Genomic DNA, 144,179 nt, shown 5'->3' with positions numbered 1-144,179 from the left:
CTGGATACTCGGATACCCTCTCCTTTCAAAAGCGCCTACTTTTAAGGCACCAACTGAAGTTCAGTTGGGGCAGTGAGGCACTAAAGTAAATCCTTCCCTCCTCGGCTTCCTCCAATCTAAAATTGAATTGCGCCATTCCAAACAAATCGTAAGCCATTCATGGTAATTTTGGGTTTTTTACTCCTTTTAACTCTAAAATTGTATTAGAGAGTGTAAGGAAAAAATGGATATGAAAATTCAACCCTTTATCTGAAAAGATAGATTTGCAGAGCATGACAAAGAGTTGCGACAACCTAAGGTACCTTCACCATTTTCTTCTTGGTTGCGCATTTATATTGCTCCTGAAAGTCGATGAAATGGTCCATCCCGTTTTTCATGCGCAGAGGAAAGCGTGAGTAAAACCAAACACTTTGTCATGCAAAATGAAATATAGTTTTAATCCGACTGCCATCTCGGCATGCTTATTATTAGGGTGGGAGGTTTATTTCTTCGGTTTCCAGCACACTGAAAGTGTGCATCCTCTTTCGGTGGTTTTCAACTCACGTAGCCACGAATAAAAATTAGTTTCTACCATTTGTTGATAGTTGATGATGATAGATTACGATCGTGGTAGCATGATAAGCTTACATTCCGGATCTGAGTAATTATGATTTTAAAAAAATGGCCGCGCAATCCCGAGTCCCACAGTTAACCGAGAAAGATGGGTAACAAAAATTCTTTGCAGCTTAAAAAATGATATAAGAACGACCGCGTTTAGCAGAAAGGAACTAAACCAAACAGCTAATGCCAAATTTAATTTTTTACATGGAAACGGTTGTGCGGATTTTCGAAAAAATTTCACTGAATTTTCTCCATAATTCCAAGCAAATTCCTTAAAATTTTCAAAAAATCCCCAAAACCGTTCGTAAAAAATAAAATTGTTCAGTTAAATTTAGCAACAGCTGATGTGACTTGGTTCCTCTCTGTCAAACGCGGTCCAAATATAATTACGAAAAAGAATGATGTATCGTGTTACCACGGAAGCTAAACAATGCGAGGAGACGGGTTGAAAAATTTAACAAATTTAAACATAGGTAGAACAAACATCAACAAACACTCTCCGCTACCTCTTTTTACAATCTGTTGTCGTCAGAGGAAGCCAACATTTTGTCATGCGTGCACGCAGGGGCCTTTTTCCCGTTCATCGATGACGTCGCGTTTCCACGACTGACGCAGCCGAAAGGTCGGAAACCGCCCGTGAACGGTAGCTCCACAGCAAGTACGCTGGCTCGGAATTCCGGAATATGTCAAAAGCCTCCGTCGAGACGATAAAAATTTCTCTGTCAATTGGAGCCGTTTATCGGTCGTGACGTCATCGCGTGCCATCGCCATTTTTTTTCTCGCCTCCACCTGCGTTATGCCCCCCGGCGCGACTTCCGAAAATTCTTGAGTAACCGACGATTGTATGGATGTGCCGTCACTGTGACATAACCCGCGCATGTCATGTCCCATTCCCGACAGGGAAAATATCCTTCCTCACGTTCACGAGCGGAAAATGAGGAGTTTGGTTGTGTAACGTGTAACGGGTAACGGATCGGTTACGTCTGCCGAGCTATCATCTTCGGCGACTTCCCTTTTTGCCTCAAACTTGAGTAGAAACAATTGTTCGTTGACGCGGGTCTAGGTTCGCGAGCTCGACCTTGAGGATCCGCGACGGAGAAAAACAATTGCCAATAATAATCGGAGTTGAGGCTGTAATTGACAACTAATTACTGCAGCTGCGACGAACTTAAATTGAGGATATATTGATTCAGTATGTTTCGATTTGGGATTCGAATGATTGGTTAATTCTAGCTGCAGTTTCTGCTCTCTTAATTCTGATGCGGCTGTGAGCTGCGCTTTAGGAGGGGTGTTGTTGATACGCTGCACTGCGCCAGCGCCGCGCAGTCTGCCCGTCTCAAGGTTTTTAAACCGATTTTTCGGTTGATTAAGTCGAGATTGTCAAGCTCTTAATCAATATCGTGCACTAATTTATTGTTGCGAATCGACCACTTCAGGAATTGATATAATATAGGTCGCAAGAAAAGGAAGAGGGAAGAAATATAGAAAAGTAATTAATTTTAGAGCTCATCGAAGAAGTTGGATTCCTAAGTCAATAATTCGCGCATTGCTGATTTTACATTGATAAACCAACAGCGGACAAAGTTTGCAAAGAGAGATTGCTCTGTAGGCAATTATTTTTTGTTCCTAATTTTGCAAAACGGTTTTTTAGCACTGGTATATTTGCTAGATCTTTTAGTAGAGTCAAACAATTTGCTATTTTATTAAATACGTGAAACAGGTAGTGTGCTTTGCTGAAATCGAGGTGTTGGGTACAGAAGGGGCTTCCTTGGTTGCGGTGTCTCAAAAACTTCACTGCTAATTTATATTTAAGAGTGGAAACTATCCCGTGAATTTTCTGAAATTTTTCGTTTTAAGCATTGCAAAATCACAAAGAAAATTTATTAAAAGTTTCAACGAATCCAATCCATTTGCTTTCATGATAATATGAATAAGACTTTAGCGGAGATTCTGAGACACTGCAACCAAGAAATGCCCTTTCTGCACCCAGTGCTTCAATTTTCACAGAATATCCTCACGTAAGAAAAAATTCAGGAGGTTTTCAAGAAATACGTTTATCATCCAACTTGCAAAATAAATCATGAAAGGAAGTCTGCAGCGTCGCAAAGCAAGTTACGCGTTTCTGCAGTTTCGCCGTGAATGTGGGTCTCCTTTACGCGAGAAGGACTTTTCACGCCACGACTTAAATACGATTGAAATAGCTTCCAATGCGAAGTTACCAAACGGGCCATCGAAAAGCGATCAATAACTGAAAGCCGAAGTGCTCGCCTGCGACTTGAAAAAAGCTTAGGGAAGGAGTAACTTGGAAGCCGGTTCCGATGTCCAGACCGGCGATATTATTGGAGCAACCAATCATCGAGTCGGAGGCTCCCACAGAGAGACCAACCGCTGCGTAAATGGCTGGCGCGGGAGATGTAAGTCACCCGTTTCAATTGATCCTCCGTAATAAACGGCGCAATTCCTTTTTAAAACGAGTCCTTCCGTCCGTACAATTTAATGCTTTCCAAAGTTCACGCGAAAGCGGAGATACGCTTACACGCGACGACTTGGAGGCTGTCGTTTAACGATGAATGAACGTGCTGTGGGGATGACTGTCACGTGAAAGGGAGACTGAAAGTTTCGCCTTCATTCATCTTGGAATTTATGGGTGTCTGGGTCGTTTTTCTGGATGACTATGCTGCCGCGCTAAGGAAAAACGCCGTATGAACTTTTAGGCGTTGCCAAATTTCCATTTATAAAACACGAATTTCCTGGTGAACTAATGAATATTTTTCTTCCAATTTTTCAGATAATGTTGTTTGCAATTTCACCAAAAGTTCCTGAAAATTTCAAGGAAAATATTCATAACTTTTCTCAAAAATGAACATTTTATTGAGGAGATTTGGCAACTCTCAAATGTTCAAATGGTGTTCTTCCCTAGCATGGCAGTATGCAGCGTAAAAACGATGTGCGTTCTTGTCATTGCGTTTGCATTTATTTGATGGAAAGTTGGTTTTCTTTCAAGGAGTTTCGGAGAACCAATGTATGAAAAAATCAATCGCATGTATGAATGATGTCATTTTTTGTTTTGTGCAATGGACAATTTCTTCGTTAGTAATAAATATACAAACTTGATGGCTTTTGAACAGCTGTTATTGTTGTTAATATTCTAAAAAGCAACCACCAGAACACACATAACAACGATTATGCCATGCGTCACGGTTGGAAAGATGCAAATTTGAGATGGTTGATATGTCACACAATTTACAAGTTCACAAATCGGAGAGCAAACAGAAAACACTACGAATGTGACCCAAACTGTAGATTACAGGTTAAAAAAAGGGCTGGGTCCACAATTTTCTGCGGGGAAATCATCACCAAAAATTTTCATAAGAGTAAAAAAATTGAACCCTAATGAGTATCAGTTTACACGACTGAGGGAGGGATGTTAGTATGCCAATGCAGCTCTCTGAGCAGAACTTCCTCCTCCCTCAGTCTCGCACTGATACTTATTAGAGTTCAATTCTTTGACTCTTATGAACATTTTTGGAGTTTTTTTGGCCTTGGTTCCCCCCCAGAATAGTTTGAATGCAGTATGCTACCAACCTCGAATTTGAGAGTTCAACCAATATCACCCTGACTGCAGATGACATCTCCTACCGCAAGATGCGTACAAATCAAAGGGAAAATATAATAATCACAATTTGACCGTCGAGAGGATTTTTATTGATTTCTTGGTGGAATAATTTGATGAAACTGTGCTCCAAAATTGGTATTTTTGAAAGAAAAAGTGCACTGAACAATGGAACAATTTTTCGGAAAATAACCTGACCTTCAAATGAATTCATTCATATGGTAGCGGAGGTGAATATTGTAACTTGTGGCCATAATACCCAAGAATACATTTCTTTCAAAAAATAATAGACAGCAGAATTTCACCTTTTACTATAAGTATCATAAAATAAATCATAAAAAGTATCTTAAATTCAAGGCAAATACGGAAATCGTGATCTCAAAAATTGATAGCTTCGAATTTGATATTTGAAGTGCAATAAGGCAACGATCGTCTTAAGCATTATTACTTTTGAAATGGTAGTATATCAGTTCACTTACTCTAACGACAATCTATGTGTCGCAGGCACTTAGCAATCGCCAAACGGCAATTTGCCAACGGCTCACATGTTTTATCGATAAATCGCAATAGTGCGAATCGGCACAATGAAGATCTGAAGGGTTAAGGCCTTCAAAAGCATGATCTCGTCTTGGAGCACCTTCATTTGTTGTGATACTCTACGCATTGTCACGGAGTTAGTTTAGTTGCCTGTCCGATCTAAACCCAAGCATGGTCACGGATTTCACGACACGCTCTCATACGTTTACCTGTTACCCTGTTTTTACGGAGGAAAAATGTCTCTTCACATCAAAGGCAAAATAATCAGTACTTTAATCTTGTTCCTTCATTTCTGAAATCGATTCTTTCTTTTTATTCACTTATGGCTCGCAAATCGCCGGCGATTACTGCTTGCCTGCGACATATCGACGGTGTAAGTCGGCAATCACATAACTCGGTTTGCGACGTCGCAGACCTCTTGTCATACTTTATTTTTTAAAAGGAAAACTACTCAACGGCAATTCTTTAAAACTGCCGCGACTTTTCTTCTCTATGCGAGGAACACTCTGTAAAAGCTTCAAGGAATTATGTCAATTTGTTCTCCTTTAAAAAAATAACATAGAGGCGGAGATTTTCAGACACCGCAAACGAGATATCGACGGTGTAAGTCGGCAATCACATATCTCGTTTGCGGTGTCTGAAAATTCCGCCTCTATGTTATTTTTTTAAAGAACAAATTGACATCATTCCTTGAAGTTTTTGCAGAATTTTCTTCACACAGAGAAGGAAAACCACGGCAGTTTTAAAGAATTGCCGTTGAATAGTTACCCGTTTAAAAAATGAAGGAGGTATGACAGGAAGTCTGCGACGTCGCAAACCGAGTTATGTGATTTCCGACTTACACCGTCGATATGTGATTGCGGACTTACGCCGTCGATACGTATTTGTATTTAATGTCCACCCTATTAAACCCCCTCTTTGATTTAATATTCTTGCCGATATTTTTTTCACTTGACTGCCAAGACTCACAATCAGTCGATTCAACTAATACAGCGGAACTAATTAAGAATCGAAATCCGCGTGAACGGATAAATTATTCATCCAAAAAGAGTGGCCAGCCGATCATACCACGGACCGTTCCTAGTAAGTAACCCTGAGCCAATCTCTAATATGCTCATACGCGAAAACGCTCATAGCATCCATCCCGACCACAGACCGGTGAAGCGTTCAAGTTGCAGACGTATTACGGAGATCATTGCAGGAGTCATTGCCATGCCACATGCCGGATGAACCGCGGCGTATTTGGAGATGATGCGAGGAGCTAGTTTCAGGGGTACCGGAACTTCTTCACACTTAATTGCCACCTTGTAGCTGCGTAGAATAAGTAGCGACGCGGATTAATAAGCTCCAATGCTATCGTGATAAAGGAAAAACGCCGTTCAATCACCCAGACGTTGCTAAATTTCCATTGGTAAAACCTGAATTTTTTGGAAAATTCAGGTTCCTTTTCTTTTAATTTTTTTTGCAAAATTTTGTTCCCAATTCAATCTACTGTGTCTATAAATTTCAAGGGAAAATATTCACAATTTACTTCGAAAATAAGCAATAAGTAAGAAGAGATTTGGCAACTTCTAAAAGTTTATACGGCGTTTTTTTCTAAGCGGGGTAGAATTCTTCGTGACAGTCCGACAACTTTTTAAGCGAAACCTTCCAACAACCCAACCTCACGTTGCTGGTCTGACGAGTGGCAGATTAACTTGCAACAGTTGACAGCCAATAGGAATCACAATTTGCCGCGTTAAGGAAGAAACGCCGTAAGAACGGCTGAACGTTGCCAAATTTCTTTCAATACATACCAATTTGCGAGGAAAGTTGTAGATTTTCGGTCTTTGGCTTTTCGGAAAATTTTATTTGCACGTTATTGTAGGGTATCTGAAAATGTCAAGGAATATTATTGCGTGATACATTGGAATGCAAATTTTGGCTGGCTAAGTTATCAAAATAAGTAAAATCGACACATAGAGCTACAAGTTGCTTGTTGGTATGCTTGTTGATGTAGCATCGTGTAATGAAACATATCGTCGCCTTCCGGCCAAAGTATGACAAGCGCCATGCGACGTTTACAACATTTCCGCAGCCATTGTATTTTTTTACAGAGAATTTTTTTGTTGAATCTGTTTGAAAATTTCATTGAATTTTACCGGCAGCACAAAGAAAATTCAGTAAAATTTTCGGACAGCTTCGTTCGACAATTTCTCTGTAAAAAAATCAAATGGCGGCAGAAATTTTGCGCTTGCGCTTGTGATATTTTGGCCGAAAGGTGACGATATTGCATTTTTTGTTTTTTTGGCTTGTAACTGAATGTATCATCGTTTTTTTCTCATTATTAAAAGATAAAGATTTTCCGGAATTTGGCAATGTTGTAATGATCATACGACGTTCTTAGTTTTTTTGGCTTGTAACTCATCGTTCCATCGTCTTTTTTTTCTCATCATTCCTTATTTTTTTAAAATAAAGATTTTCCGAAATTTGGCAACGTTGTAATGATCCTACGACGCTCTTAGTTTTTTTGGCTTGTAACTCATTGTATCATCGTTTTTTCTTATTATCCCTAATTTTCTTTTGAAATAAAGAGTCTGCAAAATTTGGCAACGTTGTAATGATCATACGACGTTCTTCAGATGTATGTACAGAGAAGCAAGCGCTGGGGTCGCCGGCACCTGAGTAAACAATGCCTCGATATTAATCTTAGACGTCCGCAGTTTTGCGCATGCAAATTGATTCTAAATTTACCGGGGTCGCGTATTTTGGGCACAGTTTTTCGCGGTCGAATTTGAAAGGCTAATGCGGCTGCGTAACCCCGCACGACGTCTCTTTACCTGCCTTTGGCTGAGGCTGTACCTCGGTTAAATTCTACCGGAAAAATGGTCCAGGACGTTCATGACTAATCGAGACAATGGAGCCCATCGCCTAAAATAAAAGAGGAGATTTATTCATCTTGCATTCGGGGAAAGTCCGGGAGCATTCATTATCTTCATTGAACACGGGCGGGCGTCTCTCGCTAAGGAGACACCTCCGTCGCCGAGAAAGGCTATGGGTTAAGTAACGCCACACGCCTTTTTCAACACTTCAGTTCCGTAAGCCATATCCAGAGAGGGGGAAGAGGACGGGGAGGGGAGGGTTTCAGAGGTGGGGGAAGATTAAGCCAAAATTTAGGTTCTTTGATTTGGTTAGCTTTCTAGGAAATTAACTTAAGTTACAGGGACCCCCTCTCCCCTCAGTCTTGTACTGGCATTGGCGGATCCAGCAATTTGGCAACACCGGATTCCCTCCATTTGAACCTATGAAAATGTATCGATTTTTGGAGAGGCTGGGTGCTCCGACAAGAATCGATTATTTAGCATAGGTTTAAATGGAGGAATTCGGTGTTGCCAAATTGCTGGATCCGCCTCTGTGTACTGGTACTCATTGGAGCGAAACATTTTTCACTCTGATGGAATTTTTGAACTTTTTGGCCTTGTTTTTTCCGTAATGTGAAGGACCCAGCACTATTTTATTATCTTGTACATACACTTCGGGACACGTTTCTTGGTGATTTTGTTCGTCTCGGTTACAGGGAACTTCGGTTCATGTTGCACACCCAAGTTTTTAGTCCGGACCAAAGAGAGACAATTTTTCAAAATTTGGATTTAAAAATTTGAAAATGAATTTAAATCTGATGGAAATTAAAAATGTATCAATTATTGCAGATGCGACAAATTACTATCAAAGAATAATTTAAATCATAATTCAAATTATTTTTAATTATGAAGGTAAACATGGACTGACTTAAACACATGGAATCAAGACACATTTCGGAACGAAGGACCTAGGTGTAGTTTTGAGTCTAGCCGCAAATATTCTCTTATCAAAATATCAAAGTTGAGAAGAAATATTTTGAGCATGAATAAGCGCTGAAATTTGTGTTTAACGTATTATCTTAGGGGGATCCAACTTCTCTTTTTCTCCGTTAGATTCGAGATTACTTGGTTCCTATGTGTTAAACTTGGTCAACATTTTTACCTAAAGAAATTAGGTATGTTGGTCTGCTTATGACATTTTAACAAGCCGCAAGGAAGATAACTTTTATGTGTTTGATTTTCAAACAATAATTGCGTTTTCGCAAACATTTTGCGTTTCATCAAACGGCAACCGACTGTTGGAGCGGCGAGGTTGCCGCTTTACTTGAACTCAAAATGCTTAAATTTTTATCAGTCCTTCAGAACATTTGACTTAAGGTATTTGCACATTATTATTAGCGCGCGAGATAGCATGCGGTTTTTTTTTCAAAGTGGCTATCTATTTGTTGTTCTTGAAACTACTACAGAGCGAAAAATGACCATTTCATTTACCACGAGGCTAATTACTCGCTAGCGATTTCAGCGCCACACGGATCTGGAAATAATTAAACTGAATGATTACGTTAATTTCAAGTTAAATTAGGATTCTAAAATTTGGCAACACTGGTCCTTGTCTTTTTGAAGATTCGCCATCATCAAGGTTCAAAGAATCGTCGATGCGGCCGGCGCGTGTCGAGGAACATCCGTAATTGATAGGTACAGGTGATTTATCGATACTTCATAATTGAATATAGATAATCAAGGGAGTCGTAATGAAATAGCCACACTGCCCTTAAATTGCGCAGAAATTTTCATCCCTATAACTACACGACCTAGAGAAGCCGGATTTGTTCACAAATACATCGGATTAAAACTTGAGGTAAAGAAGTTGATCAAAAAGGAATTTAAGTGCGTTACTCTTTTGTTACTTTGTGTGCACTAATTAATTGACTTTGTCTTCAGAGAAAGACAGGGTAAGTGCATGTTTTATCTAAAAAGTCGTTGTGGACGTTGAGGTAAATGTAATACCTTGATAGATTAATTAAATTTTAGCTCCTATTCCATTCCATATATTGATTTCAGATACTCAGAATCGGATCGGCAGGCTGTTGGAATTTGGCTTCTCTCTGAAAAATTAAATTGGACCAACGGAGGATGCTAAATTTTGGGTTAAAGGCCCATGATATTCCTTAAACGTTGCGGCTATATAGCTCAACCCATAATAATTACATTCGTTACAAAGACCGCAACGTCTAAGTAACGACTATGAATAACCCAACGACTAGTTTTTTGTTCTTTTTTATGTAACCATCAAACTTGTCATAATGACATGTCAGTTATTTCGATATCATTATGCTATAAATATTTGACGTTCGAATATTAGTTCGAGTATTAACATTCTTTCTTAATCCACTGTTGCACGCGCAGCTGAACCATTTTAAGTCGGAAGTGAGAAATAAGAAGTTGCAAATCAATGCCATTCCGAAGATACTGCATCCTTGTAGACGGCTTTTATTATAATGTGATATTGGCGGTCCAGGAAAATTACACCAAAAGTATGGCTTCACCAAAATAAAGGTTCGCCTTGTCTGAATGGTGTAGCTTGATGGAATGCAGAGATGACAGCCTTTTCATGTGTATGATAAAAGTATAGGTGGACGGTGTAAGTTCGCAACCACGTTTCTCGACTTGCGACGTTGCAGACTTCCTGTCATACATTGATTTATACTTGGATGGAATACTACTCAACAGGGCCGGATTTAGGGGGTGGCCACATGGGCCGCGGCCCATGGCGGCAAATTTAGAGGGCGGCAAATTTTGCAATTTCTTTAAATGTAGGTATAAAAAAAAATAGGATTAAAAAAAAAAAAAAAAAAAAAAAAAAAAAAATAGAAACGAGAGAAGGCGACAAAATCTCTCATTTCCTGAGAGTATAGTAATTTCTAATTTTGTCGTCTATCGATGATACAAGAGACAACACTTGTACCTTTAGTTAGTCGAGTTAAGAGAGAGAGACTAAACTCGCAATTTGGCCTGGAGCGGCACGGCACAGAAGGCAATGATGACGAGGACTTGAGATGAAAAGGAGAAGCCCTCGGCGCGGCGCCGGCGGTCGGCATGTTAGCGCCTACAAGACTGCATGAATACTTCACGCATTGCCAAACACGGTGAGATCAGCAGCGGTCTGCGTGAAACGCGCAGCGCCTACAAGACTGCATGAATACTTCACGCATTGCGTCAGACACGGCGCGGCGGCGGAAGTTAAAATTATTAAACCAAAGACATGTTTGTTTTTTCACAATTTTTTCGTCATTTCTTATGAATGGAAGGCCTTGACCACACAGAGATAGGTTTACGAAACTTAACTTTCGCGCAAGTTTCGTGAACTTTTGCTAATAGCATTGACAGGGCTTTTGCAAAAAATGTGCTCAACACGAGTAAACGCGTCTTATGCACCCCTCCCCCTCCGGCCCGTTTACTTGATGGTTTTTATTGAAGTTTCAGAACGAATGAGAAGGGGGCGGCAAAATACAGGCGGCCCATGGGCGGCAAGGACGTAAATCCGGCCCTGCTACTCAATGAAGTACTCTTAAGACTTCCCATAATTTTCCCTCTCTGTGCTAAGAAAATTCCGTGGGAACTTCAAGAAATATCGTCAATTTGTTCTCCTTCAAAGAAATAAGATAGGAGCGGATATTTTCAAACACCGCAAGGGAGATACGAGGTTTTAGACTTTCTCAGTCGAGTTGCGCTTTCTAACTGAACATTTTTGATGAACAAGAATCGACACGAGAAGTCGAGGAGAGTTTGCAGGTTGTGCACGTTGAAATTTTGCCTTCAATTTTTGTGGTAGACCGAAAAGTATCTTTCGTGCTTCAATAGTTATTGTGCTCAAAGAATCGTGTCTTTTCGTCTCAGTTCAATGTGTTGTATTGTGATTTAGATACGCACAATACTGCCGGTGCTAAGGAAGAACGCCGTATGAACCTTCAGACGTTGCCACATTTCCTTCAATAAAGACCTATAATTTACTGGGAATATGTGAATGTTTTTCTTCAACTTTTTCAAAAAAAATTTCTCGCAATTTGGTTTAAAATGGCTGAAAATGTCAAGGAAAAATCAGCATAATCTTTCTCGAAGACACATATTTTATCCAGGGCGAGTTGACAACTCCCGAATATTCATGCGACGTTCTTTCCTAGTGAGGCAGAATACATATGCTCCCGTCAATGTATTTATCATATTAAAAAATAAATTATGCAAGAAAAAATAATTCATTCACGGATTCCTCATCTGGAAACAGTGTCTCCCCGTCGTGTTATTTACAGCAAGTGCCACTGGACGAAAGAATCCAATGCAAAGTTTCTTAACCCGTAGCTCTCTTTTTGTACAATTGCAAAACCCTGGAATTTGCCAACAAGCCCGCAACAATATTACTTTTATGCCTCTGAGCAGTAGCTCCACAATAAAAAGGGTAAAGGGTGTGGTGCTCAAAAATCTGATCATTAGACAGACTAATAATGCATCTGGAGCAAAGATGACCGGCAAATTAATGCTCTATTGTCCACTCCCGCCCTCTAAGTATCCGAAGCTTAGAGACGCAATAAGAGCGGTAATTCAATTTGAACATCAGTTGCCAGCGGCAAACAGAAATTACTCACCGCGAGAGAGGTAACTTTAATTTGGAAAGATTTGCACAAATTATCGTGAGGATACGGCATCGTTGCTCAAGAACGTTCGTTTCCAACTCGTCAAAGTTTCATTTGGAAGTATTATGCTAAAAGGAACTATGTCAAATGCAACCCTATGCTCATAGTTCCTTTTAGCATAAATACGTCCGTTTGTAACTTGATGGGCTGAATTAGCTGGATACGCTAATGAGCCCTGAATTATTGATGCGCTGGAACTCAACCCGCCGAGCGGTCAGTATTGGTGACCCCTCGATATTTTCCAAAAAACGCTTTTTGTATCGACCCTTCAAGTGAGACGAGAAGGAAAATAAGTCAAGTCGTGATCATCCGCGCGGCTTGCAAAAGACGGGGATGGCCTTCGGATGGTCGTTCATTCCTTTGCCTTATTTCCGGGTTTTTTGTTCTTGACTCGTTATTCCGGACGAGTTCAAAAGGTAATGATTTTTGGTTACCAGAGGTGGATCTATGGTTTGTCGAACTCATTCCAGGCTTACCATGTCGGTTTAAATGAGATGAAGTTAGGCAAAATCTCTCTCTTGTATGTTGAAAAACATTATTACGCATTTTTCATGAATATTGTGGCATTCATGATTTGAGACAAGCTAAAAGCTACATACAATTTTCCTTTATTTGCGCGTGACACCACACTACCTACTCCGGATTTTGCAGCGCTTGATTTCTGCATTTAACTTTTAATAATATACTTACATTTATAAATGCCAGTAATTTTAGCTAGGTAGGCGAAAAGCTAATATTTTCCTTCTTTTTAGCGTGAAGCCATAAGCCTACTCCGGAGCTCGAATAGCTGCCGCTTGATTCCTACATTTGACTATCGAGCATAATACCTACAACTTATATTCATAAACGTCGCACAGTGGATCGAGTCAACAGGAGATATTGGACAAAATTTGGAAACTTCAAACGCGTATAACTCCGTTTTTACGAAACTTTGACGTTCTAAAAGTGGTTTCACTGGTTTCCTCATACAATTTTCATCCAAAAACACCCCTTGAAATTTAAAATGTGAAGAAATAAAAGTCAAAATTTGCAGTTTTAGTCAAAAATTTCATGTCCGACTCCCTAATTGACTCAATCCACTGTGCGTCGGTAATTTGAGACAGGCGGAAAGCTAAGATTTTCCTCCATTTTCGCGTGATAACACCTACCTACTCTGGAATTCGAGTAGTTGCGCGCATAATTTCCACAATTGACGATGCGAGCATAGTATTCATAAACGTCAGTAATTCGTGACAGGCGAAAAGCCAAGATTTTCCTTCATTTTCAAGTGATACCACATGCCTACTCCTGAGTTCGAATAGTTGCGCGTTTGATTTCCTCATTTAAGTACGCGAGCATAATACTTAAATTCATCATTCGTGAAACGGTTATTTGAGAAAAGAGATAATATCGCAAGAAATACGCGATTTTTTCATCTCAGTATCGCAGATGAAACGCGTTCCATGGGTTTTTTTTAAAGTGCATACTCGCACCTTATTATTGAGTCGCAAACTGTGTGTGAACTTTGATGCTTCAAAATCATCAGAGTGTCAGCGGAGGACAAATATCTGGCATTTTTCATCCTCCATGTTGTGTTCTTGTGCATCTTACAATGGTCGGTGTCCATAGATCTTTCAAAACCTATTGCACTTTGCCCTTTTGTAACCTTGATCCCTATTTGCAATCCAGCATTATTTTGAAATTGAAGCGATGACGCTTCCAACACTTTCGGATCATCGAGATATATAAAATAAAAAAATGGTTAGAGAAGAAAGAAAATGTGAGAATGTAATCAGTTATAAATTTGCACCTAAAATGATTTTCATATAACATGTGCTAATGTCGGAATGAATCATGATAATGTCACGATCGAGACTTAGGACCTTCCTGGAATAAGTGTAAAATCCGGATAATTTATGCAAACCAACGCTCAAATTAATGATACAATATCAAGGAATGAAGCACATTCCTTGCTGGATTTCAAATGAGCCTGTAATACGTAAAAGCATAGGTTTAAAGTATGTAAGCGCCTCCTCCGTTTCACCACTTGACCTTTGGCACTTAAAGAATTTGACTAAATATACGCTTATATGGTCACGAAATCGATTTCAATCATCGATTCGGGCAGTAAGAGGTGCGAATAATCGATTTTTGGATAGTTGACAATTTATTATAACTGTATTCCAGGTACTTATTCTTCTTCAGTCCAGTCGTTATTTGCTTATTTAAGCGGATTTATCAGATGCCCTCATATTTTGTTTCACTGTCCGTCAATGAAAGTAAAACAAAATGAGGGACTAGAAGAACATTTTAAGATAGATGAATAGATGCATTGATCTTAAAGGAATCCAAGATTTTTTAGATAAGAAGAGGAGGGTTAGAAAAAGGGGGGAGGGGGAAAGAGGAAGAATGAAAAGAGTGTGAAGATTTTATTTGGGCATTTTGTTGTTGAAAAACCGAATAATGAAAAAAATACGAATACAATCCAGTTATGCTCACATCCTCTTCACAATAATCTGAAATTGTCTCTTGTCAAACCATAACTTGCACAATGCTTTTAGAGCTACCTTTAGCTATTGCTAAACAACTCAATTTCCCATGTTCCTCGATAGTTAGCTATTTTTCTACACTTTTTATCGTGTAGTTTGATCTTATTTGCATAGTTTCTCCTGGTAATTAGTCATTACAATTTCTCTCTAAGAGTGTTCAAACTATTCTAAAAGCTAAAATAGCTTTATTATATCAATTTTAGAGGCTTCTTACACTAAATCAAATAAACATGGCCTCTCATTGATCCATTATGAGTGATTCAAATTATACGAAACTAAACATCATCAGGAATACGAGAGATTTGTTTCGATTTGATACAATGTTTCCTACTTTATATATACGTGAAATGCTGTTTAGAAGTCTGACCAAGATCGGAGCATTTTAAAATTAAATCCAAAGCCTCTAATTTGGTATCCCAGATGAAATGAGGTGGCGGATTTGGGAAAGAAGAATTTTAGTTGAGTTGCACCAAGACCATGAAGTAAGTCACCACTGCTCCAAGAACCTGAAAATCGTATGAGATTACATTATTTACATGTGTATATGAGTTTGGTTTGATTATTTCCCGTCATGTTCAATTCCTCACGGCGTTCAGAGAGGATCTAGTTTATGTAATACACCAATTGTCTAATAAAAAAAAAAAAATAATAATAATAATAAATACAAATAAAATCTATCCCCAGTCAAAGTTTCTCCGTTCAAAATTAACAAAGTTATTTCCCTTGCAATATAAAAAAAAGAAATATGCGGACGACGTCATCATTTGATTCGGCTATCGACAACATCTCCTTTATGTACTTTATATAAAATCCTAGCAATTAGATTAACGGCTATATTGTTTTACCAAGATTCATTGATCAAAATCCAAGAAAACTTACGAAAATGCAAGTCTGACGAAGTAAAAGAATTGTTAATCTTTCAAGTGGTTTTTTATCCTAACTCCGCTATTTTTTGTACTGCCATTGTGATTCATATGAAATTAATTACTGATGGACTGTCAAAACGATAAAATTTGCAACCATTCGAATCCATAGCGGAATTTACTTTGCATCCTTCATAATCTAATAAGATTATTATTTTAATCATAACGGTGAAAATAAATCAAATGCCTTGAAAAAGACATTGCGGCAGTATTTATTTATTTTTTTTTTAAACCAAGAAGCCAATCCGCATCTGAATCGCTTTTCTTTGAATCGTCGGATAGAATTTAAAAATGAGATTATTCATAATTCTATATGATCGTATTTTTAAATGAGTTTCAATTTTCTTCAAATTACTCCAAAAACGTGCATGATTCATTGCAAAACCTTGAAAACATATCAAAATGAATTTCTCTGAAACGATCGGTATTTTCATCTGTGCTTATCACCCACAGAAATGAGGGCGTCCGTCTTAGGAGAAGCAAAATCTCGATGAAAACGCATGGGATAAGGTTCTGCGGGCGGAGTCGATTTACATGAGAACACTTTATCAACATGTTTAACTTGAGATCTTTTTCCTACTTTCCCGCAGGAAGATTAGCAACCGATGATACATCTGTTTTTCAAAGAAACATGTTTAATTCAAAGAATTGTAACTAAAATAATGTTCTCAAAGTCACAAGTTTACAATGATACATGTATGAAGGAAGATAACCTGACACTTTCAGCGATAAGGAATTGACTCGCTAAAAGATATATAGCCTTTTTTTTTTTTTTTTTTTTTTTGTGGAGTATAAGAAAACCGATTATCGACGGAAAGTTGCGAACAGTGTTGCCAACAAAAGTACCTACGCAAAATTTGTGTTTAGGTATTTGGAGCTGGTTACATTAAATTTGTGGATACTTCCTAGAATGATTGTGCCTCTGACAATCAGTAGATTTCTTTGATTTTACTTTTTTTTGTTTCATATTAAGCAGCCTATCAAATGATCCATACCTCGTTTGCACCAGAAGTAACATGAAGATGTATTTGAACTCTGGGATTTTTTTTTTTTTTTTTTTTTTTTGGAAGCGTTTTGCGAAAAGGTAATTTGAGAAACTTGTTTCAAATGTTTTTGGGTCATTAAAAATAATTGCATTAAAATAGAGGGGGAGGAGTAGGTTAAATATGAATAAAGAGCGTTTTTCTTGCCTTTGTTCTATCAGTATTAACGATCGAGTAAAGAAAAGTAGGTGTTCCTTGCACATTAACGAGCAAACTGAAAATCTACGGTGGAACTATACCAGACCACGTTTGCGGTGTTTGAAAACCTCCACTCCCATTTTATTCTGTTTAGGGAGATCAAATCAATATCATTCCTGGAAGTTTTCACAGAGATTTCTTCACATAGAGAGGAAAAATCAAGGAAGATTTCAAGAATTGATGTTGAGTGGTTCTCCACTTTGAAAAACGGTATGCCAGGGAGTTCGTAACGTCACAAACCGAAATACGTGGTCTAGTAGTTTCACCGTCGAAATGCAACAATTTGTTCTTTAACGTCAAGCTTTATACCCTTTTAGATGATGAGTAAGTTAAACGTGAGCTAAGCTCAACGTTCAACTCGGGCATCGGAAGCGTGGGTGTAAAACGTGCTTCTTATCGAACAATAAGATTTTTTCACGAGTATTTCGTCGGGAGAGCGCATCGTACACAGACTTTTCGATAAGCTTTGAGACATTCAAACTGCACAAAAAATATAGCTAATCACAATATTTCCCTCTCACGCGGTCTACTGATGGTAGATTTGAAACGTTGCTTTATTCTCTCATTCAATTCCTAGAATCAAAATATTGACCGTGCAAGGATTTTGCACTGGCAAACCCATGTATTATGTTCCTTGAAGTCAATATCCCGGAGATCACTTGGGTTTTTTTCTGTAGTTTTTTCATCGGCGAAATAAGTATAATAATTCACTGGGATATTTATGAATATTTATATGCTTGTTTGGCACCCCTGCAATTAACTGAGCCCAAGATAAATGACCGGCCAGACAGCGCGGGCTTTGATTTTCGTCAGCTCAACCTTGATCTGCCGACCATAAGTGAGTCATTGCTTGCGGCTATTTCAGTTCGCTTTTGAGCTTCGCAACGGTGGAGTGGTGATTTTGAAAATAATTATCTTCAAATTCTATGATTTATAAAATAGAAAATGCCTCCCCCTCCCCCCATAAACGGTAAAATAATAAAATTCACCTAGGTAACAGTACGCGAATTCGTTAAAAAAAATTCGTCATTTAAATTTTTTTTAAATTTAAAATAATTTTGATTTTGCTCCAAGCGAAAATTATAAGATAAAATTTATTGAGGACAGCTTACTGAAGCGAAGAGATCCAACGAAACCGTGAAAAACTTGGCGCCTGATATAGAGAGGGATTTCTGACACTGTTGACAAACTATTTGAACAAATGTCTTGGCCTCCTCTGAACCATCATACCATCGACAGTCGTAAGCAGCTTCCATCACAGACGAGCTCTACAAATAATAAAAGAGAAAAAAAGACATATCACTTTGTTTAAAAATTATGCTTATCTATTCTGTAAATTAAGTCATGGCATACCTACATGTATCGGTAAATAAATAAAGGAAATAACAAGAATTGACGGATCTCAAACTTGACTCAATTAGTTTGGCATATTGGCTTTTGCTCAATATACCGCTAAAAAATCATAACACGGTCTCTGACGCATATAAGTAAATCAATTCACCCTTGTAAAAATTGGCGATAAGAGCTGCATTTCAAAATACCATAGGAATTCTTATAGCCGGCTGAAGAAGGCTACAGAAAATCATATAGCTGGCTGTAGAATGCGGAGAAAATCATACGGCCGGGCTATACGAAGCGATAAACAATTATGCAGCCGGGCTACAGTTCCTATCGCCGGGCTTTACACTTTATCGCCTAGCTGTTGCTTTTTCGCCATCGGCTATGAAAGGCTATAAGAAATTGTGTAGAAATTCGTGTGCTTTGTAAATCCTTAAGTTTGTACGGAATTACCTTAATATTTACAAAACGCACATTATATTTTCCTTTACTTCATATTTTTTTTCATCAATTAAAATGAGAATAATCCATACAGAGTGTGCAAACATTTCAAAGTCATGAGTCGAATAACGCTGACTCCGCCAGATTAAATATTAGAGCCTAACACAAAGCGGAGCGGTGACGCACTGGCGCCTACAAACCTAACAGGGATACTTCAAGCATTGCGCAACGCGTGAAGTATCCCTGTTAGGTTTGTAGGCGCGTCCTCGCGCTGGCTGCCCGTCTGCCGCGCCGCAGTGTGCCACGGCGCTTGAAGCAACTATTTCACACCAGAGGTATTGCACAGTATTATACGAAACTGAAGGCGCTCTAATAGAATAGGAATGGCAGGCATCCATCAAAAGTACGGAGCTTTCCTCGCAAAATAAATCAAGATACTACGGCCCAAAAAGAGAGCAATGGTCCAAAAACTCACTAAGTCCTAGCATCCGTAATTAGTGACGTTTAGCATACACTTTATCGCCTGGCTGTTGCTTAATCGCCATCGGCTATAAAAGGCTATAAGAAATTGTGCAGCCGGCCGTAGGTCTATATGGTATTTTGGAACACAGATTCTACTGCCAATTTTTACCAGGGCACTGAGAACTGAGAACAAGACTATGTTCGAAATTGATGAATTAGTATTATGAACCGGAATCTCATTAAAAGCTACACTCCTTCATCTACATTCTGCCTTTGCTCCAACCTAGAGAGTAAAAGAAGAACATGCCATATTAAACCATGGTGAAAAATGATACAAATTATGATGAACTTAAACTAGTAGTAGATGATATTCTCTCCAGATTAACTTTTATCGTGAAAATCTATTCGGCATGTATAGTTTACAACTCTGTTTTTACGTATACTCACCTCTTCTATCAGCTCATTTCCGTAGATACAAAAAGCATACACTTGTATAAACGAGTATCCTAGATATCCAATCACAGACATACCAAAAACATTGATTCCAGTTATCTGGGAAAACAGGAGATGCAGTTAAGAATCCAGTAAATAAGGCATTTCATACACAGCAAAGGAACCGAGTGAATCAGAGAGAATAAAGCATGAAAAACACAGGACAATCTTTGTTGTTCAGTTACGGTAGTATTATGATGTGAGTGGTTTTGATATTCATGAATTCATACCACAATTAATTACTGCATGTCAAATATAATTACAAGCGTCTAAATCACAGACTTCAATCAGAATCACAGAATCAAATGTCCACAGAGAAAGTCTAGAATTTGAAGCACTAATAAAACCAGCTGGTCTTCATTATTACGATGGTCAATGCAATATTTCCTCACTCGTGTTTTTTTTTTTTTTTTTTTTTTTTTTTTTATGATGTTACTAAGTCATTTCTTCTTGCGGGAAAATTTTGGTAGAAAGTCAGCTCAAAGAAATTTTCTCAATTTAGACGAATGGTTGGCGAACTGGCGAAGAATCAATATTATAATTAAGACTGGATTAGAATCACCTTTGAGCAAAAAGTAAGAGTGGAAAAATATAATTTGAGGCGGATAAACAGTTCGTGCATTATTACTTGTAGATTTCAAAAGTTGACTCTGAGTACCTGAGTTGCCTGATAAGCAAGGAGAGTGAGTGTGACAGTGCTGATCAGCATGTGAAGCAAAAGAGCAATACCGTACATTGAACCAATGTCATTCACAAATCTGAAATAGTTGCAACATTTAAATTATTCAACATAACTACTCAGAGAAAGTTCAGTTTTGCAATCAGAGATATTTCATTAAGAGTTTATAGTGACGATGAACCTTGAAGTTGTCCGTTTTCATGGTTTTTTCTCCTTTTCACTTCACTTAATTTCAACTTTGCTCAGTATAAAATACAATCCTTCAACAGTTGAAATTCGCCTGGCGAGTTAAAAAAAATGATATCTCACATTACTTTGAGTTGCCAACAGGGGAATGTCACAGTTCACAGGAGCATTCAGCAATCAGCTCCCGATATTCAGATATAACTGTACGAACCGCAAATTCGCCTTCATTAAATTATGTAGGCAAAACGAGCTCATTGGTGCTTGAATAGTGGTATGCACCTTTCTTTGCATGTCCGCATTATTTGAGAAGCACCGAGGAGCAGAGGAGGGGGTAGGAACGGCAAGTATTGTCCATACTATGAAAATTTTAAATTTTCTAGAGGGAAAGAGGATGGATTAAAATAAAAATGCCTTTAATAGTGCTGACCTTTATGCTGCTGTTCTATAAAGTCTTAGTGTATGAACTATTTCCCGAAATATTCAAGATCTATTTAGACTCAGTTTCTTCGTCGTTCCAATAAAATTAAGAAATTCAATTGCGGCAGTGTTATCGTATTACATATTTTCAAACAAATACCTTAACGTACCAACCAAACTCTCTGGGTCAATTTAATAGATTTAACTTATTTAATAGTTAGGAAATAGTTTTGCAAGAAAGTAGCTCCTAGCATGCAGTCATAAAATTTACCTGACGACGTGTTTATGCCTTTCCACCCAATACTTGATAGCGTTTGCCACGAAATTACCATCTTTATCATTTAGCGCGTCAAAACTATTCTGCATGTTGTGAATATTTTTTCGCTGATAAACGGGGCCAAATTCTCGAATGAGGTTATAAACTGGCTGGTAATTTTCCTCTGGCACTGGAATACAAATGAATATTAGTAGAATGTTACTGTATTGGTACCGTTTTTAAAACGAAAAAGATAGACTTTTAAAGCTTAAGAAAATGATTATTAATATGGTTAAAACAGTGGCGTGGACAGAGTCCGGAGACAGTAGTCCAGAGGGTCTGGACCCTCCTCCCCCTCCCTTAGTCTCATTAATTGCACCCTTTTTTTTACTTTTGGAGGGCAAAAAATAAAATATTATCAGGGGCGTACATAAAATAATGTAAATTTACCGTCATGTTTTTTAATGGACCCCCCCCCCCCTCCCCCCTTATAAAATTCCTAGCTACGCCACTGAGTTAAAACATAATCACATGGAAAAAAAGGACATAGAAGAGTGGATAAAGAGAAACCTGCAGAGATATCTTTGCATATTAACTTTGTTTATTGAAAACTTTCAGCGATAGAAATTGACTAATTTTTTTAATCGCATTTTAAGGTAACAGAAGATGACGATTTACACTTGGACTGCATTTTGCAATTTGGAACAATAAAATCCGGCCCGGTTTAAAAACAACGTATGTGCCATTAGTTTCCCAATGCACATAAGTGTTTTTTCAGATGAGCTAGAATTTAAAGTTTCGAATTGCAAAATGCAGTCCATTTCGATGACTATGAAGTGGAAAAAATGCATTATTTTTTGTAACGTCTAAACATCTGTATCTATGTTTTATTTCATTCAGAGAAAATTAACAAAACTTATGGAATTGTAATACATAATTGCAAACGCATACCTTTCTCATCGTCAATGAGTGGCATATCCGAGTCTCCTGAACGCATTCTGAGTATATTCGGTTTCGGCGGAACTCCGTTGTCGTAGTTGGAACTCATCTCGATCAAGGGCTTAAGGATTTTCTTTCAAGTGTTTGAGTTGCTCACACGCATAAATTACAGTGCTGCAGAAGAGGGTGTCCGGCAAATTCTCATGGGCTATCATCATGAAGAGCCAGTATAACTACGCAAAATAACCTTAATTAAGAAACGCAAATACCTTGTCGTTGGTCTTTGAGAACACTGTGAGGCAATCCTTATGTCAAAGAAGTTAGGAACATATATTCCAGGCTTGAATGAGCTTGTATGACTTCGGTTTTCAAGGGGACGACTTTAGGTCATGAAGTTCACTATCATTGATGGTACTCTATTTAGTTTGAGAATGCATATTTTAAAATGTTGACAGTAACTTAATTTAAACTTAACTTAACTTAAGTCAACTAAATGTAAAGAGAGGCTGCAAAAAACAAAAGAGATCAGAAAATATAGAAGAAACTCGGGAAGTTTCAAATTATAAAAGTCTCATTTTCAACCGGAAACAAAAAAGCGCAAAATGAGTCGTAGATTCGCTGTTACTGCGAGAACGCAGGACGATTTTTTTATCTTTTGCGGTTTTTGCATCCCATCTTCATATTATGTCATAATTTTTTTAGGTGCATAGCTTCACTGAAAAAAAAACTCCGGCCGTGGGAGCCGCAATAATTACGGGCTATATAAACATACCGTCCGTTCCAGGCTCAAAGGCCGAGAATTCCGGCTGCTGGAGGCGTAGCTTCGATTGCTCCGGTTCAGAGACCGAAGCTACGGCTCCAGCAGCCGGAATTTCTCGGCCTTTTAGCCCGGAGCGGACGGTATGTCTATAGCCCGTAATTGCGGCTCCCACGGCCGGAGTTTTTTTTTCAGTGTTGTAATACTTTTGATTTTATGCTATTTAACTGCCAAAGAAGCTCAATTTCATGAATTAATACTAATGTACAAAGATACAGTTTACCTGATAGCCAAGGGCAACGTAGTATCCAACGCCACTCTCGTAATTCCACGGGAACCAGGTCTGAATCAAAAGCTTGGGCACTCGCGTCAAAACCGTGTTATTGCGGTTCTCGGGATCTGGCATCATTCTGTAGGGCTCCTCAGCGATCGTTAACAATATCCAAGCGAAATATGTGAAGAAAGATCCACCGATTATCATGTACAACAGCTTCCGCATTCGGTATAACGCTCTTACTTTATGCCGTTTGTTTGACTCCACGAATAACGGGTGAGAATTTTCCTGTCACATTGTAAAAACAGCAGAGACAATTAGAAAAAGAGGCAATTTATGTTTTCCGATGAAAAAGTTTCTTCATGAAAGTGCAGGTATTTACAGTAGAGAGGCCGTGAATGATAGATAATAAATATAGCTCCATTGGAAGCTGTAGTAAAGAAATGATTATTAAGAAGTTCGTTGCGAACACCCTTGTTATCGATCCTTTTCCATGGGTTAAAATGGCAGATCAATCGATACATCGCAAAGTACACCACGCAACTGATATTTTGGTGAACTAAAACAATCAATTCTCACCCAAAAAAAATCTGACCCTTTTACAGCGAAGAAAGCTGTTTCCTCTATGACTTTGTAGTTCGCCTGGAAAAATACATGTCATGTTGAGGAAGCAACTTATGCAATGCAACATTTTGCTCGTGTCAACGGAAGTTTGATAGCGATTAACGCAAAATATTAAGCCAAGATGCCTTTGAATACTTTATATTACGTACAATTATTAATATCATGTATTAAAACACGTTCCCACCGGTGTACATTCCGAAAATTAAATATCCACAATGAAACGTGTTTAAGACGTGGCAACTGAAGACATTTCATTACGACGTGAAATGTGTCGTTGTGACAAGAATTGAAGGGCTTGGAGACAAGCCGCGTTGAGTGCAGGTTTTGCTATTTCAAGAAATACGTGTTTGTACTTTTGGAATTACGCGGGTCTTATTTGCGGATAGAAAGTTCAAACTGACCTTTTGATGCGTAAACATTGGAATTTGGGAGCAAATTTTTTCTCAGAATATGCATTCAAGACTAATTTTACTTGAAATCATTACGATTTCAATTCTTTAAAAACTGCACTTATGCGCCTTGTCCTCCTAGCCCCTCAATTATGTATTAGATGAGTCACTTGGGTTAGTAATTGGTTTCTTAACGCATTGAATAAACTTTTCCCCTTCAACGCAATAAAAACTACGAAGTAAACGGTTTCCTTTATTTTAATTAGATTTGTCTCGGTTTAATCTTTAGATACGTGTGCTTAAAGAATTTTCCTTTTCCGAAACCCAGAGAATTCAAAATTCAGGTTAGGATGCACCTGAAATAGTCCCGGGGCAATTTACTGTAAAAAAAACGACTTATTTAAATCTTGCCCATGCACAAGTGAGATAGGATCCATTTTCGTGCAGTTCGGATAAAGGCTAATGGCTAATTAATTCAAGCGTTCATTTTAAGATCTGATAACGTTTTTTGCATTTCGTTCTACCATTATTCATGAACATTTTTCATATTTGATGTCTCTATCAGGTATCTAATCTCGTTTCCTGTCATTAAAAGGAATTTTCAAATTAGATAATCATCATCTTACGTCAGACTGTAAAATGTCCATTATGATGCGATAAAGTTAAAACCACTGTCGTGATTTGTTATTTTCCGAAGATTGAAAAGGTTTAAACCGAATTATATGCAACTTATCTCTCACCCAAAAGCTGAAAAATCTCAAGACTGGTGCAAAGTATAACTTCCGGGAGGGACGAAAAAGAGATGATGGAAAAATGAATGTAGGCGAAGAGGGCTCCACTCCCTTATTGAGAGCATTGTTTGTTTTCATTTTCACACAATCAAAAAAGCATCAAACCTCACAGGAGCAAGGGTTTTTTGAGATCAGAATTTATGTATACCTATTCATCCGAACCCACACAGCGATTATATTTGCCAAACAGGCGTACGTAAAACGTTATCACTGTACAGGAATCATAAAGGAGCCGTAAAGTATCACTCTTGTCAAATAAATTTTCTTGCTTGTATTGAGGCACATTTATTTTACTATCCGCATCGTTCAAGCGACCCCCCTCTTTCTGACGTTTCTTTATGCCTGTGAATGAATATTCAAAGAAGAAAACCAGGAAGGAATTGAGGAAAAAATTGAAAGCTTCATTGACTTCCAGCCCGATAAAACCAACTCAAATGATCATTTTGAAAAAAAAAATGAGAAAATTGTAAGTAATGCTTAATCAAGGAATTCACTCATGCTTATTTTTTTAATTTTGTCTCTTCTTGCTTTCTTTTCCATTTCCGCAGTTGATCATTTCATGTGGATCATTCGAGAATACACTCCGACGCAACTGCACAAAACCCCTTCAGATATCGAGGCTATAGGCATTGATACGAAATTTAACCTTCACAGTGAAAGATTCAAGGCCATTTGAAACACTTACCATAAGCTTTGGAAACTTTACATGGGTGCATCGACAAATTAATTGATAACTTTGCTCCTAAACAAAGCGTCAGCATAATGCAGAATCAAAGTCAATGACCAACGAGTCATGTAATGCTGAAGCAACAATTACTCATCGATTGCTGAGAAATCATAAGAATGCCCAGTTCCCACGACTATGCTCGTTAAAATTATCCTGTTACTATAGGGGTTATAGTTGTTTTTTCTGTATACTACCTTTCATTTCACGGCGTTTTAAGGAGCCAATCGGTTTTTTGCGATTTTTTACGTTTAAAAATTCTTGACAAAAACCGTTCGGTAAAACTCATGCTCCCTTCATTGTTCTCATTAAACGTCAAGTTGCATAATGTTTCGTGCCCACGTATGATAATTGTTGAATTATTGAAAAGTTCAAAAACAGTCACGAATTAATACAATTGAAACAAGTTTTTTGAATATTGAGCCAATTAAAGCAGGATAAATGTCACATTAAAAGAAACATCCAAAAATTTCGACACCGGAATCGTATGAGAATAGTGCTCTTAGGCCGGGTTGCACTTAGCGAAGTGAGAAGTGTTACAAGCGTTACGTTTGTAAAAAATATTACGTGTATGATGGTACGTCTGACAACTCCTTACTCTTAATCTCTCGCACAGTGAAAATCATTCGAGACTTCCATGAGTAGAGAAGCAGTTTAGCAATAACAAAATAACTAGGGCCGTTCCAATGCACCCCCTATAACCGCTTCGCAACTTGGGCGTTAAGCGTTCCGCGTTACTCTTAACATTTTATATTAAGGAAACGTTCCCAACTTACTTAACGAACTTTTTCGGAATTTTGACCCCAAATCCCCCTCTTGTAACGCTTTTGCATGGTGCTCCCTATCTTTTAACACGTAAAACACGGAAAAAACTAGACTAGTGTTGAGCACTACTGGCCGTTTAGTGGGGAGTAGTTGAGGGCTGGCGTCTAAGCGCTGTACAGCTCAACACCGGAAGGCAGTACAGGTGGGCACTGAACATGAGTAGTGCTAATCAGATGCCGCGAGACGTAGTTGCGCTTAACAGGTGTAAATTCACCCATGGAACGTCGGAGTCACCATAGCCTGGTGGTAACGCGCTGGTCTTCCACCGGCGCAATCCGAGTTCGATCCCAGGCGGAGGCGTTTCATATTTTACGCTCGCTCCAAAGTCACTTTAGGGCTTGACACTACTTCTTCCTTAGTGACCCAGCCTCGAGCTGTTTAGTGCCCAGCACTCCTCTGACTTGGTGGCTCCATTTGACCTAACCCTCGTTAGTGTCCAGCACTAACATGTAGGTCCCAACCCTAAGCTCGTTTTTTCCGTGAAACAAAATTCCGTAACGCTCTCCTCGCCCCCTTCCCTATAGCGTCACGTAATTTTTGAACGATCCCCCAAAAGCAGGATATTCTGCCGTGCTGAGGAAGAACGCCGTAGGAACATTCAAGAGTCGCCAAATTTATTTCGGTGAAATGATTATTTTCGAGGAAAACTATAAATATTTTTCCCTTAAATTTTCAGAATTTTTAGGTAAAATTGCGAACTAAATTATCAGAAAAATTGGGAGGAAAATATTCATATATTCACTAGGAAATTCGCGTTTTATCAAAGGAAATTTGGCAACGCTTAAAGGTTCATACGGCGTTTTTCCTTAGCACGGCAGTATTGTGATTCGTTACCTGATTCCATGAGTCCAAAACGCGGCAAACGGATTTCCCTTTGACGCTGAAATAGATGAACTTGACGATGGAGTGAGCGAAAAACAGGCATGTGATGGAGCTGGCGGTGAGCTGCTCTGTGGTGTTACGACATGGTTGCAGTATGAAACACCAGGAGAAGATATTGGAACAACATGAGCGTGAAGGTGCCCCAACTGTAGATTCCACGGAGGGTGTCCAACGCCGAAGATGATTCGTCATAGTAGCCGGATAGGTATATCCCCGAAGCGTGGATGAGACGAATGTTAGGCAAAAGGTCTTGCACCAGACCGCGTCTGCACTTCTCCAGCATTTTGATCGATTAATTTTACGTACACTACACGGAAAAAACGAGCTTAGGGTTGGTACCTACATGTTAGTGCTGGGCACTAACGAGGGTTAGATCAAATGGAGCCAGCAAGTCAGAGGAGTGCTGGGCACTAAACAGCTCGAGGCTGGGTCACTAAGGAAGAAGTAGTGTCAAGCCCTAAAGTGACTTTGGAGCGAGCGTAAAATATGAAACGCCTCCGCCTGGGATCGAACTCGGGTTGCGCCGGTGGAAGACCAGCGCGTTACCACCAGGCTATCGTGACTCCGACGTCTCATGGGTGAATTTACACCTGTTAAGCGCAACTACGTCTCGCGGCATCTGATTAGCACTACTCATGTTCAGTGCCCACCTGTACTGCCTTCCGGTGTTGAGCTGTACAGCGCTTAGACGCCAGCCCTCAACTACTCCCCACTAAACGGCCAGTAGTGCTCAACACTAGTCTTGTTTTTTCCGTGTACAGCCCTTAAAATACTTTTAAGTGGGCAACATTTCTTTTAGCCTAAGCAGTGTGATAGAATACAAAACGAGAAAAATACAATTGGACTCTCGGGTTTGAACGTCGAATGTGCAGATTCAGTAAACGTTGCAGTTAGAAAACAACCGTAAACGACACTACATTTTACTTTTGAAAGATTTTAATTTTGAATTAGGAATTGAATTGAAAGGGCAACATAGTCCTGAAACAAAAACAGAGGAACTGAAGAAGAAGTAAAAGAGGCCGCTGTCGACAGAGGGTCACAAAAGCACTTCCAGAGAAATACCCACGGGAAAAGCCGCAGTTATTTTCATTAAACAGCTCGATGCAGTTTTAATTGAGATTATTCTCAAAATTATAAATTTCCCGTCGTAACAATGGTCACTCCAAAGAGAACGATCCGAACACTGGGACAAGATGGTCGGGATGGTCCGCAGGGAGTCGCGTCATCAATTATTTAAACTTCCGTGTTTCGAAGGTGGTCATCAGTTTTCCACGGCCGTAAAGTTGTAATGTGAGAACCATATAATTTTTGCTCCAACCCTCATGAATACACAAGTACACAACCACCCCGGCAATTACCTCCCGGTGACTGTGTCCCGAAACGCAGCTCCACGAGAGGCAAGGTAGGGGTCAAACGTCCAATGACGTTTCACCGATCAATGTGATCGATCATGAATTTCACTTACAAAACTCTGTGGGCCTCTTTATCTCACGATGGTTCTGTCGTAAACTTTTCCATCATATACCCATTGTAACCTACATTTAAGATTTACATCATTCAAAATTCACTTTGAAATGTTCCTCAGATAAAAAAAAAAATTCAGGTTCTATACGGAATAATTTAGTGGATAAGCATCATCCTTCTACTTCCACTGTAGAATAGTCCTGAATACAATACATTTTCATGAGCGCCTTCAATCCCGTATGATACTTCATAAGTCACTCAGACTTAAAGATCTATGACAAGCGATTGATTTGGGTTTAATGTGGCACAGCGTGCGCCTTCAATTAGCAATGATACAGCAAGCTTGCCTGTAGCTGAGATATTGTATCTCAACCGGCACTAGACAGGCACACAGACCTCGACTTGCACGTCTCCTTCAGAAAGGAGTGATTAAGTGGCTCTTAAATATTATTTGTCTTAATTATCAATGTTGAATTTATATACTTTGTCAAGTTATGAACTAATCTTTGAAATGCACATCAAACACTTCGGAATCTTCTTCAGAGCTCTAAGGAGGGACAATCTGTCAGCTAGAAACTTTCCCTTACATTCGTACTCTACTCTCAAGGGAAAATATTGAAAAATCATTGAACGAACATCTTCGAACCAGCACAATGTAACTGGTAATTTCGTCTTGAATCCTGTTCTCCAAAGAGCGATATCTTCGATAATGTTGGCAGGCAAAATCTTTTGATGTGAAATGAACTTATTTTTGCTTTTGCTAAATATTAATTTAGATCCAGCCATTTAAAAATTTTAAACGGTTTGAGTCGTGTTACGCGTCGAACTTGGAGGTAACTGCAGCTTTATGATTGGTCCTGATTATTTCTATTCTATTTTTTCTTATGATTAAGAGTTCCAAAATTATGATCATGGTCAGCTGAACCCTAAAAGAGATAATCGGGACCAAACACAATGCGAGTCCCAGGTTTGACTTTCAAAAACAATTGTTTGACGTACACAGCTAACTAAAGCAAGCATCTTAGTTTTTGAACTGTCGTAGTTTATTTTCTGATGGATGACCAGCCACTGACAGATTCAGCCATAATTTCACATTTGTACTGCCGTGCTAAGGGAAGAACGCCGTATGAGCCTTAAAACGCCGCCAAATTTCCATTGATAAAAAACAAATTTTTCGGGCAAATCTATGAATATTTTTCCTCCAATTTTTTGGTGAATTTTATTCGCAATCAGATCTAAATTATCTGAAAATTTCAAGTGACAATATTTATAATTCTCCCCAAAAATAAACAATTTATTGGAAGGAGCCTGGCAACTTTTGAATGTTCATACGGTGTTTTTCCCTAGCACGGCAGTATATGTAGCCGGCCATGGGGAAAAGGAACTTATAGTCTTCAAAAGTTCAAAATTGAATTCTTGATATTCTTATAAAATATGACGCTCGAAAATTTTTGATCAAACTGGAGTTGGAGTGGTTTGAAGTTTGTAGTCATAAGATCAAAGTCTGAGGCCTAGTAAGTTATTCCATACATGACAGTAGAGTGTTCGCCGCTGAGGTAGACAAATCCGGGTCTCGACCTGAAAGCGTTGAAAATTGGACGTATTCATGCTGAAAGGAAATATATTTCACGTAATCCCTATGCGCATAGTTCCTTTGAGCATATAAATAATCCAATTGATCTACTGAAAACTTGAATCCGTGGACCGAGGTCCTATTTCCCGCGAAAGTGCACCCATCCGACTTTTGTTAATCGTCATATATTCGTGCAGTGCTTCGATTCATCTTTGCATATTGACCCCCCCCCCCTGTCTTCCTAAAAAAACAACAAAAATTGTAAACGTAAATCCTCCATAGGGGGGTCTTCAGAATTTCATTATCCATTTTCCGGTTCGGGGTGTAAATAATAGACAAGAGAGCTAATTTTTCTTGGGTTCAGATTTAAAATCGTAATTCCTAATGGGCTTTAGAAACTGCTAAAAACCAAATCTTTGGAACTTATGCGTTGCAACCTCCGAATTCTGCTACAAAGTAGTGCGAAGGCGAAACTTTGCGTACTTCTAGTCTAGACCTTAAAAACACGCAAAGCGTAATTACCGCTAGCGTGACTTAGACCAAGAATGCGAACGGCATCACGCACAGACCAAAAAAATAGGGCACGGGATGTATTTTCAATGATCTCGAACAACGTCCGGAGCGTGATCCGCGAGCAAACTTATTTACAAAAATGCGAGGGAGGGATGGCTTGAAAAACAAGGGGGGATCGAAAGTGATAACACGCGAAGTTTCAGCAGATGTCTCGACGAAACCGCCGTACCCTTCGAAGTTTAAACTAAAAAAACTATAAAAAGAAATGGTTAGTTGCTGGCTTCGCAGAAAACGCCGTATTTTCCAGTGCGAACCAAGTGTGAGCTCAAACATGGATCGCCGCTGTCTGATTTTGATTTCGACTCTATTCGTCCAGGTACGGCCTTACCCGTTATTTTTACGATGATTTCAGCGATCTGTTCAAAGGCCGAATATTTGAAATGTAAATCGACGTTTAATTCAGTGAACTTAGCATTGTTGCAACATCTGTGTGACTTTACCTCATAACGATAAAAAGACCAAACAAACGAAAAACAAAAATAAGAAATAAAAAATAAACAACAATATAAAAGCGGACAAAATAAAATTATTTTGAAAACTTTCACACAACACTATCGCAAATGAGGAACTACTATTTCTGATTCATTTCAGGAACAACGTTTGTGTCTTAAGTTTCCCTGCGTAGATAGGTGCTCTTATGGATGAGCTAGAAATATCAGTTCCTAATTTCAAAATGAATTTTTTATCATATAAGTATTATTCATCCGAGAAACATCAAATCTAACGATTTTACATTTTTAGTTTGTAGTTTAATAACTCTAAGTAGGGAAACATGTTTTGGAATAAAATATTTTTTTAACTTGTTGTTTGAAATATGATTTCAAATGTTTACTTTGCAAACCAAATGACTAATTCACTATAATTCTGTACCGAAAATTGAGAGGATAAATTGTTTTATTAGTGAAATTTTATCGACGATTTCAATGAACGATAAAACTAATGTGGTAAACCAGCCACATTCCACACACGTATTAAAGTAAGGCAAAAAGTCATACGATTTTTTTGGAGAACCGTAAAGGGATAATGTTATATATAATTGCGATTAAAAAGTTGTAGGTCACGGTTGGAAAAGCTTCTAAAATGAGAAATGAAGAATATATCTTTCCCAGCTACTGCAACTGTGCAGAGAGAGAGGGGAGGGGGGTATGTAGATCGAAATATCTGTTATTATGAGTCACTGATCAATAATGAAAGCATATTTGTTCTCTGAGAAAAGGTGAAGTGCCTTCAATTCACGATGACGCATCATATGATACACGGAGTAACAGAACGTTTGTTCTGTTGCGGTCCAAGTTGCTAAGGAAAAGAAGAATTTATTCATTATGTATTATGCACGTATATCCAAGTCCATGTGATAGCTTTGTAAAAAGATGAATAACCCCACATTTGAAGTTTCGTGAATATTAGTTTTCCTCCAGCCTTTCTCATGGGAACTTCGAGAAAAATTGGAAGACATTTCAAATTAAAAATTTCTTTGTAGTGTTTTTATTTCTCTGACCAGATAAATGAAATTACATTCAATCCTAACTGAGGATCGATGGGACTGATCAAATTGTGACTTTCGACTTGATTAATCTATTTTCTGCGTACTTTTTTATGTCTATAATGTGTAAACCTCTCACGCAGTATAATCAAAGTGCACGTTAAAATATATGGCTAAAAGTTTTCCAGATTTTTTTCATGAGACACTCCGGTCATGATGTATTTTGCACTTCCTACTCAAATTCTTCAGATATAAATCATTAAAAGAGCTACTAAATTAGAAGAAATATAGAAGTTGATTTACAAGTTTAAAGCATTACTCCGTCTAATCTCACGGTGATAACGAGTAAATTAATGACAGAAAAACCCATTTTGGCGTTCTTAGGACTGCTTGTTTTCACTAGACATTAGACTCATCCGGTAACGTCATACGCTCTAAAACCATATAGATTTCAACGCAACAGAGAGTTGATTTCCAGGATTCACCTAACCTTCTTGTGGCTTGACATTACTAAATAACTTCAAGTTCCTTCAAATTGAAATGATGCAAAAATCTAAACTGACGAGTTCTCTGGAGCACTTGGAAATTGAAGGCAGCTCTAATCGTGCAAATCTTTGCACTCAACACTGTCCTCTGCAGAAAAATAGATGCAGTCAACATTCCTATAAAAGTCAGCGAGTTCATTGCAGTCAACATTCCATCTCCTATAAAATTCTCATTATTTAAAAGATTTGTTAATTAATGAGTTCATAAATCAGCACACTTATTTATACTTCACAAACACAATTCTGTACACACAATTACGTTATACAGTGGCGTAACGGGCGCCCCCGCAGACCCTGCTATGCAGGGGGGCCCAAGCGCCTAGGGGGCCCTCCAGGCCCTCGGCCGCCGAAATTTCGTTTTTCTCTGTCTCTTTGACGCTTAGCTTTGGTTTCAAACTTTGGGCCTTTACTTACCGAGATGGGGCTTCTTCCGCTGATTTTTATTGTTAGCTCAGGGTTTTACATACTTCTTTTGGACTGTTCCTAACTTTTTTTTTGCTGAAGGGCCCCTGCCTTCCAATGTCCACTCATTGATTACTAAAATTTTTCTCTATTTTGTCACTTTTCGTAGGTATTTCGGGCTTTGGGTGACCCATGAATCTAAAGGGCCCACTGGGCCCTTCGATTCTTGCGCCTGCATGGGCCCTTTTGTAGATCCTTGGGCCTGGGTTGGGCCCCCGCCACCCTTTAGATCCTTGATCCTTTAGGGGCCCCATTTAATCGGGTACGGGATCCGGGACAGTGAGGGGAGAGGCATTCCAAGTCCAAGTCCGTGATTTGAAATTTCTCGGGCCAAAAAACGGGAAGGGGTGAGGGAAGTAGAGGGGCGGGAGGGGGGATGATTTTGGAATTTTATCGACATGGGGGGGGGGGGGGCTAGAAAAAATTTTGCAGGGGGGCCCAGCGGAAGTCCGTTACGCCACTGACGTTATACTTTGTCTGGAAAACAATGAGATGTGCTTCGTTCGCATATCTTCCCCAGTTGGACCTTGTTCAGCAGAAAGGGGCAATTTAAGACACCTTTAAATTCTCCATTCTCTGTTAGAAACATCCCTTGAAATTGAATTTGTGACAGTATAAACATCAAAATTTCAAATTTTAGCCAAAAATTTCATGTTCGACCCCTACTAATTGGACGTTTTTCTGTAAAACGGAACTAAGCGCCAATTTGAGTTCCTTTTGAGGATTTTAGAATCCCAAATAGCACGTTCTGTCAAACAGAACTAAGCGCCATGGAAAAGCATTGCGAGTATATAGGACGGGACGAGCATCGCGTTCCGCAACACCCGCCAATCCAACCACCCCTCTCCCTGCCACCCCTACGGCGCTCAGTTCCGTTTGACAGAAATACGTCCACTTGGACTGAGTTAAGCAGAAAGGAACCAACCCACATTTTGGAAAAAATTGAGTTATGAGTGGTTTTGCACTGAAAAAACAGTAGCTTGGATCAAGCATGATGATTCTTGAATTTGCCGCCAATAATTTTTTTTTTTCTCGCTTTAAGCTGACTTTTTCTGGATACAAGAAAAATAATGCTTGGGTCAAGCAAAAAAGTAGCGTGTATTGACCAGAGAAATTCTTGATTTAAGAAGAAATACTTCTTGGCGGCAAATTTAAGATTCTTTTTTTTCCCAGTGTGAACTCAACCACTGCTCTACTATCCATCGCTAAAAATTCAAAGTTTTTGTCGGAGCAAATTTCGCAGAAATTGAACTTGAAGTTTATCTTTTACATTGAGTCTTATGCAGGAGCTAAACTTTAAACCTCTTTTCCTCGGTTCGATCCCGATGTGGCTTGGTTCCTTTCTGTTTAACTCCGTCCAATTATTCGTTGCACTGTGCGACTTAACGATAAGAACCCTGATTTGCAGAGTTTGTACGGAGCCTCGATCGAGGTGCCGTCGACGACGATCAACGGGGATGCGACTTCGGCGAATACTTTCAACGGAACCCCCCTGGAGAACTTTTCGAACTTGACCCCGGGGGATGCCCAAGTCCTGGCCGATCTCCAGCGGATCCGTCTGAGCGGCGAGCGGTTCCGCGGCGAGGCCATGCAGTTCATCCAGTCCCTCCCCAACCGCCTCTCGGAGGGATTCGCCCAGAGCCACCAGCTCTTCCAGCTCCTCGCCCAGATGTTCTCGTCTGCGGTCAACGATCGGATCCAGACCATCCAGGCCGGTGGAAGGTAAACGCTACTCAATTTACAAACTGATTGCGGTAGACGCACTCAACGTCAGAATGTTGGAGTTTTTTTTTCCAACGTGCGTTAAAAAATTCAGCATAAAGCTGAAAACCTCAATACAGAGGGAAAAGCTCATTCGAGCACAAATTTCCCTCTGAGAGATATGCTGTTTGGAGCAACACTAGTTACGTCCATTCAGGAAGGCAACCACAGGCTGCGCTGCACTGAGGATGGCCCAACAAGGCCGAAACGCGTCTGCAGTTGCCTTCCTGAATGGACGTAACTAGTGTTGCTCCAAACAGCATATCTCTCAGAGGGAAATTTGTGCTCGAATGAGCTTTTCCCTCTGTATTGAGATTTTCAGCTTTATGCTGAATTTTTTAACGCACGTTGGCAAAAAAACTCCAACATGCTACTCAATTTCATGACGTCTCCACGGATTTTACCGCGATCGGCCTGACTGCTTTTCACGGTGCCTAATGGAGATGTTGCATGTGTGAGAAATTTGCGATTTGACTGTTGATTCCTGTGTAAAAGTTCGCGAGATTCATGATGGTGCCACTGGTTTTCTCTGATATCAACTCCCACGCTCAAAAAAAGCTCTCAAATTGAGGTCAAAATGGAGGGGATATCCCACGCTATCCTGAGAGTCCAACTCTACATAAAGACAAACTCTCTATGCAAAGATAGGGAGCAAATACATTAGCAAGGTTGCCGTGTTTTCAGTTTTGGAGCCCCAAATAAGGTGACAGTCCTGTCAATGTATTTGCTCCCTATCTTTGCATGGAGAGTTTGTCTTGATGGAGAGGTGGACCCTCAGGATAGCGTGGGATATCCCCTCCATTTTGGTCTCAACTTGAGAGTTTTTTTTGAGCTTGGGAGTTTATTTCAGGGAAAACCAGTGGCACTATCATGTTCCTCGCGAACTTTTACACAGGGATTAACAGTCAAATCGTAAATTCCTCACACATGCAACATCTCCATTCGACCGCGTTAAACAGAAAGGAACCAAGCCACATCAGCTATTGCCTTTAACTGGGTAATTTCATTTTTTACGAGAGAACGTCGCTGTGCAGATTCCTTTGAAACTTTTAAGGAATTTGCTTTGTATTATGGAGGTAATTCACTGAAATTTGCACAAAAATCCTTACAACCGTTTTCCTGTAAAACATTAAATTGCCCGATTAAATTTGGCAGTAACTGATATGGCTTGGTTCCTTTCCGTTTAATGCGGTCCAATTGAACTACATTTTGCAATTAGGAGTTACAATTTTTGGCTCATCCGTAAAAACTTGCCTGTGCCTAGCAAAACAAATGGCACATACGTTGTTTTTAAGCATGAGAGTAAATTGGACTACGTTTTGCAATTAGGAGCTACAACTAGACACTTATGTGCCTGGCGAAACCGATTGTACATCCATTGTTTTTAAGCTGAGCCAGATTTTTTAGTTCCTGATGGCAAAATGTAGTTCAATTTACTCTCATGCTGTATAATTTCCAACTTAGAGGAAACTACTTAACGCTTAGGCGGATCCAAATATTACGAACGGGGGAAGGGGGCGGAAGACGGGTCTATGGGTTTCCGGCACACAATTTTCGAGATTTTAAAGAATCTAATATATTTGAGTTAATTGTGTCATGAATAATGATCGAATATAAGCGTCTCTCCTTTTTTGTTCCATTTCTTCCTCCTTCTTTTGGGCCGATGAGGTCCGATTTCCAGATCTTTTCTGGCATCCAACGGCATCAGAGCTAATTTTACACGAGTTGATGTTACATAATATATTCATGTATGTGACAAGACATAGTACAATAGTGCTGAATCTGGGAAGAAAAGAAAGCTTGAAAACCAAAAAAATTAGAATTAGAGATCTAAAAAATAACTGTATAACGTTTCATTACAAATTTTAGGGAGGGAGTGTGAGGGAGAGAGTGTGTTTAGTAAAGTGCGAAAGCTTAATGTATCAAAAAATTTAGACAAGCAAAACTGCCCCTTGTAAAAGTGAATTAGCCTGACGTCAGGCTATGTTTCATGAACTTCCCTGAGTCTGATCAATTCAGGCTGACATCGCTCTGACATCAGCCTGATCAGTCTGACTCAGGGTAGTTCATTAAACGTAGCCTGACGTTAGGCTGATCCACTTTTACCAGGGGCTTCATTAAAAATTACTGAATAAACCAACTGAGACGAAAACAGTGGGACGAAATTCCAATTTTTGTGAAAATCTTTAGCACTCTTGAAATTCCTTTTCCAAATCTGAATAGGTACCTGGGCGAGAACGCCAAAAATCTTGCTCTGGAGGGCCTGAAACGCGGACAGAACGGGATCAGCGCTGGCGTAGAAATGGGTGAGAAGGTGCTCGAGAGGGTTCGAAGCAACGGTCAAGCACTCCTGCAGAACGGCATGAGCTACCTCCAGTCCGGGGGATCTGGGTCCGCCAGCATCACGACCAGGGATTTGAGCGACCAGATTACCGCCCCGTTCGATAATCAGTACACACAGCAATTCACTTCGAGCTTGAAGAATGCCGCCAATACTGTAACGTCGCAGCTTCCCAACCCCAACCAACAACTCGAGGACGAAGACGATGCTCTATATAGGGTGAGTGGAACCAAGGGCTGAAGCTGAAAAAAATTAAAGCATGTGGGGTCAAAGGGGCGCAAAATCGCTTTTTCTAACCACCAGAGAACTTAAAAAAACTGGCAATTTGTTTTGGCATGGTGAATTTATCCGAGCTAACGTATAAATTACAGGTCAGAGTAAGTGTGTTTGAATCTAAAAAATTCAAAGGTCTAAACAGATGTAGATTTCATGTAAGAAAAAATGTAACTGTGCCATTTTGATCTCACCTGATGAACAACCCAATGTGCATCTCATTTGGATTATACTCTTTTGATCCTAATACTGAAATGGAATTTTTTTAGAATTTTTTAGGCTGTAGCAATTGACGCAAATAAACTTCCAAATGATGCAGTATACTAATGTGTGTAGCATACCATTTAATGTGTCAGAACTACGGTGGGTTTCATCAAAATAAAGAGGAAATACTTCCATGCGTCAAGTTGGAAAAATCCCCCTAAAAAAATGTGATAATCCTGAAAATTTGTAGAAACATTATTTAGCAAATGAGCTCGCAGTCAACTTCGACTGTCCACGAAAAAAGAGGATCCTCTGGAGGGAAAACGTGACTTAAACATCCCAACAACATGGACGTATTTTTACTCAAAGGAGCCAGAGACAGGTGGAAAAGGAGGAGTGTGCTCGTTAGTCCACGTCCGTAAGAATGAGTAGGAATTATAAAGCACTAGTGACGTTAGGTGCGACGAAGTCACCGCCGCGGATCCGCATGGGAGTCATTAACTCATGGGCCCTATCCACAATGCTCTTATGTCATGCCCACGGCTCATGAGTTATCATATTTTGGTGCTTAGTTCCTTTGGCTATAGTGCCAAATACCACTGACCAATTTTCCCGAAAGGAATCGCGCCCGCGTTTACATTGTCTATGCAGCTCAAACGAGCATACCCCATCTTTCCCATCCGTCTCCAGTTCCTTTCAGCATACGTCCAAATCTTCCATAGAGTACATAGAGTCGTAATGTAAATAGGAGACCCAGCGCCATTTTTGCTCGACGAGTTCCGAGCCTGGTGTGCGGGTCACTTTTCCGATACATATTCCATCCAAAATGGCGTCGTAGAAAAGTAATGCCATGGCCGGGTCCCCGTGTATCGCAAACAATCGATTACGCATCGATAAAAGTGACCTGGCGCCACACAGCAGTCTCGGATTTCGGAACCTGGAAATCGCTTAAAAGTGGCGCCAGCTCTCCCACTTACATTACGACTCCATGGGCCGATTGTAAGACCTGCCGGTCCGGTGGCGGTGCGCTTGTAAAACTGGTGGTTTGAGGAGACCAGAGGTGACCAGTTATGCATGACTCCCGGTTTTCTTCAAGTCAAGTCCCGATCAGCCTTTGTTCTCTCTCGCAAACCAGCAGTTCGGCGAATTTGCAGATTGACTGCTGGTCAGAGTCTGACCACTGGTTTGGTGACTAGAGGTTGACGAGAGATTTTACAAACGGCCCTATGTACTCTATGAAATTTTCTAGAGATGTCTCGATCTCGATGATGTGTTTGATGCCCTGCAGGCCCAGACCCAGGACGACCCAGAGGACGACCTGGACTTCGACGACGGCCTGGAATCCCAGAAACTAGCCCGCCGGGACGACAAGCCTGTGACCGGGGTGCTCTCGGACGAGATCAGCGGTGTCGGAGCGGCCGGGGCGGACATGTTCAAGAACGTGGCTAGATTCACATCGGGCGGGATCCGAGGGCTCCTGGACGCCCTGTCCACCGTCCTGGTGACCACGGGCGAGGTCGGAGGTCACGCCAGGAGCGCCTTCAGCAGCATCAACAAGTCCGGGGCCGGCGCCATCAGCGCTGTCATCGACACCGGTGGCAACATCGTCTCTGGGGGTTTGGACAAGGCTGGCTCCGTCGTTGGGTCCTTGAAAGTTGGGGGTGGTGGAGCTACTCCTCCCAAGGCTTAATTGGGAGTCTTTGGTTGGTTTGTTTTACTTATAATGACAGGAACAATGTCAATAGAATTAAACTTATACTCAGAGGTAAATTCGTTTTTTCTTTTTTTCACCTTGAGCCTCACAAGTCGGCCAGGTTGGGTCACACTGAAAAAAAAGTCGGTCATATGAACCACACGTTTGGTGTCCCATACTACCGTGCCGAGGAAGAACGCCGTAACAACATTCGAGAGTTGCCAGATTTCTATCGATAAAATGGTCATTTTTCAGGAAAATTAAGAATATTTCCCCTTTAAATTTGTAGGACTTTTCGGTTAAATTGCGAGCAAATTTATCTAAAAAATTGGAAGAAAAATATTCACGAATTTACGAGGAAATTCGTGTTTTATCAAGGGAAATTTGGCAACGCCTGAAGGTTCATACGGCGTTCTTCCTTAGCACGGTAGCATACCATCCTAAATATTCGGTTTGTCAAACTGAACTGTCGATTCGTGAGCGTAAATAAATATGCATCTAATGGAGAATTTGCAAGGGTCTGAAATTTGATGAATTTCCTGTTTAAGTGGAATCCTCTGAGTGAACTGAACACGAAGATACCCTTGATTCATAAATTGAGCAATTATTAGAGGAGATATGACAAAATAACCGATTCCGCTAAAATACATGTGTTTAAATGGGAAATGCCGCCAGATGACGTCACAAGGCGGCACATTTTCTCACTTTTAAATCAATTTTTCTCCAATTTCCCATGTCAGAAAAAATTATGAAAAATATTGCGAACTCAGCTCATTAGGCACTTTCAGATGAAGCAATAAAAAAATTGCGTGCAAATTCTCCATTGTCAGAGAGAGTTTGATCGATTTCCAAATTGAAAAGAGAGTGAGTCCTGAACTTGAGATTTATTTAAATTTAAGGTGTGGACACTTGGACAGTAGGGCGCAGAGTCTTGAGTCTGCTCAACCAGTGCAAGACCCACCACTTAAGATTTTTGACCCTGAGATATCTATTCTATCATGCTTGGCAAAAAAGGCATATTTGCACAAGGTTTCGATTGCAGTTAGATTCTTTTTTCTTAAAAGAGCAGTGTTCAACGCACCTCTACCTACGCTATTTTATTGCTTGAAATAGTCGGTGAAGTATAGCGACAGACACACAGACAATAATAGATTAAAAATTCAGAAGTGGGTGGCCAATTGTTTTCGTGCATTGTGCATTGTGTGGTTCAATCTGCACCTGTGAGGCGAATTTCCTGAAAAGAGGGACATACTTACGGTTTTAAAATCGTCAAATCTCCTCATGGGATTTATCCGTTTCCACTCCATACCTACTAGAGTGATTAAAAACTGAGAGTCATCAAGTACTCTCTGTTAAAAGGCTAATTTCTTTTTTCAAACGGTAGTTATACTCGTCTTTTTCAAGCAGGTGATATCACTTGTTTGCTCGGTCAATGGGCACGGCCATAAAAGTGATTGCTCACTCTTCTCAAGCGCTACTCGTCAACAGCTTATAAATATGCACATTATCAGAGTTAGACAGTGTATCTATATGTAGGAATATGACTCAAGTCAAACGTATCTCATCGTGCCCAACTCGGATGAAAGTGTGTTAGTGTGAATAATTTTCAAATTGCAAGTGTATTACTCAGGCTTACCCTTTAAGTTCTCTTAACACTTAGAAGGGCAATTTTTTATAGATTTTATATAGACGAAATATCCCAGGTCGGATCAAACAGACCCTTAATTAAATACTTTCATTTTGATAGTTTTTTAAAGTGCAATCTATAATATTTCTATGTTTCTGAGGGTAATTTTCCCCCAAAATTATCACCTATTTGGTAAAAGTGGTGTTTCCTCATCCTTTCTCCTCATCGCCCACGCATAACTCCTCCAGCAGAGATAGTTGGGTCAATTTGACCAGGATTAGGAGTTCTAGGGGTAGTCGTAAAAAAAAAATTCCCGAGCACGGCATAACTCTCTCCAAAATACTAATTTTTAGACGTATGCTTTAATGAGCGCTTAAAAAACTCTTGTGATGATTTTCTTTCATTAAAATTATTATTGCTTCGGACTTATTATACCATATTTTCAGCAAACTTAGCCCTAAATTTTCTCAGATAACAAAATATGAGACACCTCAAGGAGCGTTGCGATGACGGCGAAGAGATACAAATATTCGCACTGGATGGATGTCCGTCTAACGTAACACGTCATCTTTCTCACGAAACTCTTGAATCATAACTACAAATTAAACCAACGGAAACCAACAAAATATGAAAATAGAGTAAATGAAAGGAAGCGCGTTAATGACGGCGCAGAGATACAACTATTCGTACTCGATGGATGTCCGTGTTGCGTCTCCAAAATTGAAGGCGCGATGACGCGAGGCGTGAACTCGCAATGCTCCGCTCTATCCTGCTAATGAGGTGTCACTTAGATTCGAGAGAAAAGTTAAATAAGGAAGCCCGATTATGTGTCTCCATTCTTCGGTCGTCTTTTGAACGTAACTCTTGGAACATCACTTCAAATTAAACAATCAGAAACTAGCACATTATGGAGATAGAGCAAACGAAAGGACACGCGTGAATAACGGCGCAGAGATACAACTATTCGTACTCGATGGATGTCCGTGTTGCGTCTGCTAAATTGAAGGCGCGATGGCATGAGGCGGGAACTCGCAATGCTCCACTCTATGCTGCAAATGAGGTGTTGTTTAGATTCGGGAGAAAAGTTAAAAATGAGGCCCGATTATACGTCTCTCCTATCTTCGGCTTTTTTTACACTATTTTTTTTTTTCTTTCTTCAATTTGACGTCTTTATTTAAAATAAATTTTCGGCTGGATCTAAAGTTCGTATGTGCCGGCCCCATACACCCATACTACACGTGTTTTTAGCAAGCCTCTGGTCAATATTACACAACTTGGGTATGTAAGGGTTATATTACATCTGAAAAACGTTTATTTCAACTTTGCAAGGCAATTTATTGGTTAAATCATCGGTAAGTATCCTATGAGGTCACTGATAACGCTCAACTAGTTTTTAGCGAAGTCATGCTCGAGTTGTTGACGACTCCGTCGAAATCATTTGAAAAAGCGACTTTTAAGACATTGAAGAAATCATTTAAGAGATCAAAGTGAACTTTTTGAAGGCAAATTTAGTCCTATATTCAAGTAAATCTGCTCTACAGTAGTTATAGACCATAAACTCTTTTTCTTTTTCCTCTCCTCTTTTCACTCTCCTTCGCCTTCTATTTCTTTTCCTTCCTCTTCTTTCATCTTCTTCTTTCCTTCATCATTTCAGTCAGGCATCTGAATATTATCTAAAATCCTGTAATTTTCTATTAGCTTTCAAACTTTAGTCTGACTGAAAAAAACTTCTTGCGATCATTTTACTCTGAAGTGTTGCGGGATCCGATTATAGTAAAATTATTTAAAACTTTCGACCAATCCTCGAGAAAAGCTACTAATCTGATTTTTTTGTGCTTTATAAATAGGATATTGAATATTAAGAGAAAATACATCCTAAGTTTCAGTGCTTTAAAATTTGGGTCAGCCGAAAAAGAAGAAGGAAGCAATTTAAACACTAATTCAAGCATTCGATAAGAGGATAGGACCTTCGTGGAGGTTAGCGATGGGCAATAAACCATCCCACACCTTTTTTTCAACTTCCTGGCTCCTCCAGACGCGATAGAAACTAATCCAAAACGAGCACAAAGATGGAGGGAAAAAAGCGAGCCAAGGAGACCCAAAAAAAGTACCCACCACAAAACATCCATGAGCTTTAAGACCGAGAACCTCGAAGACCAAGCCCCCCTCCTCCGAAACTGATGCCCATTCATGAAAATGACATCATTTCCGGTGTTATCAAACTGAGCTTTTGGCGCGAAAGATAGCGAGCATGCGCGGCCGAGCATGAGAGCCGCGCGGCAACGTATGGAATCCTCCAATGGTGGGAGGCAGCGACGGAACCAGCAAAACAGACCGCGAGTTGCGACTCAGTCTGTTTGTTACTCTTCCTTGTGCAATTAACGCATTGTAAACGCGCTTGTGTCTCTGACTAATTTTCTTCATCTTACGGAAAAAGTGAGTACCTATGAGCTTGTCATAAATAACTCTTTTACGCTGTGCAATGTTTTTAAAAATTACCCTGCTGTGCTGTCAACGGTTGTCAAAATATCACCAGATGTCTTCTGTTGACGTTTCATGTTTACCTCAACGATACGCCCGAGAAACGAGGGGTTGTCCGTTGGTATCAGGATAAGATAACCCGGACCGATTAGTTTAGCAGAAAGGAATCGAATGTATTACAATGCACCTAAAACTGTGAATTTTCTTCTACAAATACTTAGCACGATATTTTGGCGAATGACTAATTTGTCGTAAAAAACTAAAATAATTAACAAATTAAATAAAAGTGAATGCGTACTCTTAGGTTTCTTTCTGTCCTTTATCATCTTCATTTTTTTTTGAAAAGGAGGAAATTATGAAGCTTATCCTAGGAAAAGTGCATTATTGATGGCCAAAAATGCGCGTAAAAAAAATTACCGACAAATTTATCTTTTTTTAATTTTCCGTGATTTTTTCCGCTCATTCAAAAACATTTTCAGAAAATTGCTAAGAGTCATTTTGACCTTTTTTTCTTCTTCTTTTTTGTAAATAAAACAATACACTCAGAAATGTTTGAACGTTGCAGTTGAAGTAAGCATTCTTTGCACCATTACTTTGCATCATCAGCACTTTGGCCATCAATACTCTTGGGTCTTTTCTGCTTAACTTAACCAAATCACACTAAAAAGAAACTCGCGCTCAAAGCCGAGCAGTATCAATATAGGGAGATAAGTGGAAGAAAAGCACGATCGTAGCTAAGTTGTTTTTCCGGAGAACCATACTTTTCGAGTTGAGTCCCCCTAAATTTTACCACACATAATTGAATGTGGGCTCTTCAATTTTTTCGCTAAATTCAGCGTTCATTACCTGCAGTAAGGTAGTCTACTTGCGAGTAGCAATAGTTGAAAGCTTTAACCGTATAGCTTTGCAGAATGACCAGTGGCTGTTCTTGAAAGTTGACATTATTGTTTTTCTTCCATTTAGATGTAAGTAATACAATCGACTTTTTGGTGGGCAGCTTGCCTCACTTAAAATCGAAATTTTTAGCCGATTTAAATGGAGGGAAAACGGTGTTGCCAACTTTCAAGAATCGACACTGGTAATGAACATTTTGCCACTGACGCAGTTTTTCCACTTAAATCAATAGATGGGGCACAAAAATCCTTAGATCAATAAAAACCACCATTTCATTTTGGTAACTACAACAAATGAGTATGCCTCTCGCGTAATAAGTGATACAATTACGCCAGAAAATGTCTTGTTGATGAGCATCTACTCTGAATACTAATAATGTGCACTCTGTGCGTGAAGTGGCGCTGGTCATGAATCATCATAAGATTTGCTGTATGAACATTTATGTTCCCCTCTTCTGTCTCCTTTAGGTTTCCGAATTTTTATTAAATCAGTTGAAAACCGTTTAACATGAAAATTCAAGTGTTATCACGTAAACGAGTTAACGTTATTTCCTCCTCCTTGCTTTTCTATAGTATTCACTCCATAAAAAAGTTTCGAAAACATGATGCAAAGCGCACAAAAATACTTTATTTGAAACACAGCAAATTTTTCTGAACCATCTTATATCCATCTCGGGAAATTAAAAATTTCGTGCATCTTCATGCCTTGACTCCGCCCTAATATTAGTTGCATGTTTGACCTAAATAAGCTCTGGAATATATACTTCACAGAATTTTTATCTCTGTCCTATCCCAAGTGTTTATCAAAGCCTATTTGAGGATTTGGACATAAGATTTTTCCAAATGTGGAATTTAATGCCCTCACGTCGTCTTGAGCTTTTTTCATGTTGTTAGGCAAGCTTCGCAGAATCGCGGTAGCCCCTGGTGATTCTTGGAAGTTGGCAACACTGTTCTACCTCCATTTAAATGTGTGTAAAACGATCGATTCTTGGAGAGGCACTTCCTTCACCTTAAATCGATATTTTTAATAGATTTAAATGAAGTAAAAACAGTGCTGCCAACTTGTAAAATTGCCACTGGTGGTAGCTCAATGTTGGTGAAGTATTTTTTAAATGCTACAAACATTTTAGAATTGACATCGAATGAATCATACAAAAAAATGTCGTGCTGAGGGTACCCAAATGACAGAGAGGGCAAGATCAGGAAAATAGCTGGTTTCTAAAAAAGAGCAAAATGAACTAGAAATTTTCTTCATTCCTTGATTGTTTTCCAAAACGATGATGGGTGCTGAAAGTATATATTTTTGTTTGTGTGAGAATTGTGATTATCTATTTATAGGAGACCTACCTCAGTTAAAAATACTCATATTTACGTTGAATGATGAAAGAGAAAGTCTGCGGTGTCTACCTCAGTTGAAATAGGTGCCTTAATTTGATGTTTAATTTTCTTCTTTTCACTTAAAATTACGAGACAATTTGATAAGCCGAGGGCTTTATGCCTCGGATTTGACGTGCTTCTTTCAAGCGAATTTTGTCAGGTCTAGTCTCTCAAACAACAATAAGGAAAGTAAAACAAAATGTTAAAGTGCCATCAACCTCATAGACCCACATAATTATTTTCGCGCCTTCTTTCGCCGCAGGCTATCACCTCAATTATTATTTTTATTTTTTTTAAGTGATGAAGTAATGGATTAAAGAGAAAGTCAAGAATCTATGAGTCTCTTGTATAAAAGATGAAAAAGCTGAAGACGAAAGGCACTCAAAATCTTCCAATAAATACATCTTAGAGACGTGACAGATTGCATTGCGCCAAGTTTTGGCCTTGGTATCCTCATAAAATACATGATGTGTTATACTGCCAGAGGTCCAACAATTTTGCTAAATGGTCACCTTCCTTTTTACCCACGCGTTTCGTGATAACCCTCATAAATATGCAAAATGTGATATTAATTCATGGGAGCTATATCCTTGATTTTACTACAGTTCCGTTCGATGGTGCATATTTTAACTGTTAATTCAGCCCCGAGGTGTTTCACTCAAAATACTCACAAATGTTTTCTCTTGTCTTCTCTGTGTATTATTGATATCTTTGAAAGAGCCTCAAATGAAATTCACTCAGTGCCTAATTCTGTTTTAGAGCCGCAACTGCCACATTTTATTAAAAAAATATTTTAAAAATAAATAAATTTATTTAATTTAATTATCAATGGATCAGTGAAGGCAAAGGTAGTACATCCATACGAGAGAACTAACTGAAATGAGGAGTTTTTTCATGGGAGGAAAAAAAAAACGTTGGCAGGTCATATTATGAAGGCAACTTAAACATATTGATATGTAAAATTAAATTATGTGAACTTACTTATTAATTGCCTAAGCTGGAGCGTCCTTAAAATTATACTGTATTGGCGAATGAAAGTCTAAACAAACAAAAGAAAAACCACCATCATAAACGGGGTTAGGTTTATTCTGTGTTTAATAATGAATAATGAAAAATGAATTATTTCCTTCGTCGGTTTTCTTTTCTCATCTTCGTAACCTGTGACAGCAAAGTTAGGATGCAATCCTTCCAAACCAATAACCAATAGATTAGCCGTGGTTTTGTAAATTCATAAAATGATGCAGCAACAGTGAAAATTAGATCTAAGCATAATATGAGCTCACACGCTTAGTCATGTGAATGACCCTTATCTCGCAAATGCCCAACACTCTCAGTTTTCAATCCAAGCATATCTGTTATCGCCAGAGAAAGGAGGGGGGACCAGGAAGCAAACAGTAAATGAAATCATGGTATGAATTTAGCTGAATTTATAAATTACTGAACTCCTTCCGTGTTTTAGAAGCTTTCTAGGGAGGAAATCACTCTTGTCCAATTTCCATATCTCCCAAAAAGAGGGTGGTCAAACGTCAATACGTCATTCATAAATGAGGCTTGGGCTTACATTACGGGTACGTCGCAAAGGAAAGGGGGTGAAACTAGAGGCGTGGCGTGCTTTGCGATATATCGATTGATATGCCATTTAAACTTGTGGAAAAAGATCGATGAACAGGGTGTTCGCAGCGAACCCCTTAATATAGGTTTAAGTGCCATAACAATCGATACATCGCAACTCACGCCACGCCACTGGGTGGGACGGTGGTGAGATACGCTAATACTGTGTTCTGGAATGCTTGAGGATTCCCTCACAGAGGTAGGATTTAGAAAACTTGGAAATCGTGTTTTTTTATAGGTTTAAGGTATAGTGAGTTTACTGTGGGCCAGTCAGATGCTAACCTTGGTTGGATGGGTTCATCGAGAGAAATATAGTGCAGTCCGACAACCGTGTAGATATCTGATGAAAGAAGCGCTATCATAAGCGATGAATGATTTGAGTGTGAAAAGAAAGTGTGGATGGAGAGGACACTCAACACCAGCACATACGATGTAAAGTGAGAAAGTTGAAAAGTAACCATTGCACCCTTCCAACAAAGTCCATCAATAAAGGCATGCATTGAGCTTTGGCCTGGGAAAAACATCACATGCTCCAGTTTTAAAGAATGAAGTGAATCCACACTTTATTTAGACTAGCGTCGATCGAAATTGGATCGATTTATGACAATATCGTTGTTTTCGGACTTTAATGATAACATTCAATCTGCAAGGAGCAGTTAATTTATTTCAAGAGATTTCAATAATGAAAGATAAGAAGAAACAATAATTGTATTAAGTTACATGAGGTCAGAACTCGATTGCTCGTATTGATAGAAAAATATGATGTGTTGCCATATTGTGTCTTTATTTTCTAGTCTAAACAAATTCGTTTCTATTCTAAACTGACATTTTACTGAGGCAAAAAAATTTTACACTTTAACATTGTATGTATTGGTAGTAGCTCGGTAAAATTGGAGCAATTTAATGTTCCATCATACTTGAAAAAGTTGGTGCGACGTTGCCTATTCGATTAACTTTAGTGTATTTCTGCGACACATTAAATGCGTAGACACACTGGAAAAGAAACACATTGGATCTAGAGTCCAGACTTTTGAAAACATTGACAAGAAAATATACTCTTGATTCAATCAGATTTAAGCTTAAATCAAAAGGAAATCCGCTCAAATTAAGAGGCTGGGTTCTTGATTTAAGCTTAAATCTGATTGAATCAAGAGTATTTCTTCTTGTCGATGTTTTTAAGAGTCTGGACTCTAGATCCAATGTGTTTTTTTTCCAGTGAAAAAGAAGAATATAGAAATCAAACCTCACGAATTATCTTGCATACGGCTTTCGTAATACAATCAAGACTGTTTCAGTCATTTTCGGGGACTTTTAACTTGATATTTCAATATACTGCAATGTATGTAAATTATTCGTATTTAAAGTATTTTTTTAAAAATCCATATTTTTGGCGATCAGAGCCTGGATCGACCACTTTAAACTTATGACCATAAAGGATTTCATTCCGGTTCACTCAATTTGGTCCGTCAGTCTAGCTTGCATCATTTGTCATATTGATGATGTCCTTGTTCATCGAATGTGCTTCTATAATGGTCACGTTCTCCATGACTTTATTAATTAGAACTGTTTCTCACCAATTTGTATCATTCCGGTATTTCATCCCAAAAAGCATTCTCTCTTCATTAGTATTCCAGATTACCGCCCACACTTCATTTCTCCTCAAACCGCGATATTTTCATCAATGTAGTTTTGAGTTTTCGAGAACATACATGAAATATATAATCTCACATTAAAAGCTATTTCATCACAAAAATCCTCTCGATTCTGATCATTCAAAAATTTAGTCCATTTTAAACTAAAAAACAAGAAAACGGGTAGCCAAGGATTAAAAAACAACAAGACACAAAACCTGGGACGTTTCGGGGTAGTTTCACCCCCCTCCTCGATTAGGAAACAAAAAAACATAAAAAATTATAAAAATTAATTTTAAATAGGGATGGTTTATTTCTCCTTCATTATTTTGGCTTGTAGTACTACCTACTCAAGGATTCAAATGGTTTTATTACACACTGTTAACCAAACTGAGCCTGCAGTGGTCAATGTCACAGATTTTTCAACACCGAAGAGACTCATCTTTTCATTTACGAAATAAAGCAGTTTTATCGTCCTTTATCATTCCCCTCGCCTCCCCCCCCCCCCCAACAAAAAATGTGATTCTGCACTTATTTCTTTACAATATTGACCAATATGCGTGTTACTACAATGGTTCTTTACATTAAACCTCTCAACAACGAGGAGTTGAAGAAAGCGGGAAGGAGATATGTGCGGTGGGGAGGGGTGAGGGGGCCATGAAATATTTAAAATGTCAAGATTCTACGCAACGTCGTTTTTTACAGCTTACTGTTAATAGAATAATGTGTGTCAACTCGTAACCTTGTAAGCTAAAAGAAGCTTACGTCCAGCCGCCAATTGCGCGCTTCCAAACATTCTCGATGTAAGCCGACCAGTGTTTTATCTTCGTTTTTTATCCATGATTGATGATGGCATTCAATGCGAGTCAGACATTACTTTCCTCCCTTTCGACTTTTGGCAATTCCAAAAACGGAATCTATTGTGCCATGCGTTCCGATTTCTTTCCGACTTGACCTTGTAGTTCAGGCTTATCTGATTGTGAAACAAGATAGAATGCTCCTAGGGTTGAATTATCCCCATTATGCATACACTGGTTCAAATCGTGTATATGGCGCAAAGTTTTTTTGTTTTTTTGTTTGTTATGATTACCTGTAGAGTTCTAGTCTTGATCAGTTCACCATGTGCTGCACCATTTAAAGCAAGCATGCTTGTTAACAATCAGTTAGAATTTACCCAGGCCGAAAATGATATTAACCATAACTTGTGTTTTTTATGACTTCAAGGAAAACAAAAAAATTGTGAGAAAATACCGTGCGATTAGAAATTAGAGATTGGAGGGATCCAACATTTCACTGGTAAAAAAAACCTCTTTGTTCAAGAGTGCAGTTTCTTGTCGCCGGATTTAAGAGTCTGGACTCTTGTTTCAATGCAAAATCCGCTTGAATCAATGCAAAATCCGCTTGAATCAATGCAAAATCCGCTTGAAAAAAGAGTTGAAGACTCTTAAGTCCGGCGACAAGAAACTGCCTTCTTAAGTCAGAGGTTTTTTTTACCAGTGTTGTCTAATGGATAGATGCACTTATTTTTACCCCATGATGGCTGATAAATGTTGCGTTGAAACTATGCGGACGTAATTAACATGATGCTTACATGATGCGTGGTTCAGGTGCTTTCTGTTCAAGAGACGGACAGGAAGTGTAACTATGTTCAAGACAATCTCAAGAGCCCTTGCAAAAATGACAGCGAGAATAGGTGAAGAGAATAGACAGGGAGGAGCTCACCAGACACGGCCTAGACGGTAATCAAGTAGAGCATCGAGTATCATTCACGTAGGTAACGCACCCTTTTGCACCGTGTGAAAGTAATTCATCTCGTTGATTGATCTGTAAAAACCGCACGTGACCCGATTGCAGTGTTCCAACATTTTTGCGCAAACTGAGTTTTCTTTAGAGTGAAAATAATTTTTTTCTTGCGCTTTTTTCTATTTTTACTCGAATTTATACCCATGCATGGTCATCTAGTGGAGGTGTCAGAAGCGACGCCCCCCCCCCCCCTCCCCCCTACAAGGGATGGCTCCTCTCAAATGACTCAAGTGACATCACTCAAATTAGTACAGCACTCTGCACTTGAAAAGAAATCAAACCTAGCGCAAATATTAGTTTTTCACTGTAGGCTAAAGTTTGCGAAGATTAGTGCAATAATTCACGTTTTCTAGATTTTTAATTCGTCTACAATAATTCCAAGAATTACTTGTGTAATTAGGACTACATTTTCTAAACAGCACACAATTTTCATCATCCGCATTTCGAATAATAGAGTTCATTTTTTTCGTTCACAAGAATGAAAAACATTTTTGCCAAATGACAAAAAGTCCTTGTACTTTCCAGCACTTCCAGCAGGCAATATTTTCTCTCAGCGTTTGTAAAACGCATCAGATTTTTCCGGGTCCGTTAGGTGTTAGTGTATTTTGACAGTAGACGAAAACTTTAATCCTCAACTTTCTCAAATTAGCACGAGTTTTCACATTAAAAAATGAGCAATCCCATAAAAGGAATCCTTTTAAAATTAAGTGGGACGGAATCCGTTCCTAACGGAAGAATAGCTCGTAACGCTTCGCCGTATGCGATTTACTAAAGTTTCCGAAAAGGAAGGACCTAATTGACCGCGGAATTTTTCCCCAAATTATGGCATGATGAGTCAGAAATAGAGTTGAGATGTTCTCCAGGCTCGAGTATTTGTATGTTTAACCGTGCCTCCTTAAAGAATGTTTGAGAGCGCGTGCTATGCTTTGGCACACATCTTGGGCAGGTGGATTTCATGGCGCGCACGAAGATATAGGCCCATCGGCTGACTCAGAATCCGAATGGTGTGAAATTGTAAACTAGAGAGCAGTTTGCAGGCCGAGAAAAGTATCCAACTTTTTCTGTTCGAGTAGACGTAAAGTACTTTGTTATGTTTTCACAGTTTATGACGTCAATAAAATCGAAACTGAGGCGTGGTGTGGCCGAATAATTGTTGAATTGCTCATATACACTGAAGTTTTTCGAGCCTGCAATGCTCTTTAGTAGGGTAAATTTACACGCAAACAAACGATCGGGCTGCTGGATGCAAAAACGTTGTGGCTATCTTGCACCGTTTACAGACTCTCCTGGAATGTGCAATTTAAATAATTATCTTCATGCTATGTCTAATCAGATAGCTGGAGAATTGAGGTTGACGCCAAGAGAAATATTTTTCTCGAGACATCATGCAGCTAAGAAAAACTTTATATATTCACAATTCTATTGAGTTAAAAGAAGATCCATGAAATACGCAAATGATATTATTTTTCAAAAGCACTGCATTATACTTTACCAGATGTGGTGTGTGCAAAGGTCAAAGACAAGCATCGACATTCCATTTTCACAATCATGAGGGAAATCGCTCTTCTCCCCATGTATTTTAAAATTGAATTTTTGCAGGGAATATTGGTCAAAACTGTTGTTTAATTTCATGTAGTAATAGTTTTCTTAAAGTTTTTCGTGCCCTCCTCCTTATAAACAAGTGCCTTCTCCGAACAAATTTTGATTTTCCGAGACTTTAGCTGAAGTAACGCCCACTCTCCAAAAGCCCTTTTCTTAAAAAAAAAAAGGGAGTTAAGTCCGTAAAAACTGGAAAAAAGAAGTTTCAATTTTTTAGTTTTGTTTCGGTTTAATTTTAGGGCATTTTAATAGTTTTCTTAAAGTTTTTCCCTCCCTCTTCCCTCTAAATAAATGCCTCCTCCGAACAAATGCTGACTTTCCAGGACTTTATCTGAAACAACGCCCTCTCTCCAGGAGCCCATTGGTTAAAAAAAAAAAAAATAAATAAAGGGAATTAAACTCCGTAAACACTGGAAAAGGAAGCTTTTGCAGTGGGACTCATCTGAAAGCTTATTATAATCCATGACCCGCGACCCTTCATACTCCAAGTGTCGAGCTCTCATTAGCTGTGACATCGCTGGATCGGCGGTCAGTGGCAACATTGCAAATTGCTAGGTCATGATTTCGTAATCAGGTTGATATGCTGGTAGATATAGGTTAAAGGCTAAGTGAGGTGGGATGTGGGGTGATGTCACTATATTCTGACTCAATTCCTATCTTGGCCGACTGATCTTGACGGGGCCTTGTAACGTTGCAATTCACGGTCCAGCGTTCCTTCTTCAGAATTCCGCTCCGTTTGCCTTGGTCCTCGTCTATCACTTTACACGATCATAGCCACAACTGACTTTGATGCCTGCAGAAACACAGCAGGACTTTTTTTTTCAATAAATGTCTGATACTACTTCAAATGAGACGGGAAGAATTTAAATATGACTGCAGAAATGCTTGACAAATTCCTCACCGTAAACGGAGGTCTGCGTCAGTCTGAGAAACAACTCATTAATTTAGATTGTCACGATGTTTTAACACATGTTAACACTTGTAAAAGGACTAATTGGACTGTTTATGATTTGTTTGGATTGCAGCAAAAAAAGAATCAAGATGCCGATCACAAGAATAACTGGTGTGAAATTCATCGAATTGGTAAGTTGCTCCATTTGTTTGCTCAATGTTTATTGGGTACTAAAAACTAAGGTCACGTCATCTGTTGCTATATGTCACTGTTATACCTCATTTACTCAAATCTCACGACCAGAAAATCTTAGAATATGCATATTCATTAAAGATGAAGACGTTTTGTAATTCCTGTCTAAATTCATTATTCTTAGAAAAATAATCAAATGGACAAATTATTTTAAAAGAAATGCATTCAGGTTAAACCTAAATTTGTAGTCTAAGTTGTAATACGAATGTCACTTTGCGGAATACCGATAATTTCGACCTCTGTAACTATGCAGTAATGTAGTTACCGCGACTGGTGTAATTGTTATCACTAATATATCATCGTAACTTGGACCGGCATTTTAAGTTTAATCTAAAATCATACCCATAATAGCTGTAACGTATTTGTGTTCTACAGTTTGTTTTTCTCTGTCCCGACCTAAATGACACGCCCTCGCTTATACATTGATCGCATTTTTTACCTTCGAACAATGCAAGTAAGGAAAATGTCGAGTTTTCGAGGTATTATGACTCCAGTCATCCGGTGGCTGCTTCATTCCCTTTTGTCTTGTTATCAACCCTCATACGGCTTGCAGCTCCCTCTCTCAGGGATAGAGTAGATAACTATTCGCGCTTCGCGGTACCACGTTTTGCCTACGCTCGTATTTGAAGGGTTTTATCTCGACCGTATACGATCCTAAAAACTTTTAAAATAAGGTGTCGTTGGTACATCCTTTAAGTGCGTGGCGTCTTGCCTCTCGTGTGGGCAATTTGGAAGCATTGCTTTTCATGTCGCCTCGCCACTTTTTCAGCAGTCGCACATTATGCAGCGAAAAAACCTACCGCGTTGACAAATCAACATTGGTTTCAAACATGAGCCATTTGTCTTGCAAGGTTAGTTTATTTCAAATGAGTGGAATTCTTGGCGCTCATAATACAACGATGACTAAAATGCGAGACCGAGTATCTCCATTTGCGACGTTGTAGACTCCCAGTCATTCTCTATTTTTTCCTCGGAAAAGTAGTCAAAGTAATTTTTCAAAAACTTTCTTGATTTTTCTTCTCTCCAAGTAAAACATTCTATATGAACAAGCTATAAAGTTGACTTATTCCTGTTCGAAAAAATAAATTAGGAGCGGGTATTTTGAAACACTGTAATGCTGGCGTGCCAAGGAAGAACGCCGTAAGAGCCTTCAGGCGCTTCCAAATTTTCGTCAGTATACACGAATTTTCGGGAAAATTCGTGAATATTTTTCTTCTAATTTTTCAGGTAATTGTGTTCCCAATTTTATCTAAAGTTCTTGAAAATAATTCGGAAAAATATAGCTTTTCTCGAAATTAAACAATTTATTGGGGGAAGTCGGGCAACTCTCGAATTTTTATACGGCGTTCCTCCTTAGCACGTCGGAATGGCGGTAACACTTTAATCATCGATAAGGCACCTCAAGCCCTGCACATCTCGCACTAATATTTTTGGACGCAAGAATGAAGTTGACCTAGCACCCTGCCGCGATGAGTGCCTCCAGGCCCCTGGGATCAATGGGCCCCATCCGGAAAATTCCAACGCGGGCCCCTCATTCAATGCGTTTACAAAGTCCTTGTTTCATGCGTGAACACCTGTTGGCGGGCCCCTCGCATGTCACCTCATCCGTGGAACCAGAGGATCCTCTGCATATTAGAGCACCTTCGCCTATGGTGGCTCTGCTCTGCCGGCCGGCGCGCGCCTCGCTGAGCGGGCGCTGAACTGGCTTATTACGCCACTGTCGCAACGCAACTCTTTCCTATTGTGTTTGATAATAGAGCCACGAGTCGTTGCCAAATGTAATTAAATAGAGAAGAAAGTTTTGCCGTCGTGTCAATATTTCACTGGAATTGAGCTGTATCTTCAATCGTCATAGTGCTTAGGCAAGTCCAGAAACTTCGAGCAGGGGGGATGGCCCGGAGACTCCCCCAGAAATTCGTGCTTGCCTCAGTCAAAGTTTTCAAAATAATGCATTCAGTAACAGTGGCGTGGCGTGATTTGCAATGTATCGATTGATCTGCGATTTAAATATATGAAAAGGATCGATTCGAGGATCGAGGGGTACTCGCGACGGACATCTTAATAATCGATTCTTTACCATAAATTAAAATGGGAAAATATCGATAATTATGATCATTCACGCCTTGCTCCTGTCTAATTTTCAAGTGTTAGAAGTAAGGCCACTCGGCAGGAAAGTAAAGCTGTGGAAATGCATGGCCGATTAAAACGGGAAAATTTCAGAAAATTCGGCCAGAAGGAAAAACAAAACCTCAAGGAAAAGGGGAATTTATAGAACAATAGTTCTCAATAACAGCTAAATTGGATGCATGCACACCTATGTTCAAGTGCTCGTGGATTTGAGGATAGTAAGGAAAAACAGGCATAATTAAGAAAATTCGGCCATGAGGAAAAAAAAAACTTTAAGGAAAAAGGGAACCTATAGAACCGTAGTTTTCAATGACAGCCTTATATTCCTGCACACATATGTTCAAAGTGCTTGTTATGTGCTAGTTTTAAGATGGGAAGGAGTAACCGAAATAATCTAGGAGTCTCATGCTTCTATATTCTGAGCTGTTAATGTTGAATACTTTATTTTCTGAAGCGATGGATCGTTATTGTTCCAAATTGAATAGGATAAAGAAGGACATTGATCGTACCTGCTCATTTTTTTTTTGGGCTAACGGCTTAAGTAAAGGAGGTAATGGTAAACGGCTTACTCGGAACGCTTGAATAAAGTAGGGTAAAACTTTGAGAGGACTTGGACAATGTGCAAAATGAATATGTGTGCCGCATTTCTTCCAACCAAGGTCTTTGACACTCATATTCAGAATGAGATGCAAATCTGTCGAAAGAAAAGTTGCACTCTCTCGTTTTTAACAGTCTCCTTGAGATTGTATAGTGGGAAAAAAGCAGATCTTAATCTTCCTCCGACTCAATGAATACCTCCAAAATCCGGGGGTCGGGATGGGTCTGTTTACATCGTTGTAAGTTGTATTTCCAAAAGGAACATCACATTGAAAAAAAACCTCAACGACACATCATATAATTTTCTAAAAGAAAACTTTGGTGCATTTTAGATGAATCGTCAATATCTTCAAGGAATATGAATAATTTATTGTGCTCTTCAAAATAAAACGAAGGAAATAAGAAAACGAAAAATTAGATATTCTGAGACCTTACTGCGACCGGTTTTTTCCTTTCCCTCTCTCTTTCAGGCGGTACCACAAAATTTGTTCATGGAGGAATTTTCGTCTGAAAATACTAATTTCTATATTTTTCACTCTGGGTAAAACTTTTTTGGCCTGTTTTGCCTATACTTTTCATCTTAGATCAACCTAAAAAAGTTTAAGAAGAACGGAGAAGAACCAAGTCACAAATTGAAAGGGTATAAAAATGGGTCTGCACTAGTTCTGCGTTTAACTAGCTGCACATTCCTCCGTCAACAATTTTAATTCAAGAACATGTTTTTGAAATTTGAGAATAGGCGTTGATTTAATTATCCAACGTTGAGTTTCATAGATGAATAAAACTTGAAACCTCTTTTTCTCAGTTCAATCTTGGTGTCCTAGATCCTTCCCGTCACACTCCATCCATTAAAGATACCTTTCATTCAATCATTGAATAATTTCGTTTTTCGTATCGACTTGGCATCGGCGGCGCCGCGGCGCACACCGCAGAGGCGCGGTCGAGGGTCGTCGCTTCGATGGTGCCCGCGTTCCGACGCCATTCGCCGTCGCCGGAGGTGACCCTCGCGAGTTGGTGACACTGTTTTCCTCCATTTAAATCCATAGAAAATAATCGATTCTAGTCGTAAATAATCGATTCCAGACGCCGCAACCTACCTCGCAAACTATCGATTGTTTTACATACATCCAATTCAAAACCCAGTATTACCAACTTAACCCCACGGAAAAAGCCCCGTAACGAGTCCGTACAAAGTTGCCAAATCTACCCCGAAATCCCCGATTTCCGACGACTTTGAAACGCGCCGCACGTTCGAAAGGAAACAACGTCGACGCGACGGTCGTTGCAACGCGCCTCCTTGACGCCCAATATGGGAATCGTGTAGGCTGCGCCCGCTGATGATGCGATTCGCACGGGCGCGAGCGAAAGAAACACGTATGCGTTTTGAAATGCGTCTTCGATAGCATGACTTTATACCGGAACCGAGGCTCATACCGAAGTGATGATGGGTTGTTTCTGCCTTACGAAATCCTATTAGCCAACTTAACGCGGCGAGCCGAAAAGAGAGGCTGACAAACATGGGTCGCTTCGCTTTTGGAGCCTCGAGCGTGGCCATCACCGAATTCACTGGAATTTAAATAGCTGGTCTATAAATTTAAAGCACAAAGAAGACTATAAATAAGAAGAGGGAGAAAGAGGAGGAGAAGGCTGGTATTATACTCGTACTATCACTCTATATCAGATACTTCGGTTTGTTGTTTTGACCATGCAGTTTGCTTTAAGGTAAGTTGAGTTCGGCCAAAATTCGCTTCAGCATAATGAATAAGCCGATAGGTACATATATGCGCCACAAACCTGTGCATATCGTGTTTGTAAGTTAACCGAGGATGATATCTAAGATTCCAGCAAGACGATGGCCGTTCTTTCTGAGTGTTAGGAATTTTGCTAGTTAAAAAGTGTCGGAACCCGATAAGATAACTCGACTGCTCATTCAAGAAGAAGTTTTTGGCTTAAATGATTGTGAATTATTTGAAACTTTGCTCAAAAGGAGAAGTAGTGGTAGCTGAGATTTCGTAATATGTATTTTTTTTACATATTCCTTTTTTCTCTTTGAAATGCTTTTTAGATTCAAAGCTCGCAATATTTGAGCTTTTTAGGACCTTTATTGGCCCTCAAGAGGATAATCCGATTTTTTACACTTCTAAATTCAGAAAACACTGGAAAATTGCAGGGTGAAATTTGCACACAAAAAACTTGATTTCTTCTCTGGATTATCGAAGTTGTTTGAAATCGGACGAACAACCGGGGAATCTTATAGGAATTTCAAGAAGTGAAATTGTTAATTACTCGATTTTTCATTTTCCATTGTTTTTTGACCGATGTCAACCCGAGATTTTTGTTTTGTGAACTCCGTTTCTTTTCGTCTCATCGGCGGTTCTCTGTGCGAAAAGCGTTTTGTCACGGCGTGATCGCGCAAAACGACGTTTCGTCCCTGCAAATTTAATCTCCAGAATTGCTCGCACTTAAAAAACGTATTAAGTTTTAATTAAAAATTTGCCATACCACTCCCACTCGTCAATATATTCAATTAAGTCACGAAAAGAGGCGAGAAAAAAGTGAGCGATGAGTTGCAAGATGGTCGTTTAAAGGTCATCGTGTTGCCAGGTGCATACGGAATCTGGACTTGTACACTGGAAAAAAAAACACATTGGATCGAGAGTCCAGACTCTTGAAAACACTGACAAGAATAATGACTCTTGATCCAATCAGATTTAAGCTTAAATCAAAAAGAAATCCGCTCAAATTAAGAGGCTTGGTTCTTGATTTAAGCTTAAATCTGATTGAATCAAGAGTATTTTTTCTTGTCGATGTTTTTAAGAGTCTGGACTCCAGATCCAATGTGTTTTTTTTTTTTCCTGTGTAGGCGCACACTATCGATTCCACGAAATTACCCACCGTAAACATTATCATCGGTGTAGTGATCTTACAAACGGATTAGGATCGTTCACATTCATTAACGCATGGTTCAAATGTTTTAATTAAGTTGTCTCGCGTTGTACTGCATGTTCATACCACATTGGATGAAATCTCGTCCTCGTCACTAGATTTTCTACCTCTTAGGGTTCATAAATTTGTCAGATCTGAAATCTAGTTACCATCAACATTCTTTTTCATCCGCGTGGTTCAGATTTTTCGCAAAAGACAATGCAAGTGAACCCTAATCAATGATCATTCATAGAAACGATCCCAATCATTGTATCGAAAGTCACGAAGAGAAATCGAAAAGAAGTTTTAGTCAAGCCCCGAGGCCAAATTCAAACAACGACGCTAAGTTAAGGACCGACGCGAGCGTTATTACCGACGTTACTTGCAACGTAGAAATCGGTCTCGCGAAATTGGTCGTGCCATTTCTCCCCGAGGGCCGAAATCCACTCTATACCCGCAACATCCCGACGAAAATGAGCACCTGGACGCAGAATCCCCGGCGAGAAACGTGAAAGATCAGCGCAAAATGCGCAGGTGAGGAGATTAAAATTTAATCAATAATTGGCGGTTGCCTTTATAGTTATTATGTGAGGAACGTACACGAAGAAGTGAGGCAAGGTCGGAATCAACGGCGCCGGCTGATCACTCATGACTGCTTTTGGGTTTGCTGACATTGCACTGCGCCTTCTAGTGACCTTTGCGCTGTTGCCAAGTTGCTGTCATCTATGTGCATTTCCTATCCTTGTACGGAAAACCACACGTATCCGTATTCCATTACCATCGGAGTTGAGCTGTTTTTATCTGGCAGGGTGGATTTGGCTTTACTCTTAGGTTATTTTTGTGCCAATCGTGGCGTCTATGATCCTCGACCCTTTTATCTAAAACAAGCCGCCTATTGTGTTAGCAGCCATCGTCGCGGCTTCCTCGGAATCGCGTGTTGAAGAACAACGTGTTCATTTAATTCTTCATGGACTGTTAACCGGATGAACGCAACTTGAACGGTGGACTGAGTGCGGAATTCCGAGAGGAAATAGAAGTACGTGACTATAATTTGCAAATACGCATGGGACCTGATTTTACGCCCGCAGAGATTATAAACTAAGACATACATTAACGCAGCACATCAATTCTTAAATAGGTGACTATTGCTGCACGGAGGATGTACTTTTGGCCTACCAAGAAAACTGAAGGCGAAAAAGCGTTGCACAAAGCCTCCGCACTCCCCGCGTATCAATTCTGTTTCCTCTTTTTCAATCATTGTGTATCGTCATTGGCGGATCCGGTTTCAGGACATTTTGTCAACGATTTTTTGTCCGCGCACCTTTTTTGCCCAGTAGTTTACGCCCACACGTAAAATAAGCAACGGTGACTTGGTTCAAGCGTTATATTTTAGTCGGTATGTAAAATTATATTGACAATATGGAAATGAGAAATTGAGAGGGAAGGATGCGTTGTTATGGTTGCTCATTTTCTAAATGAAATTTCATTACTTTCTCCTTTTTGAATAATCTTTTTAAATTGTCATTGGTAAATATTTGGTTTTCTTTCTATCCTTAAAATATTGAATGTACGATATACCCTATATGTGTGTAGGTACTTTTTTTTCTTTTTTTAATTTTTTCTTTACGAAATTATTACTTCATTTTGAAAACATTTATATTTTTTAAACGTGACAAATATTTGTAAAACCTTTTCCAAGCGACATTAATCTCAATGAGCCGCAGTTGTGCCGACAGAAACTGCAAAAACGAATAAAAGAGGGAAAAAAAAAGAAGCACGCAATCTTCAGTTTTAACCCATTTGTACATCGATCTTCTAGAGTCAAATACGTCAAATTTTGAGCGTTTAGTTGCGCGTACACCTCGCTGCAGCACAATGAAAGCACAAAATGTAAAAGAAAAAATTAAAGTTCTATGGAAATCATTAAATTTGACACGGAACCACCAATATTTAAAAAAAAACACACATTATATTATTATTCTCCTTTGATAAATTGATACATATTTTTTCCCCATCAATTTAAATGAGAATATTCAATGGAGAGTGTGCAAACATTTCAAAATCCTGAGTTAAAAAACGTTGACTATGCGAGTATAAATATTAAAGTCTAACAGAGTGGAGCGGCGTGCTGCCGGCGCGAGAGGCTCCCTGGCGCCTACAAACCTAAGTGGATACTTCACGCATGGCACAATGCTTGAAGTATCTACTTAGGTTTGTAGGCGCTAATGCGCGGTTCGCGCTGGCGCTCCGTCCGCCGTGCGGCGGCGCCTGAAGCAACTATTTCACAACAGAGGTGTTGCACAGTATTATACGAAATTGAACGTATTAAGAATGACAGGCATCCTTTAAAAGTACAGATCTTTCCTCGCAAAATAAATCAAGATACTTATCGTACACAGGGAAAATCTAAGAGCCTTCAGCTGAGGCAAATATAGAGGTTTATCCGGTTCAGGTATAACAAGGTGGGAATTTCTTGAAAGATAATCAAGTACACCAAAGAGGTGTAGAGAGTTTCAGTGAATTTTGTCTCATGGATTTGACGCTCCCCCATTTTTACCAAAACTCTCAACTATATATTAATCTCCGTTGGGCCAAACAGACAAAACAAAAAGCAAGCAAACCCTCATTCTTCCAAGACATTTTACATTTTCATCCAAAAACGTCGTGAGCAATTGTCGTTTGTATTTACATTTGGGCCAATTAACTTTGGGTCTCAACTGGCACGTGGACCAAAACTCCCGTGCCGAAAAAACGCGTGGACGTAAATTACTGGAAAAAACAGGTGCGCGGACAAAAAATCGTTGACAAAATGTCCTATAACCCTGGATCCAGCAAATTGGGCACATTGTTTTTTCTCAATTTAAACCTATGGAAATGTATCGATTCTTGGAGGCGCAGGTTTTCCGACAAAAATCGATTATTTAACATGGGTTTATTTAGAAATCCGGTGTCGCCAACTCGCTGGATCCGCCCGTGTGCATCGCGAATGAGAGGCAAGAGAAGGAAAGGTGTGGTGCGGATTTTTTCGCGTTTATTTGCGCGTTTTGTTGATTTAGGAAGGCGTCTGTCTCTAATCCCTATCCAAAGTTCATTTTTTTAACCTAAAAAGATTGCAGCAACTAAGGCTCGGTATTTTGTATGATGGTTCTTCCCTCGTTGAGGCACCTTCACTCGTCTGGAAGATCGGTGCATGGAGGCTCAGTCGCCGAGTCCTTGTTTACATACTCTCGTGCCAACGCGGATGGAGGAGATTAATGAGTTTTTCAGTTCCAGCCAAAACTAAAATCAGCTTAACCATGTAAGACGATTTCCATGGTCTATTGGAGTAAAAAATTGAATCAAACAACGCCTCCTTGGTATGAATGTAGTTGTAACGCATTACTGCTGTTAACATAATGCCTCCTCTGACTGATGGAAAGCATCCAACACTGGAAAAAAAATACACATTGCGAATCTAGAATCCAGACTCTTGAAAAACTATCGACAAGAAAAAATACTCTTGATTCAAATCAGATTATAAAAGCTTAAATCAAGAACACCAGCCTCTTAATTTGAGCGGATTTCCTTTTGATTTAAGCTTAAATCTGATTGAATCAAGAGTCCTTTTTCTTGTCAATGTTTTCAAGAGTCTGGACTCTAGATCCAATGTATTTTTTTCCAGTGAATGGCATTGATTATTCAACAATAAACATTGCGCGTGGTGAAATAAACAGGGTGTTTAACAACGAACATCTCAATAAATGATTCTTTACCATAGCTTCAAAAATCGATAATCGATCATTCACACTTCGCCATTGTCAAAAGGAGAACTTGAATCAACTCATTGAACCACCGCACGCAACAAGACGAGTGGATTTGGATGCGTGAGTACAGCGAGTGGGATAAATCATGGTTTTTGAAAACCGGTAACATCTGTAGGGCCTTTAGTCGAAAAACACTAGGTACTGAAAGTATTTTCAAAAATTGAATCTGTTGGAAAGCACTCATTCTAGATAAATTACGTGTCATTTGCCTAATGGTGATGAGTCTCTAAAATAGCACAAAGCATTCATCTCTTGCTTTCGGATTGAATTAATCGCTCAAGATGATCTCGCATTTTGAGAGGGGAGTGGCTGTTATTCAGATCGTTAAAAAAATTAGGTTAATTTTAAAACGACACAGCATACAGAACCCCTTTCCAACAACTAATAAAAGAAAGTGCGTTATGAATTTTCATTTTGGTCATTTCGTGATTTGACGTAAAATAAACAAGCAGTTCCAACGCCAAAGCGTTGGAGGGCGCTTCTTTAACACTGCGCATGCGAGGAACGTTTTCATACGGCCAAGCGAGAGTATTGCGGACGGACGATGTATAACAAATTGCCTACGTGAAGGTGGTCCGGCAGCAACATACCCGCCGCTAGTCTCTGGAAAACAATAGAAAATAGTAGTTGCGTACATTGTCAGCGAGCGCGCTGCGAGCGCATCTGTTTCAATTACCTAGCATCGAGTCGGGCCCAAAGACATAAAGACGGAGTGCTCGTATCTAAAAGCACGGGGAAAAAGTGAAGCTAGGTTCGGCGCTGCGCGCTTGTGTGAGTGTGTAAATGAGCGCGGGAATCCATGGCGGCAAACGGAAATTTGATTTGAACTTGTCCTCTTGATTTTTCCTTATTTCTTCTTCGAAACGTGTTTTAAATGCTTAAAACGATTATATTAAGAAAGTTCGGTCTGCGTCCTAATATATTACACCTACTTTTGCTCGGTAACAGGCAGTAATCTCAGATAAAGTTAGTTTTTCTTCTGCTTATGGTGGTTCTGCAGGTTCAAACAGGCCGTTACAGTTCTAGATCTACGTTACTCCCAAATGAAATCAGTCGGTCGACGACGGACCGAAACTAACCTAAAGTTAATAAAATATGAGTGTGTACCTGAATTTGGGCAAAAATCAACCTAAAATACTTTGTTTCCGCAATTTTATTTATTAGTTCCCGCCCTACATTTGAATTCAAACTTGTCCCGATTTCGCCGCCAATCCTCTAGCCAATAGTAGAGGTGATTGAAAAGAAGCTCTAGAAGCTTCATTTTTTGCTTTTAGTGCTCCGTCTTTATGTCTTTGCAAACAGCTGACGCTTGACGATGCTGCGCCGAGAAAATGAACCAATCACAAAATAGCACAGTAATACGTCACTAAAATGAAGAGATCACGTGACTGTTCGTGATTTTTTCGAATCAATCTGAAACTACAACCTCGAATATGAGGCATTTAAGCATAACGAAGCCCCAAAATAGTTTAACCAGGTAATACGTCCGTGCGAGATTGTTATGCTTAAAAGCAAAACATTTCACGAAAACTTTTACGAATACCAGATGCAGAAAAAAATCAAATTTTCCCGGGTGTACCAGAATGGCGTCATTACCCATAAGGCAAAACGGTATGTAGTATAGTACATGTAACATCGGGGGAGTCGAACGGCTGGAAAGGGCGCATCTGGTACCCAGAAGCGCCCAAAATGAAACGATGTGAAAATTTATATTATTTCAAATATTTGCAACTGAGCTTAATAAAAATTATGGCTTATAGCTGGCTTATAGCTTAATAAAAATTATAAAAATTATTAAATAAAATCTTCGTTGAGCGTTTGATACCGATTTGAACAATACTCACAGATTACAAGGTATAACCATGGTCTTTCAAAGACGATAGACGTATGAATGAGATTTATTTTGCAATTCTCATTCATCTATGTAGTAAAAACACCATTCAGCATTTGTGAATGAATTTTGATAAGTCAACTCATCCAGTCACTCATTCATCCATTTATGCATGTATTCACTTCAGTTGGCCATTCACAGATCAGTCCCCTGATTCACTTAATATGCACGCCCATAGGCAGCATCCATTCATATAATTTCAACTTCATTGAATATACAAATTCTCAATATCGATGATCATACCTTAGCCCCCCCCCAACCCCCATCATTTTCTCATTGTATGGATTTATGTGGACTTCAGCCAATTATTCAACAAAAATACTTTCATCTTTTATAAAAATTTCCATTTTACTAGGCTCTATACCTAAATGTCTTTAGATGTTTACAAATTTCATCAACTTTCTGAACATTAACTTTTTGGAGGTTTTTTTTTTGGCCAACGTGCGTTAAAAATTCAGTATAAAGCTGAAAATCTCAATACATAAACTTTCCCTAGCCGGTTTTCTTCAACTAGATCTTAAAGCTACGCAGCTGGAAAATCCACGCACTTTTAACGTCTCCCATCAGGCATCAGTGCGATACTTTCAAGTTCTTCAAAATTAAAATATAACAAGTCGCCACATCCTGGCAACAACGATGTTAAACTCCAACGCGAAAAAAATCATTCAACGTAGTGACCCAGAGTTTGAAACAAAACATCGAGTATAATTAAATGGTTTCCCTCGCACGATTGACCTATGGGGCTACTTAATTAACAATTTCGCATCTTCAAAGAGCTCAAAACGAGCTAATTTTCGCGTGCTGAATGACGTGTACAGGTACCCACAGCCTTCGAGATCACCATTGAGGAGTCGGCAAGGTAACAGCTCGTAGGTGGGTAAATTTCGCACGCCCCCCCCCCCCCCCCGGCTTCTTTCAATTGTGCTTTTTTCACGGACTCACGACGGAGCTTTAACACGCGCCGCACCGGAAACTTTCCTCCCGCCGCCCTAGTTTTCGGCCGACCCGACCGCAGACGCTATGATTTCGCGCGAAAGTCAGGCGAAATTATGTCATAATCTATGGCTCTTCTAGCGCCGCAAGGTCGCCATGACGCCGTGACAAATCCAGATGGCTTGGTATGCCGCCCGTTGCCAAACTGCGCGGCGTATTTCACATTTTTCTCCAAGGGACAGTTGCCACGGTGAGCGTAGTTGTATGAAGATGCCCCCCCCCCCCCCCCTCCGGATGTAAAAGGACATCGATATATCGAACAAATTGTGCTAAATTACGAAGTTTGCTTTTCGATTTTGTAAAAAAAAAAAAAAAAAAAAAAAAAAGAGCTGAAATAGTGCAAACATACTATTAGCGTCTTCGGTGAAAAATCTCTCCCGAAAACCCTAAATTAAAGCCAAATGATACTTAACGCGAAAATTTCAGTTCGATTTGACTAATCAAGTGAAATATTTTGCGTTTAGCCTCATTTGGCATTAATTTAGGGTTTTTGGAAGAATTTTGTTACCAATAGACTGCTATAGGTATGCTTCTACACTATGTCAGCCCTTTTTTTGCAAATAGTGAAAATTTAAACTCTTGTTTTAGCAAAATTTGTTCGATATATTGATGTTTGATTACTTCCTGGGAGGAATCGCCTTCATTATTATACTTTGAGAATGCTCATCAGCTTGTTGATATTATTCAGTCTCTTTACAGAAAGGGAGGAGAGAGAGAGGAGAGAAAGATAAATTACATAAAATCCAGCAGCCATTCCGATATTAATTTATCTATCAACTGGGAAAATAAGATAAAATTAGTTTCATTAGCCGGTACCCGGGAGGAAGAATATATAAGCATATTATTTTTCTCTAAAAGCTTTTTGATTGTCTTTTAGAATCATTATAATAAAACCAAAAAGGACACTTCATTGCAATATGATATAAATCGTTCAGTGCAAATAAGAAAATTTCAATTCCAAGTCACCGAGTATGCTTTTAAAGCCAATCATTGAAATGGTGAAATAATAGTCTCGTTTTCCGCATTCTCAACAAGTGCTCTTGCGAAAACATACAAGCTCATCACCAACTTTCGTTTTTCAAACATCGTCTAATGCTCAACCAGTGTGGCTCAGGATGTAAATCCTATCAAATGAAAGAATGGAATGATGACACTAATTGAAAGTATGCATTAGCTGAAATGTTTTCCTTACCCAACTATGGAGTTGGCGAGTACCATAAAAAGGATTCCAAGGTAGACTTACATACTTAAAATAAAAAACGAAGCTGACAGGGTATCTTGTGACTGCTTCTGTTACGCACAAGTAAACCACGACAATAAAACAAATAGAAATATGCGCCCATTAAACTGAGCGAGGTTACTTTTATCAAGCTCAATACTTATCTCTTCAGTGCAAATCAAGATTCTTGTAGCTCTTAATTTGAGTTGTATATTATATGGCTTTATTGTTGCGATTCTGCACGCAAACATAAGTGCAAAAATTAATACAATTCAAGGCTGCTTGCGTTGGTTCTCTTTCAGCGTGAACATCAAGTGAAATAAAATATTCAGGAAAATTTAATCGGTTAGTTCTGTAAATTGAATAATGCCTTTTTCAAGATGAAAATACGATTTTGGATAATGGATGACCCTTCAATGATTAGTTTTTGCAATAAATGGGAGAAGAGGGAGAAAAAGAAATCATTTGTCCACTTATTACCAGAGGGCTGCAGGGGAGATTCCATTTGCTTCTAGGCGTACTGGAAAAAGAACACATTGGATCCAGAGTCCAGACTCTTAAAAACATCGACAAGAAAAAATACTCTTGATTTAATCGGATTTTTACTTAAATCAAGAACCAAGCCTTTTAATTTGAGCGGATTTCCTCTTGATTTAAACAAAAATCTGATTGAATCAAGAGTATTTTTTCTTGTCAGCGTTTTCAAGAGTCTGGACTCTAGATCCGATGTGTTTTTTTTCCAGTGCGTACTTCTCATTATTCGTGGGGTTTCTGGTCAGACGCCAGGCCAGGTCTATTTCCCACGAGGAAGCACATTTCCTACTCCTACGTACAAAAGCTACTGTCAAATCGCCTTGAGGCCATGAAAATATTGATCGCACGTGAATCCCTTCTGCTATCAACACGTGTGTTGGCATCATCGTCTCTGGGTGTCCAACTGTAATTCATCAACGATGACGTAATTATGAGAGACCTCTTGGTGAGGGAGTGGAATGGCAAAATTGAAAGAGCTCAAGGCTCTAAGGTAGGCTGCCATTAATACGGGAGCCACACCTTATGCGCCTGACTGTGAATCACAAATAGACAACGGAATCATCGCTAATATAGGTGCACTCTTACAGTAGCTCGCTGGCTTCTTGGGAAACCACTATGTCTCAATGCTCAATCATAGTCTCCATTGAATTTAAATGCGTCGGGCTCAAATTTTGTGTCACAGGTTCGCCGCAACGGATTTTGGCCAGAATTATGCAAGCAATCGTATATTTAGCGCAATAATTCGTTAGAGTTGATGAGAAATTTTTACCGGAGAAAAAGTTAGGGAGGCCCTTTGATTGAGGCTTCGAAGTAATTCCTAAGGCAGCCATTCATTGGGTTCTTCCATAATCAATTCCAAATTATATCTCGTCGTGCGCAGTTTAATTATAATCGGAGAAAACGTCATGTATGGTCGGAATGTTTCCAAAAAAGTTTGAAACCATTTCCTGAGACAAAAAAATAAAAAATAAAAAATAAAAAAATAAAAATCCGCGTGGCGGCAAAAGGGGGCGACAAATGTTTTAATTTTTTCAAATGTAGGTATCAAGAAAAAAAATTTGATTCAGAAAAAAAACCACAAATGAGGAAAGGCGAAAAAATATCTCATATCCTGAGAGTTAAAGTATAGTAATTTCTAATTTGTCCGTCTTTCGGTGATACAAGAGACAGCGCCTTTCATTTGTCTAGTTGAGAGAGAAACCAAACACGCAATGTGGCCTGGAGCGGCACGGCGCAGAGAGCAATAATGGCGAGAACTTTAGATGGAAAGAAGAAGCCCTATTGGCGCACCGGTCAGCATAAAACACATATTACCGCCTAGAAGACTCCATGAATACTTCACGCATTGCGTCAAAAAACAGTGCGGTCACTTGGTCAGCAGCGGTCAGCGTGAAACCCATAGCGCCTACAAGACTGTAGGGATACTTCAAGCATTGCGCCAAACACAGTGCGGTTGGCGCGGTGGCGGAAATTAAGATCATTAGACCACATTCATGTTTATTCTTATTCATAATTTTTTCGTTCTTTTCTTATAAATGAAAGGCATCGTCCACACAGAGATAGGTCTTCGGAACTTAATTTTTGAACAAAGTTCCGTGAAATTTTGCTAGTGTTGACAGGGCTTTTACAAAAAATGTGCCAAACGCGAGTAAACACGTCTTATGTACCCCTCCTCCTCCGGTACGTTCACCTGATGGTTTCTATGGATGTTTCAAAACGAATGAGATGGGGCGGCAAAATACAGGCGGCCCATGGGCGGCAAGAAGATAAATCCGGCCCTGTTTAAAGTACAATAATATTGAAATAAAGATATGTAAAATTTTGAGTAGAATAGAATAGAACATAAAATTGAAGAGTTTTTTTTTTGGGGGGGGGGGGGAGAATTTGAATGAAACCATAAAAGATACACATTATACTGCTTAAAAATTGTTCTCTGTGCGTCGAAACAGAGAACAATGATGTTTCAAAAATTTCATAAATAAAAGAAAGGCTATAAAATTGTTCGTTGTTACAAGTTATAGTAACTCTATCTCCTCTATACGATGCGTTTTCATTCAAATTTTAAATATCCAACGTACAGCTAGCTCCTCTCAATAATATTACATTCTCAACAAAAGTGGTTTGTGGGATCGATTTTGTTCACATATACTTTTATTTTACTTTTGTGCTGAGCGCACCTAGATCGAGGGTAACTTCGTCCAAGCCACTTCCGGCTGCAACTAGCAAGCTGACGTGCTTTCAACTATTGTGAATGCCTGTAAAAAATTATCTGACTTACACACCGCTTCCGCACCCCAAACTCACAATAAACCAGGTCAATTGAAAGCTCGAGGGTGTTCATTTCACTGTTAGAGATTCACTCGTATCATCGAAGCCGCTCATTTCCATTCATGAAAAATCGATACAACCCAAGGACTCGCTACGTGCAGACAGCGGCGTGGCGTGAACAATCGATTATCGATATTTCCCCATTTGAAGCTGTGGTAAAGAATCTATCAATAAAGTGTTCGTTACGAACACTCTGTTTATCGATTCTTTTCCATAGGTTTTAATGGCAGATCAATCGATACATCGAAAAACACGCCACGCCACTGGCAGGATACTTACAATTAGTCGCTATCCTATTTTTGAGGATTAGGTGTTATTTTTTTTACTTTCCAAGTATTCGTAATTTTGGCAACCCGGTAGAGATGAATAATGAGGGATAATTACGTTCGAACATAATAGGGCAAAAATTGTTTTTGACAGCGCTTAATTTTGAAATTAGACCACTGAAGCAAATTGATGCAGAATTTGTGACTGAAAGATTGATTAGTTAATCTCTTTTGCTCATCTTTTGGTCATGGCTCATAATTTACAGCCGTCAGCTCTATCGGTCATTGATCACCCGAACGCTGCCGTGCTATTTGTTGTTAACTATATTAGACATTTTTCGGAATATTCTGCAGAATTCGGCAATAAATCCATTAAACTTTATGATTTTGAGGTTTTACTTCTCCAATGTGGGATTTCAAATAGTTTGAAAGAATTTTGAACATACAAACGTCGATTAAAACATATCGACGGTGAAAGTCGGCAATCACATAACTCGTTTGCGGTGTCTGAAAATCTCCGCCTCCGCGTCATTTTTTTAAAGGAGAACAAATTGATATTATTTCTTGAAGTTTTTGCAGAATTTTCTTCGCATCGAGAAGAAAAATCATGACAGTTTTAGAGAATTGCCGTTGAGTAGTTTTCCATTTCAAAAATAAAGTATGACAGGAAGACTGCGACGTCGCAAACCGAGTTATGTGATTGCCGACTTTCACCGTCGATATACAATTTTTCATTAAGACACTCGTAGAAAGTATGAAGAAGAGTGCGTAACTGGTCAATAACTTTACTCTAGTCAGGAAAATTAGCCCCCTTCTAACCTCAGCTACACTGATCCGAAATCCTTGATCAACGGCTGTCACCGATGTACTATCTAGTCAATTTTTGTTTAGTTTTTAATCATTTATTTTTTATTATTTTTTTTCAGACACAAGTCGAATTTTGCAATTTCAGGTTTCATTTTGACGTTTCTATAAACAGTGTCAAATACGCATACCAAAATCAGACTTCGTCGAAGCGTCACTAAAAAATCTGACTAAATTTTCTATACTCCTTGTCATGAGTTGATCTCTATGTTTTCCTGAAGGATACCCGTAAAAATAAGTAATGCACGCCTTTTTTCTGATAGAGCAGTGATTATTCTTGTGATAATTTCGGGTGAACAACCGTGATTACTGCCGCGAGGATTTCGCAGCGTAATTAATTCCAAGACCCGTATTTCCATCTTGTCGCCTGAGTGGTCTTCAAGAAACGTAGGATGGGAGCGAAAAGCGAATAATTGTCCAGTAACGCTCGGAAGAATGTCCACCCATCATTGCATCGCCTTGTTGCCAATTTTAAGCCGTAAAATGCACAAATATTTTCATCCGCTCAGAGCACGGATTAAGAATTAAAGACCAATATATTTCACCATACCTGAACATTTAAATAAAGCTGTTCCAAATGCATTCCAGACAGGATTTGCCATGCTTGTTGCGATACGTACTATGCCAGACTTGCGGTTTACTTTGCAACTTTATAGTTTTACCACCCGACCTAAAATTAGGTGTCCTGGATCTGTGAAATTGATGGATAGCTTTTAGTGTGATTTTTAATTGAAAGTAGACTGGAGATGCAGCAACGCTATTTCACATCTTTTTCGAAAGTTCAACGCATGAACGTTTGAAAATGCTGAATGCATGACATGCTCGTGACCACGAGACAAACTTTTTTATGAAAACTTAGATATGTGGGTTGCATAAAAAAGGAGCCCTGTCACTTTGACACTACTTTGAATGAAATATCCACAAATGCTTAAATTCCCCGCAAACTTATTCATAGAATGTTGATGCACTGAAACTCTCAATAAACCATTAGACTGGTTATGAATTTAAGTACCTCAGTGCATGATTTCTCATAAAATGTTCACAAGAAACACGCTGATGGTGCTGCGAATGTTCAGAATTAATTTAAAAGTGAAAAACAAAGATTATTGATGGTTCTTCGATAATCAGAAATGGCGCTTTTGGAAAACACGAGTCCCATGTTTGCCATCCAGTTGGCAGCTGTGTAACGAGATCATAGTTTCACTCAGCTTCTTATTTAATATTCTCTGTTTAACAGAAAGGTGTTGAGGATTGCTTTCAATGGGTCCATTGAATCTGGCAATGATGACCAGACTGTTCTTAAGACGGACTGACAGCCTGATTGCGTCACGATTATTCACTTGTCAGCCCCTCCTAACCCCTTTCTCAGTTGTTTTCCCTTTCGTGTTTGCTCTGCTTTGAATGGAGTTACTGAGGAAATCTTCGGATGATTCTTGCAATCGAGATACAAGCATTGTCTTTAAGAAGAGAAAATAATTATCCAAACTTAATGTAATCACTATAGTGCTGTACTGCCGTGCTAATGAAAAACGCCGTATGAGCCTTCAGGCGTTGTCAAATTTCCTTTGATAAAACACGAATTTCCCAGTAAACTTATGAATATTTTCCTTCCAATTTTTTAGACAATTTTATTTTCAATTTAAACTAAAATACCTGAAAATTTCAAGGGAAAATATGCATTAATTTCGTCAAAAATACATGTTTTACCCAGGGAAATTTGGCAACTCTCGAATGTTCATACGGCGTTTTTCCTTAGCACGGTAGTATACAACATGGTTTCTTCCACCTTTGTATTTATCGAGGAGGGACATGGAGGAGTCGCTTCAATGCCGTAGAGGAAACTATCAGAATGCTCTACGATTGCATATCGATGGCCAAAGTGCGAAACCACGTATCTCCTTTTGCAACGTTACAAAATTCCTGGCATACTTTGTTTTTTCATCAGTATAGGGAACTTTTGAACGTACTTCTTGAAAACTTCCCTGGTTTTTTCTCTCAGTCAGCAGAATATTCTGAAGTCAAGCTACAAGATTGACTGCCTTCTCCTTGAAAAATAAAATAAGAGCGAAAACTTTAAAACATTACAATGGAGATACGTGTTTTTTTTTTAGTTTAGCCATCGATATATTTATACTATCTGTGGTGATGTTGCTGATCGCCCTGTTTTACGAAGGACGTTAGTATCGTTATTGGATGTGATTAACTTAGCGTTGAGAGGGATCTTATTATTTTTTGCTGATCCATAAGAGGATTCAACCATCAAATCAAGATTGTGTGCTTAACGCAACTGACCCATTGCCCTTTAAAACAAAGATGGATGATGGCGTCCACTCAATTACAACATACCATGCTTCTTTTCACCCACACAGTGGTAATTTGATTTATCACTCTTTGGTGGAACAAAGGTGTAGAAAAGAGCAGGTGTAATTTTTCTACTTCCTTCCAATCTTCTTCTTTTGTACAATTTGACTAAATGTTGTCCTCATATCTACTGCGAAGAGATATGTTACACTTAATTGCAGACGTTAAGGAAATACACATATGAATAATGGAAGTCACCAAATATTCACCTCAATTAACAACGTTGCAGTTTTTCCCTCACTTCTTTTTTCCGAAGAAAAATCAACCGTCTCTTCGAAATTCTCCTGATTTATTCTATGCATTCCTTCCAAATATTCTGTGGAAATCTCGAACAAGCCAAATTAAATACATATGTTATTGGACTTTTACCACTCGGAAAAAAAGTGTTAGGGGTTATCCCCTAAAATTGTGGTACTACCACAATTTGTTGGATGATACGGACATTTTTCTAATTAATTGTGGTAGAACCGCAACTAAAGTTAGGGTAGTACCGCAACATTTGGGCTAGTAACCTAATTTATTGGGGTACGACCACGATTAATTCGTGTACTACCACAATAAATTTGTGTACAACCACAAATTGGAAATGTCTATATCACACAACAAACTCGTGCTTTTCTCCATCCGCGCATCAACCCGGGGCATCATAAGAGCAAGATGACGAGATAAAATACTTAACATTCTAGGGAGACGGGGTTAGAGGAGAGCTTTAAACAATTATGCTTTTAAGTATTAAATCATAGGGACCTGCCTTACAAAAACATTAAGAGGGGGGGGGGGGAGGGAAAGGGTCCAAAAATCCGAAATTTAGCGTTCCGAATTTTATGAGGAGCCTCAAATGAAATGAGGTTCAATAAATTACTTTCACAGCATCAAAACCCATCGCGCGGTGAATAATAGCAAGGAATCCGCAGTGCAACCGATCAGCGAGCTATCAGAAAAAATTCAGAATGGAAACAAACAATATGACTAAAATAGAAATGCTCTGTGCGAATGCCTCTGGCGCCTCCGCTTCGCCCAGTGACCGACAAACGGTTGGATAAATTATTTATTTATTCTGGAGCTATTTCAGACGCCGCCAGGTCGAATATAGTATAAAGCCTCTATTCAAAAAACGGCCAAAAAAAGCTTCTCAGTCGTGGTGGCTTGGAGGGGGAAAAAATATTTCCTAGTGTGTTTTTTTTTTTTTTTTTTTTTTTTTTTTTGCTGGCGCGCGGCCTCCGAGCACACCGCACATGTCAACATGAGTGTAGAACATCAAAGTTTATTTCAATTCACAGGTGGACTGAGGTTAAGCGCGCGACAAGAACATGATTGACTTAACTAGCCGCGCACGACGAAATTAGCGGCCACATAGTTGCCAGATTTTGATGATAAGTAAGCAATTGTCTAGTATAATTCAACGCAAAAAATATATACTACACAAAAGAGCCCGAATAATTCAACTAAAAACACAAGATTACGGGTAAAACCAAGGCTAAAAAACAACAAAAACAAAACCTGAGATGTTTCAGGGTGGTTTCAACCATTTCATCAACCAGGAAACAAAAATATATAGAAAATTATAGAAATCAAAATCTTCAACCCCCATTCGTGGTAAAAAAAGTGAGGTTATCACTTTGTAGAAGAGGGGGTGGAAACCATCCTGAAAGGTCCCAGACGTGTTTGTTGTTTTCTAGCCTTGGTTACCCGTTTCCTTGTGTTTTTTTAGTTTAACGTAAAATATACAAAATATATCGTTCAATCTGGCAACAATGAGTAACCACCATGGCTGCAGCGCCGCCGGCGGGCACCCGAAACGAGCTTTTTATTAATTGGTACATTTTTCAAGATGACGTAGCTATAGCGCGGGGCCGAGTTAAGAATTTTCGGTAAAAACCGCCGACTTGCGTAAGGTTTTAGTTGGAGTTGGGTGGTTTTTGTTCGGGAAAACCGTGCCGTGCGGGCGTAAACTATGAGCCCGGCGGGAAAAAAGAAAATGAAAGGAGCGAATATCAACAGTCTCGCTCCGCTCTGATGTTTGGAAACGGTCCAGATCGTCATCGCGAGAAACTCAAACTGATGGACCTAATTTTAACTCCACCACTTTCATATTCCGGAGCAAGTTCAAGTACCCAGCGCCGAGAAATTTGGAACGGGGGAAACGAGGATGAATGACTTATTTTTATGACTGAAATACTTTCGCGCGCCGCGACGGGTCAATAGGGGCTCACTCAATGAAAACAGCTTTTGATTCGTGGTGCCTGTGTATTTGTCCTCTTTACTCAAGGAATTTAAGACCGGGGTAATAGAAAAATCGCAATTTAGAACTTGGAGAACGCCTGTTTCTATGAGTTTATAGGTCCTCACGCATTTTAAAGCGTCTGTATTCGTTTTTCATTAAAATTTGCTCATTAGCGGACCGGAAAAACTGATCATTGGCTTACCACTGGAAAAAAAAAAAACACATTGGATCGAGAGTCCAGACTCCCGAAAACATCGCCAAAAAAAAGACTCTTAATTCAATCAGATTAAAGCTTAAATCAAAAGAAAATCCGCTCAAATTAAGAGGCATGGTTCTTGATTTAAGGTTAAATCTGATTGAATCAAGAGTATTCTTTCTTGTCGATGTTTTTAAGAGTCTGGACACTAGATCCAATGTGGTTTTTTTTTTTTTTTTTCCAGTGTAAGGTGAATTTATAACAAAGTCAGCTAACATTGAGATGTCGAACAAATTTTGCAGTAAACATAGTTTTCATCGATGGTAAAAAAATGGATTTACTTCGCCTGAAAGTACCAGTCTTTTACCAAAAAATATCTTTTATTGACCCTAATAAACATTATAAACTTATGAACATTATTATCCTGTGCGCTCTTGTGCGCATTTTCTTACATCGAATTTAGAGAATTTTCTTTTCTTAACCAATCCCAGTACTTTTTTCTATATTGGGGCTCCTATGTGATTAGCCGTTCTCTCCATAAAAATCTCTCATATCCATAGAGCTCCAACAGAGTGGGTGTTATTTAGGAAATAAACAGTGGAACGATTATTTTTTTCAACAACGTAAATATGAGAGGAAAACAGCGAAAAATACCTATAATATTTTCGCGCGTGACTAGGCTCATTCGCATTAATCATTTTTGTTGCCAAAATATCTCACCTGGAAAGGCGGCGATAGATTCTCCTAGCCGTGAAAACTTTAACCGACTTTAAAAAAAAAAAAAAAAAAAAAAAAAAAAAATTACGAAGCTGGTGACTACCTTTAATTCATAGAAACTCAGCACGTTTTTGGCACGAGTAAGGTAGAGTTTATTACACCAGGGGCCATCAAAATTCATTCATGATCTGAGGCAGCCTCGTGACATGAATTTTGGGGCGACGACGGTGTGGGTGCAGGCGAAACTTTACGGTGATTGAACAGCAAAAGAGGGACCTCCCGTCATTCGTGGGTCATTTCATGTGGATCATTTAGCTCAAGGCCAGAAAAGTGATTCATCTCTACTTGTTTCATTATATACATACTGTAGGAGTATAGGGTGGCCGGAAAGTCCACTGCAGCCATATTGAACGGTCATTTTGACTGATTTTTGTTTTTGAAAATTTATTTAAAAGGAGAGTATGCCTGATGAATTTTTGTCGTTAGGGAGACTCCACCTATCTGGTGCCTCATCTGTGAGCTTTTTTCTCCTTTTTAATATCTAAATATTCATGGTCGAGCTTGGTTTGATATTAATTAATCCTCACTCAGAAGAAAAATCCAAATCTGATTTGAACTGTATCTTGCGATAAGGAACTAATTGAATCAATTATTTACAAGGGAAACCTTATGACATCATCCACCTCGTTGGTAAGTGCAATAAGCGTGCATTCTCCATTACATGCTGCAAGTTTGCTGGAGGTCAACCAAAAGTGGGGGTCATCCTTTATCGATGATCGACCCAATTTTCACGATCATCGGTGAATGATGACTACTTGAAAGATGACTTTCAACTCAGATGCAGCTAGACTTCAAGTGTGTGAATCTAGCTATATTTAGTAGCCGTGTTAATCGATGAAGTTCGCTGTAATGTAAACAAACATAACGTCACCATATATTAAAGCCAGGGTGGTGAAATGTGGTTGAGTGCTCTTGAAATCAAAATTGCCCTTGCTCGATGAGTTATTAATTGATCTATGCCTCGACTCTTATGACAAACTCTCCATGCGAAGATAGGGAGCAAATACATTGACAGGGCTGCCACTTTAGTTGAGGACTCTAAAACTGAAAACACGGCAACCCTGCAAATGCATTTGCTCCCTATCTTTGCATGGGGAGTTTGTAGAGGTGGACTCTCAGGATAGCGTGGGATATCCCCTCCATTTTGACCTCACTTTGAGAGCTTTTTTTGAGCTTGGGAGTTGGTTTCAGAGAAAACCAGTGGCACCATCGTGTCTCTCGCAATTTTTCACATAAGAATCAATAGTCAAATCGCAAATTCCTCACACATGCAACATCTCCATTGGCGCAACTGACCATCACATCCTGGCATGCGTTCGCAGATTTCCCACGACGATTCGCGGGCGGTTCCTCTTTTCGCGAAGTAGACCTTCCTGCCCGCCGCTCATCCGAGTCACATCCGTGGGCAAGGTGAGCGAGGTGGTCGCAAGTCGCGAATGATTCACTTTTGTTTTTATTACTCATTCCACTTCTCCCGCGCAAAATACCCCGCACGCCCCCCCCCCCCCTCGACGTGATGCCGTGACGCGGACGTCCAACGCCCACGGCGGCATTCGCCACGCCGCGCCGCGCCGTAACGCAGCGGCATCCGTAGCCGCCGCACAGTGGATCGAGTCAATGGAAGAAGTCGGACATAGAATTTTTGACAAAAATTGTGAAATTTTACGTTTATCTCATCACAATTTTAATTTTAAGGGGTGCTCTTTACAGAAAATGGTGACGAGAAAACCAATGAAATTACTTTTAAAACATCAAAATTCCGTATCAATGAAGATATATGCTTTGCAAGTTTTTAAATCATGTCTGACCTCTACCATTGACTCGATCCACCGTGCGCCGCTGGAAGTCGTAGTAAATGCCACTCCTTAGTGCCGCAACCTCGGAAACGAGTTGCCGGATTTCGTCGGAAATTGAATTCGAAATTGCCGCCCAAACACTGAACAGAGCTGAAAATTTCATTATATTCCGTGAAATTTTTTGAAATATAAGAAAACAGTCAAGAGATCATGAAATACTTAGAAATGTGAATAACTTGATTTAGGATTTTTGAAAGGAGATTATCATGAGTCAAATTTTCAATTCCTCGTCAAATTTTCGGGTTCCTGTTGCGCAATGTATAGGGCATTCCCGGCGTGTGAAAATTCAATGAATTAAGGTAAAACAAATTAAGCCGAAAAGAAATTTCATTTTTTCATGTCCGTGTTTCAATCTTTTGAGAATGTTGGAGCCTAATCATGGTGAATATTTGTTGAATGAAAGTGCAAACCCTTTTTTTTTTTTTTTTTTTTCTTTAAAAAAGGATGAGAGGAGGGGGCGACATAGGCAGAAGCTGAGATAATAATTTGGATAAAAATTTGGGTAAAATTCTGTAAATCTTGGAGATAGCCTTGTGTGCTACGTCTTGAAAAGAATACTTAAATAAACAGTAGGGGGACGCAGAAAAGGGGCAAGTGTTACCTGAACTCCAATTTTGGACCTTTCTTGTGAACAACTTATGAGACAAGGAATGCCGCTGATTTTTTACCATCGATTCATAATCAAAACATTTAGTCTCTATACTTTGCCGTACTTTAAATTCCATTCATCAGCGTTTGAACCCTCACTGAACTGATCAATAAATGGCCTCTGACCACTGTCTTAGAGATCAACCTTGATCAATAAGTAACTTCACAAGTAACGCATCTATCGAACAAGGTTATTAAATAAAGGAGGGGTAAAGTTGTCACACAAACAATAGATCATTATTCTTCTCTCCAACGTATTTACCCTTTTTTCGTGTCAAAATGTATTCCATTATGCGTCTAATATTCGACCTTCTCTTTGCAGATCCTGACCATCATCATCTTCTTCCTCCACTACAAAAGCTTCGAAAGCAATGACACCCACTCCCTGTTCCTCAGTACGGCGACCTTTGCCGGGTACTTCATCATTATGCTGGGGTCGTTTGTGGGATACTTGACTGGAAACCCAATCAACAAGAAAATCGTGAGTACCTCTAATACTTGATCATGGGTTACCGTTACTACGAATTTATCTCTTAGTTTTGCACTGTTTACACGCGAAGGAGGAAAAATTAAAGGTTGAAACATGAAGCTCACCAAATGCATCCTCGCGGTTTTCGGGCAAAGCGAGCCTTGATGAGCTTTTTTTAGAGCTTTTAGAAAATAAAATTGAAACCATAAGTAAACTCATTGTTGACATTAATGGGACAGCATTTTGCAATTAGGAACTATCAATTCTGGCTCACCTGAAAAAACACTTATGTGCACAGGGAAACTAATGGCACATACGTTGTTTTTTAAACCGGGCCAGAATTTATAGTTCCAAATTGCAAAATGCAGTCCAATGGATAAGTGTTTTTTGGCCGTTAGTCCGAGTGGCACTAACTAAAAATTAGCATCACTGGACAAAAATGTTTAGTTGGTTGAGTTTCGCTCCCAAGTTCATGGAAAAATCATCATCAAAAGGAAAATTTAAAGCTGTCGCAACATCTTGATGAATTTAATCAAAAAATCTCTTCTGATAGGTGGATTTTTCTCTTACTTAAAAATTAAGAACTTGCTCAATGTCAAATTCACGTGTGTAGACAGTGCTTCAAAACGAAAGAGTTGGATAAGGCGCTGAAGAAATTGGTGGAGGAGGTATCTTAAAACAAGATCAAATGAGGACATAGGAGCATGTTGTGATTTTGGAATATGTTTTCACTCAAAAAGAAAAAAATAAATAAATAAAAAGTAAATATTTTCGCATGCATGCATCACAACTCATAAAAGTTAGTAATAAGTTATTCCAGACTATGGCTCTTATTCGGAAAACATTACTTGTTTTGAAAAGTGGCAAATTGTTCAAGACTTAGAAACATGAACTCAGCGATGAATTGTTAGTACCAAATAATTACAACACACAATTTTGACACTTATTTCAAGCCTATGTCTATGCAAATTCAAATGATATTCATCGTGGTTTTATAGTAAAAAATATCCATTATGATTTTATTCTTTTCATATGAAGAAAATCCATATTTTGAATTTTACAATCCGTGTACATATAGAACTTTCTATTTAATTATTAGCGTTAAATTTTCAAACATTTAGCGTATAAATTTCCTGCCGTTATGTATAACTATTTTTCAGCTACCTAAATATCCGCACTAACACTTGCAGCATTTAGTGTGCATACAGCTTCTTGGCATCGTCCCTTGAAAATGCACGCTTGTTTGGTTTAAGATCTGAAGTTTGCATTGCATCTTTTTCACTTATCACTAACACATCTCTCCCCAATGAATTCAATTTTTTCCGAAATGCTTCCCGTAAAATATTTTCGGGTAAATCTGCATAAACTTACTCATTTTATTGCTTTGAGGAATTGGTGAGCATTTAGGTACTTTAGGTTGATTCAACATGAAATATTGAATTACTACACAGTTAAAGTTTGATTTCATCGCAACGCAAATCGCATATTCATACATTTTATGCATGTAAAGGGCAACGTTTTATACCACTTCATTTTTCGGAACATTTAGCCTGAAGAACATTGACTTTTATAAATACTCGTGTGACAAATAAATATATTTTGCTTGGAATTAAAACGCCAACGTAATGACTGAGGCAGAAGTTTCGTCGTCGACTCGCTGAGGTTGAAACTCCATTACTTCTGGGCTTGAGTAAGGGCTGCATACTCTAGCCCCTAAAAAATATGAAATATTTCACTGAAATTTCCGATCTTTCATTTCTTTCTTACGCTTCATGCCACCCTGAGAGAGAGAGTATTCGCGCCCTTGCTCCCTCATTTTATTGACCGGGGTGGAGAAGGCGTGTTGTGGTCCGCTTGAATGTCAACTTCTTGCACGTTGGTCTGAAATTGGTTCGAATCACGAAAAAATAAGATTAGTGATTTGCAGGGTGCTACTTTTACGTTTGGTTCTAGGTCAAACTCACAAATTCGTAATGCGCAGGAATCGTAAATCGCGCCTACGGAAAAAGTTGTCTGCGGAGTTGAGTTAAAATGTAAACAACTCACTCGTCGTGTTGCCGGCTTTCGACAAACAAATTTTATTTTTCGGTTCTCTTCAAATAGAAACAAGGAAGTCACATGGCTCAATTTATCGTATTTCTATTCATAATATCAATAAGAAGAAAAACTGTGGCGTTTAGTTTTTGAACATCGTTTAAAACGTCCTTCGATAGTTTTAGTTTGCATCCAAGGACAGCGAACGTGGATAACATTTTTTTTTTTTGGATCAGTAAGAATTGCAATTTAAAACGTCTGAACAAGAATTGCAGTAAAAAACATTAAATCGGGTAAAAATAACAGTAAAGAACGGGTTGTGGGAGAATCAAGTTTTGTGGTGGCTGAGCCTCGCAGAGCGCCAGAGAGCGCTATAAAAGCGACTATAATGTATGTATGTAACAGGAAATCCTATTTTTTCATACGATATTTGGACCGCGTTAAAAGAAAGGAACCAAGCCACATCAGCTATTACCAAATTTAATCGAGCAATTAAATTTTACCTGAAAACGGTTGTGCGGATTTTTGTGCAAATTTCAGTGAATTTTCTCCATAATTCAAAGCAAATTCCTTACAATTTTCAAAGGAATCTGCACAGACGTTCTCTCGTAAAAAATGTAATTTCCCTGTTAAATTTGGCAATAGCTGATGTGGCTTGGTTCGTTTCTGTTTAACGCGGTCCATTTCTGTCATTCAAAGAGACTTCCATGTCTTCTTGAGGAAATTTTCAGTTTTTGACAACGAAAAATTTCGTCGGGGAACCATTAACTGGAAAATGTCTCTCGGGATAATGGGGCGCACAACAATTAATATACTCATAAGATCCAATTTTTAAGTGCGTTCTAAACGGTTGAATTTTCGAAAGTGAGGCGCGTGTATCATCGAAATATTTGTCTCATTTTCTCCCGTCTCCCTCATCTAAACTTGCTTTTAAGTTATATTTTTGAGCTACATTTTGTTTTTGAGGAAAATGCAACCCGGGGTTTTTAATCGATCTCGACGTCCTGTCTAAAATATTTAAATTATCTGCATTGAAAAGTTTGTTTCATAATTACATCTCATAGATTGTATTTGAAGATTCACATCGGTTTGCTCAAAGGAAGTTCTGTCAGCGTTAATCAATTAATTATACCTGTGATTGTGATATTCGACTCTTTATATCTCCATTTATATCTCCAACAAAGAACTCCTGCTTTTATTACATCGACTAGTATCGCATGACTATAGTTCAAATTCGACATTTGCATACCCTGATATTGGTTTATTTTTTAGAGAAACTTCTTTTTATTCTTTCAACTTTTGAGTCCATCGTTTGAATTTTACTTTCACCTCTAACATATTAAGATCAGTATAATCGCCGTGTTCTAACTGGGTTATCAATCATAAACTAAATCGCATGAGCCAAATGGTGTGGTTATGTAGTTCTCTAATTTTTACGCAGCTTGGAGCCTATTGGAGATTCTTCTGGGATTCTTTCTTTCCGACAAAGTATAGGTACTAATAATGCAGGAATGCATTTAAAGCAGTAGCATTGATTAACATAACCAAATTTTACAAGAAAGAGTCATGTCTTAGTACATTTTAGCCCAAAATCATGAAGAAAACGAGTGAGGCTGAGTGACTACTAGAAAAACAAATAGCACTCGTGAAACTAGAAGAGGGCATTGAGATGGAGATTTTTCTACTCTCTTTCTCTTATTCTTGTTTCAACACCACGGTGAGAATCCAACATGCCTAAGCCGTAGTTTAAACATCTAGAGAGCACAAATTGAAACCTAAAGGATCTCCGAATTTCCTTGCGAAACAAAAAACTGCTGGAGTGCAGACAATGCTGCAGTTACTTGCAAGAGAGCAACGAAATCTCCTTGAGGCTTAAAATCAAAACAAAAAATTAAAGAATGGAAAAAAGAGAAAGAAGTTGTTTTTCTTTATGCGCCTTTCCATTTCTTTACTTAACTGTAACAATTTTCCCTTGAACTAAGGTGGACGAGGAATAAATAATGATTGGAAACCCATAGAGGTCACTATCAATCTCCTGAGATAAATGTCAATGGAATCATTTAAACAAACAAATGCAGATTCCTCAACCTCACTCAATACTTCGATAATATGCATGTGATAAGGTGCTCGAATCATTTTGCTGAGTTTTGTCTCCTCGGTGAAGTTCACGTTGTGCAGGGAATTTTTTCGCCGCTGAATCATTAACGTTCGCTTTGATTAATTAACGGCAACCTCGCCTGCAGCCTGCAGCAGTTTCTAATAAAGCATCGGTTCGTTTTACTTTCAGGACCTGTTTTTCGTTGTCGTCGGAGCCATTTTGTTCTTACTTTGCGGTTACTTCGCTATCGATCATTTCTCGCACGGCCTCAGGCTTGACTCCAAAAGCACTAACCTAGGTCTCACCAAGGGTTGGCTCGCTGTTCTCAACGGAGTCTTTTTCGTCATTGACGCTGTTTTCACTTACCGAGGCGAATAAACTTAAATATCCAATCAAATTTCCCCTCCTACCTCTTTTTAACTTCTTCACTTCTGAAAAATGTGTATCAAATCAACCGCTGGCTCTCAGAGATTTTATACACATTAGTTCCCAATTTGGAAGGAGTTGTCTTCTTCACTCATTAATGAATATACGAGTGAGCGAAAGTTCTAGACAACTCTTTCTCTCCTTTTAAATGAGTACTTTACAAAAATTCCCACCTTCTCAAGCTGGAAATCAAGAAAACACACAGATCTGCGACCAAAGTACCCATCCAGTATACCTTCACCTCATCTTTCACCACCTATCTTTATGTAGTCTCTCATTGAATTCATTTTTCCCCCAAAGGGATGTTCATCTAATTTATTTATTTAAGACGTATTTATTTATTTAAATAAGTTTAATTTAACACTTGCATCGGATTCACTTTCGGCCGAGGAATCATTTCGCTGATGTTAACTGGTTTTTCTAAATATTCAAGTGTATTCAGGCCAGGTGCAATAATTGGAATTTGAGTCATACCAACACTAACATTTGTAGTATTTCTGTCTACTGTCTACTCCTTCCATGACTTTTTGAATGATCTGTCAGGGTAATATTAATTGCATTTATGTTACTCTTTGCATTTACTGAAAATGCTCGTGATTTTAACTGTTATACCTATATATTTTAAAAAATTCAAAAGGAACAAATTTTAATATATTTTATTTCTGCATTTTCCAGTCAGCATTTTCATGTTATTTTCAAGATAAACTCAGTAGCTTAGTGATAGGGAAATCTTCAGTTTAATGCATTCAAAAAACCAAATTTCTGTATAACTGTTTTCAATAGAATGTTAGTCACTTCCAAAGAGGCCTTTCAAATAGATCGTAGTAACCCTCTCCGTTAAGAGCAATTAATCAAACTTATTGAGCCTTTTTTTTACTGTAAGTCTTAACTCTCCTTCCATTTGAGCAGATAATCACAAAGGTTTTTGCAGTTCCTTATTTTTTTTCTTCTAAAAGTATAATTGTTTTTTTTAATCGACTTTCATACGCATTTATCTGTTAAACGTTTTGCATGCCACTTTTTCAGTGAATTTTGTTCGTTTCTAAAATATTTATTTATTTTTCTTAAAATAAACCTTTCTCTTTTAAAAAGAACCCTTTGTTTCTCTTTATTTCTGAAAATATATCAATCTCCATTAGATATTTCTATCCTATTAAGAAGAGATTCACTGTAATGCCTGAAATGAATACTGAAACCCATGCTCTTCCATCAATGGTGAAATCAAACAGTCAATATAATTGAAACGTAGAATTGAACTAACCTAATATTTACTTGTGAGTCGATACTTACTCTCTGAATGATGTTGAAATCTTTCCTGTTTCTCGAGTCAATTGATTGGAACATTAACGAATTAGGACTAACCGAATGAACTTCCTTCTTTAACAGTCTTCCGCTGGGGAATATAATGAAACTCCAAGTTTGTAAGCTTGTCCTGAAATTTTAACTATTTTCGAACTCAAACTAATGTATCGTGATCTCATTTCGTGCCAAGTGTAGTTTGACCCTCGCATATTTATCGCTCTCACGCTAAAAAAATCGATTTTGACATTGAGGCCTGGGATACAACTATTCCTACTCCAAAGATGTCTATGTTGCATACACGAGTGTTTGAAGGCGCTCCGGCTCTTGTTACTTTCCATAGTGTAGCGTGTGCTTAGCGCACTTGAGTCAAATCGCTTGGTATGAAAATACACTGACGCACAGTGAAACGAAAACTATAGTAAATCTCCTGTCAAAACCTGTCAGTATAACTCCTAACTTTTAATCGATGAATGATTCTCCGTATTATGTACTTAACTACCCTTGCTCGAAAGAATCGTGTTGAAGAATGCCGATGATCCCAGTTCTATAGGGTTAATTTATCATCAATAGCGGAATAAAATATGAATGTGTAACTGAATGACCTATTTTCCGGTCTCTTGCCTTCCTCGGGGTTTTTCCGACTCTCAATCTAACACGGGACCAGTTGTTTCTTGGCTCGAACTCACGCGCACGCAAACCCGTCTCGAGTAAATGTTGTTAAAATGCCCCCAATTTTCCCGTTTTAGGATTTGTTTATCGTTGTCTTGGGCGCTGTTCTATTCTTACTATCCGGTTTCTACGTCATCAACCACTTCTCTTACTGGGCCTCGAGCAGGCCGGTCGCTACGTTGGGTCTCATTAAAGGGTGGCTCGCTGTTATCAACGGTATCGTCTTCATCATTGACGCTGTTTTCGTGTACAAAGACGGAGGTTCTTCCCGCCATTAACAAGTGTGATGCTTTTGCAGGGAACATGGCACCCTTCATCTATGCTTCGTCGCTTAGAGGAAAACCAAATATTTTAGATTTTAATAGTGAAAATTTGTAAATTATTTATTTAATTTATTTAATGTCTACATGGCGAATGGAGTTAATGGAAACATTGGTGGCACTGCTACTAGCAAGATGTCAAAAGAAAATAATAGTGCATTTATAGGACTACTTCATGTTATTCGTACATGTTGGACAATATCATATATTTTAACACAGAAAAGACTGCTTGATCTCGTAATGGAATCTCAAATGAAGTGAACTGGACACGTATAAACAAATTAGAAACGTTTTCCATTGGAATCAGTGCGTAGTTTGGAAGATAGTGAGTATTTCACAAACAATCACCAACGGAATAAATTTTCACTGCAAGGAATTTGGTACAAGCCTTTTTGTTTAGCGTGTAAATATGCTAAAAAGGGAGAACCCCTTGATTTCTTATGGGCCTCCAAAGTTTTTGGTGCAAGTAATATCCAAGGAAATATTCAGTTTAGGTAATCGAAATTTTTGTGAAGCAGGCATACACTGAGTTGCGTATTATTTACTGAGACTTTCGATTATGTAAACTTAATATTAATTTTTACGACCGGAAACTTTAGTTAATTTGGTTGATAACTTCCTAAATTAACCGAAACTCCGGTCATTGTGACCCACGCCCTTTTTTGCTTGAAGATCGATACATCATATGTAAATACCATTGCTATTTCATTAAACAGATAATCATTCCAATTAAACTATCTCGAGCGATATCAACTCCTGAATCCATCGTTAAACAGTGAAAAAATCATTCTTTGAATAGATTTTGCCATGGATTTTTATGGACACTCGAGGAATTGTATAAATTCTGAGGATAACTTTTAAAGGCAAATGCCTCTGCAGTGTTATTTAAGTATCTAAACAAATATTTAACAGGTTTCATGTCAATTAAGCGTGCCCTTATAAAGGCTTAAAAAAGTGCTTTTCGCTTCTTGCTTATGCCTCCTCTAATGCTTTAAACTTCAGTTTTTTGTACGTTCAACAATAAAATCTAAACATCCACATTTTGATGATCACTCGTAATCATTCTATTTTAATGCAAAATACCTAGTAATTACCGCATAGTTTTTAGCTCCACCTACTATCCATTTATTTTGTGAGACAACGTATGACATTCATGACATACGGCAAAATACGGCATTTCTGCAAATCGGTGTGTCACACACCATAAACAAATGTGTGAAAGTACAGACTTTAGATAACAGAAATCGAAATTAGTGAAGCTTGGACGGATCTTGAAAGCGACTTTCCAGAATTGGTTGATGATCACAATTTAAGATATGTCATGAACTTGCGTTGTTCTCATTCGTGGATTTTGGTTGGTATCACGGAAAAAAAAGTGTCGGGGGTTATCCCCTAAAATTGTGGTACTACCCCAATTTGTCGGATGATATGGACATTTCCAATTAATTTTGGTGGCACCAAAGTTGGGGTAGTACCGCAAAATTTGGGTTGGTAACCTAATTTATCGGGATACTACCACAAGTAATCGGGGTATTACCCCAATTAATTGGGAATGTCCATATCATCCAACAGTTGGGACTTAAACCCCGACCTGCTTTTTTCCGTGATGGTTTCATTTAAAACCAATTCATTATGAACAGAGCGAACATAAAAAATAAAATCCTGTAGAACTAATCACTAAACTGTACTAAATTGTGTGACCAGCGGATGAATGGGAAATCATACTCACCGGCCCATTTTAAATAAATATATCCTGCTGGCTTTTGAAGTGAAGCTAATTTATGTGTTACTTGGTTTTACAACCATTTTACCGTTTTTAGGATCTGTTTTTCGTTGTTTTGGGAGCCATTTTGTACCTTGCATCAGGTTTCTACTCGATCCAACACTTCTCCGGTTGGGCGTACAATAAAGACCAGGCAAACCTTGGCCTCACCAAAGGATGGCTTGCTGTTGTCAACGGAATTATTTTCATCGTGGATGCCGTCTTTGTTTACCAAGATGGCGGATTTTAAGTTAACCCAATTTAACATCTTAATAAAAAACCGTCCCATTACCGGATGTTAAGCACACTTATAGGTATTATACATTCAGCGGTAAAAGCAACTCGCAATGGAACTCTAACTTATTCTGGATTCATGAAGTAGCAAAATATTCTTACTAGCGTATCTGTAATCAAAAATTCCATGCATAACTTCAGAGGTAAAGGTAATAAAATGAGAACAATCGGAGATAAACAGTTTTTTAATATTCAAACATGTTTTGCGGTAAAACTTCGACCGTAAACCTAGAGAGATAACCGACCATTGTTCCGTAAGACTGAGATTTCGACGAAAACGCCGAATAAGTGTGCTTAACATTCACTGACTGTCCCATTTTTGAGAAATTTATCAGATTAAAATATTCAAATCCGGGAAAAGGCGTCGTCCTCCTTGTGATAATGTGAAAATATAAATCTTAGAGAAGCGAAGAATTTGAAGTATAAGTATGTTTGTATAACTGGAATGAAACTTTGAGGGACCGTTCAGAGCGTAGAAAAGTCGTCAACAGTAAATATTTGTGGTATGTATAAAGTAAGAACAATTAAATCTAAAAAGTGAAACCAACGAAGGGATCAAAATTATTTTGTACCTGCTGTATAGTATTGAATTCTGTCTACTTAATAATATTTATTTTTGTTATTTATAAAATTTAAATATTAAATAAAAATTCTAAAATTTCTAATTTATTACCGTCATAAATTAAATACGTTACATTGTAAATATTTCGCTTCTCATCGTTCAGTAAACAAAAAACAATCATCACTAAAGTAAAACCACAAAATAGACCCAAGTGAGAGGTAATGCCATCTCACATTTAACAGTTAAGTAGTTAAATTCGATTTTTATTTCTGATCATTAAATGATGATTTTCGTCTGCTAAGAATTTTGCTGAGTGTTTTTTGATACTCAACCAGTCAGATCATCGTAAAAATGTCGTCGATACTCCCTTCTTGCCTTAATTTTTCTGACCATTCGTGTCAAATCTTTTATAAATGATACAAATTTTATACAAAGGCTATCAGGAAAGATGCGCACATTTTTCAAGCCCATTACAACAATTAATGCTAAACCTAAAAGAAGTTAGTACACCGACCAAACAAAATTGTGTTCAAATCAGAATAATTTGTTCGTCTTCCCAAACAATGTACAGTTTCTTTTCAAAGTACTTTTCTTCCCTCGAACACATATTTCCGTATTTCTCGTTTTAACTCTGTGATCATTCCCAAGAATTAGATTTACGTTCATTGTTAAATTAATAATCTAAGTCATCTGGAAGCATCTTTCTTGATAGCATTTAGTTCAAAATAAAGAGTATATCTGTTTTTTTTCAATGTTGTTTCTTGTCATTTGTATATTTATTTTTACAAATAAACGTTTCACTAATCGTGAATAACACCTTTTTCTTGCACTCAGACCCACCGTTTCATTGATGAAAGATTAAAACAGAGAAACATTCTTTTGCGTTTTTTAGCACATTTGCACTGTAGTTTTGATTGATACGTTTGAAATTATTTTAGCGCCATAAGTGAAAAAAAATAGTTGCACTAAATATACAGTAAATAATTAGTTAGGAGCTAACGCGCATAATTCTAGGGACTGATTATATTCAGAGTCCAGTGGCGACTGGCGTGGCGTGAATGATCGATTATCGATATTTCCCCAATTGAAGCCATGGTAAAGAATCGATTAGGTGATCGTTACAAACACCCTATTTATCGATCATTTCCCATAGGTTATGGCATAAACTATATCGACGGTGAAACTACCAAACCACGTATCTCGGTTTGCGACGTCGCAGACTTCCTGTCATACTTTATTTTTTAAATAAAAACTACTTAACATCCAGTCTTGAAAATTTCTGTGATTTTTCCTCTTTGTGCGGAGAAAATTCCGTGAAAGTTTCAAGGAATGATATTAATTTGGTCTACTTCAAAAAAATAAAATGTGAGCGTAGATTTTTAAACACCGCAAACGAGATACGTGGTTTGGTAGTTTCACCGTCGATATAGGTTCAATGGCAGATCAATCGATAGATTGCAGAGCACGCCACGCCACCGTCAGAGTCAGACCATTTGAAAGATTCTTCAAATTTTAAAATCCGAACGTTTTACTTAACTTAGACAGAAGAAAATCTTTGTAGAAACAACGACTTCAAATTAGTTTCTCATAACAGATATTTCTCACAGAGAGAAAAATTACTGCTCTCTCAAGATTGCTTTGATTTAATCTTCCAGGTTGGATCGTGCTGTTTCTCCGCATATTTTTATTTTAAGTGAACCTCACCTATAAACTTCATATTCGGTGCCGTAACTGCAAAGTTACCAGATTTTTCAATTAAATGTAGATATTTTACGTGTGTTAAAATGGTTGCTGATTTTTCAGCATTATCTGGCCACTAGGCTTAGCTGATAGTTTTTTCCCTCAGCTAAGGCAGGGCAGATTTCATGTTAAAAAGTTTCAGTCAGATTTCTTCATGAAACATTGCCATGAATTTAGTCATATCTTTTTCACAAATAGTAAGTTATCTAGATTATATAAAGGTTGAACAGAGACTAATCGGTTTCTGTTAGACGGGCGTAAGTTAAAAAAATCATGAGCCCTGGCTTCAGTTGATCACGTATGACGCCAGGGCTCATGAGTTTGTAGACTTACTCCCATCTAACAGAAACCGATTCAACTGAGAGTCAAACAAAGTTTAATTCTGATTTAACTCGACCAAACCCTACAATTTCAGCAGCGGTGTCCTATCAGAAGTTGTCGACCAACTATTTATAAATATTTAATAACAAACCTGTGATGAACTCCGATGCATTTAAATTCATCTTCGTGCTCATCACTATGCGACAAATAGAATGGCAGGTCATTTATTTTCAAGCGACTCTAGCTGATGGCTGATGGGCTCTGGCGATGGGACCTAATATCCAAAAAACAACATGAAATTAACCGTGACAAAGCGGAGATGAAGGAAAAATGAATTAATAGGTCATGAATCCATCTCAATTGAACGAGAGGCACACGCCACGCTAACAGTCATGGACACCGCGCCGACAATAGGCTCATGAGGCCGGTCTCCAACTAATAACCTTTGTCATTATTCAAAGGTCAATTATGGCTCGCGCAAGCTGTGTCGAAGTTATGACAATATTACAGGCTTTTTTCTAATTTCTATAAAAAGTTTCTTACGAGTTTTTCAACGTGTTGCTCTGAGAAAAAAGATAATTTGTGGATGTGAAATCTCATGCAGACGTCACAAAGTAATGGAACATGAAGTGTTTTAAAGAAAAGTTAAGAAGAAAAGTCTTTGGATTCTTATTGAAATTTTTAGACAAAAATAAAGTCTATCAAATTTAGAAGTTTTCAAATTTGATATTTTTTACTTTCATATTTTTCAACGCTATTTTATGTATTCGTTTTAACTTATTTTTGGGTGACTTCTTCTCTGATTTTAATATGAAGATCTTATTCAATTTCTTAACAATTACGAGTAAAATACCAGAAATTATAAATAAAAATAAATAAATTAAAAAGCTGAAAATGAAAAAGATCAAAAGTTACAATGTTTAGATGATTGCAAATTCCGATGATTGTATGAGGATAATTGATACATTCTGCGGCTTTGAATTTATTTTGAAATATCAAAATAGCAAAGAATTACTAATTTTCAAATTTTAAAACTAAATACCTCCAAAAACTCTTTATCAGTCTCAATTGCGTTTTTAAAATCGACGACTTTAAAATAAAAAAGTCGCATCTGTTACCCAAGGTTTAAAAATTTTAATGTATTTTTACTGAAACAGCTAACGAATGAATTCCCCGAACAATATTGTGATTACTGTGTATTTCCTTGGTTCGGCCCTTTTAAATGGAGAGTCAATCAAGTTAGCAACATTAGGATTCGTCCGTTCGAAACACTAGAGGCAAATAGAGATCCATCATTGCTGGCCTTTTTGCAACAGGCGGAAACTTTTACTTTTGGAGTTCCACACCGCAATTCTTGAAATGTTGATAAATGTGTTTGGTGAACACAACGACGTTTTGTTAAATTTTTTTGGCACACTGCATCACTAGAAATCATGGCTAACAAAAAGGTAGCTAGTACCGTCAAAAGGGTGGTCATCCGCAGGAAATAATAAGTCAAATTCAAATTATTGTTGATGCCCATAGGGTAATTTTGGATCCAGTAAAAGTTTCTACCGATGATGGACCGCTAGTAGAGAGTCAATCAATCTTTATCAATCTGTGATTAAATTGCATGTGAATCAGTTTATATTCAAATTGAAAGGAAATTAGTACTTTCAATATGCAAAACTCGCCAACTGCCCATTTAATCGAAGATGACCGTCCGCAATCGCGGAAGCAGAGGAAACTTTTACAGCGCCTCGTCGGTCACTATAGACAGGTAAGTGGTATACGCTATGATTATGAATCTGATTCTTTCTGGGATTATCTATTCAGTGGAGATTTAACTATCCCTCCAAATAAAAATTTAAAAACAAAAAATTGTGGTAAACCGTAAACTCCTTGAGTTTTCCCTGATTTCTCATTTTTTTCGGCCAATGGGAAACAGGTGAAGTTATGATATTAGGTATTGACTTCTTTTATCGTGAATTCTTCAAATTAATTAGTGTGTTCTGGAGTTTGTTGAGTCTGATGAGTATCTATAATTTTTCTGTCGTTTTGCAAGTATAGAATTTGAGAGCACCGTTCACCCAGTGTCCTAGATCCTGCATTTGTGTGCTAAAGTCCGCACAGTGTGAGTCTGAGTAGCCCTCGCACTTCAATTGTACATTATCGCCTTAAATAAACCAAATCAATCCAAGTAAATCAATCTGAGTGGAGAAGGGAACAATAAGTGAAATTAAACGATAATGAGCTGCACATTTTATTCGCATAACTATTACAAAACTGAACTTCTGATATCTTTTTACATGTCACTTGCCATCATCGTCAGAATTTTCATCTCGCAATGATGATTCTTTTAATGATAGCCAAGTATGGAGACATTCGGCTTGAAAGACACATGATGGCCGCTCGCCGGAATCAAAGGACCTCAGTGTCGGCAGCAAATTCAAAATAATGTGATGCGGACCGTTGATTGTAGAATTATATCATAGGAGCATTTTCAGCCCGAAATAAAGGCCCTAAAAACAAGGTTTCGTATACTTTAGCCCTCGATATACTGCATTCTTACTCCGCCTTTTGGCACAAACGTTGTCAACAAAGTTGCACAAACGCTCGAAACGCTTCTGCAAGTTTAGTTTTTTAAACCCAAATCGAAGAAATTTGCCCTCTCGCAGCACTTTATCTAATGTGAACTTAGGTCTTTTTTCCGTCAACGGTCAAATACATAATGTGCAGCTCATTGGATTTACTTTGTTACGTTCCATTCTTTACAACGCACGTATATGAGTCTATCTGAGTGCATTCCTCATTGAGAATCCTCTCTCTCTGGTTCCAGGATTTGATATGGGTGATTCTCGGGGCAGTTTTATTTCTAGTGAGCGGCTACTACACCCTCCAACATTTCGGATACACCCGGTTCTCGCTGGATAAATTTCCCGACAGAATCACCTCAGGAGTTCTGAAAGGATGGTTGGCTATCGTCAATGCTTGTGTATTCATAATAGATGCTATGATGGGGCTTGATATAATTTAAAATGACCGAAAAAACGTAATATAATTCAAAAACAGATTTACACAAAAACTATTCAAAAAATTCAGGAGGCACATCACTCTGAGACAATGCAGATAAAAATACCGCTGGAATTATTCAGTGATCATAGTTGATTTTAAAATGTTGCCTTAATTTTTGAATCATCGGCACACTCCTGCCTCCTGATGACGAATAAAAATGGTGTTCTTGAAAGTAAAGGGGTAACAAGTATTATTACGTAGCAATTAGTATACAATCAACTGAATTATTGTATATTTCTGGCAGAGGGACTAAACAATCGGTACAAACGTTTCTGCTTCATGAAATTGGACTACATTTTGCAATTAGTAACTATAAATTCCGGCCCGGCTCAGAAACAACGCATGTGCTATTAGTTTCCCTATGCACATACGTGTTTTTTCAGATGAGACAGAATTTTTAGCTGCAAATTGCAAAATGCAGTCCAATTATTCAAAGTATATTTTTCACGAGCGGAAGCTGCGTACCAGCGCTACGAAAAATCTTCATTAGAGTCATAGAGTCAAAACGGAAGAAAAACTAAGAGCAGAAAAATAATATTTTCTGAACTTATAAAGATTTGAGCCAAATATTATACATCCGTCATAGTGTCAAAATCCGTATCATAATTATTTAAACGATTTTCGCACTAATTCATACTAACCTTTTCTCTGGGAAATGTCGCAGTGACCCTGACTTGTCGATACATTGGTTCGTAGATTGTAAGTGAAGTATTCATCTGATTTTTTTCAAATTACCGATGAACCATCTTCAGTATTTCTGTCTTTGACATATTTAGGAATCAGTAGTAGTAAAGGGGTAGACAAATTCTGTATTGTTAGGTATTTTGACTTCTATGAGCATCCGTAATAGAAAAAAAGAAATGAGTGACTTCTATTGAGATATCGTAAAGATAAAAGATGTCAACTTTGAAGAGAGAAACTTTAGGTAATTGTTACAAAAAGGAAGAGAGAGAAGGAGCAATGAACGCAAAGAAAAGAATGAGGGAAAAAATTCATGAACTTAATTCGCTAAAAACGATACATATTTGATCACGTGTTAGAAGGCAATGAAAATCGAATTTATGCTGTATCATAAAAATACTGAATATTTTAATTAAATAAAACTGTTGCAGCTATGAAGTTTGTCTTTTTCTGGTCTCCTATCATTAACTCTGTCCTGGATCAGAACATCCAATCAGGACTTGCAGAAATGACATGTTACGAATTAAAGTAAAGGCTGAATGAGTATGGTGACATTTTGGTCGACTGTAATCAACGCTCCTACGCTGAACTGAAGGACGGAGTCAAAATTTCAAGTCATTATACTTTTCTAAGCGTTTGAAGTTAATCTTTTCCTAATCTGACAACAACGCTGGCTAAATGCAAACAAAGTTTAACTCTCAAGTTCTCTTTTTCCAAGGTTGAACAATTCAAAGGGTCAGTTTTGGGAATATTTTGGACCCAATTTTCGGCTTCTAGACCTTTTAGGCCTTTTGGAGCCTAGGCAAATATCTTATATGCTCATATCATTTCTAGATTTTTACTCAACATAATACAATTTTTAAACAATGACAATTAAATGACAAGTCTTTAGAAAGAGTAAAGGTGATATCCCTCTCCTATCCGTAGCTATTGTTGATTCTTGTCCAAGTTTGATCCAATTTTCCCTACTGGTCCTATAGATTTAAGAATTTCATTGGCGAGTGAAGTATCATTGGCGCTCTCAGAGTGACCCACGACGTTTTTTCATCCTCTTTTTCAGAGAGATTGAGGTTAAATGTATTCCATGGGAAATTGTTTTTATTTAATTCCGCTCAGATGTTATACACCGAGCAAGTTTTTACGACTCTTAAGTGCACTTACACTTCTGCTTGACCATTAAGCAAATTACGAAAGACAAAAACTCTGCCTCCTTGCCAAATGGCAGGATTACGTAACCGTTCATGGGAAGAGGGTACTGAGACCATGGGAATAATTTTTTAAAGAATTAACTTTTGTTGCTCTCTTGTGTCTTAAAGTATCTTACAGGAATATGACTGCACAATATCCCTCCACACCTGTGCCACATTTTGCTTTTGATCAGAGAAAAAATTAATAAATTTTTCAGTAAAAAATTCTCAATAGCTTCCTGATAAAAGCACTGGAAAGGAATATTGTGGATGAAGATTGTATATAAATGAAACATAATTACGTTTTCTCGTCTAGAAAGCGACGAAATTAAAGATACATCTTGTATGAAACTTTAATATGAAAGGTTTGCGATCGTTTTTGCAAGGAGTGGAATCAGTGTTCGACATTTTCTCCTGTGAGGAGGATTTGCGACCTGGTAGAATTTATGCAAAATTTCCTCTTTGAAGTATGGACAACCATGATGTTTTGAAAAGAGCTCGACATACCGATGACTGACTAAGACAATTTAACCTTGAGACCAGAGCACGCATACGCAGTCCAAGTTTCTGAGAATTCAGCGACGAGATGAGATCATCGTCACACCGATTAGACGCAGGATGTGAAGTATTAAGGTCCATAATCTGGAAAGGTATCAGGTGAATGAAAAATTGGCTTTGGTAACAAAAAGAAGAAGAAAAAAGAAAGAAACAATTTCGAACGTAGTATTAAAATTAAATGGGTGATTAAGTCTCCTGACTCGGGTTAAAGTTCAAAGTCGGGGAAAAACATTCAGTTTGCGAACAAAAGGTTTAAAGCTTATGTTTTACATCAAACCTTACACAGTTGGCATCGATTACTTTGATCTCTGGATCTACATGATCTCCATAAAATTTAGTGGTCAGTACCAAATTTCAGGCAGAATAACCACCCGTCTGGTAAACTCTCTGGAGAACGTACGTGGACAAACGAATTAGAACTGCACCTTTTTTTAGTGCAGAAATAAAAGTTCTTTCTTATTAATTTAAGTCTTAGTTTTACGTACGGGCTTATTTCGGGCTTCTCTTTGGTGAATTCATACCAACCGGCGTCTATTTCATGTTTAATAAAGATTGCTCTGAAATTTGCAAGGTAACATCAAAGTAGTGAAACATGTGGCGAGACGTGGATGATCAATTATCGATATTTCCCCATTTGAAGCTATGGTAAAGAATCGATTATTAAGGTGTTCGTTGCGATCACCTGTTTATCGATCATTTTCCATAGGTTTAAATGGAATAACAATCGATATATCGCAAGACGCCACGCCACCGGATGCAACGAGTGAAGTAATGCGGTTTATTCACTCGAATATAAATCCTATCTGTTCCCCAAAGAATACACAAGCTAAATGCTTCTTATCCGAACAACTCAGCTTTATAAAATCACAGTATATATTTACAAATAGTTTAATCGTGGTTTGAGTTTTTTTTTAAAGAACCGATCAATCTTCATGTTACAATCAAACTGCATAGTCCCAAAAAGTTAGCTCAGGGTACAGATTTTCATTAGAGATTATGTCAAAATGGTATACTTCAATACTTTTTAGATTCCAGTAGCTTAAGGTTTGCTCACATATGTACAATGGTGTCTACAAAGAAATTTTGAATCCACGCCACGCAGAGAAGGGGCGAATTTATAAGAATCCATTTTTTTTTCAAATTTCCAAAGAATCAAATTCTTTTACATGCAGGCTGTTAGAAAGTTACGACTAGTGGCTGCTTGGGAATTGCAGTTTCTTTTTCAAATATCTTAAATAGCAAATAATTAAACCTACCTAGTTCTGGATGACCACCACCGTAAAACCAGGTGCATACATATAAGATCATTTTAATGTTTTTTGAAAAAAAAATTAAAAACGTGTGAATAAACAGCAAATTAAGTAGTACGTTCCACGTAAATTATCCAAGAATATCCAAAAAAAGCCAGTATCATCCTGATGGCCTCCGTTTGAAGAGTCTTGTAGTCCTAGAACACTGAGGTTACTTGCTTCGAAAGCTCCGTCGCAGTATTCGATGAGGAAAGGCGGATGTGGAATTTGGATAAAGTATGCACGTTGCTCACGCACGTTATTTATTTGGACGTATTTCTATCAAACGGAACTATGTGCATTAAGACATGAGCCCTGAGACCCATAAGAATACATGCATAACACGGCTCACATCTTAATGCACATAGTTCTGTTTGTCAGAAATACATCCATTTATTCCTTTCATTATTACCTTTGTAAAGGTGCTTGTCATTAAAGAAGAGCTTCCATTTAGAATTATTTGGTCACTTCATATCATTTTATAGGAGAAAGAGACGAAATTTTGAATGTTCGCTGAACAATTAGTGACTCGTTGAGCAAAGGAATAGTAAGAGAAGAGTCGATTGCATTCACAATTTTCATCAGATAGAAATCTACCTGCATTAGATGCTGTGTCGTATTCATATACTTACTATGTTGATCGGAGTAATCTTATTTAAACCTGACGGATTTTGAGCAATAAAAATGAAAGGCATAAGAGCTAGAAGGACTTGAAAACATTGCAAAGTTGAACATTTTTATCGAATAATTTATTAATTTACTCCAGAGATATCAAAATGTGTGTTGACGTCATCCACCGCGGTAGTGACACCCGTGGTCTCTTCCACCTTGCTTTCATCAGTTAGTGACGCACTGGTTACTCAGCGTGAAACTTGGATGAAAACAAGGTAGAAGGAGGCAAGGATGCCACTACCGCAGTGGATGACGTCAAAACCCCGAATTTTCAAAGGGCGATATCTCGGTTAATATTGAACGTGGGAAGTTGCGGTTTGGACAGATTTTTAGCTAAACTACAAAAGTCACGCTGAACAGCACAACTGACCCATTCATTTGAAAGAGTGAAAGAAGATCACTGAAAGTTTCAATGCATCTGATTTGTTTAAAATAATTAAAGAATGAGTGGAGATTTGCACACTGGAAAAAAACACTTTGGATCTAGAGTCCAGACTCTCGAAGACATTGACACCAAAAAATACTCTTGATTCAATTAGATCTAACCTTAAATCAACAGGAATTCCGCTCAAATTAAGAGGCTCGGTTCTTGATTTAAGAAAAATCCGATTGAATCAAGAGTATTTTTTCTTGTCGATGTTTTTAAGAGTCTGGACTCTAGATACAATGTGTTTTTTTTCCAGTGCACCGTTGCAATCAAAACTACGCATTTTCCAACTTCAGCCTTTAGAATAGTGAAATGGTCTCCTCATGATAGTTCATTACCGAATCGGACGCACGGGCTGACGAGAATCAATTCGTAGTAACCGTATGGTGTCAATGGATAGTATAATGTTATGATAAATTTATGGTATACAACGAAAAAGAACAGACCGTATATTTATACCGCTCTCGTCATATGCAAACTGCATCTGGGTTTTGTTTACCACAGACGAAGCAGGAGCTCCTCCGACCCACTGCGACAACAGACCAAGCGCTCAAGGTAAGCTGGTAGAGCCATCTTGACCAAATTAATATCCCATAAAAATCATTGGATGACGCAACGCACATCATAAAAACTTCGGCGGAGGAATTTCAAACGCGATGATGCGCGAGGGATAAAAATATTCACACAATGTTGAGGCGCGAATGATCGACTATCGATTGATATTTCCTCATTTGAAGCTATGGTAAAGAATCGATTATTAGGATGTTCGTTGCGAACACCCTGTTTATCGATCCTTTTCCATGGGTTTAAACGGTAGATCAATCGATATATCGCAAAGCACGCCTCGCCACTGAATGTTACTCATCGTTGCCGCGCCGGACCCTGCGAAAAGTGGACCACAACGAAATTATTTACAAACCTGTCAGTGTCAGCCCATGGAGCGCCAGCCTGAGGGTAGGATTTGTGACGTCATTTACGTGTCTTGACGGTGACTCATAAAAATTTGCTCGCAAAATAAAAGGAAGCATGCATAATCCATTTCGAAAACCTAACGAAACTATAATACAAGAAATTGCTAAAGGTGACTCGTAAAGGAAACATAGTGCTTGGGAAGTTTTGGAATGATAGCAATCCCTCATCCTCAATAGACCACGAAACTGAACATTTGAGGGGCGAAAATTACTTTTTAAAAAACCAAAGCTCGTAGTTGTAATATAGTGTATACTATGCTCCAATGACGTAAACCATATCACATTCCTTAAATATTTTGTAATTCCTTAAATACTCTGTCATGTTTTAACCATCATTGACCTCTTTTAATTTTACTTTATTTTATTTCACTCTCAGTTTCCTGGTCAAAAAAGGGTAAGTTATCACCTCGGATTTCGACGAGGATTACAATTGCATTTCCAGCCTTTTTTGCCCATTTTCTGTAGTTTTATTTCATTGACAGATTCAGGCGAGTGTTTGACCCTCCCTCCAATTGGCCGAAAAAAGGAGGAAGAAAAAGACAAGGAAGATGGAACGGAGGAACGGAGGAAAGAAGGAAAGACGTATGCATATGGTAAATATTCATGACAAAATTGACTCAAATTGCATATAAGATGCTTTAGAAATTAAAAAATTTCCCGAGAGATACCACCGCCCCCCCCCCCCCATCCGCCCACCCCCCTACTTGTTCTAGGTGTCTAGATCCGTCGATGTTCTTTGCAGTTTTCTTGAGATTATCAATCATTATGACGGAAAATCCCGAATGAAATTTGTGAGTAAATTTTAATCAATCGTCGCATATGAAAAATAATTGGATGTTTTGATACATGGTATACCGCGAGAAGAAGATTTCAATCTATCGTGCGCAAGTTTTTGAAACAGAAATTTAAATTAATGACATTGTAATCATCCTACCTATAGTCCGGTTGCAAAGATTCGTCTCTGAATTTTCAAAAAGAAACTTCGCTTATCAAAAGAATGCATGGTATTTTTAACATATGATAGACAGGCATGTTCGTTTCTGTTCGGAGTACAAATCTCCAACTGCACAATTTTAGCAACGCAGCTCCTGACCTCCTAAAAAAGCGGACATGTAACAAACGGGAAGCAAGTCGTTTTCAACTGTATGGACGTACTCACAAGGTAAATGCGATGAGCAAAACGCGCCTTCAGTCCTGTAAGATACAATTATCGATACTTCGGTGAAAGTGCTCGGAATCACCAACCTTGTAGCGCTCTCTAGCGTGCAACAATTCAAGCAGTCATCGCAGAGTTTCCTCTCATTCACTGCTAGAGAGCGCAAGTGTAACAACTTTTCGAGTTGAATTCACGACTCGCTAAGGCTGTGGCACAGTGGTTCAGAGGATAAACATTAAGGATTCTTTAGCTTCTTCATTAACTCGAAATAGTTAACAATAATGGAAGGGATTGAATCGTCACAAAAGGAAAAAAAACAAGCAAACTAACAAATAACATAGGGAACTGGTTATTTTTAAAATTCCCTGAGACATCGAGAAGCACAGCTTCCTTACTTCTCCATGTATAATTCCGAAGCTATCGAAAAATCAAATAGTTTTGAAGTAAATTGCGCTTACACTTTTCAAAAAAAAAATTTTATATGTTTCACAATAGTATATGTATAAAAATGATAATTTGTTGCCATTATCAAGCGTCCTCGTAGTATAAAGAAGAGATTTTAGAATAGGCAATGACTTTTCATAACGGAAAGTCAGTCAGCAGGTAATAATTTTTCAAGTTACAGGGCTGGTTTATAAGTTAGATAAAAAAAACTAATTTTAATTTGAAGGGGGGGGGGGGGTGAATTTTGTACATGCTCAAAGATTACAACTTCTTCTTCTTTTCATTTTAAAAAGAATTCCTAATGGGACATCGATGCGGTTTCAGTCGGAGTAAAAGCAGGTAAAAACAGTATACCTCTACTAAATGACAAAACTACCCCTTGAAGATGCGGCAACCTGCATGGCGCGATCAATATTCAATCTCTGATTTATCAGTGCTCACCGAATGCCGTTTTTGCACGTCAAGTGTTTTCATTCGTTTAAATAAGAAGAGAAAATAAATAAAAAGTTGACAAAAAGCAAATGGAATTACGAGCATAAATCAGAGAAGTTCGGTCTTTATAATAAGAATCAATTCTAATAAATAAGGAAGTTTTGAAGAAGTATAACCGCTACCCCCATTTTTTCTTCGTTCCTCTTTTTTATCTTTTTTATCATTCCTTTGCAGAGAGAAAAGAATTAGATTTGATTTATGCATTTTTTGCTTGCTTAATTCCTTCGTTCCTCCTCCGTTCCCGCTGATACCGTCGAACTATCAACCCGTCATTTCACTGGAGAGTCGGGGACTCAGGGAGGACGGTTCATACTTTCTTCTTTCGTTCTCCCTGCTTGATGAGTCTTTCCACCCAGTATTGAATACCTACTTTTTGTTTCACACCGTAATTTAAGCACTATAGATTAGTTACTTAGTGTTCACTTAAAGTGCTTTGAAATGATGTGGCTCACGGTTTACTCTACTTAATTTTCCGTTCATTGAATTATTGTAATTCTGAAGCAAAAAGAAACAAAAAAAAGTCTCATTTACCAATTTCACTATGTAACGCCGTTTGCTGGTTTTTATTTTAATTTCTTTTTTCTTTTTAATCCTTTTTTCGCAGTTGATAATGGTGCCGTAAGGTACCGAAACGTCCTGCCTTTATATTTTGTATTTTAGCCTTGTTTCCGCTTTTTCCTGTGTTTCCGATTGAAACAAAAAAATGTAGTCTTTAACTCTTGGATGCCCAAGCCGCAGGGTAAAAATAACCCGAGGCTTAATAAATCCACGTGCTCCGCGGTTTGTGCTAGCTGGACCGGTATGCTTGCGAGTTTTAGTTAAAGATCTACCATTAATTCGTGAATAACGAATCAGACATGAAATAAAAAGAAAACAAAAAATCAAATGTTACGGAATATTTTCTTGACACCTACTTCTAGAAATCTCAAATTGACCCAACCGTCTCTCATGGAGGAGTTATGGGGCTGGCACATACGAGTTTTAGATACAGGTCTACAAATACAAAATACACCCTTAAAAAAATCAGCCGTCAAATCGAGAAACAGTAAAAAATTGAGTGTCAACTCAGCAAAAGATTGGAGAGACGTATTTAGGCCTCTTTTTAGACTTTTCTCTCGAATCTGAGCGATACCTCATTAGCAGCACAAATTAGAGCATCGTAGGTCCGCAACTCACGCCATCGCGCCTTCACTTTTGCAGACGCAACACGGACATCCATCAAGTACGAATAGATGTATCTCTGCGCCGTCGTTGACGCGTTTCCTTTCATTCACTCTATTTCCATATTTTGTTGATTTCCGTTGGTTTAATTTGAAGTGGTGCTTCACGGTCTAAATGAGAAGCCCAGCCGAGGATAAGAGAGACGTAACTGGGCCTCGTTTTTTAACTTTCCTCCCGAATCCAAGCAAAACCTCAACTGCAGAATAGAGCGGAGCATTGCGAGTTCACGCCTCGCGCCATCGCGCCTTCAATTGTGTAGACGCAACACGGACATCCATCAAGTACGAATAGTTGTATCTCTGCGCCGTCATTAACACGCGTACTTTTCCTTGCTCTTTTTCCATATTATGTTGATTTTGTATGCCTTATTTTAATGGTGCTTCAAGAGCTACGTGACCAACACAGCCGAAGATAGGAGAGACGTAATCGGCCCTCAAAAGTGCATCAAGTCTCTATGAAAGCAACTCATAGTTAACGGAGCAGATTAGGGGATTTTAGTGGACGGATTAGGACTTAATACTTATTTCGTACTTTTTCTTTGTGACAAAAACACTCGGCATCTTGGAGGAACATTGTAATGAGAACCTACAAGTGGAATTTGTGCAGATATATACTGATACGCAAAAGTAGCTGAGAAACAGTTACGTATTGTATTGGTTTCTGAGTCGATTTTTTTCACCATTTACTCCATAAGGTTCCGAAGTTTTGAAGGAGCGACTTTCTGGCTGCCAACTTTAGTAAAAGCAGTACTTTAGCCTTACTTCAAGAGCAGGGATGGTTAGGAAAAACCCCTTTGTGTCGGCTTTCTACAAAATTTTATGTTTGACAGAGTGCTGAGTGCTGCTAAGGGTGAATTTGCCTATAGGTAAAAAATAAATAAATATCGAGGAAAAACACACAACATACCCAAGAGAAAAACAACAAAATAAACTCCCAAAAAATGAGAATCCTCTATTCAAACAAAGTAATCAACAAAATACCTGAGATGTTTTTGGGCGAATTAAAAAATAAAATAATATCAACAATAGTCAAAATCAGAACCCCTTGTTTTTGATAATAGACAACAGCATAACAAACAAAGTGACCAGGTATATTGATATTTATTCAGTTTATTTTATTAGTTTTAGTTAGGGTTTCATCCCACCTCAAAGGGAGTTCTGGGCGCTTCTCCCTAAATTCGTCGAAATTTTAAAGCATCTAACATGCAGTTTGAGTCAATTTCGTCATGAATAATTACGAAATAAAATCGTTCCTTCTTTCTCTGTTTTCTTTCTCTTTTCCCTTCTTTTCGAGCAAACCAAGAGGGGGGGGGGCGCGCACCCGCTGCGCCCTCCTTTTGATCCGCCTACGACAGAACTAAACGTGTACAATTTTCATTATTTGGTCAAAAATTATATGTTTTCTTTTTTTTTTTTTTTTTTTTTTTTTTTGCATCTACCGTAAAGTTCCCTCACATGCTGATTTTTTTTTATTTTTTTGTTTAATCTATAAAAATCCACCAAACCTTTGTGTGAGAATATATGTTATTTCTATTTTCTCCGGAAAAGGTGTGTGTTTTTTTCCTCTTCTTCTTTTTACTGAGCGTTCGAGTCTACCTCCGAAATCCAAGGCACACCACAGTGAGCGGAGCAACAGAATCCCCGCACAAAAAAGGAAAGAGGAGAGGAGGAGATAAAAATGAAGCGAGGAACAAAATGATGTAATAGTCGGATAAGGGGATAGCACCATGAAAATGAAGAAAAATAGCATGCCTGGAGCTAAACCTGCACTCGTAGCTCCCAAGTTGGATCGTCGCGCTCCGGAATTGATAGAGGATTAGGGCCGCTAAACTGCCTCCGCATAGCCAAGACTGCAACATAATCCGTTTTGAATTTGCGAAGATTTGAGGAGGGCGGGTTTGTAGTGTACACGCTACAACGTTATGCTTCATGAAGACACGTGCCTCTATTTCATATAAATAAGCTTTTAATAGTTGGCAGCCCGGCTAGATAGCTGACGATTCAAGCAGTCTGTCGCCACGTGGCCGCTCGCCAAAACGCCTTTGTTTTGATAGGCCGCGTGGCATGCTCACCAACGCTATCTACGCTCCGCTATCGGAACTAATTACCATTTTTATACACCCCGAGTCTCAGACCGCCCCCGATCCCCCGTTCTAATACAATGCGAGATTATCGCGTATTATAAACCCATTAAGTCCTTTCGCTTTGCACTGGTTGGTCTTTTACATGATTTTCACGCTTTCTTTTGTATTCTCCGTATGCATTAAGCAATAAAACCTCCATGACGACTCGATTGAAAAGTTCACACACTTTATCATTAAAACCTACATTAGATTCAATGAGCATTGCGTTTGCATCAAATTTAATTTCAGTAAAAATCATTGATTAAGAAAGTCTATTTTTATAATGAGGTAGTACCGGCAATGGAACGAATCAGAATTTGGAAAGGAAGCATCAATAATTGGCATCCTCAGTAAAAAAGCTTTAGAGTAAAGCTTTAGAGCTTATAAAGTTACGATAAGACTATTTTGTTTTGATAGCGAATGTACTACAACTGCTACAAGGCTTTCGTTGGATTCAATCAAAATGTCTCAGCCAAACACTAAAATTTCCTCTCTCACAATGCATCACTTTTGTACATGGATCATCCAACAAATTTTTCACTCTGGTTCGCATAAAAAAGCGATTGGAAACTTTCAAACGTCAAAATCAAATCAAGCACAGAAGATTTCGCAAAACATTACTGATGAGACAATCAAAATAGATTACTGTTTTTAATGACTACCGTTGCTCGTAAAAGTCACGAAGCCAAACTAGATATCTGCCTTCTTAAGAGCTGCAACAGTTGCCTGTATAATGCTTTGCTGTGTTATTGCAATTTTAGTTGCAAAATCATCTAAAATCAATACCGTAAGTACTTATCTACGGCTTGTGTGCCCATGTGGGCCAAGTTCGCCTTCAACGGCGGGACTAGGCAATGTCAGCGGCTTTGAAACACATATAGTTGCTTGCAGTGCCTTACACGCTGTTCGGTTAGCAGAAGCACATTACTGCTGCTGCCAATATATTGAGTTCACTCTTACCAGTTTGCCTGCAATTATTTGAATCGGCAATTTGACCCACTTGAGAGCTTTTTCCGGCAGAATATTACGTCTCAAAATAAATATTTTGTATCGCAGTTTTGTGAGATGTACTAACATCCTAACTAAAATGTATGCGGTAAGTACTCGGTGTCCAAAGTTAGTACTCATCGTGCTTTTTTCTATTGATTAGCATGTGGTCTCAACCATATTGAAAATTATATAGAAAAAAAGAAAGGAAGAAAAAGAAAATTATCAAAAATAGTGTATTTCTTTCAGAAATTACCCTAACAAGCGCAGCAATTGTGAGGGCGAAATAGCAATATACACGAACTCTATATTCCTTTCGTATCAATTCTTCCCTCTTTATATTTTTAGTCGTAAAGAGCTGTTGTGCGAAGTACCAATATTTGCCTTACCCTCGACTATGCATGGAAATTAATAAATGCGATTTCTGAAAATGTCTTTAATAACATATTCAAAGGGGAAGAATAAGCAACTTCCTGTTCAAAGTAGAAAAAATAGCAAATACATTGAAAAATTAGCTAAGCTCGTCAATTTTTGGAAAAAAAATACGTATAATTTGTACAATCACAGCCGAACTTGAACTGTCCTCTAAGCATGCAGTGCAGCTTTTCAACTGAATACAAGTCTTTGAGAAGGGACTGACTAGCCGCGGGAGGGGGTGCCAAGAGGCGATCGCCCCTTGAACTTTGGCCGAAGATGATCCGAAGGGAGCCCCTTGGCAAGCTATGTAGACCCTTTGCGGCAGTTTTTACAAAACCTTGTTGAGCCTCTCAGGACCTCTTTTAAACCTTTCCTCCTTTGTAAGGGAGGGACCGTGATCCTGCACTGGAAAAAAACACATTGGATCTAGAATCCAGACACTTGAAAACATTGACAAGAAAAAATACTCTTGATTCAATCGGATTTTTGCTTGAATCAAAACGAAATCCGCTTAAATTAAGAGGCTTGGTTCTTGATTTAAGCTAGATTCTGATTGAATCAAGAGTACTTTTTCTTCTCGATATTTTTAAGAATCTGAACTCTAGATCCAATGTGGTTTTTTTTTCCGGTGAGGGACCATGATCCTGGTGCCCGCCCCAAGAAAATATGTATCCAGTCCGCTCCCTGCCTTTAAGTAATGATAGAAAAAGTAAAATCAACCACGTGGAAACTATCTTTCTTAAGGGCACCCTCCCATTCAATAACAATCAAACCGCATACCTTGACCCGGAACAAGGTGCGCCAATTAATCGAACGATCTATTAATTTCCGAACAATAGGTGTTTAAGGCGTGTAATCATTTGTTTGGTTAGATCGGACCGACCACTTCCGTCGCTTCCGATGCAGGGAGGAAGCAGACCCGGCGGCGGTCGGATCCGATGAGAAAACTCGGCTCATTCGGGGCTAATTCCGTGCGTAAAATTGAATCCACGTCGGAGGGCAACGAGGAGCAAATCGAAAGGAAGAACGCCGTATGAGCCTTCAGACGTTGCCAAGTTTCCCCCAATAAAAACCGGAATCACTGGGAAAAGTGTGGGTATTATTTTTTCAAATTTTTAGCCAAATTTTTGCACAATTCAATCTAAAATATCTGAAAATTTCAAGGAAAAATATGCATGAATTTTGTCAAAAATACAGGTTTCATCAAGGAAAGTTTGGCAACTCCCGAATGTTCATACGGCGTTTTTCCTTAGCACGGCAGAGCGAGGAGCGAATCGAAAGGAAGTGCAGAGGTCAGAGCAAAAACTCCGCGGCGCGGCCGGGGCATTAAACAAGGCTTATTTATACACGCCGGAATAAATGAGACGTGGCGAATTGGGTTTTGGCTTTCGGACAGCGGGAAAAGGGGTGGGTCCGGGTAGGGGTCCGGGGCCGCGGCCGCCTCGGGAGGGGAGGCATCCTCGCGGATCATTAGCTAGCGGTCACGTGGCAATGCGCGCGATGCCATCTGTCGACTAGACATTGCACTAACGGCTCAACTGGGAATTTCTAGCGGCAAATTGCGAAGCGTATCCTTTGATTTATTGCTTTTTTCCTACCGCTATCGCTCCTCCACCCGAGTCCGCGTCCGTGCTTTACTGCGCCTCGCCGATTCTTCCCGTTTCGCCTTTTACTTGTTTTAACCAACATTCACACTCAAGTTACCGGTGTATAATATACATTCCACCCCCCCGCTTTAGTCTCGTACTGGTACTCATTACACGGAGAAAAAAACTTCGTGCATGGGACCCAAAGTTGAGGTCATATGGATCTCTGAAGTTTTCGGATCACGTACCTAAAAACTTAAGGTCGAGCTGCCGAAGTTCGGGTCAGACATCTGAAGCGCTTCGATACATATCGAAGGGTTCGGGTCACACATCTGAAGTACTCTGGTACATACCGAAGTGCCTCGATGTCTGACCCGAACTTCGGCAGCTCGACTTCAAGTTTTCGGATGCGTGATCAGAAAACTTCAGAGATCCATATGACCTCAACTTCGGGTCCCATGCACGAAGTTTTTTTCCTCGTGTAGAGCTCAAACATTTTTTGGCTCCAATTGAAATTTTTGGAACTTTTTGGCTTTGTTTTCCCCGCGAAATGGTGTGGAGCCAGCACCATTTCACCACCTTGTTACCGGGGTAAAGACATCAGGTGGATTTTTTTTTTTTTTTTTGGGGGGGGGGGTGCCCAATTTGGAAGAATAACAAAAAAGTGCGAAAAACGGAAAAATTGAGTTTGGCTAAACATATTTTATGAATAAAAATGATTAAGGCGCATGCTATTCAGTTCTTAATCAGCAAAAAGTTCAAGCCATGATGATGGTTTAAACACCATTTAAAAAATAAAATAGCGTCGGGGATTTCGAAACATCGCAACCTAGTCTCGGTTGCGATGTTTCGAAATCCCCGACGCTATATCATTGTCAATATGAACGTTTTGGAATTTTTAAAGTTGAGCAGTTTTCAAAACAAATGGAAGTCGTGCCTTTAGCCTGCATGTTTTCAATGTACAAATAAAAATAAAAATAAAAGATACGATTAATATACGCATGTCGCTACAAAAATAACTTTTTTGCAATAAAACAGAATTTCCATTTTCTCTGAGCTGGGAAATTTTCGAGGAAAAACATTCCAACCCAGTTTTTAATTCAAATCAACTCTCACCCTCAAAAAGTTTCTGAGAGTATAATTGCCTTTAAAAATAAAAAAAGGCCTCGAGGGCAACAAAACAAGAAGGAATCGGTAAAAAAACACACGAAAAGGCAAAACTCAAAGTCCTACAAAGTTGTCCAAAGCTCGGGAAAATCAAGCTCCAAAGACGACGAGCGCTACAAGCGAAGATATAATAAATTATATAATTTTGAGGCGGATAAAAAAAATTGAATAAACACGAGGGCTATGTGAGTTTAAAGTGGCGGGGCGCGGGACACGGAATTAAAGAGACGTAGCGTTATGAGACGCGGAGGAAGAGAAGCGAGGGCGGGAATAAACAAGAAGAGAGGAGTAACGGGGAAGGAGGGACACCACGGGCAAAAACGTGATTAGTCAAAGCGCAAAGCAGGAGCCAAGGAGCGTAAAAAGTAGAGCTCGAGTAAAAAAGAGCGAAGATAAGTTGCCTTCCACCCCTCCTTCTTCCGCTTATTACCACCCCTCTAAAACTGCCGGCGCGGAGCTACTTGATTTTTGCGTAAAATTTAAATGAAAACAAACCGGGATTGCGGTGTGAAAGGTGGAGGGGTGGGCCGGCCGGCGATAAAAGACGAAGATGAGAAACGTCGAACCGGGGGAAAACAGAAAATAACAGAATGACAAAATTAAGCTTATAAAACAAGCAATATAAAAATAATTGAGTTTTGTTCTATTACCGAGTGAAATAGAGTGTTAGATATGAGAGGGGTAGTTGAAAGGGATTAGGGGAAGGAAATAAACACGGAGGGAAATCCGCCTTCTTCCCCACTTACAGGATGTAATGATAGCACTTAATTACGGCTAAGAGGAATCTAATAGAAAGCCGCGAAGGATAAATTCGAGACTCGGATGAGGAGAGCAAGGAGCCTGGCGGATTAATGGTGATTGGATTAGAGCGTGGTCATTGGTCTCGCATTAATTATTTTTTTTCTTCTTGTTAGGAATTTAATTGACACAATTTATTTTTCTAAATCTTTGTTAAGGGTACAAAAAAGCAGGGGGGAAAAAAAAAAACTATAAGACTGAGGAGGTGTTTATGAAAATGTCACCGGAGTGTATAACTGCAATTCACGCAATTCTCCAGGATGGAATTTGGCGAAAAAGCTCTTTTGAAGCTCATCTTTATAATAATTGGATCATCATAATTTTCGTGCGATTTTTCCACTATGCAGTCCATTCTTCAATCTGCACTTCTTGTATGAAACAGACTATCGTACAACGGTTTGATATTATAGATTCGTAACGAGTGCGGTGAAATCAGCCTAAACGCTACAGTTCTAAATGCAAGTCTGATGCAGCTCTTTCTCACAACGAATCTTGTTTTTGTAACTGTACAAGTGTACAACCTCAATGTGGGAGCCGAAAAAATCACAATTTTTGCCCCATAATTGAATGTATGGAGATTAGGAAGCTCTCCGGAAAAGAGCCCTATTCAAAAAAACTGAGTTCGAGAAAAATGTATTCTAATTTTCCATTATTATTTTTGGCCACTAACGATAATTTACATCGTTCAAGTTCAAACATAAGTCACCGTCAGTGGCCAAAAAATTTACATGGAAACTTTAGATGTACTTTCCTCAAACGCGAGTTTTCCTTATGACCTCTTTTTCCAGAAAACTCCTTAGTTTCAAGCTGGAAGCTAATGATGATACATTGCTGACTGTGATTTTCTATAAACTTTTAAAAACCTGTAAACATTTTAGAAATGTACTAGGGGGTACGCCCCCTTTCCGCTCCGCGGTCCAACCTCCGAGGAGATTTTCGCCTCAAGAGAATTGGTCAGACGTTATACATAAACTATTGTAATTTTATATTACAGAATAAGATTTGGACCGAGTTTATCAGAAAGGAACCGACCCACATTTTCATAAAATTGAGTTGAGAATGTTTTCGAGTTCCACCAGCCATATATTTTCTCCTGCCAAATACTGAAAGTCGAAAAATAGAAATTAGTTTGTGAAAAGAGGGGTTAAAGTTTGTTTTCTACATCGAGCCTTATGCAGAAATAAAACGTCAAACCTCTTTTTCTCAGTTTCAACTTAATGTGGGTTGGTTCCTCTCTGATGAACTCGGTCCATTTATATCTCCCGTGTGAGCCAGGCCCATGCTGTGACGTGCGCAAATGACCCACTTATGAAGGAGCTTTTGACGTCAGAATCGGCGCGAGGGATTTTTCGCGGGGCTGGAAATCGGCAACGCGGGAAAGAAATGGGATGAAGGGTAGGTGTTTAGGGCGCCTGAGTGGGCGGTGAGACGTGCGGAAGGGCGGGGGCGGGGCGAGGGGGTGACGGTGGGATATGTGCAAACAGAAATTAATGCCACCCTCTCACACCACTCCCGCCGCGGCACCGGCACCGACACCAGCACCACTCGAGTCGGGAACCTCGCAAGGTATAGTAAAAGTCAATTACAGCCAGAAAGATCAACGCGATCAAATTAACTTCTCACTCTCTTTCTCCTCCGGTTGCCATGGACACCACCCGCCGAATCAGTGGTGCTCAGCCCCGCGCCACCGAGCGCCGAGCGCCCTTTCCCGTGCTCAAACCACGCTCGCGCCTCCGGGGGATGCTTTTCCGATCTTTTGCGGTTTTGTGTTTGGATCTCGAGGTTAACGAACAAAACCGCCTAATTGACAATTTTGGCAAAAATGAGTAAGCTGATTTGACGCATTCTACAGTGTAAAATACGCAAGCTGCAATGGGGGGAAAAACACATTGAATCTAGAGTCCAGACTCTTAAAAACATCGACAAGAAAAAATACTCTGATTCAATCGGATTTTTGCTTAAATCAAGGACCAAGCCTCTTAATTTGAGCGGATTTTCTTTTGGTTTAAGCAAAAATCTGATTGAATCAAGAGTACTTTTTCTTGTCAATGTTTTCAAGAGTCTGGACTTTACATCCAATGTGTTTTTTTTCCAGTGTGGTGATTTGGGTATATTTTCAAATCAGTATAGGGGAGCGCCTCAATGACGCTGTAATGTATGAAAAAATTTCAAACCTAATCCTAAAATTACAAAAAAGGCGAAGTTTTTCTCCTCGTTCTACAAAAGCGTCAGGTTTGCAGACGGGTGGTATTGGTTGTTAGCCATCGATTTGCCACTAGAGATCTTCGTGCATGCCATCGTAAAGATATTGGATCAATTTTTTCGTGTTTTGGTAGTTGGAAGCGGTTACAGCACCCGATCTTTAAAACAATGCGACTGTTCAAGAAAAAGGATCCTTAGTCAATAGAGGCAAAATTTTCAGTAAATGGAGTTTTGTCGCGTTGGATCGAGAGATCGGATACTAATATTTCAAAGGGAATCTCTCTCTAGTGCTTTGAAAAATACCTTGCTAGTGGTTTAGTTCATTTTGCATTGTAAATCTTGTAATTTTTGTGCACTGAGCACTGTTGATTGGAATAATATACAAATGCTCTCACTCGAATAATGAATGAAAAACAAAAAAGAAATGAACACACACCCAAGATAGGTTATCAATTTTTAGTTTTTTCACTGCCCTTATTATTTAGTAACCATATGCCACATGCAAATAATGAAGAAACTATGGCAAACTATGAAAAAACTGAAATTCCGTCCTATAGCAAAAAAGTTTCTTTTTAGGGTATTAGTCATATTCAAGTCAAGGCACCGGTTAAAATCGCAACAATTTTTCACGGAAATCAACTGAATTCCTCATTTAAGACATTACGTGTGCTATCCTGCAGCGATTAGTCTATACTCGTGGAACAGTATTGTGTGGTAAGAGTAAAATTTAGAAAAAGGTTTCTGACAAATATTTCTTTCTCTTTCTCCTCTTCTCATTCCTCCCTCACTCCAACTTTCTCCCGTCTTGTTAGACAAGAAAATAAAAGTAAATATTAGTGAGAAAAATATCTCTGTCTCCTTCACCTACCTTTCCTCTCCCTTCCCCCACCATAATTTCTCATCCCTCTATTTCCCTCTTAATTAGAGCGACAAAAATTGAAGTCTTCCTCTGTTTACAAGGTGCGGTCCAAATCAACTTCCATTATCGTTGATGCGAAAAAAGTACATAAATAGTGATAATAATAATCAAATGGCTGAGCAAATTAAAATCGTCGAAGGGAAAGAACAGGAGGCGAGATGAGATAATCAAAACGAGGAGGAAAATTGAAGAACGGAAGGAAAGAAGAGGGAGAGAAATTCATTGCCACCCCACAAAAAGTTGCCGCTATTAATACGCAGGGAAAACAAGGGAGATTATAAGAACTGTAATAAAAATAAATTGTCGCGGCTTTGAGAAGTAAATAGCATCGCGCGAATAATTCATGGTGTGTATAATATCACTCTCAAAGCGGAATTCAGATTTTAAACGAATTCTATTCCAACTAATCAAACACCCGTTGAAAATGCTTATCCTCGTTTATCCGTTTTAATTGCTTCTTTTAATGGCATCGTCACAGTTCTCGTTCTTTTTTAATTCTTTGCTTTTTTTTAGATATAGTTTTTGGAATTTTATATCCCCCCAAAGACTGAATAAATAAAATCTTATGATCATGCCGAGAGAATTTTCTTGAAGGCCAGAATATGTGGATCGGTATAGCAAACAAACTTTGAGAGAATAATACAGCAGAAAGTTTTCATCTTCTTCTTTTTTTCCCAAAAAAGTTTGGTTTTTGACTAATTAGGAGTTTGCCCGAGCGAATACGGGAACCGCTAATTTATCATTAATTTGTGAGTAGAATCACAGTATTTCAATATATTTGCCATAATGAAGAAGAAATTTTAAGTATGCAATGAGATTTTGGTCCACAATTTCGAAATAAAAAGAAAATCTAGAGTCGGCTAAATATACCCTTTAGTACGTTGTTGCTTTTATACCAATTAAATTAAATTAAATTAAAGTAAAGAATGATTGCATGGAAGAATAAAATCATAATAATACAACGTGCAGTCATCAGCAACGCGCAGGAACACAACGAAACTATGCTTGGCGGCATTAGTAGCACAACGCCTTATTGATACAACTATTCGTGCTTGACGGATGCCCATGTTGCCTATCAAAAAATTGAAGGCGAACGCAGCGGACGTTCACGTTATGAAGCAATTGAAAGTGGGTAAAATGGCCGCGCGGCGTTTATTTGAAAGAAAATGGGCACGTCGATATGATTGTGCAACTCCTTCATTGCTTTGTTGGTGAAAAAATAAAGCAGCATATAACCCATCATAACCCGCAACAATTTATCAAATTGTGACTGTCAACGCGAACGAGTAATTCCATTGCAGAATCAGTCAAAATTAAAATACTGTATTGATAATTGAAATTGATAGAAAAAGAAATAGACCACGAAGACGGAGGAAAAGTGGAGCAATCCATTGGTGGAAGCAATGGAGGTAAGTAATATACTTAAAAACGGCAACCTACAAGAGACTCTACAGTGAGTCCATAATTTTCCCCTTAATTGTTAACAGCCACCCGTTTCAACCAATAGAATCGCTTCATTTCCTCCTTTTTCTTCTTTGTGTATTGTTCTTTCCATCAGTTCCAATGATCAGTCCGCTGATAAGCACGGTATCATTGATTGGTGGGTGTGCACACGAATAGTGCACATAAAAATTCGAATCTGAAACTATTAATGATGGTCTGAGTTTTAGAGTTGAATTAACTTAGTTTGCCACATTGAAACTTTATTTTGCGATATTTGCGTAAACATTTCCCACTTTTAGGCGGAAAAAATAGTTTTAGACTACCCTTTGTCCAAAAAACCCATGATAATAGGAGAAGAAACTGTGCAGCAGTCCGCGCCACTAAAAAGATTGTCAGGTTTTGCGTTGAGGACGCGTTACTAGACCACCTGTATACGGGAGAGTATTGCCATCTCTGTGCCACTCTCTTATTGGTTCATCGGTTTTAGGTTATCATGGAGCTCCAAAGTTGGACCAATGTAAACAAACCCGACCCGCAGAGGAATACGTATGATCGGCTGAGAAATGAATGATAATCACACTCAAAGGTTATAATTTTCGTCAAAAATATCCACTAAAGGTCGATCCGAACTCAATTCAGAAGTCAATCATAAAAAAAATGCCTATCACATCTAAAATCACGTCTAGAACTTTTTAGAACTTCGTCGTCATCTTGTTTGTTTACACGGAGAAAAAAAGTTCGGCGTCAGTAACCGAACTTCGGTTGCCTGTGCCGCTATGATTGGTCCATATGGAACACCAATTATAGCAGTTCACTGAACTCCAGTTCTTCGGTAGAACGAGCCGAAGTTTCTCGGTTGTCAGCACGAAGTTCTCGGTCCGGGGAACCGAACTTCGGCTCATCGTGCCGAAGGCTTCTGTACACCTAACCGAAATTCTTGGATGCACGAATCGAAATCTAGTGGATCTTATCAAGGTTGCATTAAATTCAGGGGGGCTCTTATTGCTCTTAGCCAGGGGAGGGGGCCTTTTACCCAACCCCCACAAATAAATTAAAAAAAAAAAAAAAAAAATAGAAGGGTACTACAACGCCTGAACAATGATTTAATGGATAGAAATTTTTGCCTACATCGGGGATTGAACCTACAACCTACCTAACACTAATCGAAGACCCTACCTACTGAGCTATGCCGGACGCTTGGGAGGAACAGTGAAAAACTTGCATTAATCTTCGAATTGAACTGTGGACAACCAGGACATATCTAATTTACATGGATTTGTTCGTTATTTTATTTTATTCTATTATTTTACTTCATTTTACTCTCTCTATGGAACATGAAAAAATGATGAAAATTTAAAAAAAAAAAAAAAAAACCTCAGATCAGATAGCAAGGAAAGGAACGAGGATAGAATACATACTCAAATTATAAACGCACATTATACCGTTATCAGTTCCCAAAGTTCAAACCAGATAATATCTTTTGCTCAATTTCAAGGCATTTTTTAAATGATAACAATCACTGCACTTAGCAAGGTACAAACAAGAACATAAGTTAGGTAGATAGCAAATAGATAATATTAGGTACGAAAGGTCTACTAAGTATATAATTAAATTGAAAGTGCCCAGCATAAGGAACCATTTGTTATCACCAATAAATAAAATATGTACACTCCCTTACACAAACATAATAAATTTAAAATCATATCTACAATTGAAAGAAATCAGAGGAAAGGAGGACTCAAGCTTTCCTACACCGCATCATTCTCTACAAATGTAAGACTTGGCTATAGGTACTGATAATGTTGGAAATAAATGGATCAATTCTCCCGCAGACTTCCAATTCTCTACTCTTGACTCCTTAAGAATAGCCAAACCAAAACAAAGCATGCAGGGAGACAAACATGAAGCTGTAACAGTTTCCATGAAATCTAGACATAATATTAACACTGCAACTGATAATGGGGCCATGTTAAGTTAGTGCATAAATTTACTTACAGACTTCTCATCCGTGCCAATCACTGTAGCTCCGTAGTCTGCGCTACGAGTTCTATGGGTTGAAAGTGTACATCGAAGGATATTCTGCTAATGATCAAATTATAGTTTCGCAATTTAATAACAGTAAAGAGCTGGAAACCATAATAATGAACGATGCAGGCTTTGATGTTTCGCAGGAGACGAAAGAATAAGTTAAAATAAAATAAATCAAGGTCAATGATAACCTTTCAGCAAATTGGAAACACAAATTCAACTTTGTGAACTTTTCCACTTACTTTAGAGTGACTAGGACTAAGCTATACAGAGAAAACCGAGTCATTTTTGGACAAACGTAAGGTACATGAGATGAGAGTAGAGATGACCGTCTCTGGTCAGAAATTTAAAGTTGAGTATAAACATTTTGAAATGTGCAAATGGGCAATGAACTTTCCCTCTGGCATACCTAAGTCTTGTAAAGTAATTAAACTTCAAACCTGTCTTCTACAATTTTATCTGGATGTGACTTGGTTTCGTTCCTTTCCTAGATTATAAGCGGATAAGCGAAACGATTTTGTAGGTTAGGTCGATAAGAGAAAAAACAATTGAGTTCCGGCACTGAGAGAAGCTATGAGCTGATTTCTAAGTCGATATTCGAAGTTAACTGTATGATTAATGAGTCACTTGAGAAACAATTGTCACTTTAAATTCTACAATTGCGTGAAAACAACAAATAATGCGCACTTTCTGAAGTCCAGCCGAGCTGGATCAAGGCATTCAAGCGGACGGATTTTACTTGAAAAATTTAGAAATGGATAAGAATATGCTTCCGTGTGTGTTTAAAGTGTACGATAAGAGGAATTCGTAAACTCACATCTCGCAATCCTCGGATCGTACGCACTACGCACTACGTAGTTTTGTTCCGAACGAAACAATGCACGTCGCGCACTGATTTGCGGAGTCATCAAATTCCTGCGTTCAGAGACAGAGAGCGCTAGCGTCGTTCCCTGTCTGCTGAAATCTTCGGTAGCTTGATACGAATACCCAGTCGGCAAAACGAAAAACTTCGGGACGGAGAACGAAAAATGCTCAGATCAGCAGACGAAGGCCAATTTGGGACCACGGTGTGTTATGCCGAACACGCCCGCATACGCCCCCGAATATTCAGTTCCTCACGCCGAAGTCGGGCCTACCGAACCGGTCGGCGCAAATCCCCGAACTTTTTTTCTCCGTGTACATTTGGCCAAACTTAGGAGCGGAGGGACTGGGGTTTGTTTACATTGGTCCAACTTTGGGGCTCCAAGATAGCCGACCAATCAGAGAGTGGCACCCTTTTTCTGTAGTAAGAGGATTGAGATAACAATACTCCCCCGTATACAGGTACTCTACGCGTTGCAAGAGAGAAAGGCAAACAAACCTTAAAAGTGCGTTACATAATTTCGGACCGCCCCCGAGGGACTGTTTTGTCTAACATTTGAAAAAGCACAAACAACGATCCGTGTCGCGAGGCTAGGTTCCGGGCGAGCAGCATGATTCGCCTTCATTCGAACAGTCGGGCAAAAAGATTGTCAGGTTTTGCGTTAAGGGCGCGTTACAACTGAGAAAGGTAAACAAACATTAAAAGTGCGTTACATAATTTCGGAACGCCCCCAAGGGACTGTTTTGTCTAACATTTGAAAAAGCGCAAACAACGATCCGTGTCGCAAGGCTAGGTTCCGGGCGAGCAGCATGATTCGCCTTCATTCGAACAGTCGAGCAAAAACAAGTCCCGCACGTCGGAATGGAAGCAGGGGGGAAAGGCGCGGCGAATGGGGAGGAGATCCGCAGTGGAAAGCAGAAGCGGGAAGATACATGGGCGCGTGAATAAACCACATCCGCAGGCTGCGGGACCTGAGAAGCGAAACGAAAACGGAACACATCGCTGGAAAAGGGGCGTAACTCCAGTTTCGAGATAACCCCTACAGTCTATGCAACTCAAAGTTTTCCAGGGCTTCGGTGGAGATGGTGTTGCGTCTTTTTGGGCGAAAGCACGGCGGAGTGAATGATCCCAGCCCTCCAACTACCATCTTCACCGGCTTTGCACCCTTAATCTGCCGTGCTAAGGAAGAACGCCGTATCAACATTTGAGAGTTGCCACATTTCCGTCGATAAAATGTCTATTTTTTAGGAAAGGTATGAATATTTTTCCTTTAAATTTTCAGAATCTTTAGATAAAATTGCGAACAAAATTACCTGAAAAATTGGGAGGAAAATTTTCATAATTTTACCAGGAAATTCGCGTTTAATGGAAGGAGATTTGGCAACGCCTGACGGTTCATACGGCGTTTTCCCTTAGCACGGCGGTAATACCGGCAGCGGCAAGTGCGCGTCGGAACGTTTTAACGCCGGATTTGAAGCTGAGCCGTCGGGAGCGGAGGGAAAGATACACCGCGGTATTAGATCATTAGGCATTAGAGCGTTGCTCCGCCAGAGTCGCTTTATGTACTCGCTTAAACCTGGCTAAAGCTCGGTGACAGAGTTAATGCTCGTATGATATTGATGACAAATTTTATTAACTTCATCAGCCGGATTCCTTGTTCCGCCATTTTCTCGCTCTTTGCCGTTCTGAAGTACCCTCTTCTACGTTGCCTCCTCTTTCCTCTGCCATGCGTCCAAAAATTTGCCCTATTCACCGAGCAAACGTTGCTTTGCCTCATGACTTGTTAGAAACTTGACAGAGGGATGGAAAAATAGAAATGTGTGTAAAAAGCATGTGTAAAGAAGGCAGGGAAAAGAGAACTTAAGGAGATAGTTTTAATTAAAATTTTAAATTTATACCCCCCCCCCCCTTTAAACGCAATTTAAACCATTGTGCGCAAATTGTGAGGAAAGGGAAGGAAAAAAGGTCCCCCCATAGATTTAATTACAAACCAATGAGAAACAGGAGAAAATACTAAGGTTAAAAGTAAATTTAAAAATTATGTTAAGGGGAAGATAACAAATTTGTGGTGCGGGGCTTCTTTGGCGCAGTTCCTTCGGCGCGCGCCTGTACGCAGATATGGTAAATCTGTCCCTGGTTGGCCTAAAATCAGGGTACAATGTGAGCGAACTAATTGAAGAGAAAACACATGTACGTATCTGTTTCGACTTTTGAAAATTCTCTCTATGGAATATACGGATTACTATTGACCTGAAACACGTGCAATCCGCTAGTACGCAAATCAAAATCGTAAGTAATATAATTGTTTCCATTATGCTAGAAAAAGTGACTAGATATTCAAGCAGACATATTATTAATTTGACACCAATAAGCTCTCAAGTTTTCCTTTCAATATGTCAAAACGAAAAATAATTCTATCAAGAAATAAGATTTACCAAACAGAAACTTTCTTGATTCAAGCGATTTTATACTTGACTCGAGGAAAAACTGTTAAACGGCAAATTCAAGTGTATCCCCACCTGAATCAAGTCCCTTTTTGCGAGTTTAAATCATAATTTTCTCATCATGCGCAAAGATCAATGGAGAAGTAATGACTTCATCTAAGAAATTCACATAAAAGCGTAAAGTCATTGTTCGGTTTTGTGCAAGGATAATGCCTCAATTTCTACATTTGAAAACCCTAAAGCTCCGGCATTACCTTTTTTATATCCCTTTTTGACAGTGCCTCTTTCGACACAGGCACAGCTGTAATTTGCCACAATTGAGGAGGGAATTATCGGGGCTACGAGGCTACAATTTCTGGAGTCGTGAATCAACGGTATTTTGTATCTTACAGTTTCCTCCGAATAAATCACGGGGAAAATAAAAGCATACGACTACTATTACCAATTAGGATCGTTGATAGCGATTAAGCGCGCCAATAACTCCGGCCGGCGTGAATTTACAGTAATCTGATAGTCGGAGCAGCCCGGACTCGAGCGAAATTTATGGAGGTGCAGTACCAATGTACCATTCTCATGCTCCCCAGCCACCTTCACAATCATACACCTCGACCCCCTACCCCCCCCCCCGCAACCCCCCGTCGACCCTCCCTCAGACACCTCCCCCGCCCCGCTTCTTCCGCAAAGCAGTTTGAACAATAAATTGAAACTTTTCGCAACTAATCGGAGATGCCGAAGTATCAATTAATATTAAATTTTTCGAATTAACTCTGAACGGGGCCAGATTTACGGCACTTTTGCCTTCTTTTGGCCCTCACCACACCAAGTTTTATTATGATTCAAGGAAAAGTTGAAAGGAAATGTTTGAATGAAAACTGAGGGTCCTTACTTGCATGGGAAAATTTGAAAGCTCAGGATTGAAAATTCGCCTCCGAAACAGGTCTTTTCCCAAAGAGAGCCTCGATGCTTTACATTGTAATGAAGGAGGTCTCTATCATTGAAAGCACAATTTTGAAGAGTCTGGAGTAAAATTCAACAGACCAAGTTTGGAAATAGATTGTTACAAAGGGATTAGAAGGATTTCAGACTCTAAACTTAAAATGAGAAATTCTATGATAGTAACAAACTTTAAGGTTAATACGGACCTATCTTAAAATTATCTAAACTCGCGACACGTTTCTTTTTGTATCTTACATTTTTTCTTAATGGGAGTATCATTGTTATCCCCCGGAAGGAACTTTTTTCGAACCGTCAAATTTCACTGGCGATTCATAGAATTGTCTTTTTTAAAAGTATGTATCAAATTCCTCCTTAATCACACCATAAATCCCACGGGACCTCCTTGAGGCAGGAACTCAGGAATGACCATAAATATGATCCAGCAAGAATAAGAGAAACGTTCGATGGATGTAACATTCTACGCATTTACGCCAAAAATACTGTCTACATTAGGAATCCATACCGGTATCCACATCTACAACAACTTAGAACGATACGATGGAATGGAGGACGCAACGCTGATTGTGTTGCGAGAATGTTAAGAATAATTTTTCGCCTTCAATATTACGCATAGGCAACATTAACAGCCATCGAGCAGGATTAGTTGCATGTTGCATCCGCAAGGTGCAGCGTCGCGTTGTGTAGTATCTCGCATTGGAAGATATGATATTCGGTTAAGAATATGCTGAGCGTATGGCATTTTGTTTCTTACGCAGTTTTTTTCTTTCATGTGACAAAATCTAAAATCACTGAACTTTTCGCAATGACATGATCGATTTCGAGTGAGTATTTTTCTCTTTGACACCCGATCTTCAATTTTGATGTAGTGACCGTATGCAAAGTACTCCCAAAAATTTAAATGCAGTTATTTTAAACCTTTATGTATTTGGCTGATTTTAAGTTTCGAGAAGTACATTTTATCTACTTCACAAGGCCGATGGACGCTGCGGGTTTCATAATATTCTCAAATCGAGCCTCACAGAAGAAACGTCACCACCGTCAAGAAAAATGAAAAGTCTTAGTCACATTAACGATCATTTGCCTATATTAACTGAAAATGACGTCACGTCAACGGTTTGCTAAATGGATTGCATTTTGCAAAAAGGAACCAGAAGCATTGCCATGTTGCTAAGATTGTGCGACTTCACCCTTTGCAATAAAATTACTGTAATCATGCAAAAATATGAAATTTACTTGGTAATTTTGGTCTTAAATTTACAGTTTTTAGGGTGTGAAATAGAAAATGTTTATAGATGACCAGGTTTTTCTTCCAAGACAAGAAAAGTTGCACAATCTTAGCAACATTGCAATGTTCTCGGTTCCTTTTTGCAAAATGCAGTCCAATTAATGATAGACGGGTTGGTACATCACTTCCTCTTTGTATCGACGGGTATATTGATAGTATTACCACATCTGAACGTGCTTTCTAATTTCATCGATTTTTGTAAACAGACAAATTTAAAGCCGAGTGGGCAACGAGGCAGGTGAAAAGGGAACAAGCGGGTGGTGGAACCAGCTTTCTAGATCGTGCAACCAAATCATACTTTTTCTTTAAACTCCTATGGCGGAAATAATTGATTTTGAGCACAATATGGCAACTGCGCAGTGGAGTGGAGGGCCGCGAGGTGACGCGGACGCGGTCTATAATTGAGATGTTAATTACGATGCTGGTCTCCTCACCGATACCGCCACTTCCTATAAACGATCGAACTCGAGGTGCGGGACGATGCTTAAACCGCGTAAGTCAATCACCCCGTGAACCTTGGCTTTCAGGCGTTCTTATGGACTTTGGAAGTCATCGGAGGGTGGAGTTGAGGGTTTTAGCGTGGGTCGGTTCACATGCTAGATGGCCCATGGAGCTTTACCCGATAGGAGCGACCTGATAACTCCGGCTGTGTCCGCTTAAACTTCGGTAATTTAGAGCCATATGGCTGACGCGAGGCGGCCTCTAGCTGTTCGACAAGGAGAGTCGGAGTCCACTCTTTTGCGAATTGGGATTTGATTCTTGACTGTCTACGATTTTGACAGTGTCTTAATCGCTGACGCACAATGGACCCAGTCAATAGGAGAAGGCGGACAAAATCTGGAACCTTTGAAAGCTTATATTTTCGAAAATTAGAAACAAGAATGTTTAAGTGTGTTCCATTGGTTTTTGCTATATGAAATTTTCTTTCAGAATCACACCTTGAAAATAATTGAATTTATGACGAATTAAGCATCAAAATTTAAAATTTTAGCCCAAAATTTCATGTCAGACCTCTTCTATTGGCTCGTTCCACTGTGTGACACTCCATTTTTTTCATATACAACCGTCCATGATAAAGCGGCTACGCTGACTGTTATAAAAGATAAAGGAATAAAAAAAATAACATAACAATTAGGAGTTCTTATCCCTCGGTGTTCCTACGTTTTCGGAGCCCCTCCTCTCGGGTGAAGATACTAAAGGATGAAATATACAAAAAGTATCGCGCGAAGCACACAAGTGCATAGCCGTTTTCGCACCCCTAGGAAAAGCGTCCTCGCTTTGAGTGGTTTGAAAGTCACGAGAAATACCTATCGCGTGAACGCACAAGTGCATGGCCGTTTTTGAACCCCTTGAATTTCAAAGTCACGTAAAATACAGCGTTAATTCAGCTTGAATAGTTTGAAAGTCACAAAAAGTATCGCGCGATGCGCACAAGCTGATTGCCGTATTCGCACCCCTAGGAATCTTTAAAATCACGTAAAATACAGCTTCGTAGCATTGAGTCGTTTAAAAGTCACAAAAAATATCGCGCGAAGCGCACAGCTCGATTGGCGTTTTTGCAACACCACAGACCACAGAAATCAAGTGAAAAACAGCGTTTTAGCATGCAGTCGTTTAAAAGTCACAAGAAATATCGCGCGGAGCGCACAACTGCATGGCCGTTTTCGCACCCTTAGGAATCTTCAAAATCACGTAAGATACAGCGTTTCAGCATGGAGTGGTTTGAAAGTGGGTATGAAACCTCTCCCACTAAAGGATCAAAAAATCGGATTGGAACTTTGATTGAGTGGAAATTGATTTAAATAAGCTGTAATTGACCCGGCCGATAACACATAACGTTTATGGAGGGTTTGTAGATGTTTCAGTATCCTAGTTCCTTGACCAATCGGTAGAAACGTATAATTCAATTTGGGGATGAGCTCTGTTGTGTTCATTTTTCCACACTTCCATGGTCCACGTGAAAATGAAGTTATGCCGTTCTTCCAGCAAAAGCACGATTTCGGTGATATTCTCTCCTGCTGTGCGTCATGCTGCGAGGCGACGGTCAGTCACGTGCTGCCACGGTGGGTCATGTACTCTAATGCGTTTAGCACACAAGAAAGCAAACTTCATGAGGTCGTTAAGCCCTCGTTTACTTTTCAGGTCATTTTCAGACCATTACGGCATGAGAGGTACTCTGCAAATCCACTCTGTATACGCTCCAAGAGTTATCATGCATACGGAGATGTGGTTTCACAGCGGTTTGTGCGCAGAACTGAACAAAATAATGTATAACGTAAAATGAATCACACAAACATTAAAAATGGAAACATATAGATATTTTAAATCAGTAATAGACCACCAGACAAGGTACGAAATTAAGCATTCTGATACAAGTTTCGTAACTAAAATTTCACTTAAAACACGATTTGCGCAACGGAAATTACTGAAATTAATTCCTAACTCAGACATTTAATGTTTCTTGACGCGTGAATTTAGACCTCCCACACAAGTCAAGTCGCACACTAAACTTTACCTTGACAATGTGTGCGATATGAAAATCTGGCAACCTCAATCTTGACGCTTTGGCTCAGCTATAGCAAATGTTTACACTTTGAACGATAGAGGGTGGGAAGGAAACAATGCTCTATTGAGAAGCCTGCCAAAACTGTTGTGAGGCGCGATTTGACTCGCGTAGAGAATTGCGTTTCTTGTGATCAGGCAATTCAAAATTCCCGTAACCAATGTAAAATAAAAGCGTTAACATCTTAGTTAGGAGTTAATTTCAGTAATTTTCGATGCGAGAATTATGTTTTACGGGGTATTCTGGCTAAGAAACATGTATCAGAATGCTTAAAATCGTAACCATGTCCAGTGGTCCATTTGCAGATTTTTATATTTACCCTAACTAAATTTAAATAATTTACTTGAATGAAGCATTCAATAATTTCAATGGTGTATAGCTGACTCTGTCTTATGGCCCGATACTGTTACTGTGTATTGGAGACGTTGCTTTCGAGTTAAAAAAAAAAAAAAAAAAAAAAAAAAAAAAAAAAAAAAAAATTGCACACAAAATTCTCTGTTGACAAATTTTTCCGTGTACCTTTCTACATTACAAAAAACAACAATAGGTCTCACTGGAGACACTTTTGGACAAAATAAGTTTACAGACTCAAAACGGTGGAGCTGCTGAAGGTATTTTGTTCCATGATGAGTTAAATACAACAATGCAATGAATTAAAGGAGAGAGTGAACGAATAGTTCCTCGACATATTCTAATGTATTGCAAAAACGGGGTAAAGGAATATTTTGATGAATGGTGTGACTGGTTTAATTTTATCTGAGAATGTAACTCAAAAGCAACGGCAACAATTAAAATAGTGTTTTTTTGGGTTCATCTATTACTACTAAAAGTCATATGTGCTTAGAGAATGCTGAAAACAAAAGTGAAGCTATTAGCCGATTTTTCAATTATAAGCAATGATTGTGACTCAGGCCATGCTTTAATATTATGCTTTAATATATTAAAGCATGGTCTGAGTCGTAATCATTGCATATAATTGAAAAATCGGCTAATAGCTCAACTTTTGTTTTCATTATTTTGAGTAGCCAAAAATTATTCATAGCGAATGCTAGCGTCAGATGATAGCGTTAGATAAGGGAAATAATGTAATCCTTTTTTTTTTTCAGAGAACAGCTATAGTGCATTCTCCACTAAGAGTTTTTCGAGGATGGTATGGATACCTTGACGAAACAGTTTCCTCGGATTTTTTGAGGATGAGGGGTGAGCTGAGGAAAAAGTGAAAAGCCAGTTTGTTATCAAGAAAACGCTAAATCCCTTGCAGCAATTGGCAGCCATTTATACTCCCTCCTTTGCTAAGCCCCTCGATTGTCGGTGACACTGCAACTCCCCAAGACTTATCTGATACGTTCAGTTGGTTGTCTTTTGACCTTTTTGTTCTCTGAATCATTTTAACTCTTGGGAATTTAACGCAAAGGCAAAACTTGTTTTCTACGGATGTTCAATATTAAATCTCGTGAAAAATGAAACCTTAAATGGCCACTTATTGTGTTTTTTGTTATGACTGTCTATGTGTGATTCGGTTTTTGTCTAGCATGAAAACTTACTATAATTTCATCTCTATGTTATTTGACGCTATTCTTGGAGTGGATGCTCTCAAAATTTTGTATCCAACTGCCTGAGACCCATAGCACATTTCCTTTAACTAACATATCTCCACACTGAAAAAAAAAAAACTCCGGCCGTGGAAGCCTTACTTACGGGCTATATAGACATACCATCTGCGTTCCAGGCTCAGAGGCCGAAAGTTCCGGGCGAAGCAACCGGAGCAATTGAAGCTAAGGCTCCAGCACCCGGAACTCTCGGCCTCTGAGCCCGGAACGAACGGTATGTCTATATATAGCCTTTTTTTCAGTGTACCAAGTTTTCCATTACAAAAAAGAAACTGGACGTACTTGACCAAAATCAGTGTAACTCTCTCAGACATTGCCGAATCTTGTGTAATGTTTTATTTATTTCAAAGAACATTCTTGCTGAAATTTTGGGTATAAGTCATTCATTTCCCCAGAAAAATTTCCAAGGCATCATCTTGCTTGTTTCATCCGTGAAAACACAAAACAAGAGACAAAATTAGGGGGCGTGAAATGTATTTAGGCTAATTCAGGTTGAATTCGTCCAATTTTAGGATTCATAAAAACTTCCATCCAAATCAAACTGTGTTTATAAAAAGCACGTATCCATTTCCCTCACGCAATACATCAGCCATTTAGGAGCACCGCAAACCGAGGACAACTTAAAGCTCGAGCAATAGTCAACACTCCATAAAACGCGGCGGCAGGAAGGAAATTGGCATGTTCCGCGGTTGAATCATCGATGAGGGGAGGGCTCAAGTGCTAACCGGAAGTGATGTTCCGGCGGGGGGTGGGCGGCGGGGAGGAGGGTTGGCGGCGGGAAGGGAGGAGTGAGAGTGGCGCAAAGACACGGAGGGCGGAGACAGCATGTCCCCGCGATTCCAGCTCGGGGAATAGGAGGATCCCCGCTAAAAGCTCGCTCAAAGCTCGGGGAATATCGGATCACTTGTAAACACTTGGCACTTGGCGCTTTGACACCCGGCGCACGGTGGATCGAGCCATTAGGAGAGGTCGGACAAAATTTGGAAACTTTAAGGGCTTATAACTCCGTTTATATAAAAATTCGAGGTTATGAAAGTGGTTTCATCAGTTTTCTCGTGAAATTAGCTTCTTAAAGCACCCCTTGAAGTTTAAAATTCGACGAAATAAACATAAAAATTTGCAATTTTAGTCAAAAAGTTCATGTCCGAATTCTCTAATGGAGATGTTGCATGTGTGAGGGATTTGCGATTTGACCATTATTTCTTGTGTAAAAGTTTGCGAGAAACACGATGGTACCACTGGTTTTCTCTGAAATCATCTCCCAAGCTCCAAAAAAGCTCTCAAGTTGAGGCCAAAATGGAGGGTATATCCCACCCTACCCTGAGAGTCCACCTCTACATCGAAACAAACTCTCCATGCAAAGATAAGGAGCAAATACAGTAGCAGGGTTGCCACTTTACTTGGGGACTCCAAAACTGAAAACACGGCATCACTGCTATGTATTTGCTCCCTATCTTTGCATGGAGAGTTTATTTTGATGTAGAGGTGGACTCTCAGGGTAGGGTGGGATACCCCCTCCATTTTGGCCTCAACTTGAGAGCTTTTTTTGAGCTTGGGAGATGATTTCAGAGGAAACCAGTGGCACCATCGTGTTTCTCGCGAACTTTTACATTAGAATCAATATTCAAATCGCAAATCGCAAATCCCTCACACATGCAACATGTCCATTCTCTTCTTAAAACACCCCTTGAAGTTTAAAATTCGACGAATTAGACATAAAAATTTGCAACTTTTGTCTAAAAGTTCATGTCCGACTCCTCCAATTGACTCGATCCACTGTGCGGCGGCGCTTACGGTAACCGTATTTCACCGAAAACTCGAAACAAAATCTGTCTTCGCCCCTCGCCACCACGCTCAAGGAGCCCCTCCCTCCCCCCTCGTCCGCGTCCAACTTTATATTTCCCCTATCAATTCTACGCTTTTTAGCTTCGCCCCGTCTTGCGGCTTTTACAAGCTAAATCTAGCTCTCCGCCGCGCCGCGGCGAGCTTTTTCTTTCTTTTTTTTATTGAGTCATTTTGGACCCGCGACCCCTGTTACGGAAGCGTAAAAAGAAGATAAAGTAGCTGGCGCGGCGGGCAAAGCTGAAAATAATAAAGGCTAACAAGAAAAACATTCAGGATAAAAGGAGGCAATTTCCAGGCCCATCAGGCGAGTGGAGATCGGGGAGGGCGCGGAAGGGCCCCGGAGCCCAGGTTCATCAAAATCCGCCGCGCGGCCCGCGCCGCACGGTGGATCGAGTCAATAGGAGAGGTCGGACAGAATTTGGAAACTTTAAACGCTCATAACTCTGTTTATACACATCTTCGAGGTTCTTAAAGTGGTTCCATTGGTTTCCTCGTAAAATTTCCTTCTAGATGCACCCGTTGAAGTTGAAAATGTGACGAAATAAACATCGAAATTTGCAGTAATAGTCAAAAATTTCATGTCCGACTTCTCTGATTGACTCGAACCACTGTGCGCCGGGGCGTGGGGGAGTGAGAAAAGGTGAAATAAATTCACTTGGTTTTATACATGGTTTTTTTAGTTTCTCGGACCCTCCGCGCTGTTCACGGACCACGTTTTTCACATCTTTCTGGATCCTCAGCCGCGAATGGCCTGCCATTTTTTTTCGGCTCGCTCTCCGTTCTGTGCCTCCCCCGTGCTGCACGGGAATTATGAATGATGGTTTGTGGTTCTTTTTCAGATGATGTTTCTTTCTACTAGGTTTCTATCACAGCAATTTTTTTCATGTTTGGAGTCAACTGCTCGCAGCATTTCTTTATGTATGAGGTTCGTAGTATGATCAAAGCTACAAAATAAAGCATGATGAGTACTGCAACGTCGCAAACTTAGAAACGTGGTTTGGAAGTTTCACCGTGAAAAAGCTTTGAATTATACAAAAGAAAATATTCGCCTGTGTGATATACAAAATAGGCGATTAGACTCACAAACTAAACGTAAAATTCGATATAAAACTGTACATGGCCGGATTTACCTACTTGCCGCCCATGGCCGCCTGCATTTTGCCGCTTTCTTTTCATTCACTTTGGAACATCAATAAAAACGATCAAGTGAACGTGCCGGAGGGAGAAGGGTGCATAAGACGCGTTTACTCGTGTTGGACACATTTTCTGCGTAAGCCTTGTCAAAACTACTAGCAAAAGTTCACGGAACTTCGCGCGAAAGTTCAGTTCCGTAAACCTATCTCTGTGGGGACAAGGCCTTTCATCTGTAAGAAATGAACTAAAAAATAAATAAAGAACAAACATAAATGTGGTTTAATAATTTTAACTTCCGCCGCCGTGCCGCGCTGACCACACTGTATTTGGCGCAATGCGTGAAGTATTCATGTAGTCTTGTAGGCACTGTGCGTTTCACGCCGCGCCGACCGCTGTTGACCGTACTGTGTTTGACGCAATGCGTGAAGTATTCATGCAGTCTCGTAGGCGCTAATATGTGTTACATGCCGACCGCCGCGTCGAGGGCTTCTCCTTTTCATCTCAAGTCCTCGAATCATCATAGTTTCTCTTTGCGCCTCGCCGCTCCAGGCCAAATTACGTGTTTGGTTTCTCTCTTAACTCAACTAATTAAAGGTGCGCAGTCTTTTGTATCACCGAAATACGACAAAATTAGAAATTAATGAACTCTCAGGAAATGAGAGATTTTGTCACCTTTTCTTGTTTGTAATTTTTTTCTGAATCCGATTTTTTTGTACCAACATTTAAAAAAATTGCAAAATTTGCCGTCCCCTAATTTTGCCGCCATATGGGCCGCAGCCCATGTGGCCACTCCCTTAATCCGGCCCTGAAACTGTATGTTTTACCTGTTACACTGAAATTTCTCAAAACTTCTGAATGATACATCTTTTATTCATTCATCAATCAAAAAATCTGATTTAGTAGAGAATCAATATTTTGATCCTTTCACATCATGGAAAAACTGTACAAGTCATTTAAGAAAAAAACGAAATGACAATGACCTCAAACATTTTGGTGACCTATAAGCTCGTAATACTCCTTTTGAGTTGAATAATTGGTTTTGTGCCAACCTATTTCTAGAAGCAAGTATGCTGATATAATTTAAAAATAGCTCTTACATATAAACAGCTATTGGTCTTAAATTTCAACTCTCTTTCCAGAAAATACACTGTCGGAAAATCCATCTTATATTTATTTTACCACGTCAAGAAGAAATGAGCACTAATACCATGCAAACAGCATTAACCTGCGTACCTGAAAAAAGCATTAACTGTGTTTAGTTCTTTTCTTATCAACGATATTCGATTATTTGTATACAAAAATTTCGGCAGAAGAAGAAAATAAAAATTTAATAACAAAATAATTTTTAAATGTATGAGGCACCAAGTGCTACCACTCCTAAAAGATAGAAGAATTTTTTCACTTACTTCTAACTTACATATAGATCGTATTCGATAACGGTTCGATGTATCGTTTGGTTCAAAACAATAGAACATAACCTCAAACCAAACTGTAAGGATTTTAATTGAAAAGCTGAAATGAGACATTCCTGACATTTCACTTGCATGGCATTGGTACTCAAAGAATAAAAATCTGTTTCAAAAGATCCGTTCTCTCGATTTCTGATTTACTTTTGAGGCTTGTTTATGTTGAACCAATCGATATCGATACAATCTCACCCGTTGATGTATCGAATACGATCTATATATCGACGGTGTAAGTCGGCAATCACATAACTCGATTTGCGACGTCGTAGACTTCTTGTTACACTTTATTTTTTAAACGGAAAACTACTCAACGGCAATTCTTTAAGACTGCTGTGATTTTTCTTCTTTGTGCGAAGAAAATTCTGCAAAAACTTCAAAGAATGATGTTACTTTGTTCTCCTATTAAAAAAACAACATAGAGGCGGAGAATTTCAGACACCGCAAACGAGATATGCGATTGCCGACTTACACCGTCGATATATGATTCCATAACTATTAAACTGATTATAAACGGAGTCTTCAATTTTTTATTGCGCATTTTAATACATAATGATCAAACTTATGACATGATTTACGTGCTCCATGTAGTCAATATTTAATACTTTCTAAGAATAACCTATCCACAAGCTGCTTCTGATTGATAACATAATAATTCGAGATGATCGTTCGAGTTGAAAAAGTTGGAAATGGTCAGCGAATAGCTAAAAAGCGCTTTAGTACAAGCTTTCTACTATTTTTCAGACCGTTGCAATTGCATCTTCCATGAGGTGGTCTCCCTTTTTCATCGCGATAAACCGTGTTTTTGAGTTCGAATATCCACCCAAAAGCTGACAGAAGAGGCAAGGCAGGAGACATAAAGCTCACATTTTCGCGAAGGGATAAAAATCTGCGTCAAAGGCGCGGTAAAGTCAATTAAATGGGTCTGCTCCCGGTTGCGGAGGGTTAAAAAACGATCCTTGGCGAGGGCGGCGGTATTGGGTGATAAATATTACATCACGGGATAAGGTGTTTTACTTAACTGCGCAGGAGCCGTCGCCATGGCAACCTGTCCCAGTAGATATGATAGCTCCGCTAACTTGTATTTTCATTGGTCGTTAGCCAAATCCCTTTGTGCTCCTCTTTTATATTAAATAAAATTCACGCTAAAACATGTGTTTTGCTCACAAAAGTTTTCCTCTCGTCCCTTTTTTCCGCCTCCCACCCAATCCCTTCGCTCTCCCCCTCCGAGCCCGCCCCTTTCTCCGTTCCGTTCGCTCCCCCGGAGCCGCGGAAAAAGAAACGAGGATGTATAAATAAATAAATTATTGTTGATCTCTTGAAAGAATATAATTCCGATGGAGCCGTAGCGTGTATAAATTTACAGTCGCCTAAACCTCCGAGGAGTTGTCGCAGCTTGGAGCTTTCCAGTTCAAATAATTCTAATACAAGTTTGCAAATTAGGTTCCTCTCGTTTTGCTCCCGGCTCACCTTGCACTTGCTCGCTCGAGACCAAGTTAAATTGAAAGGGGCTTTCGTCTCTGCTGCGCTCTATTCTCGTTATTACATTTGATAGATTACGGAGAGAATTTTTTTACTTTTTCGTTTTCTTTTTAATTTATCGACAGACAATTTTTATTTGATACACTGGGAAAAAAACACATTGGATCTAGAGTCCAGACTCTTAAAAACATCGACAAGAAAAAATACTCTTGATTCAATCGGATGTTCGCTTATAAATCAAGAACCAAGCTTCTTAATTCAAGCGGATTTCCTTTTGATTTAAGCAAAAGTGCGATTGAATCAAGATTATTTTTTCTTGTCGATGTTTTTAAGAGTCTGGACTCTGGATCCAATGTATTTTTTTTTCTTTTTTTTTCCACTGTACATATTTTGTGTGTGTACAGAATCCTTTTCTACGTGAGTGAAATTGTTTTTGGCTTTAATGAGGTCCTTCAGTCTTCAGTTGCAGTTAATATGGTTCAAATCCAAGGATAAGCAGGTGCGTCAGGGACCTCAATGGACCATTAGACAATATTAGACGTGCGCTAAGAAATTAAGCACTATACAGCAACATTTTGTCGTCAATATTTCACGCAGAACACATTGAGCGTGGTAACTTCTAAATAAATGTTCTAAAAAATTAAGGTTTTAAATTCCGTCTAGCCCCCCCCCCCCCCCACATGTAATTGACGTTTTGTAAGGTTTTTCTATGAGTTAAATAAGTCGCAGGGAGTACGTCCAGTGTAATTTTTTTTTGACAGACATGTATCCTCTACACCGTAATTTTTTTATGAAATAAAGCCTGTAACTTGGAGCACCTTAGTCTTCATTTCTCAAGTGACCTAACTTAAAATTTCAAAAAGAAAAGTTTCTCTTTCAGTACCTCTCGGGAAATGTAAATTGTGTGTTTACGACTTCTCTATTGAGATGTGTACAGTCGTCAATCAATCAACCATATTTCCTTAATGAAACGCTCCTCTTCTCTTTATCGGAGGTTTTTAATTTAATTGCTAAATGACTAGAATCAAGCTTAGGTACTTTCTTAGACAAAATGTTTGTTTGCCGTTCAAATAAAAAGATAATAGAATCGAAATGAATGAGTTACGGTGATGTGTTAAAAAACCGTTAAACAATTCGTTTGAGGAAAATTCACCCCTTAAACTCAGCAAAGCTCTCCAAGTATAACATCAATTTGCTTTCAGAGTTCTATCTTCCCGTTTCAGTGGATGTGTGACCACCATAGGAATTTACTGCCGCACAAGAGGAAAACGCCGTATAAAAATTAAGAAGTTGTCAAATTCCTTCCCATAATTAACGAATTTTCCGAAAAGCCTCAGAGATTTTCTCTTCAAAATTTTTGGAGAATTTTAGTAGCGATTTTTCTTAGTACACCCGAAAATTTCAAAATAGAATATTTATAAATATTTTCAAAATTAAACATTTAACTGGACGAGATTTGGCAACTTTTGAATGCTTATACGATGTTTTTATCTTCAGCACTGCGGTAGTTACCCCCCGGAGTTTGTGCACCAGGAAAACACATCATATATGAGAGCCATTAATAGTAATAAAGGGTAATGATAATGAATAATGATTCCAGAGCCGAGCAAAGAGGGTAAATGGGACAGAGTGGGATAGAGTGCAGGAACCAATGTAAACCTCCGAAATAACCATCGAGAGTGAAATAATTATTTAAGAAATAAGTCGACTCTGATATAATGAGCGTTTGCCATCAGATAGCCCGGGCAAGTGGGACCAACGCAGATGACTCCACAAAGGCAGTACGAGGGAGGAGGTTAAAAGGGTAGAAAGCTCGCAGAGACACCGGGGGGGGGGGGGGGGGGAGCTTGCAAGAGACCGAGATTCCCGCTGGAAGCGGAGTACAATTTATTTCGTAATTATGAGGATGGCCCTCCAGAGGAACATAGAGCAGAGTTAACCACGAGTTCTGAATCTTCTAATGGAAAGTAATAGAATTAAACTCTGACTTTATAACTTGGCTCAATAACCTCCGTTATTTTATTTTATTTTCACTCGCCGTTTCGCGCTCACCTCCGCTTTAAGATCTCTTTCCTCTCCTCGTTTTTATCAGTTTTCCCTCCACGCTGAAATCAGAGGATGACTTCCTCGTCCTCGTTTAATTAGATTTGTTCAATCACCTCTTGTTTTTGCAAGATTCGTGGCGGAGTGTCCCTCGGAATTGAATCGGATAGAACGCCGCGAGGCGAATTTCATTGATTTTGTCTCCAGCTTGCCAGGTGCGATACCAACTTTACACGTGGAAATTGTTTTCCCGCTTCTTTCGGCTGAACCATGACGTTTGAGATAAAGCTAAAACTCTCTCTCCGTCTTAGGAGATGGAGATGGAATTTTCCATTTCGGCGTCCCCTGAATAAGAATCAATTTCGGAAACAGGCTGTGTTGATGCACTGTCAAACTAAAACTAGTAATCTTTACCTAAGACTCGATAATTTGCCTCCTAATCGGGCATAGGGGATGCCAATAAGTCAGCTTTAAAGCTTTCATTGTGAACACAAGGGAAAGCGAAACTCCTTCAATAGTTTGGATATGCATCACGCGCAAGCATAGAGTTGAGATAGTTGTTTTCAGGCGTTACTAACGGAGTTGCGCCACTGTTCGTGGCCTGGTTTTTTAATACAATCAAATATTTATTTATTCTTAATTTGAAATGTGGCTTTATTTTTATCTTTGATTAGAATTAGCTTTTGAATTTGATGAGGTTTCATCACTAAGCGAGAGAAAATTAAAATAATAGTCTAAAACAGGTATGCGGTGCCTACATCAAATTGTCCGTGCCAGAATTTAAGTCAATGGTATTTTCGGAATTAATATGTCCACATAAAATTATTTTAGGTATAAAAAATGTATTTGATTGTCGCCTTGATCGTTCTGCGACACACGAGCGGGAAAGGCTACATCCGCTCTGAGGAAATAGTGGTCACTACCGCAGGAGAGTCCTCTACATACCCTCACCTGCTGGATCTTCAGGTTTGTTACCTGTTTAACGAGCACGTAGTCAATGATGGATCTTAAGCCGCGGGTAGGTTGGACCCAAGTATATTTGTGAATATCCTTGTGTTGGTAGAACCCGTTCAATACTTTTAATTCCCTCTGCTCGCAAACGTCGATAATGCGGCTTCCGTTGTTGTTCACTGTAACTTCACCGAACGGGCCAACGATTTTACTGTTAACCCGGGATCCCGTTCTTCCATTTAGATCTCCCAACACAAGGACTTCTCTCCCAGGTCCTACCTTCACTACCTCCTCGTCCAGTTCTTCAAAAAACTGATCCTTAAGTGCGATGGTAGCATCATCATTGACCCCGTATACCCCCAAAACAGTGACTCTGTGACCGTGCATAGTTAGGTTCATCTTAATCATGCGAGCGTTGATGGCTTCCCAGTTCTTAATATTTTTTCGAAATTTTTTGCGGATCAGAATTGCGACACCCTGCTGTGCACGCTGATGTTTTGGCACTCCACTGTAGAATAAATCATAGTCCCCAAGGCTCTCTGATCCGTGGCCTTTTTTCTTCGTTTCCGTTATTACCGCCACGTCGATCCCGTTGTTCTTTATCTCCGATACCACTTCCGTCAGTTTCTTGGAAATGCCTTGCACATTCCAAGTACCAAAAGCGAGGGTCGTTTTCCGTAATCTAAGTCGAAGAGTCCGTTTGTTTCCATGGTTACCGAGGCATATGTTATTGGGTTTTTTGACATTGTACATTTTTTCCGAGGATCGGGGAGTCAGCCCGATGCCCCAACCCCCAACCTGGAGGACCAGGGTTTGATTTCGGAGTTACCTCTCCTAGACAGGTTGCTTTCACTACAGCTAAGAGCCCTGTCTACCCACCCCCTTTGAGGCAGGGGCTACCAGCTGGGGTCCGCAGGATTGCTAAACCTGTGACAGTACAGTCCCCCATACGGTAAGGAGCGACGGTACCGGTACCGGAGCGACAACGCGTACATCAAGTTCAGTACAACATCGATAGCCTAAAGCACCCGAGTGTCAAGGCTCTGTACGCAAAGCGCCTGGATGAAAAGTTAGGAGATGCATGCGATGGCAGTACGGAAGAGCGGTATGAATTCATTAAGAATTGCGTTCACTCGGCGGCAGCGGAGGCCCTGGGGGTTTCTGATCAAAAAAATGATAACAGAAAACCGTACTGGTGGGATGCGGAGGTAGAGGAGGAAATAAATGTGAAAAGGAATAGGTATCATCAGTTTCTCTCTTCCCAAAAGTTGGATGATAAAATCATGTACAGACAGGCTCAAGCAAGAGTCCGTCGGGTAATCACTCGGAAGAAAAATGAGGCTTGGGAAGAAAGCTGCATGAAGATAAATACCTACCTTGGAGGCCGGAAAAGTACGGAAGGCTGGAAAGTGATCAAAGGGTTGCGACGGAATAAAATGCGCGACATCATATCTCCGATACCAATTGACAAGATGGAGGACTATTTTAAAGATTTATTAACGGAGAGGCGACCCGAGTTTCAAGGCGGAGTCATAAGCACTAAAGAAGATTCCAACGTGGAGATCCAGCTCCAAGATGTAGTGAAGGCTGTGAGGGAGTTGAAAACTCGCAGAGCTCCTGGACCTGGGGGTATACCGGCGGAGTTGATAAAATGTGGTACCGGTAAACTATTTGAACATCTGAGGAAACTTATGCAAGACTGTTTGCATGGTTCCGAAATACCAAAGGATTGGAAGGAATCTTGGATTACTCCCAGTCATAAGAAAGGTAGTAAGCAAGATTGCGACAACTACAGAGGTATATCGGTCACAGGAACCTTGAGCAAGGTCTACGGTAAAATTCTCAAGGCAAAGGTCGAAGAGGTTTGGAGCGGCCAGGAAGCCGAAGAACAGGCTGGTTTTAGAGCCGGTAGGTCTACCGTCGACCATTTGTTCACCATTACCCAGGTCATCGAGAAGAAAAGGGCGGTCAGCCAGGAGCTGCACTTGGTGTTTGTGGATCTTCAGAAAGCTTATGACAGCGTGCCGTTAGTGAAGCTTTGGGAAGCCTTGGAAAAAAGGGGTTTTAGCAAAGGACTTGTGGGGGCAATTAAATCATTTTATAACGGGACGATAGCAAAAATTAAATGTCGTGGAGAGTTGTCCGGAGGTTTTTTCGTCACAAAAGGGCTAAAACAAGGCTGTTGTTTGTCACCAACACTATTTAAGGTATACCTAGAGCACGTTTTAGAGGAATGGAAAAAGAAGGTTGCAGGAATGGGCGTTCCACTCCTTGATGGGCAGACCCTTTATACTCTATGCTTTGCCGATGACCAGATCGTTGTAGCTCAAGATGAGGAAGATGCAGATTACATGACGCGGAAGTTGGTCGAAGAATATCGGAAATGGGGCATGGACGTTAGTGTGTCCAAGACAGAGAAGCTGGTCGTGGGAGCAGCGCATCAACGGCAAAGCATAGAGCTTGAGGATGGACGGCGCATCGAAGAGTGTGACGAGTATAAGTATCTCGGTGTTTGGCTCGATCAGGATGGAAGGATGGATAGAGCAATTAAGGACAGGATCATCCAGGGCAGGAGAGCCATCGCGATGCTGAACGGGGTGCTCTGGGATCAGAGCATCTCAAAGGCAAACAAGCACCGGATATATGACGCCATCGTTAAAAGTATCGTGCTCTATGGTAGTGAAGTGTGGCCTTTGACGAAAAGAACGCAAGAAATGTTGAGGGCAACTGAAATGGATTTTTGGCGGCGATCTGCCGGCATTTCGAGACGGGACCGTGTCCGTAATGAGAGAATTCGCCAGGTGATGAAGGTTGAGAAAGATATCGTGCACGACGTCATGTCCAGGCAGTTATGCTGGTATGGACATGTGCAAAGAATGTCGGAGGAGAGGTTGCCCAAACAAGTTTTGGATTGGGTACCACCTGGGAAGAGGCGACGGGGACGTCCCGTAAAGGGTTGGCGGCAGGGCGTTGACAAAGAGATGTTGCGGTGTCAGTTGCCCGATAACCTCTGGGAAGACAGGCATATGTGGCGCTTGGGTGTCGTAGAACGCCAGAGTGCGTTATAAAGCGACTTTATATATATAAAAAATGTATTTTACGACTGTACACGAATCAGATGGCATTTTTAACTCATTATCCGCTCCTCTAGTGACAAGCATTTATGGAGGGAATCGTCATACATTCCGAGCCCGACTGCAATCAGCGATAACAAAACCACATATTGCTACATTACAAGCTAAAAAACCAATATACTTTACGAGTGGAACATGAAATGCTCGATTCTATTTTGTAGGACTAAAAGCAATCAAAGAAATAAACGACAACCTGGAAACTGCTCTTAAAATTCACGTTGAATTTCATGTAAAGCATATGGCGTTGAAATACATTTAAAATAGATTTAAACTGGCGGGTCATATAAATCGAAGCTCTAGAGGATAGGAGCTTTCGGTCCATTAACCACCGTATTCATTAAATTAAAAATTATAAACAAATTTAACCGGCGGACAACTGGGATGATTTGTCGCGTGCCCGGTTAAATATTCAACAAACAATCGGGCAGACGTTTTCAGGTGCACCAGGAGGTTGAAATAAGGGTGCAATATTGAGGCGTTAAACGAAGAATAGCCGGAGCCCATTGAGGAGCAGTGAGCCTTTCATAAGTGTGTTTTCTATCTCATTAAGTGCGGCTCTATTAGGATGAGCGGATACCAGCCGAAAGATTTGTTGACAGGAGCCGAATTACGTTGCCAAATAAGGCTGCATTGATTGTAAATACATTTTAATGCCAATTTGGCTGGCTTCCATTTTACCATTGATTGTAAATAAAGACAATTAAATTGACACAGAATTCTGGGTTTCTCTCTTCATGTCATTTAACCTACCATGATGGTATCTTAAACGCGTTTAAGTTTAATAAGTTTTAATATAATAAATTGTATAGTCATAAACCTCCGTGGTCACGGTGAAAGACTTTTAATATGCATTTTGAGAGATTTAGAGAAAAGAAAAAGTAATAAAAATACATGTGTAAATATTGCTCACATTTCAGAATTTCCAAGCTGGATCATTTAAAAAGCGAATCATCATTTCAGTCTCCGAGAACATTAATTAATGACAACAAGCAATTCTTCATGACTCACAGGAAAGAAATTGATATTTATTATATTAATAGATATAAATTAATAAAAATAAATTGTACGTATAATGTTGGCACGTTTTTGGTATCTGCAACGTATCAAAATGACTGGGAATCATGTTTTTCAACTCCATGGAAAAAGAGAGTACGGGCGAGTTAGATACGGTCATTTAGGATTAACTGTGGTACCACCCAAATAAACTAGATTTCTACCTCAAATGTTGTGATACTACTTACCACAATTAATTGGAAATGTCTATATCGTTCATCGAATTGGGGCAGTGCAATTATCGTGAATAACCCCAAACACTTGTTTTCCGCGGCATTCATACTTGAATCTGTTGGTACTTTATTGGTACTTTATTCATCTTATCGCAGTATTCTCTGCACTAATTACACCTTAATTTATGTAAACACTTTTTTAACAGATTACTGAAACATCATGGGTATTACCTAATATTTGACAAATATAATTTTAGAGAATTTTTTTTCTCTTTCAACTATGTATGAGATGAGAAGCGTCTTTCACAGTTTCGTTTAAGGTAGCCTTTGGGTCCCCCTAGCTCTGAACCGGCTTCCAAACTTTATTCCTAAAATCTGATCTACCTCCTAAACAGGTTCTTCATCAAATCTTCCAATGCAAAGATGAACTTTGTTTAGTAGAAACGGGCCTATGTGAGGCACTCTAAACTATAGAGTGGGTCTGTTTTGCGGACGGTGAAATTTGAGGAAAATGTATCACGAAGCACGCAAATCGCGTATTAAAAGTGTATTTCAGTCTTATTTGACCAATCCGTGCAATTTTACCTAAAGAAAGCGTAGCCACTTGACTGTATGTGTTGCGTGCAAGAGACCCATTCAGGGGTTAGAATGCAGCCTGGCAAGCTCGGAGCCCATAAATCTGGGCAGGATGAATGCAAATTAAAAAGGCGCATCCGAAAGGAGAGAAGAAACATAATTTCGAGATATGTATCGAATTTTAAAACCAGAACGGAGCGCCACCCTTGAATTGAATTGGCCCTCGAGAGCGCATTGTTCAAAGAGCACGCTGCGAGGGTCGTGTCGGTGACATCTGTTAACTATTCCGCCGCCCCAACCAACAACCACATAGCCCCTTTGAAAATCCCGCTCTGATACGTTGTTTTATCCTACTCGCCTGGTTGTGTTTGCTACTGTCGCGATGGGCCGAGGTTCGGCCTAGATTAAATCAGAGTCAAGTGGCGTCCCCGTCGTTGTCACCTGCAACAATCGTGACGTTTTAATCATGTTGTGATCGCGACCAGAACATCCGAGCATTCCATTGTCCCCGCTTCATCAGTCATCCCTGGTGGTGCCTATCTCTGATCCTTTGAGTGCGACTTTTTTCGACCCCCATCCCTATTTAACCGGACCTTTTGTTTTCTAACTTTTGGATGCAACTTTTCACGCTTGGTTGACTTGAAATGATTGGACGGTGAAATAGTTTCCGATTCGAGCACCTCTTGCATTTCGCGATGAGAGAGAAAAGCTCAATAGTTCCAAATGATATTTCTAAAAAACGTGTACATGAAAAAAAAATTCACTCAAATTCAGAAAATTTATAGAACACTTGAGTCACGTAGATTTCTGAGATAGTCGCCCGGAGTACTTTCCAGCGGCGAAGAAATTTCCTTTCTCACAAATGAATGACATGGATTTCTAAAGGAATAATTCAGGGCTTGAGTGAATCTACCATGTTTCACGGAAAATCTTCCATGTCCCAAAGTTATGTTTACTCAGATCCAGTTCTAATTTAGAAAATTAAAAAAATCACTCAGAGCTAAAATTATTATTAATAGTGTCATGCCTGATTCCTTATCAGTACCATCGAATTTTACGTGAGTGACAGGGTGAGGAGTGACTGGTGGTAATAGCTCGGATATATAATGTTTGAAAACACACTAAAAAAAGTCCAGCGTTCATTGTTGCTCAAACACTCAGTTTATCTATATGCGAACCTTCGTTCTGTATAATCAGACATCTTCCTGCAGTTTGGTTCAGTCTGGATGTTAATCACGTTAGCTGAAAATCCAGTTCGACAAACCAAATATTTTGGACGGGACTGAACTCGAGTCTCCGGTCCATAAAATCGAACTTTTTTTAGTGTCATTTCACTACTTTTATTAATCCTATTGGTCGTATTGACGAAGATGTTAATGTTATGAAACCTTTTTCCTACCGATTTTTCCAAATGTTGATGCTTTTACTTTTCTACTACGTCCGTTTTGAGCAACCGCTCACAAACACCATTTTTAAACACCATACTTTTTTAAAATTTATTTGTAAACACCTGACGATGAGCGGTTGCTCGAAACGGCCGTAGTGGAACAGTAAAAGCATCAAAATTTGGAAAAATTTGGATTCGAAACGAAAAAGGTTACTTAACATCTTTTTTTAGTGCGCAGGTGCGCGAGAAAGCAAACTACAAGCAGACTTTTGAGAGAGTGAGGTAAATGGTCTCAAGGGTGTGCCAAGGTTGCAAAAAATTGGATTAATTTTTGCATGAAAATATAATTATAGAGCCTCATGCGCCCAATAAATCATTATTTTTTGCCTAGAACTTTACCATAACCGCATGTGCAGTGAAAAGCACCTCAATAGACCTACGATAGAATTCCTATCGTAACTATCGTTCAAATCTGTAGTAACTCGGTGATTGAATCGAGGGTCTAGAGTCTGGAGGGGTGCGAATAGATTCATAGGTGGCAGACGCGAGAAGGAGGAGAGACACCGCGAAATTATAAATCGTGACAACTCCCCGAAGACCGGCGCGGTATTAATTCGGAGCGACCAGAAATAACACGAAAAATATAATTTTATGGATGTTAAGTTAACCCGGAGAGCAAACGGAGTTAATAGTTTAAGCCACAACAGATGGAGGCTCTTCAAGGGTGTCGGACTTATATAAATGTTAATGACGTCAGCTTCCAGAGCGCCCTCCGATTCTTTGATTTTGGATGATTAATGACCTGCGTACTCTTGGGGACTCAGCCCGAGTTTGATAAGAGATATAAGCGCCGTTGCCACCTCGAGCAGTGATCGTTGATTTTTAAAGGGGTGTTTCAGTGAACTTCTCGCACGATGATGTAACGTTGGAAGGAATTTGATTGTTGGGTCATATTTAATACCATAACATTTGCAGATTTATCAACACATCTTCCCTGTTGGCCTGTCCTTCGGATAGAATTTGCGTCGCGACAAGTTGCGCCCTTGCGCGCTCTCTGCCTCCCCCTCGCAATCGGTTAACATTTACTGCGGTGGTGGAAGCATCCCTTCTTACCCTCATCCCTCATACCCTTCGGTCGTTCTAGGAAAAACTCTGTATGAATATCGAATGTTGTCAAACTTCTTCTAAAAAAATTAAAATTTCAAGGACAACTTTAATATGTATTTCCTTGGGTTTCTCGCAGAATCTCTCCTCGATTTTATCGACTGTATCAGTGAATGGAGAATTTGCAGGTGTCTGAAAAACGCATTTTCTAATTGAGTGGAAACCATTGAAAGAACCTCGAGTTTTAGAATAATGTAGAAATTACTTTAGTAGTTACAGTAATTTAGAAATTACTTCTAGAATATGTAAGCTGAAATAAGCCATTGGATTCATATTTCAATTATAGACCATCTATGTGAAGCTAACACAAAAAGAACACGAAGACACCCTTGGTTCAGAAATTGACCAATTACTGGAGAAAATTTGACAGAATTGTCTGATCTGCTGAAATTCATATGTTTAAATAGGGGATGCCGCCAGATGACGTCACCAGGTGGTGCATTTTCTCACTTTTAAATCGGTTTTTATACTATTTCCCATATCAGAAAAAAATCATAACAAATACTAGGAAATCGGCTCTTTAAACACTCTCAGATGAAGCAATAAAAAATGTGCGTGCAAATTCTCGATTGGAGAGTGAAATGTGCCGAACCGCTCGCAAGATGAATGATTTTACTGGAGGAAATCTGGCAGCATTCGAAT

General features: G+C 39.2%; 3 protein-coding genes across 4 annotated transcripts; 2 read left to right on the top strand and 1 right to left on the bottom strand.

The window, feature by feature from the left end:
- Positions 1-14,019: 14,019 nt before the first annotated feature.
- LOC109043673 (odorant receptor co-receptor) lies at positions 14,020-23,414 on the bottom strand. Its single transcript, XM_072301762.1, has 7 exons — positions 23,221-23,414; positions 22,193-22,413; positions 21,257-21,431; positions 20,362-20,461; positions 19,659-19,763; positions 18,083-18,238; positions 14,020-15,312 (listed from the first exon to the last, which is right to left on the bottom strand). Exons 2-7 carry the CDS (start codon positions 22,287-22,289, stop codon positions 15,262-15,264), a joined length of 684 nt encoding a protein of 227 aa, XP_072157863.1. The 5' UTR covers positions 22,290-22,413; positions 23,221-23,414; the 3' UTR covers positions 14,020-15,261.
- A 7,799-nt stretch (positions 23,415-31,213) lies between these two features.
- LOC109041917 (uncharacterized) lies at positions 31,214-39,895 on the top strand. The gene is made up of 4 exons (XM_019058422.2): positions 31,214-31,372; positions 34,955-35,268; positions 37,531-37,867; positions 39,414-39,895. The coding sequence occupies exons 1-4, from the start codon at positions 31,262-31,264 to the stop codon at positions 39,813-39,815; spliced, it is 1,164 nt and encodes a 387-aa protein (XP_018913967.1). The 5' UTR covers positions 31,214-31,261; the 3' UTR covers positions 39,816-39,895.
- A 3,828-nt stretch (positions 39,896-43,723) lies between these two features.
- LOC109041925 (uncharacterized) lies at positions 43,724-90,343 on the top strand. 2 transcript variants are annotated; one of them, XM_019058443.2, is made up of 4 exons: positions 43,724-43,881; positions 53,866-53,923; positions 79,916-80,074; positions 84,384-85,714. In XM_019058443.2, exons 2-4 carry the CDS (start codon positions 53,882-53,884, stop codon positions 84,570-84,572), a joined length of 390 nt encoding a protein of 129 aa, XP_018913988.1. In that variant the 5' UTR covers positions 43,724-43,881; positions 53,866-53,881; the 3' UTR covers positions 84,573-85,714. The 2 variants fall into 2 exon arrangements, with proteins under 2 accessions (XP_018913988.1, XP_018913978.1); XM_019058433.2 differs by lacking the exon at positions 84,384-85,714 and adding an exon at positions 88,732-90,343 and having other exon boundaries at positions 43,726-43,881.
- Positions 90,344-144,179: the final 53,836 nt, after the last annotated feature.

This window comes from Bemisia tabaci, chromosome 6, assembly GCF_918797505.1.
Source record: "Bemisia tabaci chromosome 6, PGI_BMITA_v3".
NCBI lineage: Eukaryota > Metazoa > Arthropoda > Insecta > Hemiptera > Aleyrodidae > Bemisia > Bemisia tabaci.
The sequence above is the reverse complement of the archived record's forward strand: the minus strand, read 5'-3'. Positions and strand labels throughout refer to the sequence as shown.

What these genes read in the sequence shown, in the direction of transcription:
- LOC109043673 (XM_072301762.1), bottom strand. Translation starts at nt 22,289, where the DNA reads ATGAGTTCCAACTACGACAACGGAGTTCCGCCGAAACCGAATATACTC. An exon ending in ACTCATTGACGATGAGAAAG is followed by an intron (nt 21,432 to 22,192) that starts GTATGCGTTTGC and finishes TTTGTATTCCAG; the next exon opens with TGCCAGAGGAAAATTACCAG. An exon ending in GAAATGAGCTGATAGAAGAG is followed by an intron (nt 18,239 to 19,658) that starts GTGAGTATACGT and finishes TATTATTTGTAG; the next exon opens with AGCTCGTCTGTGATGGAAGC.
- LOC109041917 (XM_019058422.2), top strand. Translation starts at nt 31,262, where the DNA reads ATGGTTAGTTGCTGGCTTCGCAGAAAACGCCGTATTTTCCAGTGCGAA. An exon ending in TTTCGACTCTATTCGTCCAG is followed by an intron (nt 31,373 to 34,954) that starts GTACGGCCTTAC and finishes CCTGATTTGCAG; the next exon opens with AGTTTGTACGGAGCCTCGAT. An exon ending in AAGACGATGCTCTATATAGG is followed by an intron (nt 37,868 to 39,413) that starts GTGAGTGGAACC and finishes GATGCCCTGCAG; the next exon opens with GCCCAGACCCAGGACGACCC.
- LOC109041925 (XM_019058433.2), top strand. Translation starts at nt 53,882, where the DNA reads ATGCCGATCACAAGAATAACTGGTGTGAAATTCATCGAATTG. An exon ending in GTGTGAAATTCATCGAATTG is followed by an intron (nt 53,924 to 79,915) that starts GTAAGTTGCTCC and finishes TTCTCTTTGCAG; the next exon opens with ATCCTGACCATCATCATCTT. An exon ending in ACCCAATCAACAAGAAAATC is followed by an intron (nt 80,075 to 88,731) that starts GTGAGTACCTCT and finishes TACCGTTTTTAG; the next exon opens with GATCTGTTTTTCGTTGTTTT.